Source organism: Bos indicus x Bos taurus, chromosome 10 (genome assembly GCF_003369695.1).
Source record: "Bos indicus x Bos taurus breed Angus x Brahman F1 hybrid chromosome 10, Bos_hybrid_MaternalHap_v2.0, whole genome shotgun sequence".
Classification (NCBI taxonomy): domain Eukaryota; kingdom Metazoa; phylum Chordata; class Mammalia; order Artiodactyla; family Bovidae; genus Bos; species Bos indicus x Bos taurus.
The window spans coordinates 21,846,909-21,952,487 of NC_040085.1; the positions used below are offsets into that span (position 1 = coordinate 21,846,909).

The 105,579-nt window shown below is 38.1% G+C and overlaps 5 protein-coding genes and 1 non-coding gene across 6 annotated transcripts; all 6 read left to right on the top strand.

The window, feature by feature from the left end:
• Window positions 1-14,955: 14,955 nt before the first annotated feature.
• On the top strand, window positions 14,956-15,894 carry LOC113899468 (olfactory receptor 4F15). The gene has a single exon (XM_027552819.1). The coding sequence runs from the start codon at window positions 14,956-14,958 to the stop codon at window positions 15,892-15,894; it is 939 nt and encodes a 312-aa protein (XP_027408620.1).
• A 19,790-nt stretch (window positions 15,895-35,684) lies between these two features.
• TRNAH-GUG lies at window positions 35,685-35,756 on the top strand. Its single transcript has one exon. It is a non-coding gene; the product is annotated as a tRNA-His (tRNA).
• A 4,946-nt stretch (window positions 35,757-40,702) lies between these two features.
• Window positions 40,703-41,641, top strand: LOC113899469 (olfactory receptor 4F3/4F16/4F29-like). Its single transcript, XM_027552820.1, has one exon. It carries the CDS (start codon window positions 40,703-40,705, stop codon window positions 41,639-41,641), a length of 939 nt encoding a protein of 312 aa, XP_027408621.1.
• Window positions 41,642-56,095: 14,454 nt separating this feature from the next.
• Window positions 56,096-57,034, top strand: LOC113899470 (olfactory receptor 4F3/4F16/4F29-like). Its single transcript, XM_027552821.1, has one exon. It carries the CDS (start codon window positions 56,096-56,098, stop codon window positions 57,032-57,034), a length of 939 nt encoding a protein of 312 aa, XP_027408622.1.
• An 18,801-nt stretch (window positions 57,035-75,835) lies between these two features.
• On the top strand, window positions 75,836-76,768 carry LOC113899471 (olfactory receptor 4F3/4F16/4F29-like). Its single transcript, XM_027552822.1, has one exon. The coding sequence runs from the start codon at window positions 75,839-75,841 to the stop codon at window positions 76,766-76,768; it is 930 nt and encodes a 309-aa protein (XP_027408623.1). The 5' UTR covers window positions 75,836-75,838.
• Window positions 76,769-92,388: 15,620 nt separating this feature from the next.
• Window positions 92,389-99,748, top strand: LOC113899616 (olfactory receptor 4F3/4F16/4F29-like). Its single transcript, XM_027552871.1, has 3 exons — window positions 92,389-92,393; window positions 92,821-93,751; window positions 99,722-99,748. Exons 1-3 carry the CDS (start codon window positions 92,389-92,391, stop codon window positions 99,746-99,748), a joined length of 963 nt encoding a protein of 320 aa, XP_027408672.1.
• Window positions 99,749-105,579: the final 5,831 nt, after the last annotated feature.

The following is a 105,579-nucleotide window of genomic DNA, read 5'->3' on the forward strand; positions in this document are numbered from 1 at the left end:
CCATCAGGTGGCCAAAGTATGGGAGTTTCAGCTTCAGCATCAGTCCTTCCAATGAATATTCAGGACTTATTTTCTTTAGGATGGACTGGTTGTATCTTGCTGCTGTCCAAGGGACTCTCAAGAGTCTTCTCCAACACCACAGTTCAAAAGCATCAGTTCTTCGGTGCTCAGCTTTCTTTACAGTCCAATTCTCACATCCATACATGACCACTGGAAAAACCATAGCCTTGACTAGACAGATCTTTGTTGGCAAAGTAATGTTTCTGCTTTTTAATATGTTGTCTATGTTTGTCATAGCTTTTCTTCCAAGGAGCAAGCATCTTTTAATTTCATGGCTGAAGTCACCATCTGCAGTGATTTTGGAGTCCAAAAAATAAAGTCTCTCACTGTTTCCATTGTTTTCCCATCCATTTGTCATGAAGTGATGGGACCAGTCTTTGTTTAGTCTTCAGCCTTTTCTTTTTCCCCTCCTCCATCTCAACTTTATGTTCTTTTTTCTTGGAAACCATTGAAGGATTTCAGGCAGAGGGATGACAAGATACTAGCTTCAACCTAAAAGTACCTTTCTGACTTCTGTCTGAGGAAAAGATTTGAAGGAATAAGAGCAGGACAAGGGCAACCAGCTAAAAGACTTGCAATTATCCAGGGGCAACAATGTTTATAGCAATTCAGATAGGTAAATGATGTTGAATTAGGGATATATTTTGGAAAAATAAATAAAGTTACTGTGAATTTGCATTGATTACAACAGAATGTTCACATATTAAGTGAACCAACTAATTGGAACACATGTATACCTGTGGCAGATTCATTTCGATATTTGGTAAAACCAATACAATATTGTAAAGTTTAAAAATAAAATAAAATTTTAAAAAAAAGGACTTTTCCTCAAGCCCTGCTTGTTTCTTATGGTACAGTTAATAATCACAGATGCCACACGTTCAGTTCAGTTTCTGTCGTGTCTGATTCTTTGCGACCCCATGGACTGCAGCACGCCAGGCTTCCCTGTCCATTACCAGCTCCCAGAGTTTACCCAAACTCATGTCCATTGAGTTGGTGATGCCATCCAACCATCTCATCCTCTGTCATCCCCTTCTCCTGCCTTCAATCTTTCCCAGCACCAGGGTCTTTTCAAATGAGTCAGCTCTTCTCATCAGGTGGCCAAAGTATTGAGCTTCAACATCAGTCCTTCCAATGAACTCTCAGGACTGATCTCCTCTAGGATGGACTGGTTGGATCTCCTTGCAGTCCAGGGGACTCTCAAGAGTATTCTCCACCACCACAGTTCAAAAGCATCAATTCTTCGGCACTCAGCTTTCTTTGTAGTCCAACTCTCACATCCATACATGACTACTGGAAAAACCATAGCCTTGACTAGATGAACCTTTGTTGGCAAAGTAATGTCTCTTCTTTTGTATATGCTGTCTAGGTTGGTCATAACCTTCCTTCCAAGGAGTAAGCGTCTTTTAATTTCATGGCTGCAGTCACCATCTGCAGTGATTTTGGAGCCCCAAAAAATAGTCTGTCACTGTTTCCACTGTTTCCCCATCCATTTGTCATGAAATGATGGGACCGAATGTCACAATCTTAGTTTCCTGAACGTTGAGCTTTAAGCCAACTTTTTCACTCTCCTCTTTCACTTTCATCAAGAGGCTCTTTAGTTTTTCTACACTTTCTGCCATAAGGATGGTGTTATCTGCATATCTGAGGTTGTTGATATTTCTCCTGGCAATCTTGATTCCAGCTTGTGCTTCTTCCAGCCCAGCATTTCTCATGATGTACTCTGCATAGAAGCTAAATAAGCAGGGTGACGATATACAGCCTTGACGTACTCCTTTTTCTATTTGGAACCAGTCTGTTGTTCCATGCCCAGTTCTAACTGTTGCTTCCTGACCTGCATACAGATTTCTCAAGAGGCAGGTCAAGTGGTCTGGTATTCCCATGTCTTTCAGAATTTTCCACAGTTTATTATGATCCACACAATCAAAGGCTTTGGCATAGTTAATAAAGCAGAAGTAGATGTTTTTATGGAACTCTCTTGCTTTATTGATGATCCAACGGGTGTTGGCAATTTGATCTCTGGTTCCTCTGCCTTTTCTAAATCCAGCTTGAACATCTAGAATTTCACAGTTCATGTATTATTGAAGCCTGGCTTGGCGAATTTTGAGCATTACTTTTCTAGCATGTGAGATGTAATAACAGACAATCATTATACATCCCTATTGCATAAGACACTACTAGGTGGAATATATAAAATCTAAAATGGACAGATATCAATATGCCTTCTACACAGATGTTTATATGATGGCCACAAATGTTAGCTGTAAATGAAGGGTTTTATGAGAAACCTTCCCCATAGTGATTCATACATTTTATAAACCTAGACTTTGACTATCTTTTGGTTGGTGAAGAGAATAATATTTGAAAGAAAGTGGAAGTGTTAGTTACTCATTCATGTCCAACTCTTTTTGACCTATGGGCTGTTATTGCCCACAAGGCCCCTCCGTCCATGGGATTCTCCAGGCAAGAATATCGGAGTAGGTTCCCATGCCCTCCTCCAGGGGATCTTCCCAACCCAAGGGTCGAACCTGAGTCTTTTATGTCTCCTGCATTGACAGCTGGGTTCTTTACAACTATTGCCATCATTTTAATAAGTGTATCACACACTATTTAATAAACAGGTACAGAAATCAAGTAAAAGTAAAAATAAGGAAATCAAAACACCAGGCTGTAGGATCTGCTGAGTACATGTGTGTCACAGTTGCCATAACATTGCAAGTCTCATTTTTTCTGACCTGCTTGAGAAGCAGAAAATTAATCTTTTCCTGGATTCTCTCCTCCAAGTGTTCTCTCTAGAGTTCTCAAGGTACCCTGGGGTAGAGATTCTCATCTAAGAGGTGTAGATCCTTTGTTCTGTTGGCCATGCTGGAGCCATTCTTCTACTTCAAGGGCAGAGGCCAGTATGTGGTAAATGGGTAACTCCTTGACCCACTGCCCACCTTCTTCAAACTTGCTGATCCCTGAGTTGCCCATATATCATGGCCTGAACCTTTGTGGCCTTGTCTGGACTGCCCACCCTTTTGCCTGGTTTATGTTTCTCATAGCTTCTTCTGGAGGAAGGGATTCCCAGGGAGGAGGCTGGGGCTCTAGTTGTGCAGGTCTTTCATTCACCTCACAGTCCCATCATTTTCAGAGAGCACAAGGATGTGGAGGACTCTGAGGACACCGTGGGAAAGGATAGAGAAGCTTCACTAGAGAGTGGTCAGCCATACCTTCACTCTGCACTAGCAGTTACTGTCCACTCTACTCCCCACCAGGCCTTGCCACTTAGTCTGGCCTACTCTGCCAGCTGTCTTTTACTTTTATTAATATAATGACAGTCTCTCAAATGCACCAGACAGCCTTCCTATGGACACTCAAGCTCATCAGACAGTCATCTGTGTACATCCAATCTCATTTGTCAATGGTGAAAAGTTTTCCCAAGGACCTGTAGGTTCCTTTCAAACCAAGTAATGTTACCATATCTCTGCTTTAGTAGACAGTTGGGAGGCTGTTTGGCCCCAGGTACAGAGGTTTCTAGATCAATAGCTCAACTGAAACTCATATATAGTATCAGGATAGAAACTTACTTAAAAAATTAAAATTACTTATTCAAATCTGTTGAATCTAAGACAAAAGCAGGAATGGAAGACAGCTGATGATTCTTTGAATTAGTGAAAACTGGAACAACAGCACCTTCGAGTCTTATAGGACATATATCAATTCCCACATTAAACTGATTTCTGAGACTTAGCCGATCAACATAACTCAAAGTGGGTAGTTATGTAGTTTCTAGTTGATTGATTAAACATACACACAATATTTTTCACCTCTTCCTGCCAAGAGGTATAGTCTATTTTCCCACCCTTAAATCTTGGCCTGGTCTTGTGCCTTGTTGTCACAAATGGAATGTGGCAAAGATGATGTTGCACGAATTCCAGAATTTAGGTGCAGGTTGCTTTGCAGCTTCTGCCTTTGCCCTCTTGCATTTTTCCTCATCACCAAGTAAGGAAGCTTTGGCAGGACTACTGAATGATTAAAGATCCCTTGGAGAGACTGTCATAGCTAAAAGTCAGCATTAAGGCCCCATCGAAGTGAATGACACTGTCTTAAATCCTTCAAGCCTAGTCAAGCTGCCAGGTAACAGATGTTCCATAACTGCATGGTATAGACACAACCCATCATAACATGTGCTTTCCAGAGTTGGAACAGGGTCTTGAAGAATCTTGCTTTTCCAGGCATTAACTTTTAGTAGAGAATTCATAAGGATTACTGGGGGAAAATCTTGGTGACAAGTGGAACTTGAAAGGACTTATGACAGTGGTTATATTCTAATCAGTGGGCACATATTATAGAATTTTAGCAATTACTTTAATCAAACAACTGTGTTCCAGCTGAATATTAACATTACTGCCGTTTATGGGTTAAAGAAATTGGAGGAAGAATCATCCAATACCTGTGCAGTCTTATGCAGCAGCTTGAAAACACTGGAGGTAACCTGGGTGTCTGTCATTAGGTAATCAGACAGACAAAAAGTTGCATACCCACTGTGGATTACTATGCAGTATTTGGAGTAATAGACTGAAAGTACACATAGCAATATGGGCTAAGTGAACAAAGAACTGGAGCAATGTATATAAAAAGCTCTTATATGTACATACATACAAAATAATATACATGTTTTAGGGTAACACATACAATACTGAGATATATTTTTAAAACACTAGAAATGGTTTTCTCTGAGGTAAAGGGACTGAAAATGGAGTTTAAAGGAAATACAAAAGAAAAGCAAGCCCCTTGTTAACCAATGCTGATAATGTACTATGAACTGAGGAACTCATTGTCTATACCTGAAGCTGAAGACAGAGGGAAATAAGTCCTGCTACTTCCTGTTAATATTTTGAAGTCAACTTCTTTACTCATACTATTTCTACCTACAAATGACAGGTACAGTAAAGGACAATGGAATGATTCCAATGACTTGATTTTTTTGTTAAGTTCAACAAATAACTATTAGGCCTTCTAGATGGCAGGAAAGGTCTATATAGTCAAAGCGATGGCTGGATGGCATCACTGACTCGATGGACGTGAGTCTGGGTGAACTCCGGGAGTTGGTGATGGACAGGGAGGCCTGGTGTGCTGCGATTTATGGGGTCGCAAAGAGTCGGACACGACTGAACGACTAAACTGAACTGATGGTTTTTCTAGTTGTCGTATGGATGTGAGAGCTGAACCATAAAGAAAGCTGAGCACTGAAGAATTGATGCTTTTGAACTGTGGTGTTGGAGAAGACTATTAAGAGTCCCTTGGACTGCAAGGAGATCCAACCAGTCCATCCTAAGGGAGATCAGTCCTGAATATTCACTGGAAGGACTGATGCTGAAGCTGAAGCTCCAATCCTTTGGCCACCTAATGCAAAGAACAGACTCAATGGAAAAGACCCTGATGCTGGGAAAGATTGAGGGCAGGAGGAGAAGGGGATGACAGAGGATGATATGGTTCAATGGCATCACCGATTCTATGGACATGAGTTTGAGCGAGCTCTGGGAGTTGGTGATGGACAGGGAAGCCTGGCGTGCCGCAGTCCATGGGGTTGCAGAGTCAGACACAACTGAGTGACTGAACTGACTGACTAACTGTACAAGTTGCCTTGGAAGAAACAAATATGAGTTAGAAAAAAATCTTCTTATTATAATGTGGTAAACTTATTTATAAAAATCACATTAAAAAGCTATTTTTAGACACCCCTGGCAGTGCAGGGCTGGGTAATCCACCTGCCAGTTGGGAGATATGGATTTGGTTCCTGGTCTGGAAAGATTCCACATGCCATGGAGCAACTAGGCCCATGCACCACAACTACTGAACCTGTGCTCTAGAGCCCACAAACCGCAACTACTGAAGCCCACATGCTTTACAGCCTGTGTTCTTCAGTAAGAGAAGCCGCCACGTTGAAAAGCCCACACACTGCAAGTAAGAGTAGTCCCTGCTTGCTGCAACTAGAGAAACTCTGCACAAAGCAATGAAGACCCAGTGCAGCCAAAAATAAATAAGTAAATAAAATTATTTTAAAACTATTTTAAATTAACTTTTCTAGTTTATTCTTTCACTTGCCTAATTTATGAATTTATAGAGAAAATTTATATTTATGATATTGTTTCGTATTATTTGTATGAATTCCTTGGAAAATGACTATCATCAAATTACCAGGGGAGTCTTTCACTCACCATGATACCATGATAGGATTTGAATTGGCAAGTAAAATGATTTTTATTATTTAATAAAATAATACTGATTTTCTTAATATTACAATGTCTTCCCTTCCTCCTATGAGTCATTATCAACATTTTCCCCTTTGTTTCTTTGATCACTATGAATATATATTTTTAGAAGACAATTTCCTTGACTTACTAACTTTAGTTTTACAATCTCAGGACACTATAGCATTATTTGGTCACTACCCTCTAGTGTAGTTAATTAGCTATTTTTTTCATTTTTAGACACATTTTATATACCTCTGTGTGCTTCAGATAATAATCTGAGAATAGCTACAAGGCTTCCCTTATAGGAGTGATGGAGTGAAGTTGACAACAGGAGGACTATATTAAACTAGATAAACTTCAATGACAAGGAAAACTCAGGTAACAGTTTGATTTTTGTACATGTCAGTTAAGCTTCGGCCAGGAGCCAAGAAGAAACAGGTGGTGGTAGTGAGATGATGAGCACAATAGGAGAATAAATATGAATGCTTGTGAACATGACTCTTTGTGACCCCATGGACTGTAGCCTACCATGCTCCTCCATCCATGGGATTTCCCAGGCAAGAGTACTGGAGTGGGTTGCCATTTCCTTCTCCAGAGGATCTTCCCTGAAGAACAGGAATTAACCTTAATTTTTGACTAGGACTTGAAAGTGACTTGGAGATCCAAAGGTGTGACTGCAGACACATCATAGAGTCTGGAGTCCACACTGTGATCAGGACTAGGACACAGTTTGAATTGTTAACTTTTAACAAGAATCTTTAGGGAAATCTATTAGCACTGAAAGTAAAGGCAAATATGCTTTTTGTCTTCCTAACAAGCTTGTTGTCTGCTTTACTTCTGTCTTTAAAAAACTAAAATCTAAAGAAGAAAAAGTTCATTGGGTACTAATGATAGTGTTAATCGTTCAGTCATGTCTTACTCTTTGCCACCCAATGGACTATAACCTGCCAGGCTCTTCTGTCGATGGGATTATCCCAGCAAGAATGCAGAGTGTGTTGCCATTTCCTTTTCCAGGGGATCTTCCCGACACAGGGATCAAACCTGGGTCTGCTGCATTACAGGCAGAATCTTTATCATCTGAGCCACAAGTGAAATGTTAAAAAAATAAAACCCCAAGTTCATCAAATCAAAGTGAGGAAAGAATGATTGAAGACTTGCTTAGAAGAAAAATATCTATGAATCTAATTCACCCTAAACTAAAATAATGTAGTGTCAGTTAAAATTAGGTCATGAAAAAAAAAGAGGAAAAAGCTACAAAACTAAATGAATAATGCTTAGAAACCAGCAATCAAACCTTCTGTTTTTATTTTTGTGTTTTAAACATTTATTTGAATTCTTTCTAGGTCACTACTTTTGGTAGTGAAATGAGGGCAGTTATAGTCACAAAGATAATGGGATAGAAGATGGATCCTATGAAGAAAGGCCAAAGGAAATGATGTGATTAAAACTAGAGAATACAGATGAGTTATCTTCATTTGCTTTGACCATATTCGAGGATATTAAACATTTATCTGAAAGAGTTTCTGACATCTTCTTTATATTCACAGAGAAAGAATTAAGTGGACATTGGCTTAATTAAAAGGATGAGAGATTTTCTTTTTGTAAGGAAGAACATTTGGACTATAACATTAATAAAAAGCAGGAAATTTTGTAAACTGAGGAAGACCTGACATGTCCTAGATGGAGAAACTAAAGGAAGGAACTGAGTCAGAACATATTTTTAGATCTCTTTAGGCTGACTGATTTTATTAATTGGTCATAATGAGTATCTCTCTCTCTGTTTTCTTCCAAAAATTTTCAGTGGATTGTTAAGTATTGTCCAATTCTGCTTCCATATAGATCAAGACATTTATATGATGATTATATCAAATGCTGCAGAATCTGGATTTGTCACATATCCTAATAACTTAAGTGCATGTGCACTCAGTCACTAAGTCGTGTCCGACTCTTGTGACTCCATGGACTGTAGCCCGCCAGGTTCCTCTGCATAAGATTTCCCACGCAAGAATACTGGAGAGGGTTGCTTGTTGGGGGCCGGCGTGAGGCATTCCGCCCATGGCAAAGGTCATGAGGAAGAAGGCTCGACATACGCAAAGGCGGGATCGAGCCTCAGGAGTCCCCCTGGAAATTCTCGAGCATCTACCCCATAACCAGAGCCTGCCTACTTTACTACTTTGTGCTCTCCCCTACACCTCTGACTTTACGGGGGGCTGTCCCCCACCACCTCTTTCGGAGAAGGAGTTAACTTAGAGCTCCAGTTAATAATAATTCCTGGGCGTGATAGGAGTGTTTCAACCTACAAACTCCTCTGAAGGTTCTCCAGCCTGCCTGACAGGTTTGTCCGGCCACATGTGATTGCTCACAGCCTCCCAACTGTGAGAGGCACAAGATGCTTTAAACCTTCTAAAAACAGGTTCCTTAGAAAAGTTAGAAAACCATTAGTATAAGTATAGTGGGCTGATTAGAAATTGTGTTGGTGAAGGGTTTTTCATTTGTTGAGCCAATGTTTGTTGCTGAGTCTCCACATCCCCTGCCCTTATACACATTAATGAATATATAGAAGAAATAAGTATTAACCTTTGATATTAATCATGTTAGACCTTAGGCTAAGTAAATTCTTTCCTTAACTAAAACCCACTACACCCTCACCCTATAGGAATGTAACTTTATTTGGGTGGCGTCTGTTTTAAGAATAATCACCCTTGGAGAAAAAAGTGTCCTGATTGACTGACCACTGTCACAAGGAGAGGGTCATAAATTGTCAGCAGGCCCCCTGGCCAGAAGATGATGTAACACCCCTAAGACCTCTGTATACATTTGTATGAAGCACCTGACCTTGATAAAAGTCAGGACTGCTGACCCCACGTGACTTTTGTATAACACCTCAGTGTATGAAAACAGACCCTGGAAAATAAAGACTTGGGATCAGTTCCTTGAAATACTGGCCTCCCCATGTCTTTCTCTCTCTCTCACTCTGGCTGAGTCTCCATCTGGAGTGCAGAACCCGCCATGCTTACTAATTATGCCTGGGCTTCTAAGATCTGACCAGGGAGGCCTCAGTGTCTCCTCTCCTTCGGGAGGACAGAAGGACGCCTGTGGCCTACGTAAGTGGTGCAAGCTTCTTGTCTTGAAGTTTTATTGGTCTCCCGCGTAAACCAAGCTACTCAGCCTTTTTTCTCCACTGAGTTTTCCTACTGAGCTATCCTCATTCTATTACTCTTTACATCTCTAATTAATGTCTAATTGAAGCTATTGTATCCTGATCCTCCCCGAAGCTGTCTCCCCTTCAAATACCTTGGATCGGCCGGGGCTGGACCCCAGCAGTTGCCATTTCCTTCTCCAGAGGATCTTCCTGAACCAAGGATTAAACCCACATCTCCTGCATTGGCAGGTGGGTTCTTTACCACTGAACCACCTGGGAAGCCCTAATTATTTAAGTCTAAATAAATAATAACTGTAATTCATGTCCTTATAGTTCTTGAAAGTAATAGTTAGACCAAAACTAGAGAATTCAAAGTGGTATATCTTCTAAAGACAATGGTCTTAAGGAGAGCACATACTTATTCCATGGGAGGTCTGGCATATCTGAAAGTGACCAAGCGCCCAGAACCTAGCATATCCTGCTAGAAACCATTCAGAGACTAAACTATCAAAGACATTAGATGAATAGTCAAGAAATTTGAAGCCTTGAAGACAGGGATTGCGTAAGTTTCCAGATATGTTGACATTTGCTGTTTGTATTATTTTGTCTTCTTTGCTCTTGAAGGAATTTTAAAGTAGATGCAGTTTGTCTTTGATCCCATTTCTCCTTTTCCTAGCTGTCATTCCTGTCTCCTGCTGAGCTCAACAGCTCTTTCCCTGCCTTATGCAACAACCTATTGGATGATGAATTAGTATTAAAATGGATCGCTTATTTCTTCATTGTCAATGCTCTCATGTCTTGCATACATAAGATCTCAGCTAAGGAAAGTTATCTGGTAACTTATTTGTTTTGTCTGTAATAGCTTAATGAAGCACTCTCCTCTTAGTAATGTATTACTAAGTAAATGTAAAACTAGGGAATTCAGTATGTTATCCTAAAAGAAATCAATTCTTAAACTAGGTTTCTATTAGAAAATAATCTGGGGTACTGGGGCTTTTAAGATCATGCATCTGAACCTCCCATTCTACCATTTCTTCCTTTTTATTATAATTTTCCATCTAACTGACCACCTCCTGGTCTCCTGCTGCATTCAACAGATCAGTTTTGCTTTGTACTTCTTTTTCTCATCTTTCTTTCATTTTACTTCTGATTTATTAAAAGCACTAAACTTCTTTTTTTAAAAAGTCCTTCCTGTCCTCTGGCTAGCCTCTGTCTTGATATAAACTTCACATAGAATCTCTGATTTTTTTTTCCTGAATGACCCTACAAATCATCTTCTAACTTTCTAACTCTATTTCTTATAAGTTAACTAATAGTCAAATTTACCACCATTTCTTTTGCTATTCTCATTTGTATTTTTTGCTATTCAAATTTCAATTTGGAGGAACCACACTTATATTTTCACTTCCTAGTGTATTCTCATTGTTACCCCTACCTCATGGAAGTCTTAAAATACTTTTGTTTAGGAGCATTTTTTTTCCCTTAGTGGTCAGAGGAATTCTTTTTGCATTATTTTTCTTCCCATTTCATAGATATATTTTGATTAGTTAGTTCATATTATGGAGATTTGTTTAGAAGTCATAAAATGATTTATACAGCTCTTAAAGTTGTTCTGATAACTTTATGGTCCCATTTTACATCTATTCATTTTCTTACTTCACTATTTTATTCCACATAATTTATATCTATTCTTTTATTTTATTCTAATAGCAGAGTACAAAGTACTTATAGATGTGGCATAAATTATATTTGTTAAATGAACATGTGAATAAGCCAAGAAATACAGCCAGCATCATTTTTGAGTTGCTTTTCAATCAGTACAAAGGATTATGATGCATCAATCTTACCTCAAGTTTATAATATATTCAGAGAGAGAAAATTCATGCATATTTATTAGAAAACTGCTGAAAATTAATGTGATAGAAATTATAGATGTGAAGATTCAGATAAAGGAGATAAAGGAAGCAGTCAGAAAACTGAGGAGAAACTTCCTGAATGTGGAAATTGAGCTAAAAGCAGACAGAGTGTTTGATAATCCCAGGTATTTAATGACATAACATTTCTTCAAATGTTCCTATCCTTTCTAGAGAATAAAAATCTGTATGTAACGGACCAAAATTGCATTTCCTGTCATGTATATGGACTTCTCAAAGGCAGGAATTCTTGTCAATGCTATATCCCCAGTGACTGGAATAGTGTTGGGCATTCTGAGCACTCAAAAATAGTTATTGAATTAATGAACAAAAATCATTCAGAGAACCACTCGGAAGTCAATCATACATCCACTTGTCCAAGAACATATTGGTTGAGTGGTCACCATATGTTCCCTATCGTTGCTGGATATTAGTTATTCAGGCTCAGTCCTGGATATAGTTGGAATCAGAAATCACTTACATGTAGTTTCAGGGGAAAAGTCAAGATGCACAATTTGTACCTCCTCTTTCAATATCTCAATATTTAGGGAAAAAAGATTTTCCTTTTTCTTCTAAATTATTTGTTCACATGTAATAAAGTTGTAGTATACAGAATATTGTTATGGTCCCCAAAGATGTCCAAGTATGAGTCTTTGGACTTGTGAATGTGTTACCTTGCATGGAAACAAAGACTTCACATCAGAGTCAGGGAGGAGATGTGATGACAGAGGCAGTTTGGAGTGATGTACTTTGAAGAGGGAAGAAGGGGTCATGAACCAAGGAATGCAGACAACCCTGGAAAAAGCAAGGAAATTGATTCTTTCCTAGATCCTCCAGAAAGAATGCAACTCAGCAAACACCTTAATTTTTAGCTTGGAAGAGCCATCTCAGTTCTCTCATCTCCAGAACTGTTAGATAATACATTTGTGTTTTTCAGCCACTAAGTTCCCGGTAATTTGTTACAGGAGACATAGGAAACTATTAAAATGCAATGGATTTTCAATCAGAGTCAGGGATTCTTGACCCTAGTATAAACTCTCCCACCAGTCACATTTGTGATAATAAAAAAATAACTTCCTATATCTTATTCTGTGTAAGTTGTTTCACTGATGAAATAGATGTGAAATAAATCAGGAACACCTCATTAAACAGTGGAACAGTATAAACTCTCCCACCACTCACATTTGTGATAATACATAAATGACTTATCTTATTCTGTATAAATTGTTTCACTGATGAAATAGATGTGAAATAAATCAGGAACAGCTCGTTAAACAGTGGAATTCTGATAGTCTATCTCTGGCAGTTCTTGCTTCTGAAGGGTTGTAGTTTTGTCTTTACCTCCCCATGCTGGGATCTGGCTCATATCCTTTTGTTCTTTTTCTGGAATTTAAAACTCAATTATCCCCCTCTCTCAATAAAGACACAGACACTGTCTGACTCTTCACCCAGTATTTTATTTCTGTCACTCTTTAACCATTCCAAATGTGTTTTAAAAAAGAAATGTGACTGTCTTTATGTGGCAAAGTTATCTTTGAGGATATGATGAATGTGCATCATTTATAAGATAAAATGTTTTTTTCCATTTTGAGATATATCAAAGGCTTTATTGACTATTTTAAATCAAGAATTGATATCTTATATTAGAAGTTTGGAACCAACCTGTTCATTCCCTACTCTCAGTTTGTAATCATAAAAGTTTGTTTTCTGTGTTTTTGAGTCATTTCTGTTTTCTAAATCAGTTCATTTGTATCATTTCTTAGATTCCATATGTAAGTGATGTCATATATTTCTCTTTCTCTGTATGACCTACTTCACTTAGTACAGTAATCTCTAGCTTCATCCATGTTGTGGGAAATGGCCTTATATTTCATTCTTTTTATGATTATTATTTCATCGTACATATGTACCACATCTCCATGTCTTCTTTGTCTGTTCATCTGTCGATGGACTTTTAGGTTGTTCCATATTTTGGCTATTGTGACTAGTGCTAAAATGAACATTGGGATGCATGTATCTTCTCAAGTTAGAGTTTTCTTTGGATATATGCCCACAAGTGGAATTACTGGATCATATAGTAACTCTATTTGTTTTTAAGGAAATTTCATATCATTCTCCATAGTGCCTGCACCAATTAAATTGTCACCAATAGTGAAGAAGTGTTCCCTTTTATCCACACTTTCTCCAGCATTTATCATTTGTAGACTTTGATGATGGTCATTTTTGATATGCTTTCTTGATTCAACAAGTGTGAAGAACTCATTTAGTACCTGGTTGTGTTAGTCATTATTGGTGATTGTGATGGTGTTGAGGACTACTCAAATGAACCAGATATTATTCCTGTACCCAAGGACTATGTTTTGATAAAGAGATGAAAATTTATACAATCATGAGACAATGAAATAAATGCTAATGGTGCAGAGGGAGTATAGAGACTTGGGCAATTTGGAAGATTTCACAAATAAGGGAGGGTGGGATATTTATAATTGGATTTTTTTTTAATTCTTTTTTTTTCCTGGTTAACTTTTTATTTATTTTTTTTAATTTTATTTTATTTTTAAACTTTACAATATTGTATTAGTTTTGCCAAATATCGAAATGAATCCGCCACAGGTATACCCGCATTCCCCATTGTGACTGGAAGAATAAAATGAAATTTTGAAAAAGAAAGAAAGAGGCCTAAGTCTTTCTGATCAAGCCTTCCCTCCGAAAAAGGAAGGTTCCGAAGGTTCATCATGGCTCAGATGGTAAAGGGTTCACCTGCAATGCAGGAGACTTGAGTTCAATCCCTGGGTTGGGAAAATCCCCTGGAAGAGGGCATGGCAACCCACTCCAGTATTCTTGCCTGAAGAATCCCCATGGACAGAGAAGCCTGGTGGGCTACAGTCCGTGGGTCACAAAGAGTTGGACACAACTGAGCAACTAAGTCCACATTGCTCTAATTGAGCCATATGATTGACAGAACAGAGACTCAGAAAGCTGTATGCTGTACATGAGGAATTGTTAGGTGGTTTGTATGAATTGGGCTTCCCTTGTGGCTCAGCTGGTAAAGAATCTGTCTGTAATGCAGGAGACCTGGGTTCAATACCTGGGTTGGGAAGATCCCCTGGAGAAGGGAAAGACTACCCACAACAGTGTTCTGGCCTAGAGAATTCCATGGACTGTATAGAGTCAGACATTACTGAGTGACTTTCACTTTCACTTTCTTATGAATGGCTGAAATAATATTCATTCATAAGAAATAATGATCAAAAGAGTTTGAAGATGACTTATATGTTATTGAAGTAAAACACACCAGGCAACAGGAAATAGGAAATATCCATGTAATACTAGGAGAGGGCAAAAGGGAAAGAGGTCCAGAGGAAGAATAATTTAGTAGTAGTAGTTTTGAAATTCATAATGCCGTATGGGAACCATAGTATTCCTGTAAGCAGAAGTCAGGTGTGCATGTAGTGAAGAGTGGTTGTGGGAGATGTTAACATGATAATTTTCTCATGGACTGGAGGCTTTCTTTCTCAAATACCAATATTGTCTAGGCAATGCTTGTTCGTTTTCCTTCTTCCTTTAGGTAAAGTTAAAAGTGATCCTGGTGTCTGAGACAATGGATGTAATGAATCAATCCATAGTATCAGAGTTCATATTCCTGGGATTCACCACTTCATGGAAGATCCAGCTCCTCCTTTTTGTCTTCGCCTTTTTGTTCTACTCTGCAAGCATGATGGGAAACCTTGTCGTTGTGTTCACTGTAGCCTTGGATTCTCATCTGCACTCCCCCATGTATTTCCTCTTGGCTAACCTTTCAGTCATTGACATGGTATTTTGCTCAATCATAGTCCCTAAAATGATTTATGATATTTTCAAGAAGCATAAATCCATCTCCTTTTGTGGATGTATTACCCAGATCTTCTTTAGCCATGCTGCTGGGGGCACTGAGATGGTGCTGCTCATCACCATGGCCTTTGACAGATATGTGGCCATATGTAAGCCTCTCCAATACCTGACCATCATGAGTCCAAGAATGTGTCTACACTTTTTAGTCACTTCCTGGACCATTGGCCTTATACATTCATTGGTTCAATTGGGTTTTGTAGTAGATTTACCTTTTTGTGGTCCTAATGTGTTAGATAGTTTTTACTGTGACCTTCCTCGGCTCCTCAGACTTGCCTGCACAAACACCCAAGAACTGGAGTTCATGGTAACTGTCAATAGTGGGCTCATTTCTGTGGGCTCCTTTGTCTTGCTGGTCATTTCCTACATCTTCATTCTGTTTACTGTTTGGAAACATGCTTCTCGTGGGTTATCCAAGGCCCTTTCCACTTTGTCAGCTCATATTACTGTGGTGGTTTTGTTCTTTGGGCCACTAATGTTTTTCTACACCTGGCCTTCTCCCACATCACACTTGGATAAATATCTTGCTATTTTTGATGCATTTATCACTCCTTTTCTGAATCCAGTCATCTATACTTTCAGGAACAAGGAGATGAATGTGGCAATGAGGAGACTGTGCAGTCGTTTTGTGCATTATAAAAATATTTCCTGATTGAATTGCTATGAAGATATGGAACTATAGATTCTCTCTCATTCTGGTTTCAGAAAAGACATTATGCAATTTCAGAGAAATATTCAAAACCTAGGCAGTGTTGTATGCCTATAAATATCTTGTTTAATAAATTATGATATCTATTTCACCATTAAATTGCAAATCATGTCATTCTTTAATACTCTGTACATCAAAGTGTTAAAAAGCAAATAATATGTCCTATGTAATCTATCTGGTCTTAAGAAAGTACCATGTAAATGAGCAAATAATGACATTTTATCTTTTCTTTTTATTGACCAGCTATTATATTGATAGACAAACTGGGCATTTTTATTTTCTTTCATCTACTTACTACCAATCTTGATTTTAATTATCTTTGTTCCTACTCCACTTCTTATTTCCCCAGTTTTTTACGTATTTTTGCATCTTTATCAAGTTTGTCTATCTGGAAGTCTGGGAAATTATTAATCCTATGTTGAAATTATAGAATTTAAAGCTAGGATAGATTACCAACAGTGTTAGTTCTCATTCCCACAGTTGCACATGCTAAACCCGAGAACTGAGAGGTGGCTACAGTTTGCCAAAGAGCACACAGCTAGAAGTCACCAGAGAGAGACAGGTACCAGAAACCATGCCTCCCGTTGCCAGGTCACTGACCTTTCACTTTCAAATCAATTTTGTATTTGATTTTCTGTTCACATCCAACTCTTTCAGCTTTCTCCTGTAGTCCTGTTTGAAGGGAGAGCTTCACAGTTCTCATTTGTACCTCTTCTCCCTACAAAATTGTCATTAGCGTTTAGTAGTTCTTTACCAGTTGTAAAACTTTTCCTTGTTCCTACTATTACCATAACAAAGGTAGATCCTACCAAAGCCAAATTTTAAACCTTAGCTTTAATTATGAAAAACATTCAAAATTCTTTATTAAACAGTATTCTTTTGTCTTCACTGGTGTTCAGAGAGACCTTTGATTAAATTCTATTTCATAGGCTTGAAATCCCCCCTAATACTTAACAGTTAATATTGCTCTCTCTACTGTGGGAAATAAATGTGATTGGTGAATTGTGTACTCTGCTTAAGTAAGTCACACTAAGTTCATTGTGTCCCTCCCAGAAAGATAAATATTTCAGCAAATAGAAAAAGAAATATTTATAAAATCTGTGTGAAGTTTCTCTTTTACAAGAAATTGTGCAGTTTGTTATTTAATATGATTGCTAAAGAATAGAAAGAAATCTATTAATTGAAGTTTCTTTCATGATGCAATGGAGTTGATTCATCATCATTTGTGTCCTGGGGAAGGTAATAACTGATGCCACTCATATAGTGCTTTTTACAATTTCAGCATTGTTCATAAGTCTTATGGAGTGGATATTCTCATCATCTCATTTCATTGAGGAAGTGTCTGAGAAACAAATATGTTCAGTATCCTCAAGGTCTATTAAGCAATAAGCCTGGACACAAAGTCTTGCAAAAATTGTTTTTTAATTTTCCTTGGGTCATAGTTGATTTACAATGTTGTGTTAGGTTCGGATGTACTGCAAAGTGAATCTGTTACACATATAAATATGCTCAGCCTTTTTCCGATTATTTTCCCCCATAGACCACTACAGAGTAATGTAGTACATTAAGTAGAGTTCCCTGTGCTACACAGTAGGTTCTTATTAGTTACCTATTTTATATATAGCAGTTTGTATCTGCTAATCTCAAACTAATTTATCCCTCCTAACCCTTTCCTCCTTTGCTAACTATAAACTTGTTTTCTATGTCTATTTCTGTTTTGTAGATAAGTTAATTTGTATCATTTTTTAGAGTCCACATATAAGCAATATTACATTTATCTTTCCCTGTCTGACTTACTTGGTATGAAAATCTCTAGGTCCACAAATGTTGCTGCAAATGACATTCATTATTTCACTCTTTTTTATGGCAAAGTAATATTCCATTGTGCATGTATGGGTGTGTGTGTGTGTGTGTGTGTGTGTACACCATATCTTCTTTATCCATTCCTCTGTTTATGGACATTTATGTTGCTTCCATGTTTTGGCTATTGTTAATAGTGCTGCAATGGACATTGGGGGTTGTGTATCCTTTTGAAACATGTTTTTCTCTGGAGATATGCCCAACAGTGGGGTTACTAGATCATATGGTAGATCTATTTTTAGTTTTCTAAGGAACCTCCATACTGTTCTGCATAGTGGTTTTACCAGTTTACGTTCCCACTGATGGAGTAGGAAGGCTCTCTTTTTTCACATCTTCTTCAGCATTTATTGTTCACAGATTTTTTGATGATAACCACTCTGACCTGTGTGAGATGATACCTCATTGTAGTTTTGATTTGCATTTCTCAAATAATTAGTGATGTTGGCATCCTTTCATGTGCTTTTTAACCATCTGTATGTTTTTTTTGAAGAAACATCTACTTAGGTCTTCTTCCTATTTTTTGATTGGGTTGCTTGTTTTTTGATATTGTGCTGCATGAGCTATTTGTATATTTTGAATATTAATCCCTTGTTGGCTTCTTCATTTGCAAATATTTTCTCCCATTCTGATGATTTTCTTTTTGTTTTGTTTATGCTTTTCTTTGCAGTGCAAAAGCCAACTCTTTGCTACCCTATGGACTATATCCTGCCAGGCTCCTCTGTCCATGGGATTTCCCAGGCAATAATACTGGAGTGGATAGCCATTCCCTTCTCCAGGGGGTTGAATCTGGGTCTCCTGCATTGCAGGCAGATTCTTTACCATCTGAGCCACCAGGGAAGCCCTAAGTTTAATTAGGTCCCATTTATTTTTGTTTATATTTTCATTACTGTAGGAGGTAGACTGGAAAATATCTTGCTCCAATGTATGTCAGAGAATATTCTGCCTGTGTTTTCCTCTAAGAGCTTATAGAGTCCATTCTCACATTTCATGACTGCAGCCATGAAATTAAAAGACGCTTGCTCCTTGGAAGAAAAGCTATGATGAACTTAGACAGCATATTAAAAAGCAGAGACATTACTTTACTGACAAAGGTCAGTATAGTCAATGCTATGGTTTTTCCAGTATCATGTATGGGTGTGAGAGCTGGACTATAAAGAAAGCTGAGTGCCAAAGAATTGATGCTTTTGAACTGTGGTGTTGGAGAAGACTCTTGAGAGGCCCTTGGACTGCAAGGAGATCCAAGCAGTCCATCCTAAAGGAAATCAGTCATTGGAAGGACTGATGCTGAAGCTGAAGCTCCAATCCTTTGGCCACCTGATGCGAAGAATTAACTTTTTGGAAAAGACACTGATGCTGGGCAAGATTGAAGGCAGGAGAAGGGGACAACAGAGGATAAGATGGTTGAATGGCATCACCAACTGTATGCATATAAATTTGAGTAAGCCCCGGAAGTTGGTGATGGACGGGGAAGCCTGGTATGCTGCAGTCCATGGGGTCACTAAGAGTCGGACACGACTGAACAATTGAACTGACTGATTCTCATATTTAGGTCTTTGATCCATGTTGAGTTTATTTTTGTGAATGGTGTTAGGGTGTGTTAAGTCTTGCATTTTTGATCCAAGTTCTGTTATCTTAACTTCTGCACTGTAATTGATCTCTGGTAATAAAAGATATCAGAATGGCTCCTTTACTTGAAAATAATGCCTTTTTGTAGGTCTTCCTCTAGCTATTCCATCACCCTCAAAACCCTATATATCTGTGAGACTATTAAATTTCAAATTATTTATTGTGTATGTAAAGCCAGTTAGGTATCTTTTCTAGGTACTTACTTCTATCAAAGTTGAAATATCAAATTGTTCCTGAAATACTGTAGAGGAAAGAGTCTGTCTACAGGCTCAAGAAGATATTTGAATGGATCTATTATGTTTAATATACTAAAATATCCCTTACCCTATCTTTCTGGTAGGAGCTGAGGGACATGGCATTATCAGGTCAGCTTTTATAAAAAATTACAGGAGGAAGGACTACACAACTTCTCAGAAAGTGTACATTGCAATGATTCTTCCAGTACTTTTCTCAAAGGTACCAAGGATAATTTACTTAATCACATACCAGGGGAAAAAGTAATAGCATAACATTGTGGGGACTGTCAGACACAGTTTTTGACATGTGTACCTGGATTCCTGAAGGGTTATTGTAGCTCTTTTGTATAAGTGGAGGCATGTGGGAATTAGGTACACACAGAGTCCTGGTCTAGATTGGTGCATAGTGGGTCCACCAAATGACAACCCATAATGATCATTGCACCATTTCCTGAATGGATAATCTGAATGGATATACTTGGTAGTTGGTTCAACTCCTACACTGTTTCCTTGCCCTGTGGGTCACAGCTATAGTAGAGGGCAAGATACTGAACTGCCCCATCCACAGGCCTAAATAATATTTTAAAAATTATATTATTTTCTGTAAGGATAATGATGGCAAAAAGATATACAAAATATATAGAAATGGTGATGAGCATCCTATTTCCATTTAATTCACAACTGTAGCCCCTATAAAACCGTACAGACCTTGAAGAAAGATAGTGGACTATTGTAAGCTCAACCCAGTAGTAATCTTTACTGTAGCCACTGTACCAAAGCTGATATCTTTGCTAGAGCAGATTAACATAGCCTTGGGTATATAATATGTGACCACTGATCTGGCACAAAAAAAAAAAAAACTTTCTATCTCTTTTAGAAAGAAGTAGAAATAGTTAGCATTCACATGGAATAAACAACAACACATATTTACAGTTTTACCCTTCGTTATACATAATCTAAAGAGATCTGAGCTATCTGAACATTTTATGGACCATTATAATTGTCTATCATATTAATGATATCATGCTATCAAACCATTTAAAAAATAAGTTCCAAGTGCATTCAGTCCTTTAGTAATGTATATGTGTTTTCAAAGGAGGAAATAAATTTATAAATAATGAGGGAATTGCCACACCATTAAAATTTTAGGAATTCACAAAATGGATTGAGGATTTAAATGTAAGACCTAGAACTACAAAATTCCTAGAAGAAAACATAGAGCAAAAATTCCTTGACAATCTTAGCCTAGTGCTTTGTGATGACGTAAAGGGGTGAAGAAAGCTGAGCAGGTAAGAATTGATGCTTTTGAATTGTGGTGTTGGAGAGGGCTCTTGAGAGTCCCTTGGACTGTAAGGAGATCCAACCAGTCCATTCTGAAGGAGATCAGGCTTGGGTGTTCTTTGGAAGGAATGATGCTGAAGCTGAAACTCCAGTACTTTGGCCACCTCATGGGAAGAGTTTGACTCATTGGAAAAGACTCTGATGCTGGGAGGGAGTGGGGGCAGAAGAAGGGGATGACAGAGGATGAGATGGCTGGATGGCATCACTGACTCGATGGACCTGAGTCTGAGTGAACTCCGGGAGTTGGTGATGGACAGGGAGGCCTGAAAGTGAAAAGTGAAAGTGAAGTCGCTCAGTCGTGTCCGACTCTTTGCGACCCCATGGACAGCAGCCAACCAGGCTCCACTGTCCATGGGATTTTCCAGGCAAGAATACTGGAGTGGGCTGCCATTTCCTTCTCCAGGGGATCTTCCCAACCCAGGGATCAAACCCGGGTCTCTTGCATTGCAGACAGACACTTTACCGTCTGAGCCACCAGGGAAGCCCAGGGAGGGCTGGCGTGCTGCAATTCATGGGGTCGCAGAGTCGAACACAACTGAGGGACTGAACTGAACTGAAAGGGGTGAGAGGGAGGGAGATAGGAGGGAGGCTCAAAAGGGAAGGGATGTATGTATACTTATGGCTATTTCACATTGTTGTACAGAAAAAACCAACCCAACATTGTAAGGAAATTATCCTCCAATTAGAAATAAATAATGAGTAGGGTTTGAGATGATCTGAAATAGAGAATGAAAATTAATTAATTAAAAAAAAACTCCTTGAAATTGGTCTTAGCAACAATTTCTTGGATAAGACACCAAATGCATAGACAACAAAAGGTAAAATAAATAGGTGAGACTGTGAGAGTTGGACTGTGAAGAAGGCTGAGTGCCGAAGAATTGATGCTTTTGAACTGTGGTGTTGGAGAAGACTCTTGAGAGTCCCTTGGACTGCAAGGAGATCCAACCAGTCCATTCTGAAGGAGATCAGCCCTGGGATTTCTTTGGAAGGAATGATGCGAAAGCTGAAACTCCAGTACTTTGGCCACCTCACTTGAAGAGTTGACTCATTGGAAAAGACTCTGATGCTGGGAGGGATTGAGGGCAAGAGGAGAAGGGGACAACAGAGGATGAGATGGCTGGATGGCATCACTGACTCGATGGACGTGAGTCTCAGTGAACTCCGGGAGTTGGTGATGGACAGGGAGGCCTGGCGTGCTGCGATTCATGGGGTCGCAAAGAGTCGGACACAACTGAATGACTGATCTGATCTGATATCAAGTTTAAAAACTTCTACACAGCAAAGGAAACAATCCATATATTAAAAAGGGAATTTACAGAATGGGAGAAAATATTTGCAAGGATATATCTGATAAGGGATTAATATCCCAAATATATAAAAACTCACCCAACTCAATACCAAAAAGCAATTAATCTAATTAAAAAATGGGCAAAGAAGTTGAATAGACATTTTTCCAAAAAAGACATGCAAATTGCCAGTCAATATATAAAAAGGTGCTCAACATTACTAATCATTGGGGAAATATAAACCAAAACCACTATGAGATATCACCTCACACATGTTGGAATCACCTCACAATGCATGCCTCTATTATTAAAAAAACAGAGAGGAATTTCCCTGGGGTGACCTAATTGTTAGAGTTCCAGGCTTTCATAGCTGTGGCCCAATTTTAATCTCTGGTTGGGAAACAGATCCTACAAGTCAAGCAATACGGCCAAAAAGAAAAAGTTGGTGCAGCCTCTAAGTTACTATAAACAGCATGAAAATTTAGAGAACAGTATGAAGTTTCCCCCCAAATTAAACATAGAACTACTGTGTGTGTGTATGTGTGTGTGTGCATGGGTGTGTCCTCAATAGCATCCGACTCTTTGCAACCCCATAACTTTTCCGTGGTTCTCTGACCTTGGGATTTTCCATCCAAGAGTACTGGAGTAGGTTGCCATTTCCTCCTCTAGATGATATTCCCAACCCAGGGATCTATAAAATGTAGCAATTCTACTTTCTGGCTATACAGTGAAAGGGGAAAAAATCAGCATCTTGAATATTTACACATCCATCTTCATTGCAGAATTATTCAAGTAGCAAACATATGGAAACAATAAAAATATCCTTAAATGGATGAATGGATAAAGAAAATGTGGCATATATACATTGTAGAATATTATTTGGCCATGAAAAACGAAATTGTTCCATTTGTGATAACATGAATGAGTCTGGAGGGTATTATATTAAGTGAAATAAACCAGACAGAGAAAGACAAATATTGTATTGTATCACTTACACATGGAATCAAAAAAAAAAAATGAGCTGATTTTATAGAAACAGGATTGAATGTTTCATGGGCTGGAAAGAGAGAGAAATGGGGAGATAGAGGTCAAAGAGTAAAACTTTCAATTATAAGAACAAGTTTAGAGGCTCTAATGTACAAGGTGGTGACTATGGTTAATATTATGGTATCATGTACTTGAAAGTTGTTGAAAAAAAAAGTCTTAAAATATTCTCACCACAAACATACACACAAACACACACACACAAGTTAACTATGTGAGTCTGTGGATGTGTTAATGTTCTTGATTTTGGTCACAATCCCATATTACATATGTATGTTAAATCATTACGTGGTATAATTTTGTTGTTGTTGTTGTTCAGTTGCTAAGTTGTGTCCAACTCTTTGAGACCCCATGGACTGCAGCACAACAGGCTCTCCTGTCCTTCACCATCTACCAGAGTTTTTGCTCATATGCATACCTATTGACGCAGTGATGCTGTCTAACTATTTCATCCTCTGTCTTACCCCCTTCTCTTTTTGCCTTCAATCTTTCCCAGCATCACAGTCTTTTCCAATGAGTTGGCTCTTCACATCAAGTGGCTAAAGGATTCAGCTTCAGCATCATTTCTTCCAATGGATATTTAGGGCTGATTTCCTCTGTTATTGACTGGTTTGATCTCATGCAATCCAAGAGATTATCAACAGTCTTCTCCAGCACCACAATTCAAAAGCATCGGTTCTTTAGCACTCAGCTTTCTTTATGATCCAGCTCTCACATCCGTACATGACTACTGGACAAACCATAACTTTAACTATATGGATCTTTGTTGGCAAAGTGATATGTCTGCTTTTTAACACACTGTCTAGGTTTGACATAGCTTTTCTTTCAAGGAGCAAGAATCTTTTCATTTCATGGCTATATCCACCATCTGCAGTGATTTTGCAGCCCAAGAAAATAAAGTCTGCCCTTACTTCTACTTTTCCCCCTTCTATTCGCCATGAAATCATGGGACCCCAGATGCCATGATTTTAGTTTTTTTAATGTTGAGTTTTAAGCCAGCTTTTTCACTATCTTCTATCACCCTCATCCAGAAACGTTTTAGTTCCTCTTCACATTCTGCCATTAGAGTGGTATCATCTGCATATCCAAGATTCTTTATACTTCTCCCGGCAATCTTGCTTCAGCTTGTGGTTCATCCAGGTCAACATTTCACATGATGATTTCTGCATATAAGTTAAATAAGCAGGGTGACAATATACAGCCTTGACGATCTCCTTTCCTAATTTGGAAGCAGTCCATTGTTCCGTGTCCAGTTCTAACTGTTCCTTCTTAAACTTGCATATAGTTTTCTCAGGAGGCAGGCAAGCTGGTCTGGTATTCTCATCTGTTTAAGAATTTTCCAGTTTGTTGTGATCCACACAGTCAAAATGTGAAGTGCTGAACTGGATGAAGCACAAGCTGGAATCAAGATTGCTGGGAAGCATATCAATAACTCAGATACACAGATGACACCGCCCTTATGGCAGAAAGTGAAGAGGAACTAAAGAGCCTCTTGATGAAAGTGAAAGAGGAAAGTGAAAAAGCTGGCTTAAAATCCAACATTCAAGAAATGAAGATCATGGCATCCGGTCCCATCACTTCATGGCAAATAGATGGAGAAAAAATGTAAACAGTGACAGACTTTATTTTCTTGGGCTCCAAAATCACTGCAGATGGTGACTGCAGCCATGAAATTAAAAGACACTTGCTTGCTGGAAGAAACGCTATGAGCAACCTAGACAGCATATTAAAAAGCAGAGACATTACTTTGCTGACAAAGATCCGTACAGTCAAAGCTATGGTTTTTCCAGTGGTCGTGTATGGCTATGAGAGTTGGACTATGAAGAAAGCTGAGCTCCGAAGAATTGATGCTTTTGAACTGTGGTGTTGGAGAAGACTCTTGAGAGTCCCTTGGACTACAAGGAGATCCAACCAGTCCATCCTAAAGGAAACCAGTCCTGAATATTCACTGGAAGGACTGATGCTGAAGCTGAACCTGTAATACTTCGGCCACCTGATACAAAGACCTGACTCATTCGAATAGACCCTGATGCTGGGGAAAGTTGAAGGCAGGAGGAGAAGAGGCAAACAGAGGATGAGATGGTTGGATGACATCACTGACTCAATGGACGTGAGTTTGGGTAAGCTCCAGGAGTTGGTGATGGACAGGGAAGTCTGGTGTGCTACAGTCCATGGGGTCACAAAGAGTCAAACACGACTGATTTACCTGAACTGAGCACAGTTAAAGGCTTTAGCATAGTCCATGAAGCAGAAGTAGATGTTTTTTTTGTAATTTCCTTCCTTTATCTATGATCCAGCAAATGTTGACAATTTGATTTCTTATTTTTCTACCTTTCTGGAAAATATAATTGTATATATTGAAGCCCATTGTACTCTTTAAATATGTGCAATTATATTTGTCAATTCTTCCTTCAAGTTTAAAAAAAAAAAAAAAGGAGTTCAGTGGTCTGTAGAATGTCAGGACAGCCTCCTTTTTTAAGCAGAGAAAGTTTTATTGAAAGGCTATACAAGGAGATGAGCTGTCTCACACTCTGAAAAGCCTCAAGCTCCCTGAAGGGTTTCAGCAAAGCATATTTAAAGGGAAGTGCAAGGGTCACAGGGTATGTGATTAACTTGTGCACATTTAATAAAATCACTTTGCTGCACACACTGGAAACTAATATAACATTGTAAATGAACTATACTTCAATTAAAACACACAAAAAAACTTTTCTAGAGCTGTACACTTCTCAAAGCTGACAACCTTTCATATCTTCCAGTACATGGAGTGATATTCGTCATATAGAATGTTTCCTCCAGAAACAGGAGTAATATAACAGGCATTGTGTGTCTTTAGTAGTGATCAGTTCAGTCACTCAGTCATGTCCAACTCTTTGCAACCCCATGAATAGCAGCATGCCAGGCCTCCCTGTCCATTACCAACTCCCAGAGTTTACCCAAACTCATGTCCATTGAGTCATTGATGCCACCCAACCATCTCATCCTCTCTCATCCTCTTCTCCTCTTGCCCTCAATCTTTCCCAGCATCAGGGTCTTTTCCATTGAGTCAGTTCTTTGCATCAGGTGGCCAAAGGACTGGAGCTTCAGCTTCAGCATCAGTCCTTCCAGTGAACATTCAGGGCTGATTTCCTTTAGCATGGACTGGTTGGATCTCCTTGCAGTCCAAGGGACTCTCAAGGGTCTTCTCTAACACCACAGTTAAAAAGCATTAATTCTTCGTTGCTCTGCTTTCTTTATAGTCCAACTCTCACATCCATAAATGACTACTGGAAAAACCATATCCTTGACTAGGCAGACCTTTGTTGGCAAAGTAATGTCTCTGCTTTTTAATATGCTACCTAGGTTGGTCAAAACTTTCCTTCCAAGGAGTAAGCGTCTTTTAATTTCATAGCTGCAATCACCATCTGCAGTGATTTTGAAGCCCCAAAAAATAAAGTCAGACACTGTTTCCCCATCTATTTGCCGTGAAGTGATGGGCCCAGATGCCATGATCTTAGTTTTTTGAATGTTGAATTTAAGCCAACTTAGTAGTGATAGAAGGTGTAAAATGTGATAAAAATTTTTTCTCCTTTTTCCCACCAAAAGGATATCCTCTCCAAAGTGAAGAAAAATTTTCTATTTATTTATTTTAATTTTTTTCTACATCTCTCTGTCTTTGAACATTGGAAGCTCTCTATAACCAATTAGCAATGGAGAAAACACAGCCTACTTATGAATAGTTATGCATGTCATAATGGCAACAACTGTAAGTAAATGGCCATTGCATTAAATTCTATTTAGAGATAGCCTTGAAGGAGAGTGGTGAAGGGAAAACTTTCTAATGGAAAGAAACTCAGGGAATACCTTTAGTTGCACAATTCTCTTGGAAGGAAATGTAGCTCATGGTACATATATTACTAATTGTGGGCAGGCCTAATGGTTTGCATATTTATTTAGGTTCTAAGAAAGAAAAGCTATAAAATTATTGGCATAGAGTTCTGTGTAGAAGAGGTGTGTAGCCAGATTTCTCAGAAAAGTACAGAGAATGACAATGTTTATTCTCATGTAAGAGCTGTTTAGAGGTTATTCACTAAACAGGAATAAAATGACCTGCCCCTGTGGATGTCTATTAAACCTCTTTTCTCAACTATTCTAGAACTATATAATTGGCGCTAGAAGTGGTCATAGCAGCTAGTTGATATATCTACATAAAATCAGCAACATGCATTTCCCCTCATTGAGCTGGTCTGTCTACCATAACTACCACTTGCCCAAGCTGCAAAACAGAAGTAAGTGGTCAGCATCTTGTATAGTGTGATATCTCACTTGACTATTAGAGGGCCATCTGCCTTATGGCAGGTTGAATAAAGCTCAAAACCCTTCTTTTATGGAAGGGGGAGATGCTTATCTCTATCGGGATATAAATCTCTTTCTTTATCTCTCTTTCTGTAATCTCAATTCATAGGAAGAAATATTGTTTATATACTTATGCATCTTGTATATACACATCTAATAGATATGCATTTAATATAAAGTACTGTACATAGTTTTTACTATAATACCTATACATTATTCATTATAAATATATAATATATAAATTATATATATATATATATAATTATATATAAACATAAACCTGGTGTACTGCAGACCATGGGGTCGCAAAGAGTCAGACACACCTTAGTGACTGAACAAAAGCAACAAATATATGTCATGCTGCTGCTGCTAAGTCGCTTCAGTCGTGTCCAACTCTGTGCGACCCCAGAGATGTCAGCCCACCAAGCTCTGCCGTCCCTGGGATTCTCCAGGCAAGAACACTGGAGTGGGTTGCCATTTCCTTCTCCAATGCATGAAAGTGAAAAGTGAAAGTCAAGTCGCTCAGTCGTGTCCGACTCTTAGCGACCCCATGGACTGCAGCCCACCAGGCTCCCCCATCCATAGGATTTTCCAGGCAAGAGTACTGGAGTGGGGTGCCACTGCCTTCTCCAATATATGTCATAATGCATATTATATTGGGGGGCTTCCCTGGTAGCTCAGTTGGTAAAGAATCCACCTCCAATGTAGGCAACCCCAGTTCGATTTCTGCATCAGGAAGATCCCCTGGAGAAGGGATAGGCTACTCACTCCAGTATTCATAGGCTTCCCTGGTGGCTCAGAAGGTAAAGAATCCACCTGCAATGCAGGAGACCTGAGTTCAATCCCTGAGTTGGGAAGATCCCCTGGAGTGGAAACCCACTCCAGTATTCTTGCCTGGAGAATCTCCATGGACAGAGGAGTCTGGCAGGCTACAGTCCATGGGGTCGCTAAGAGTTGGACATGACTGAGTGACTAAGCACAACACAGCATACTATACTTATGTAGTATAAATTATTTGTCTTTCCCTTCCACAGGGCTTCTGCAGCAGTACCATTTGATTCATGGAATACCTTTAGTGCCTTACCTGTTGCTATAATATCACATACAATATTGCATCTGGACTTATTTTTATAGGAAGTGAAGTGTGATCATAGCATTCACTGGACTTACGCTCCCACACCCAGAAACAACTGGCTTGAAATATTAGTGTAATGGCCTAGAAAATGCTCAGCTTTTGTACCAACTGGGAAATGAAAACCTTGCAAGATTAGGGTGCTGTTTGATGCAGTACAAATCTTACCAGTGACTAATATATACTTTGCTATCTATTTAAGGCTGGAATGTATGACCAAAGTAGAAAAAGTTACTCTAACAATAAGTCCAAATAATTTACTGGGAAAATTTATGCTTCCTGTTCTTTTGAACTTTGGTTTAGTAGGTTCAGAGACCTGAGTGTCCCAGGGAAGAATATTTCCAAAGGCAATTCTGCTGAGACCAGTCTTTAACCACTTTGGGCTAAAATCACTGAACCTACAGACTGAAAAGGATCTACAGCTGATATTTGTGGTGACTGAGGCAAGAGTAAAAATGGACATCCATGAACTATATGTTGAAATATTTTAAAGTTAATAGAATCAAGGTAATGGAATCTTGAGTATATAAAATTTTATCCTTCGGTGTAATAGAATCTTGAGTATATGAATTCTATCTGTTGATGTCAAGAAATATATATATGATAACTGTTATGCATATCTAGAGCAAATCTTGTAAAGTTAGGCTTATAGACTTGGGGAAGTTTGAAAAGAAATCCCTGGGTTTTGGAGACCAGAACATGATCTGGTAGGATGCACCTAGGCTCTAGGTGGACGTACTCTTTGGTTCCTTGGAATTGTCACGCCATGATAAAAGGCCATGACTGGGAAGGGACCAATGACCAATTTAAGGTCTTCTAAGAATAGGGGCCAGGGCACAGGATTCTATCATTTGGGTCTAAAGACAGTACTGCATGTCAGGTTGACAGATCTCAATTACCAGGAGGAAATTTGGTTTTGATTCCACAACAGAAACTAGGGATATTAAGTACAGAACTCAGGGGGTTTGTTGGAGTGCTTATTAGTGCCTCTTTGCACAGTAATTCTCATCAATGCAAAATAGTGACATCACATTAAACAAAGGATCATCTCAAGACTGATAACCTATAGAAGTGAAGTTTAGTTTATCCCACTACATAGAATGTGCTGTTAAGCTAAGTTCTGTTTTTTATGGAGATAAAAAGAAATGAGGAATATTGTTTTATCAGAATAAGCCTCATAATCAGCCATGCAAGTGGAGATTTTTTTAATTTATTTTTTATTGAAATATAGTTGATTTATATTTCAGATGTACTGCAAAGTTTGGTTTTATATGTATATGTTCTTCAGAATATATATATATATATATATATATATATATATATATACTTCAGATCCTTTTCATCATAGGTTATTACAAGATATTGAATAGAGTTCCCTGTGCTATACAATAGGTCCTTGCTGTTTATTTTTTATTTTTTTAATAAAAATATAGTTGATTTAAAATATTTCAGGTATACAGCAAGGTGATTCAGTTATACATATGTATAAATTCTTTTTTGGACTCTTTTCATTATAAGGTATATAATTCTTTGTGCTGTATAGTAGGTGCTTTTATTTGTCTCCTTTATATGTAGTAGTGTGTATCTGTTATTGGAGAAGGAAATGGCAACCCACTCCAGTGTTCTTGCCTGGAGAATCCCAGGGACAGGGGAGCCTGGTGGGCTGCCATCTCTGGGATTGCACAGAGTCAGACACGACTGAAGCGAGTTAGCAGCAGCAGCAGCAGCAGTGTATATCTGTTAACTCCAAATTCCAAATTTACCCCTCCTTCCCTTTCCCCTTTGGTAACCATAAGTTTGTTTTCTATGAATCTATTTCTGTTTTGTAAATAATTCATTTGTATCATTTTTTAAATTCCACATATAAGTTATATCCTATACTATTTGTCTTTCTCTGACTTACTTCACTTAGTATCATAATCTCTAGATCCATCCATGTTGTGAAATGGCATTGTTTCATTTTTGAAAGCTGAGTAATATTCCATCATATATATATGTATTAGTCTGTGTATATATATATACATGTATATACACAATATGTGTTTATATACACACACACACCATATCTGCTTTATTCATTCATCTGTTGATGGACATTTAGGTTGATTCCAAGATTGACTATTGTAAATAGTGCTGCTTTGAACATTGGAGTGCATGTATCTTTTTGAATTAGAGTTTTCTACAGATACTTGCCCAGGAATGGGATTGCTATCTCATATGATAACTCTACATTTCATTTTCTAGATCAACTTCATATGGTTCTCCATAGTGGCTGCACCAACTCACATCCCCACCAACAGTATAGTGGGATTCCCTTTCCTCTACACCTTTTCTAACATTCATTCTTTATAGACTTTTTGATAATGGCCAATCTGAAAAGTGTGAGGTTTTGATTTGCTTTTACTAATAATTAGCAATATTGAGCATCTTTTCATGTGCCTACTGGCTATCTGTATGAATCTTTGGATAAATACCTATTCAGGTCTTCTGCTCACTTTTTCATTGGGTTGATTTTCTTTGTATTGAACTGAATGAGTTGTTTGTTAATTTTGGAACTTAATCTTTTATCAGTATCATCATTTGAAAGCATTTTCTCCCATTCTGTAGGTTTTCTTTTCATTTTTTTTTTTGTTTGTTTGTTTGTTTCCCTTGGCTGTGCAAAATTTTATAAGTGTGATTAGGTTCCATTTGTTTATTTTTGTTTTGCTTTCCATCTTGGAGATGGGTCCAAAAATATACTGCTATGATTTTTGTCAAAGAATGTCCTGCCTATGTTTTCCTCTAGAATTTTTATAGTGTCCAGTCTTATGTTTAGGCCTTTAATCCATTTTGAGTTTATTTTCATAATCAGTATTAGAGAATGTTCTAATTTCATTCTTTTCCATGTACCTGTCCAGTTTTCCCAGCACTGTTTATTGAAGTGACTTGTCTTTGCTCCATTGCATATTTTTACCTCCTTTGTTATAGATTAATTTACCATAAGTATATGGATTTATTTCTGGACTGTCTATCCTGTTTCGTTGATCTAAGTGTCAGTTTTTGTACCAGGACCATACTTCTTTGCAGTGTAGTCTGAAGTCAGGGAGCATGATCCCTCCAGCTCTATTCTTCTTTCTCAAGACTGTTGTGGCTTTTCAGAATCATTTGTGTCTCCCTACAAATGTTAAAACTTTTTGTTCCAGTTCTGTGAAAAAAATGCCATTGAGAATTTAATAAAGATAGCATTGAATCTATTTTGCCTTGGGTAGTATGGTCATTTTAACAATGTTAATCCTTCCAATCCAATATATCTTTGCATCTGTTTTTGTAATCTTCAATTTCTTTCATTAGAGTATTATACTTTTCAGAGTACAAGGTTTTTGCCTAGTTAGGTAGGTTTATTCCTAGATATTTTATTCTTTTTGATGAGATGTAAATGGGATTGTTTGCTTAACTTCTCTTTCTGATATTTGTTCTTTGTTCATGTAGGGAAAAGCAACATATTTCTGTGTATTGTGTATCCTTCAGCTTTACCAACTTCATTGATGAACTCTAGTAATTTTTTAGTGGTGCTTTTAGGATTTTTCTGTGTATAGTATCATGTCATCTGAAGACAGTGACAATTTTACTTCTTTTCCAAATTGGATTTCTTTTCTTTTCTTCTCTGATTGCTGTGGCTAAAACTTCCAAAGCTATGGTAAAGAAAAGTAGGCTTCCTTGTGTTCTTCCTAATCTTAGGGAGAATACTTTGTTTTTCACCATTGAGTATGATATTAGCTCTGGGTTTGTCATATATGGCCTTTATTATGTTAAGATATGTTTCTTCTATACCCACTTTCTGGAGAGTTTTTTTATCAAATGGATTTTAAACTTCATTGAAGCTTTTTTCTGCATCTATTAAGATGATCATATGATTTTTTTTCTTCTATTTGTTAATGTGATTATCACATTGATTTATTTGTGGATATTAAAAATTCTTGCATCTCTGAGATAAATCCCACTTGATCATAACATATGATCTTTTAAATATATTGTTGGATTCTCTTAGCTAGTATTTTGTTGAAGATCTTTGCATCTATGTTCATCTATGTTCTATAGTTTTCTTTTTTGCTTTCATTGTTTGGTTTTGGTATCAGGGTAATGCTAGCCTTATAGAATGAGTTTAGTAGCATTCTTTTCTCTATTTTTTAAATAGTTTCTGAATGATAGGTGTTAACTCTTTTCTAAATGTTTGATAGAATTTACTTGTGAAGCCATCTGGTCCTAGACTTTTATTTGTTGGGAGTTTTTAAAATACTGATTTAATTTCTGTACCGGTAATTGATCTGTTCATATTTTCTACTTTTTTCTGGTTCAGCCTTGGGAGATATCAACTTTCTAAGAATCTGTCCACTTCTTCTAGGTTGTCCATTTTGTTGGCATAAAGTTGTTTGCAGTAGTCTCTTATGATTATACTTCTGCTGTGTTGGTTGTAACTTGAGTGTACTATTTTTTGCCCTGGCAGGATACAAAATTAAATATTGAAATTTTTGTCTTATTACCTAACAATCACATAGTCCTGAAGTACTTGTCAAAAAGTTTGTTGCTGGTATTTTCAGATACATACATATAGGTACAGATGTAAGTAGAGATAGACATAGAGATAATTATTGCACAATATCACACTACGTGTGCTATTTTACCATCCACAGTTCCATTCAGTAGTGTGTATGGTGTCCTTAACTGTATAGAATTGAAACTTGTTTTTAGTGACTTCAGAGGATTTAACTGTATGGATGCATCATAATTTTTTAAATTTATCATCAGTTGGTATCTGTTTCATTAACTTTTAAGCTTTATTCACTGAACTTCTGTGTTGCTAAATCTTTATACACATCCATGTGCTTAGTCGCTCAGGCATGTCTGACTCTTTGCAACCTCAAGAACTGTAGCCCACCAAGCTCCTCTGTCCATGGGGGCTCTCCAGGCAAGAATATTGGAGTGGGTTGCCATCCCTCCTCCAGGGGATCTTCCCAACTCAGGGATCAAACCCAGGTCTCCTGCATTGCAGGAGGATCCTTTACTGTCTGTACCACCAGGGAAGCCCATATACATCCATAGTTAGTCAATATAAGATTGAATAAAAATTAAGTCACATATGTTCTTCTGCTATCTAAACTATAACAGAAAAATTAATATGATTAGAGTTAAATTTTGAGTTAATATTTATCTATTTTCAGTTTATTTCTAATGGGTGATTACCAATATTTATAAAATTTTCAACAAAATAACACAAATATTTTGTGCTATTATATACAAAATATTCCACTTTTGTTTCCCTCTTTCTCTCCAGTGACTTATTATAGTTTTTGATCCTTTGGTTGCTCTGGTCAAACCAATTAGCTCTCTAGGGGCAAAGTCCCATGATCCATGAGCTCCTTCTAAACTGTTTTTGCATTATCATTTGGTCACTCTTTCTCTCAAGCTGTAAATTGCTTCCTTCTAATGTAATTCTCCTTATGGAAGAATTTTATATGGCATTTTGTTTTATGGAACATAGGAAAATCTCAGACTCTTCTCTTTATACAGGTAAAATGGAAGTATGGAAATAAATTTGACAATGCAAAGAGTGCCTTACTTTCAGACATAATTTTTGTTGTCATAAGTGCTATAAATAATAGTGATATCCTCAAGTTTATGAGTGTTATCCTAAAAGCAAAGTAAATAGCATGCAGGATAAGGAATTGAATAATACAAAATAATTGTACAAAAGTTTATTGACACACTGGAAAAGGCCAACTGACTGTGACTTTTAGTTAGTATCACATTGTTCTTAGGGTAATGTGAAAGATATTAAAAAAGGTCAAATGGTTTTGTAATATTTTGGATTCAGCATATGTTGCAATCAATCATATTTATAGTCAATGACAATCAGTTCATTGATGCTGATTAAAAATGCTTCTCACCATCTGCCACATAATAAACAAGAAGTAAAAATAAATGACACTTGAAAGTATTTTTTAAAAAGGTAATTGTGTTTTTCTCTCCATTAGCTTTACAAAAGAAATGTGTATAAACTGATCATCTTCTGTGAAAAAGGGAAGGAATTTATTATGAACTCAAATTTATAAGGTGGGAAAGGATTACAGAAATATCTCAATAGAAATAAAAGGTATTGAGACCAAAAGATGCAAAGCTGGATAAATAATTTCCAGTGTAATGACACTTTAAAATACGATGTGGAAAAAAATTGTAAACACTTAAAACTACCGAGAGCTTGAATTTGTTTTCCTAGTCTCTTGGTTATAAATAGATTATTTTGTAAGCTTAAGGAGAATGAAGAAAGTTTAGAGAAAGTTAAAAAATGAAATTTGGGGGATGTAGGTAAAAGAGGGAAAGTGAAAAAGAAGTCCTAGGAGGAAATTTTAAAAGGTAATGAGTTTGCTAAATCTTGAAAACAGAAAGCTAAGGGATGACTTAATTTGTTGCATATATGTACATAAAGGTTATTTGAAAAGGACACAGAATTATCTATATTTACCATAGTTATAGAAAGTAAAAGTAGAGATGGTCTTAAATTAGAGGAGGCAGTGTTTTACTTGGTTGCAAAGAAGGTTGAGCCGAGGAGATTGTTAAGCTCATGATATTTTTAAATTGAGGGAGAAACATATAAATTATGATTTTAGTTAATATTTTGCTTAAATCGAACAGCTGTACATAGATCCCTTTCAATTTGGTGACTATTTGAAACTTCAGTTACCAATATTTCCTTCATCTGTAAAAGATTAAATGTCTGGTAATCTGTTTGAGGGATTAATCAATTCTCCATGGAACAAAAAAAGGACTAATCACAACAGAAGGCAAGGCATTATGCCTTGGTTTGCGAGTTACAGGTATCTAATGAGTTTACAGGGTTCCCTGGTGGCTCAGAGGGTAAAGCGCCTGCCTGTGGAGCAGGAGACCCGGGTTCGATCCCTGGGTTGGGAAAATTCCCTGGAGAAGGAAATGGCAACCCACTCCAGTACTCTTGCCTGGAAAATTCCAGGGACTGAGGAGCCTGGTAGGCTACATTCCATGGGATCGCAAAGAGTCAGACACGACCCAGCGACTTCAGTTCAATGAATTTTAAAACATGGGCATAGCTAATTTGTTTAAGAAAAATTATTTCAAAGCATAGCCAATAGGCAAAAGATTTTAGAACACTTTCATTCAGTTTGCCCCTGTATTTGAAGACTTTTAGGTGAATAAAGTCTCCATCTAGAATCACCTCTTTTTTTTTTTTTCTAATTTTATTTTATTTTTAAACTTTACTCTTGCTCTGGACTGAGATTGGGATCCTGACTTTGTCTCAAGTGACTTTAAAACTGTGATGACCCAAACTTTTCAAATTTTTACATTCCTTTACATTTGGATGGATACACCTAAGTTCCATATTTATATCTTATTCTGCTTTAAACGGAGGAGGCACTGGCACCCCACTCCAGTACTCTTGCCTGGCAAATCCCATGGATGGAGGAGCCTGGTAGGCTGCAGTCCATGGGGTCGCTAAGAGTCAGACACGACTGAGCGACTTCACTTTCACCTTTCACTTTCATGTGTTGGAGAAGGAAATGACAACCCACTCCAGTGTTCTTGCCTGGAGAATTCCGGGGACGGGGGAGCCTGGTAGGCTGCCGTCTATGGGGTCACACAGAGATGGACACAACTAAAGTGACTTAGCAGCAGCAGCAGCTGCTTTAAATCACCTTTCCTAAAATTCTTCGTTCTTGACTAGTTGATAGAGATTGCAGAGTCAAAAGGCAAATAAATTCACAGCTGTATGCACATAGCTGATAAAAACTTGTTAAGAAATTCTCACCATCTGCCAGGCTGAGTCCCTTCGCTGTTCACCTGAGAGTACCACATTGTTAATCAGCTAATACCCCAATACAAAATACAAAGTTTAAAGTTAAAAACAAAAGAAATTCTCCCCAGAGCCTTAGTACTAAAAGACACCTATAATTGTTTATAATTACAGAATTTCTGAAGAGTGGGTCGAGAAAGTACTGCAAATTAAATCTCATAAACTACCTTTCACTTAATTTAAAGTAAGAATTACCCTTCTTTTCTTTGTCATCATACACATGAAAAGTGAAAGTGAAGTCACTCAATCGTGTCCGACTCTTTGTGACCCTATGGACTGTAGTCCGCCAGGCTCCTCCTCTGTCCATGGGATTTTTCCAAGCAAGAATACTGTAGCCCGCCAGGGTTCTCTGTCCATGGGATTTTCCAGGCAAGAACTCTGGAATGGATAGCCATTTTCTTCTCCAGGGGATCTTCCTGACCCAGGGATCGAACTCAGGTCTCCCACATTACCAGCAGAGTCTTTACCCTTTGAGCTACCAGGAATCCGTTATATACATACTTTCTTAATTTTTTCACCATTATTAGATTTTCCTTTTATTTCTTCTTTTTCCCTAAGTCTTCTTTACTTTTACAGTTCCTTATTTTCTATTATTCTTGGTTGCTTAGGAGCTTTGCACAGGTTCCTTACCCATCTTCCTTAATTATATAATTATATGTACCTTGACCTGCCTCTTGAGAAACCTATATGCAGGTCAGGAAGCAACAGTTAGAACTGGACATGGAACAACAGACTGGTTCCAAATAGGAAAAGGAGTATGTCAAGGCTGTATATTGTCACCCTGCTTATTTAACTTATATGCAGAGTATATCATGAGAAACGCTGGGCTGGAAGAACACATGTATACCTGTGGTGGATTCATTTTGATGTTCGGCAAAACTAATACAATTATGTAAAGTTTAAAAATAAAATAAAATTAAAACCAAAAAAAAAAAAAAGAAGCACAAGCTAGGAGAAATCTCAATAACCTCAGACATGCAGATGACACCACCCTTATGGCAGAAAGTGAAGAGGAACTAAAAAGCCTCTTAAAGAAAGTGAAAGAGAAGAGTGAAAAAGTTGGCTTAAAGCTCAACATTCAGAAAACTAAGATCATGGCATCCAGTCCCATCACTTCATGGAAAATAGATGGGGAAACAGTGGAAACAGTGTCAGACTTTATTTTGGGGGCTCCAAAATCACTGCAGGTGGTGATTGCAGCCATGAAATTAACAGATGCTTACTCCTTGGAAGGAAAGTTATGACCAACCTAGATAGCATATTCAAAAGCAGAGACGTTACTTTGCCAACAAAGGTCCATCTTGTCAAGGCTACGATTTTTCCAGTGGTCATGTATGGATGTGAGAGTTGGACTGTGAAGAAAGCTGAGCACCAAAGAATTGATGCTTTTGAGCTGTGGTGTTGGAGAAGACTCTTGAGAGCCCCTTGGACTGCAAGGAGATCCAAGCAGTCCATCCTAAAGGAGATCAGTCCTGGGTGTTCATTGGAAGGACTGATGCTGAAGCTGAAACTCCAATACTTTGACCACCTCATGCAAAGAGTTGACTCATTGGAAAAGACCCTGATGCTGGGAGGGATTGGGGGCAGGAGGAGAAGGGGACGACAGAGGATGAGATGGCTGGATGGCATCACTGACTCAATGGACATGAGTTTGAGTGAACTCCGGGAGTTGGTGATGGACAGGGAGGCCTGGCGTGCTGCAGTTCATGCGGTCGCAAGAAGTTGGACATGATTGAGCAACTGAACTGAACTGAACTGAATTATATTCATATAATTTTAGTTACTTAAATACATCCTCTTTGATCTTTCAAAAAATATTTAATTCCTGATATATTTACATAGCTCTTTTATGTACCAGTGTCATTCTAAGTTGGGGATACATGGATAACTACACAGGTGTAGTCCTTAACTTTCTGGGAGTCACAATCTAACTGGAAATGAGAACAAACAAACAAAAAAAATCAGTGAACTACATTTATAGTACTATTAAAAAAATGCAGTGCTTCTTAGAAAGCAAATATATTTAATCTGCACAAGATGGTTTTTAGTTTGTTTTCTAAAAGAATGAGTGTAAATAAGTATGTCCAACTCTTTAGCTGTAATCTGCCAGGCTTTTCTGCCCATGGAATTCTCCAGGCTAAAATACTGGAGTGGGTAGCCACTTCCTTCTCCAGGGAATCTTCCCAACCCAGAGATCAAAGCCGGGTCTCTTGCATTGCATGCAGATTCTTTACTATCTGACCATGAGGGAAGCCCCTACCAATATGAATATTATATTCTCCAATTATTATATAGAAGGAGATAATTATAACATAATAAAATATCTTTTTGATATGGAAATTTGATATTATCTCCTGGTCAATACCATTTTATTTTCTTCTTATTAAATCGTGTTATATACTGTGCACTATTATAGATGTGTGAAAAAAGAAAAAATAACATTTACTGAATATTTACCTATAGTAGGTATATACTGAATGCACTATTGCAAAACTTTAATTATTTTATCATTATTCCAATGATTTTATACCCCAAATTACTCTGAGGAGTTAGTATTATTAATGGATAAATGAAGGATAATGTCATGGATAAATGAAGGTTCAAGAATTTGCCAAAATTGCCTTGTCAGTAACTGAAGTACAGTTTAAATCTTGACTTACAGAATCCAAAGGACATATTCCTTCCACTGTGCTCTGTTCCTCCTGTAACTAAAAGTAAAATTACAAGATATTGTGATAAATTCTTACATAGAGGTTTGAGCAAGATACTTTTCACTCTTGCATGATCTCCTTCACAGTTTTAAGCTTCACAGACTATGTGCTAAGTACTTTAGGGCAGTACTTCTCAAAGTATCTTTGGTGAAGAATCAGGTATTGTTCTTCAGTCCTTCATGGACTGATGTTTTAACAAATGCAAAATTTTATACTGGTTTGCTATCCTGTGACACTTCTAGAGAATTTTCTAAACACTCGACTTCCACACCTAACATGACACAGACTTGTAACAGTTTGTGGACCTGCACCTCTGTGTGGATCATTTTTCATTGCTTCAGGGAATCTAAATATGAATAAATCATAACCCCTGCCTCCCAGAAGCTTACAGCCTACGAGGTGAGTTAGACTGGTACTCAGTTTACTAAAATACAAGAAATAGTCAAATAAATGCTTGTAGTATAAAACAAGACCTCACAAATATGGTTAAAATTCAATAGAACTTGAAGACAAATATCTTCCAGAGATGGGGAGTCAAAAGGAAGGCTCTGTCTATGAGAATAAGGCTTGTATTCTTAAAAGTTGATGGAATAATTGAGAAGTGATGAAGAGTATGTGTGATTGGAGCTAGCCTGTATTAGTTTTGAACCAAAAGTCAAGAATTTAAGGTTGAATTCCTATTACCCATGTTGACCGATCTTGTATGTCATGAATAACATTATAGCATCTACCCTAGAAGGAAGCAGAGTGGTATTAAATACAGAGAAAATTTGGTAGTTATGCTAGTAATTTAAATTCTAGTAATAATAAAGTAAGACTTCATAGATGCAAACAATATCTAAGTAATATTGAAGACGAATGTGTTCCCAGAGGTAGGGACAAGGAAGGAGGAGATAGGTCTTTCTGCTGGGTGAAGGTTTATAAGGCTTCAAAGAGATTGCAGTAGTGATTAGTGCTATATGACTGGGAAGATCATAATAGTTTTGAAACCAAAATCAAAAAGACTTGGGGTGGAATGCATATTACTCATATTTATTTTCTTGTGTCTCATGAGTAATACAGTGTATCAACCCATGGAGGAAGAAAAGGGTATTAAATGCAGAGATAAGTTGGAGGCAAGAACAGCTTCATATAACAGCCACCAGTTTTACTGTGTAAACATGGTTTAGAGATCATGAGCATTTTAGATCAGTTTTCATGCTAATATGTAAATTGGCTTTCATAACTTTGACCTTTCTTCTTCAAATTCATCAACACAATTGTCATAATTTGCATTTTTTCCTACTGTTCTCCTTCAGATAACAATGCTAACAAAGTCCATGGATGGAGCAAACCAGTCTGTGGTATCAGAGTTTCTGTTCCTGGGACTCACCAACTCCTGGGAAATACAACTTCTCCTCTTTGTGTTCTCCTCCACATTTTTCATGGCAAGCATGATGGGAAACTCCCTCATTATTCTCACTGTGACTTGTGACCCTCACTTACACTCTCCCATGTACTTTCTGTTGGCCAACCTCTCCTTCATTGACATGGGTGTTTCTTCTGTCACGTCTCCCAAGATGATTTATGATCTTTTCAGGAAACGTAAAGTCATCTCCTTTAGTGGCTGCATCACTCAGATCTTTTTCATCCACGTCATTGGTGGTGTGGAGGTGGTGCTGCTCATTGCCATGGCCTTTGACAGGTACGTTGCCATATGTAAGCCTCTCCATTATCTGACCATCATGAGCCCACGACTATGCATCTCCTTTTTAGTGGCTGCCTGGATGGTCGGCCTCATCCACTCCACAGTTCAACTGGTTTTTGTGGTAAACTTACCCTTCTGTGGACCTAATATGTTGGACAGCTTTTACTGTGATCTTCCTCGGTTGATCAAACTTGCGTGCATAGACATAAACCAACTAGAGTCCATGGTCACAGCCAACAGTGGATTCATCTCTATTGGCTCCTTCTTCATTCTGATCATCTCCTATATCGTCATCATTCTCACTGTTCAGAAACACTCTTCAACAGGTTCATCCAAGGCTCTGTCCACACTTTCAGCTCACATCACTGTAGTAGTCTTGTTCTTTGGTCCTTTGATATTTGTCTACACGTGGCCATCTCCCTCTATACACCTGGATAAGTTTCTGGCCATCTTTGATGCAGTTCTCACTCCTTTCCTGAATCCAGTCATTTACACACTCAGGAATCAAGAAATGAAGGTTGCAATGAGGAGGGTATGCAGACAGTTAGTGAGTTATAGAAAGATTTCTTAAGTGATGGCTGTATTGTAAAGATCCCTTGTTGATTATTGATGGTCATTACTGATGATCAAACTCAGACAGAAGTTTTGATTGTTCTACCTTAATTATGCACAATGATATCAAGTCTATTTTGTCTTTCATTTAGGAGGGAGTGACATTCACTTCTGAAGAGAGGTGTTACATATTAAGTATTTATAATCAAAGATTATAGTAATCTTGAGTCTCAGTTCCTAAGGAATAATATTCACATGAAGTAACTATTAGAAATACAAAACAGATAAATTTCTTTATGGCCTTGAGAACAGGGACCCTTTTAACAGGAACCCTTCTCAGAGACAGGAATTCCTATCAGCACCTAGCGGGAGACTTGCTAGATGAGGACTGAAATGAGTCTTCATGCTAAATGCTGCAACTTTCCCACATTCTTCCTTGGGTCTCTGCCAGGGCTGTGCAAAAGAGGGCAGACTCTTCGAGAGCAAACACACAGTCTGAGAACATACATGTAGGAACCCAGTGGTCACACAACTCTGGGTAGAAGCCATAGAAGTTGTTCTTGGAATTAAAAGATCTGGGAAACACCAGGTGTTTTCCTCTGTGATTGGCTTTATGCTACTTGAACCCATTACATTTCCTTCCTTTTTTCTTCCTGTATCTTCCTCTTCATTTTTCTTCAGCCACTTATGGACTCTGGGCTAGGAAAACTTTCCCCCCTTTCCCTCTCCTTTCCCAGGCCTTTCTTCCTTCTCTTTCTTCTCATCCTGTTATTCCTCCCTGTTTCCCCCTGCCCTGCCTTTGCTGCTCTGTCCACTTCTAACTTCCCTTCCTGATTCCCCTTTTTAATTGCTCTATTGTAGTTAGTATAAGTCACCAACTCAACACATTTCATGTCTAAAGGATTTATTATTCTTCAGGAGTTCAGCTGTTGAGTGTGATTGAAGGCAAAATAAATGGCAAGGGGAGGGTCCCTTATAGAAGTGGCTTTCATACTTTTTGACAGAGATTCGTAGTAAGAAATAGGGTATACACTGTAGTACATACAATACCCCATCCCCACAAAGGACTGAACTAAGGCTTACGTAGCGATATTTATTTTTATGAAATTTTGCTTTCCTTTCATTTTCTTCCTACTAAGAATTGTTAAAAACATACTTTGTGAGTTGTTTACAGAATCTCTGATTACTAAGAAAATTAAACAGAAGTAGAGTGTTACATTCACTGTTTCTAGTTAAAAGCAGAATAAATATACCAAGATCAGTGTGTTATGTCATTCTAACAGATATCCAAAATCTAGTCTTGCTTTAATATATTTAATAGTATAGCACTTCTAAATTTATTTAAATAAGCCTATCAAAACTTTACTGTACAAATGTTGTCAAAACTAATATATATCATTGCTTCAATTTAGCTCATTATTTGAAATTATATATATGCATATATAATTATATGATATATATCCAAAGCAAATAGAATTTGCTTCCTAAAAACCATCTATGGCTCTCCATATCCATTCAGGTCTTCTTTTATAAGTACACATTAACAATACCTTATTTTTATTGAAAACACAATGTATTATTTGTAATGAAAGAAAAATCATGCCTTGATTACCACAATTTTAATATACCAAACTCTTATTAAAGCAAATTATACATTCAATTCTTGGTGTCTATACTTAGTATTCTTTAGTACTAAAAATGATTACATGCATGTATCGAACCCATTCAGTTTTATTGTTTACTATCCACTTTCAGTTTCTGGAATAACATTTTATCCTAGGATAAATGTACCCTTTTTCCCCTTGATAGTTTTTGGTCATGTTAATTCTAGTACAGCCTCAGTCACCCATAGTAATTATTACTTTTAACCAACATAAGCAATTTGTATTCCACTGAGAGTTCTTGAAGGAGAATAAAGGAGAATCATTTTAGTAAACTAGCAAAACTCATGAACACACTAATATAACCCCCAACAGACACGCACACATTCTGTTCACATTTTCTTATAGGTAGTATAAATTATGTTCTTAAAGTTGCAAACATGAACATAAGCAGTAACTTGATCAAAAGATATAGATGCTCTATAAAGACGTAAATAAGTTCTCACACACACACCACTGAATGTTTCAACATTCAACCTTTGAATAATTCAAAACTTATTCAAAGAATATCTACTAATTACTATGTTTAATAGTAAACCAAGGTCTTAAAATTGCTGAAGATATTAAACATTTTGTTTAAATAGACACACTGCTTGTCTTATAATCTTTACTGGTAAGGTTGGAAAGGATATCTATCACTGTTTTATTAAAAATATAATCAATTGAATCTGAATTGTCCAAGGATTTATTTTCACTATGTGCATTTGGATTTTCATAGAAAAACACTTGTGTGTTAGTCATTTTTATAAGAAATTTTCTGAAAAATCTAGCAAATTTAAAGGAGTAGAAGTTCATTCTAAAAATTTTGCAATATGGGCTGTATTATTGTAGATTCCTGTCAGCCTCTAACTGTACAAAAATTTTGTACAAAAATTATTAATATCTCCTTGAGTTGGACTATTTCACATTCACACGAGTTTCTCAATTGCAGAAGTACAGCCACACATAAAGTTCTCATGTTCAAATTTACAACCTTACCTACAGATCAAGAGAAGAATCAGATTTACCAAGACATCAAAAGAAGAGACACTCACAGGCATTAGATCGCAAATAAACTTTCTACTTATAGAGAAAAAGAGACATATTCTTACACAAATAGATTTTTCTTTAATCTTTAGTTAAGTAACAGAGAAAATTCTCTATCACTTCTCATCTGATAGAGAATCGTTTTTGTACTAGTTTGCTAAGGCTGCGATACAGCATACCACAAACTGGCTGGCTGCCATAACAGAAATCGTCTCACGTTCTGGAGACAGGAACTCCTGACTTCCCTTACTGCTGTCCCTTTTTAATCGCTCTATTGTAGTTGTAAGTTGCCTCCTCAAACATACTTCATATCTTGAAGAGTTTATTATTCTTCACGAGTTCAGCTATCTAGTATGAGTGAAGGGAAAATAAATGGCAAGGGAGGGTTCTAAGGGTACTCAACCCATGATGCTTGCTGATATCTCTGACCTCAAAGAGGGCTCTAGCAGTTCATGGCTTATTGTCACTGCTACTTGAGTAACTGTGAGTTTTCTTCCTATATTGTCTAGATGGGCTTTAAGTTGATGTTTTGTCACTGTCTGCAGGGTGGGAGAGTCTGCACTTAAGTCCCTCAGTTATGACCCTCCATATCACATCACAATGAGGATGAGGTTGGATTTACGTGGATATTGTGTCTCCATCTTTCCTCATCTCTATGCAGGAGCTGTCAAATCTCCCTTCAGGTCTTCTTTAGGAAAAGTTGCTCTGTATATAGCTTTAGATTTGTTGTGCCCATGGAAGGAGATGAGCTCAGCATTATCCTATGCTGCCATCTTGCCTTTCTTCCAGTCAGGGAATAACCTTTAGTTGTACACTTCTCTTGGAAGGGAAGATGGCCTATTGTACAGATAATACTAATTTCTGAGGAGAGCTAATGATTTATTTGTTTCTTTAAGACCTAAGAAAGAACACGAGTATAAATTTTTTATGGTAGAGTCTGAAGAGAAGTATATATGGATGGACTTTTCAAAAAGGATAGAGACTGCCCATGAAAAAGACTATTAGAGATTATTCACTATACAGTAACAAGAAGACTTCCTTCTGTGATGCAAAACAACCTATTTTCCCAGCTATCCTAGTATTATTTCATTGGTATCACATACTATTCATTATTAATTGGTACTAAACAGTGCTGATAGAAGCATAGTTGACGTCTCTGCATAGATGAAGCAACATGAATTTCCCCCTCACTATGGGTAATCTATCTTTATTGCTGAGTGCCAAAGCTTCCCATGCAGATGTAAAGCTTCCCTGTATGATGCCACACCTCATCATACTCTCCATAGACTCACTGTCTACCTTTCCTGCAAGTATTAGAGATTTGTCTCCATACTGTGCTGATTTTCTTTCCCAAATGTGGTGCTTCTGCTAGCACTACCATTTGTGGACTTACAGAATACCTTTCTGCCTTATCTGTTCCTATGGTGTCCCATGCAACTTTGGCTCTGGACATAATTTTCTAGGAAATGAAGTGTGATAATAAGCTTACACCCATGGAATTTACTACATTTACCAGAAGCATCTCATTGATGGAGTGGTAGAATGGACTAGTTAATGGTCAGGTTTCTATCAACTGGGAGGTGAACAACTTTTAAATTTAAGATGCTTCCTATTTGGTGCACTACATATCTTAAGCCAGTGAACAATATATCTTGCCTTCTATCCTAAAGGCAGCATATATGAACCCAAGGTATAAAAAGTCACTTTTACAAAGGACCAAATCATTTACAATGTCACAAACCTCCGTCCATAGTTCATCAGGCACTTTGTCTATCAGATCTAGGCCCTTAAATCTACTTCTCACTTCCACTGTATAACCATAAGGGATTTGATTTAGGTCATACCTGAATGGTCTAGTGGTTTTCCCTATTTTCTTCAATTTCAGTCTGAATTTTGCAATAAGGAGTTCATGATCTGAGCCACAGTCAGCTCCCAGTCTTGTTTTTGCTGACTATATAGAGCTTCTCCATCTCGGGCTGCAAAGAATATAATCAATCTGATTTTGGTGTTGACCATCTGGTGATGTCCATGTGTAGAATCTTCTCTTGTGTTTTTGGAAGAGGGTGTTTGCTATGACCAGTGCATTCTATTGACAAAACTCTATTAGTCTTTGCCCTGATTCATTTCATACTCCAAGGCCAAATTTGCCTGTTACTCCAGGTGTTTCTTGACTTCCTACTTTTGCATTCCAATCCTCTATAATGAAAAGGACATCTTTTTTGGGTGTTAGTTCTAAAAGGTCTTGTAGGTCTTCATAGAACCGTTCAACTTCAGCTTCTTCAGCATTACTGGTTGGGGCATAGGCTTAGATCACCATGATATTGAATGGTTTGCCTTGGAAACAAACAGAGATCATTCTGTCATTGTTGAGATTACACCCAAATACTGCATTTCGGGCTCTTTTGTTGACCATGCTGGCTACTCCATTTCTTCTAAGGGATTCCTGCCCACAGTAGTAGATAACAGTTATCTGAATTAAATTCCCCATTACAGTCCATTTTAGCTCGCTGATCCTAGAATGTCGACATTCACTCTTGCCATCTCCTGTTTGACCACTTCCAATTTGCCTTGATTCATGGATCTAACACTCCATGTTCCTATGCAGTATTGCTCTTTGTAGCATCAGACATTGCTTCTATCACCAGTCATGTCCACAAATGGGTATTGTTTTTGCTTTGGCTCCATCCCTTCATTCTTTCTGGACTTATTTCTCCACTGATCTCCTGTAGCATATTGGGCACCTACCAACCTGGGGAGTTCCTCTTTCAGTATCCTATCATTTTGCCTTTCCATACTGTTCATGGGGTTCTCAAGGCAAGAATACTGAAGTGGTTTGCCATTCCCTTCTCCAGTGGACACATTCTGTCATGCAAAGATGGGCTTGATAAAGGACAGAAATGGTATGGACCTAATAGAAGCAGAAGATATTAAGAAGAGGTGGCAAGAATACACAGAAGAACTCTGCAAAAGATCTTCATGACCCAGATACTCACAATGGTGTGATCACTGACCTAGAGCCAGACATCCTAGAATGTGAAGTCAAGTGGGCCTTAGAAAGAATCACTACAAACAAAGCTACTGGGGGTGATGGAATTCCAGTTGAGCTATTTCAAATTCTGAAAGATGATGCTGTGAAAGTGCTGCACTCAATATGCCAGCAAATTTGGAAAATCAGCAGTGACCACAAGACTGGAAAAGGTCAGTTTTCATTCCAATCCCAAAGAAAGGCAATGCCAAAGAATGCTTAAAATACCACACAATTGCACTCATCTCACACGCTAGTAATGCTCAAAATTCTCCAAGCCAGGCTTCAGCAATACCTGAACCGTAAACCTCCATATGTTCAAGCTGGTTTCAGAAAAGGCAGAGGAACCAGAGATCAAATTGCCAACTGAAAAAGCAAGAGAGTTCCAGGAAAACATCTATTTCTGCTTTATTGACTATGCCAAAGCCTTTGACTTTGTGGATCACAATAAACTGTGGAAAATTCTGAAAGAAATGGGAATACCAGACCACCTGACCTGCCTCTTTAGAAACCTATATGCAGGTCAGGAAGCAACAGTTAGAACTGGACATGGAACAACAGACTGGTTCCAAATAGGAAAAGGAGTATGTCAAGGCTGTATATTGTTACCCTGCTTATTTAACTTATATGCAGAGAATATCATGAGAAACACTGGGATGGAAGAAGCACAAACTGGGAGAAATATCAATAACCTCAGATATGCAGATGACACCACCCTTATGGCAGAAAGTGAAGAGGAACTAAAAAGCCTCTTCATGAAAGTGAAAGAGGAGAGTGAAAACACTGGCTTAAAGCTCAACATTCAGAAAATGAAGATCATGGCATCTGGTCCCATCACTTCATGGGAAATAGATGGAGAAATAGTGGAAACAGTGTCAGAATTTATTTTGAGGGGCTCCAAAATCACTGCAGATGGTAATTGTAGCCATGAAATTAGAATATGCTTACTCCTTGGAAGGAAAGTTATGATCAACCTAGATAGCATATTAAAAGCAGAGATATTACTTTGCCAACAAAGGTCTGCTTAGTCAAGACTATGGTTTTTCCAGCGGTCATGTATGGATGTGAGAGTTGGACTGTGAAGAAAGCTGAGCACTAAAGAATTGATGCTTTTGAGCTGTGGTGTTGGATAAGACTCTTGAAAGTCCCTTGGACTGCAGGGAGATCAAACCAGTCCATCCTAAAGGAAATCAGTCCTGGGTGTTCATTGGAAGGACTGATGCTGAGGCTGAAGCTCCAATACTTTGACCACGTCATGCAAACAGTTGACTCATTGGAAAAGACCCTGATGCTGGGAAGGATTTGGGGCAGGAGGAGAAGGGGATGAGAGAGGATGAGATGGCTGGATGGCATCATCAACTCAATGTACATGAGTTTGGGTGAACTCAGGGAGTTGGTGATGGACAGGGAGGCCTGGCGTGCTGTGATTAATGGGGTCACAAAGAGTCAGACACGACTGAGCGACTGAAGTGAACTGAACTGAACTGAAATTATTTACAATATAAACTTATGCTTCCTATTCTTGTGAACTTTGGTTTATTGCATTCAGATAGCTCTATGACCCAGGAAAGAATGCTTCCAAAGGGAACACAGCTAAGACTGGCTTCTGACAACTTGGGGTGCCTCGTGTTATTGAGCCAGCAGATGGAAAAAACTTGCCTCTGATATTTGTGGAAACTATTGCAAGAGTTAAAATGGATGCTCATAAGCCATACTTTGAAATATTTGAAAGTTATAAATCAAAGTAACAAAATTTTGAGTACACTGTGTTTTGTCCTACATTAATAAACATATGTTATTTCCTCTTCTTCTCTAGTGTCTTATTATGAGTCTTTAGGACATTTTTTCTGGTCAAGCTAAATAGGTCCCTAGAGATAAAGTCCCATGATCCATGAACTCCTAAACTTCAGTCTTTGCAGTGTTACTTGGTCATTGTCCTCTAGACTTATTAATAAACTTCATTTCTATAATGGCAAGATTTTATGGCACTTAGAGAACACAAGAATATCTAACACTCTATGAGGAGGCTTCTTTTCTTTGTACAGGTAAAATGGAAGAATGAGAATAAACTTAACAATAAGGAAAGTAGCTCTATATCAGATATGATTCTATTTGGAAACTACTGTGGAAATGAATCATATCTTAAAATGTATGAGTATATCCTAAACCTGGGTAACAATTTGACTAGTAATGGAGAATAATTGTGAAAAGGGGTATTAACACATTGGAGAATGTAAACTGACCATCACTTTTAACTAGAATCACACAGTGTTAGGGTAATGTGAAAGATATTAGGAAAAATCTAATGGTTTTATAATGTTTGGGGTTTAGCACTCTATTTTCAGTGATAATGAAATGAATGATTCCCATTCTCTGCAATTTATTTAAAAGGTAAGAAAAGTTGGTGACACATGAAACTAAGAAATCAAGGGTAATGCTGTAATCTCTATTGGTTTTCCAAAAAAGATAAATTATGAACTGGTTTTCTTCTCTGAAAAGGGCAGCAAATTTATTTAACTTGTGAAATTTTCAAGGTGGAAAAGAGTTTTAGAGACACCTAAATAGATAAGACACTCAAAGTTCCAAATATGAATAAGTTGTTTTCAATAAAATGTCAACTTAAAATAAGATGTGCAAAATTTAAAAACAAAATGAAAACTACCAGGAGATCAAATTGGTTCTCTTGCTTTCTTATGTGCTTTACAATTTTAAAATGTTTTTTATTTATTTATATTTTATTTTTTTTAATTTTTTTTATTTTTAAACTTTACATAATTGTTTTTTATTAATCTTTTTCTCTAAATAGTAAGAATAGTAAGGATTTAGATGAGAAAGGAATACTAAGAGGAAACATAAAAGACATTGAGTTTTAGAAACAGAAAAGTAAGGGATTACTCAGTCTTTTTTAATTCATATATAAAAGAGTAATTGAAAAATATGCTGAAAATGATTTCTATGCATACAGCTATAAAAAGTAAAAGAAACAGTCAAATTAGGGGGAACAGAATTTTACTTAGGTATGAAGAAAGATTTTTATGACAATTTGAAAGTTAAAACTCAGGACATTTCAGGACAGCCCTGGTGGTAGAGTGGATAAGACTCCACCCGCCAATGCAGGGGACACAGGTTTGATCCCTTGTCCAGGAAGATTCCACGTGCCACAGAGCAACAAAGCCCATGCAACACAGCTACTGAGCTCATGTGCCATAACTACCGAAGCTGGTGCACCTACAGCCCATGCTTTACAACAAAAGAAGCCACCACAGTGAGAAGCCACGCACCACAACAAAGAGTAGCCCCCACTCGCAGCAACTAGAGAAAGCACATGTGCAGCAACTGAAGACCCAGCACAAGCAAAATTAAATAAATGAATAATTTTTTAAATGCAGGACATTTCAGCTGAGGGACTTTCAAACCTCTTAATAATTTTAGATTGAGAAGGAAATGTATATGAATAGTGGTTTAGATTTTTCAAAACTATGAGATGTCTGTGGATACCATTTTTCAGCTTGATAATTCCATTATTTAGAACCCCCACCTACCAGCATTTTCTTCATCTATAAAGAATTAAATGTCTGGCAATGTGTTTCTGGAAGATTGATCAATTCTCTATAAGTCAAGAAAAAAATAATACTGTAAAAGGAGAAGAACTGGACCTTTTCTTTTTTACCATGTAAATTTAATTGCTTAAATAATTATCATTTGATCATTTATGATTCAGCTGGCTTCAGATGGCTCTGTGCCCCAGGAAAGAATTCTTCCAAAGGGAACACCTAAGACTGGCCTCTGACAACTTGAGGTGCCTCGTGTCACTGAGCCAGCATATGGAAAAGAACTTGCCTCTGGTATTTGTGTAAACTATCGCAAGAGTGAAAATGGATGCACAACCAATCTATAAGAAAATGGTTTCAAAATCTAGTCAACTGGGAGATTGATTGTAGGTATTTGTTGACTCCTAGGTGACTGGACATCATACCCTAATGTCTCCATCTAGAACCCTCTCTTTGACTATTGCTCAGGACATAAATAGAATTCTTAATGTGCTTCAGATGCATTTAAAACTTTGACATTTGAGTTTTACACATCAAACTATGAATTTCTATATTCTGACATTTGTTTGTATATTTCTCTCCCTTTTGGAACATATACAGCAATTTCATTTTTCACCTCTTTCTTTTCTTCTAGTAGTCATTGCAGAGTAGTTAAAGAACAATCAGTGTTACCCCAGTAGTTTCCATATTTATAGCTCTTCCCTCTTTTGATGCACTTTTCCTCAAATTCCCAGTTGTTACATTGTGGAAGATATTCAAGATCCAAAAGGAAACTAAATTCATAACTAGATGTGTGTTACTAGTATAGGCATATGGAGAAAGTCTTCAAAGAGACTGAGTACTTAAAAGATACCTGTAGACATGGTCTTAAAAGTTGCTATAATTAAAAAATTCTGCAGAATAGGCCCAGAAACTAATATTACTCATATCCCATAAGCTACCATTTACTTCATTTAAAGTGGACTTTGTCTTTCTTTGTCATTATACACATACTTGCCTTATATCCCTTCTTTTTGACATGGGCTACTCATTTTTCCTTAATCCTCCTCCATTTTTATAATCTGTTTCTATTTTCTTCTGTCTCTTCAAAACTCCTGGCAGTTTTTTAAACTCCTGCCATAGATACACAAAGCAGCCATATTTTATGGTTTTCAATCATCTAATTATATTATCTTTTATCTTTGTTGAATTGTTATGTTATAAATATATAATCTGTATTCCTATCTTTATTTCAATTGCAATCTTATCTTCCTATATTGAGGTTATCTTTATTATGTGTAAATCATAATTGCCAAATCATTGAGTATAAGAAAAGAAGCAGGAAAAGTAGACAGGAAATGAGGTTGAAAAGAACCAGACTCCAGAGGACTTTGAATGCTCTGTTAGAACTTTGTGGTTTACATGAAGGCAAAAAGGGACATACTAGATTTTTAACAATATGATTGGGTCTGTTTTGAGAATTGATGTATTTTTGTTGGAAGGGAAAGTACTTGAAAGAGAAGAGAATTCTGGTGAGATTTTTGTGATAGATGTAGCAAGAACTGATGAAAGTAGGGGTAATGGAAAGAGAAAGGAATGGATCCATGGCAAATGCATTAAATTAAAAAAAGAAATTCTGACATATTTCAGTCATTTAAAAAGTACCCAAAACTGTATGATTGGGTATTTAATTTCAAGATTAATGGACACTTGTTATTTAACAAATTTGTTTTGAGAGGATATCACTGCAAGTAAAATTGAAATCACTCATCCTATCAGATTCCTCTCTTTTCCTCCTCAGAGAAAATCACTATTCTGACATTGTTGGGTAGCATTCTTGTTCAAACTTTCTATTGCATCCATATATATTTATATTCAATAATGTTTTGAAACATATAAAATGATATTTATGTTAGTATAAAATTTTATGTTTTTCATTCAATATAAAATATTTGAGTTTTTCATGATGATAAATATAAATCTGGTTTATTTAGTTTACTTTCCAAATAATTCATTTCATTTCACTGTATTAACTTACAATTTACTTATATATAACCTCATTGTGGATATATATATATATTACTTCCATTACCAGATACATTAAAGAAGAGAAATTAATTAGATTTGATGACAAATATTGTCTCACATTCCCAGTTCTGAAACACATTCATTTTCTCCATTCTACAAATGGGAAAAGGGGTCAGATATGAAATGTATGTTACCAAAGTCACCAAGTATTAGGTGACAGAAGGTGAAATATGATTTTTCAGATATCAAAGCCTATACTCATTTCATTATCCCATGCAGCTTCTTTTAAAAATAATAGAAACACTTGTTATAGAATATGATAAGAGCTAAATTGAGATGAAGTCAAAGAATAATGAAGTCATATAATCAGTCTATTTAACACAAAGTCCCAAATGGAGTCTGTTGTCCCTGATTCCACATTGAGATTGATGACTAACTTCAATATATTTTGACTAGAATGAGGCACTCAAGCATTTTACTGAAGACTTGTTAATTCCTCTACTGTGGTGCTTATAAAGAAATATAGTTGTAGAATAGCCCTATAATTTATTGAGGGAGTTAAAACGAAACATTAGAAGCAGAAAACTACTCAGGTTGAAGGAATTAAGAATGATTTCTTAAGGAGGTAGAAATTGAATTCAGGCAAATTTATGGAGACTTTTGAGTGGTTAGGTGACAATGATTCTCTTATGGTGTCTGAGGCACCTTAGGAGATAGAGAGGTTGAGTAGAACAAATTAAGCTGGCATTTTGTATCATGAGTTCATCCAAAAAGCCTTATGTTCCAAATAAGAGTACTTTCCTGGACAAGTAGAGTAAGAACAAATGTTTTAGCAAGCTTCCCAGTTTCCCAGGACACTGAAGTACATTAATTAGTGATAGAAAGTTGTTGGAGGTAATTAATCATGAAGACCAAGGCAGTAGGTACCAGCTTGATAATAAATGACTGTCATCAGCTATAATAGGGGCTTATCTTTCCTCAACAGTTTCTACTATCACTCTGTCACATGTTTTTGTTGAAACTGTATCCTCAGAAAGTCATGATTACGGAAAAAATAAACAGAAAATAGGACTCATCTTGGAGTCAGTAGATTTGGGTTTTAGTATAAGTGCTAACACTAAGTAAACTTATGGTTTGGATCAAGTTATTTTACATATTTAGGTATTTATTTCCTAATCTATAATGACTAGGGATTTTCATAAATAAAGCATATTGATTTTATCAATAGTTCTGAAGGAGGAAACAGAACAGGCTCTATCTTGAAATCAGAACTCCATCTTGGGCCGGACTGCAGACTTTGAGCTATATGCCCAGTGTCTATGGAAACGACATACCAACTGGAAAACCAGAGCCACCCCCCACCCACCCAGATGGAAGAACCCCAGGGCTCTCCATCACTAAAAGACTATCCTAATTATCTGTGCATATGTGACTAGAATCATATATTCTATTATGCTTATTGGGGTATAACCACAGGCCTATTGATAATTGTCCACTGTTAACTACCTAGGCTTAAGGCAAATGAATCATGGGTTAACTTTGATTGTCAGGGAATTGGGGGAGGTCGGTTTATGCACATACAGTCAGGGTATATAAGGTTTTCACAAAAACTGGTCGGGGTCCTTGGCTAAGAGGAGACTCTACCTTGGGCCCGCCGGTGGAATAAACTGGACTCCACTATCTGCATTGTCCTTCTGAGTGAGTTTGTTTCCCAGAACGTGTGGCTACAACAGTTCCTGAAGTTGACCTCATTGAGTTCACTAGTCTCTTTCACTAGATTGAAAACTTTAATTTTAATCCTATTCCCTATTTTCATTTTCCTTTATGCAAAATTTTCATTTTCCTAAATTCCCCAACTCATAACTGTGTTCCTTCTTTCTTCACATAATCAGTCTCTAACCAGAGTAAATACATTTAATTTACCTTTTCAGCAAATCTATATTTGTGATTCTAAGTTTTTGGTTCATTGCAATGAAGAAGACAAATATAGTCCATAATTTCATGTAGCTTGCAGCCTAGTTGGGAAAGAGAAACAAATAATAAATTACATTTGTGGTGTTACTACTAATATATACAGTGTTCTTTGAGAGCAAAGGAATTAAACTTGTAGAAGATAATTAATATAATTAATAGGATGTGAATATTACATTCTTTATAATTATTTACTGAAATATATTTTGTGATATGAAAATTTGATGGTCCCTGTGGGTCAATATTTTTTGTTTTATTATTCATTCACTCCACAGTGTTGAGTGCTATCAGGGCAGTTGAAATAAATAGAAGCATAACACTTACTGAATGCTTAGTACTGCCATATGATTAATATACATTAATTATTTTACTAATTATGATTTCATAGATCAATAAACTGAGGCTCAAAGAGTTTAAGTAACTCACCCAAGATAAAGCTGTCAGTGGCTGAACATTATATATGTATATATCTTTGTAATCTAAATCCAGAAACATTATTTTCTTTTCTAAGCTAGGATATATCTCTAAATAAGAATAAATAATTACAAAATAATGTGATAAGACCTTATATCAAGACTTGTACAAATGGGATTTCACTATGTTACACATTTCATAGCTTTAAAATTTTCAAATCATGTTCTCAGTACACTAAAGCGGTGTTTCTCAAATTACCTTTGTTGAAGGATTTTTCTTTAGTCTGTAGTCTCCCATGGACTATTTCTTTGGGAAACAAACAAAATCAGAAACATGAATGTCACTGTAACATCAGATTGCTAAAGAAGTTTCTAAATACTCATAAATTCTGTGCCTCAATGAGCAAACTAGAAAGACAGTTTATGGACCTGCACCTCCCTGTATGCACCTCTTACTTCAGTGGAACTGGGGTCATAACATGATAGTTTTAAATGCAAAATCAAAAGTTTGGGGGTTGACTTCCTCTTACTCGTGCTGACCATCTTGTATGTCATGACTAATATTAGGGCATCAACCCTGACAGGAAGCAGAAGGTGTTAACTGCAGAGACAAGTTGGTGATAAGAACAACCTCACATAAGAACAACTAATTTTTTTTTCTGTGTAATGACACTTATAGGCCATAAGTATACTAGGTCAGTTTTAATGCTAAAGTTGAAATAAGCTGCACGAGTTTGACCTTTTTTTTTTTTTTCAGTATTATCATAATTTACACTTGCTCCTTTTGTCCTCCTTCAGATAGCAATGCTAACAAAGTCCATGGAGGGAGCAAATCAGTCTGTGGTATCAGAGTTTCTGTTCTTGGGACTCACCAACTCCTGGGAAATACAACTTCTCCTCTTTGTGTTCTCCTCCACATTTTATGTGGCAAGCATGATGGGAAACTCCCTCATTATACTCACTGTGACTTGTGACCCTCACTTACACTCTCCCATGTACTTTCTGTTGGCCAACCTCTCCTTGATTGACCTAGGAGTTTCTTCTGTCACTTCTCCCAAGATGATATATGACCTTTTCAGAAAGCATAAAGTCATCTCCTTTGGAGGCTGCATTGCTCAGATCTTCTTCATCCATGTTATCGGTGGGGTGGAAATGGTGCTGCTCATTGCCATGGCCTTTGACAGATACGTTGCCATATGTAAGCCTCTCCATTATCTGACCATCATGAGCCCAAGGATGTGTGTTTTCTTTATAGTGGCTGCCTGGATGATTGGCCTTACCCATTCAATGGTTCAACTAGCTTTTGTGGTAAAATTACCCTTCTGTGGCCCTAATGTGTTAGACACTTTTTACTGTGACCTTCCTCGGTTCATCAAACTTGCCTGCATAGACACATACCAACTAAAGTCCATGATCACAGCCAACAGTGGATTCATCTCTGTTGGCTCCTTCTTCATTCTAATCATTTCCTACATTATCATCATTCTCACTCTTCAAAAACAGTCTTCAGCAGGTTCATCTAAGGCTCTGTCCACACTCTCAGCTCACATCACTGTAGTAGTCTTGTTCTTTGGTCCTTTGATATTTGTCTACACGTGGCCATCTCCCTCTATACCCCTGGATAAGTTTCTGGCCATCTTTGATGCAGTTCTCACTCCTCTCCTGAATCCTGTTATTTACACATTCAGGAATCAAGAAATGAAGGTGGCAATGAGGAGGGTATGCAGACAGCTAGTGAGTTATAGAAATATCTCTTAAGTGATGCTTGCATTGTGAAGAGCCTTTGTTGATTACTGATGTTAATTATTGGTGGCCAAACTCAAGAAAAAATCTTTTCTTCATCCTACTTTGATTTTCTAAGCACACTGATGTAGAATCTATTTTGTCTTTCACTTAGAAGGGAGGGACATTCACTTCTGAAAAGAGAAAAGGAATTACATATGAAGTATTTTCAAAGTTTACAGTGATCTTGAGCCTCTGTTCCTAAAGAATAATATTTATATGAAGTAATTTTTACACATACAAAACATGGAATCCTTCTTTAAGGCCTTTGGACAGGAGAATCTGTCTTTTTGTAACAGAAGCATGTCTCACAGAGATATTTAGATAGCATTACCAACTCAATCGGAGAAGGCAATGGCATGCCACTCCAGTACTCTTGCCTGGAAAATCCCATGGACGGAGGAGCCTGGTGGGCTACAGTCCATGGGGTCGCACAGAGTCGGACAAGACTGAAGCGACTTAGCAGCAGCAACCAACTCAATGAACATGAATTTGAGCAAATTCTGGAAGACAGTGGAGGACAGAGGAGCCTGGTACAGTCTATGGAGTGGCAAAGAGTCGGACACAACTTAGTGATTGAACAACATGTCTCACAGATAGGAATTCCTTTTTTTTTTTTTTATTTTATTTTTAAACTTTACATAATTGTATTAGTTTTGCCAAAAATCAAAATGAATCCGCCACAGGTATATCAGCACCTAGTGGGAGACTCGCTAAGTAAGAACTGAACTGAGTCTTCATATTGGATACTGCAGCTTGCCCACATTTGCCCCCTCCTTTGGCTCTTTTCCAGGGTTGTGCAAAGAGGGCAGAATCTTCAAGAGCAAGCACACAGAATCTTTGAGAACATGCATGTATGAGGTCGCACATCTCCAGTAGAAGCCACGGGAATTGTTCTTGGAAGAAAAAGAGCTGGGAAACACCACAGTTTTTCTCTATAATTACCATTTTGCTACTAAACCCCATTAGATTGTCATTTCCCTTTTCTTTCTAATTCTTTCTTTTCATTTTTTCCTCAGTCACTTATGGTCTTTGGACTAGGAAAAACTTTTTCTTATTTCCCTCTCCTTTCTTAGACTTCCCTCTCTTTCTTCCTGTCCCATTATTACTCTTCCTTTTCCTACTTTCCTGCATTGCCTGCTCTGTCCCCTTTTAGCTTGCCTTACTTCTCCCCTTTACAATTGCTCTATTGTATTATTATAAGTTGCCTACTCAACAGTTTCACACCTTCAAGAACTCTTTGGTCACAGAAGTTCAGCTGTGAAGTTTGAGTAAGGGGGAAATAGCTAAATGGCAAGAGTAGGGGCTTCCCAGGTGGCTTAGTGGTAAAGAATCTTCCTGCAATGCAGGAGATCCAGATCGATCCCTCCTGGGTGGGGAAGAGCCCATGGAGGAGGAAATGGCAGCCCACTCTAGTATTCTTACCTGGAAAATCCTGTGGACAAAGGAGCTTGGCAGGTTACAGTCCATAGGGTCACAAAGGGTCAGACATGACTGAAGAGACTTAGCATGGATGCGCAATAAAGAATATTGTATTTGTTATAGTATATACCACACCCCATCTTTGGAAGAAATTTAAATAAAGTTTTATATAGCAATATGTACTTAGGGGGGAAATTTGCTTTATTCTTTTCAGTTAAAAGCCTCTTTTTATAAGAGACTTTGTGAACTAGACTCTGTGCTAGGAAAACTACACAGAAGATGGATAATAACATTCACTGCTTCTAGTTAAAAAAAAAAAAAATGAACTTCTCAAGATAAATTTATTTCTCTAACAGAGAAAACCAACTGCTAGTTTTCCTTTAATGTAATATTTTATTTTTTATTTATTTATTTATTTTATTTTTAAACTTTACAATATTGTATTAGTTTTGCCAAACATCGAAATGAATCTGCTACAGGTATACCCGTGCTCCCCATCCTGAACCCTCCTCCCTCCTCCCTCCCCATACCCTCCCTCTGGGTCACAGCACTGTTTATAATAGCCAGGACATGGAAGCAACCTAGATGCCCATCAGCAGATGAATGGATAAGAAAGCTGTGGTGCATATACACAATGGAGTATTACTCAGCCATTAAAAAGAATACATTTGAATCAGTTCTAATGAGGTGGATGAAACTGGAACCTATTATACAGAGTGAAGTAAGCCAGAAAGAAAAACACCAATACAGTATACTAACACATATATATGGAATTTAGAAAGATGGTAACAATAACCCTGTGTACGAGACAGCAAAAGAGACACTGATGTATAGATCAGTCTTACAGACTCTGTGGGAGAGGGAGAGGGTGGGGAGATTTGGGAGAATGGCATTGAAACATGTATACTATCATGTATGAAACGAGTCGCCAGTCCAGGTTCGATGCATGATACTGGATAATGTAATATTTTAGTAAAGCATTCCTAAACAAGCCTAAAAACCTGAGTTGTGTAAACTTTGCCAAAATTATTTAAACACATTCAATGCATTGTTTCAGACTGATTATTCAAAATTATGTGTATATATATTTTATATATAAAATCTATCATATACAATCATTGTAGTAAACCAACAGGCTCATGAGAAAAACCCTCAACAACTTACACACATTCTATTCACACCTTCTTACACATGGTAAATGTTAAAGTAGCAAAAATGAACATGCTCAGTAATTTTATAAAAAGATAGAGTATAACAAGACTTACATAAAAGTCACACATGCAAAGACACACACACACACCCTGACCAGTGTTTCAATATTCAATCTTACTTAAAAATTACCCAAAGAATATCCATTAAATACTGTATTTATTATTAAACCAAGGTCTTAAAATTGCTAAGGATATTAAATGTCAAGTTTAACTGGATACACCACAGAACTCTTAGAAGTATTGCTGAAGTTGGTTAATCATTTAGTTTTTTTATTTTTTTAATTTTAAATTCTCATTTTACAGTCTATACTGATAAGGTCAGGGACAAGACCTATAACTGCTTTATAAAAAATATTATCAAATCAGTCTGAATTGATTGTGTGAATCTGGATAGTATAAAAATGCTGTTGAGCTAGTGATTTCTTATGATAATTTTTTTAAATGCTAACAAATTTAATGTAGTAATTTCAGTTCAGTTCAGCCACTCAGTCATGTCTGACTCTTTGCAACCCTGTGAACTGCAGCACACCAGGCTTCCCTGTCCATCATCAACTCCCAGAGCCTGCTCAAACTCATGTCCATCAGGTTGGTGATGCCATCCAACCATCTCATCCTCTGTCATCCCCTCTCCTCCTGCCTTCAATTTTTCCCAGCATCCAAGTCTTTTCCAGTGAGTCAGTACTTCACATCAGGTGGCCAAAGTATTGGAGCCTCAGCTTCAGCATCAGTCCTTCCAATGAATATCTAGGACTGATTTATTTAGGATTGATTGGTTTGATCTCCTTGCAGTCAAAGGGACTCTCAAGAGTCTTCTCCAGCACCACAGGTCAAAAGCGTCAATTCTTCAGCACTCAGCTTTCTTTATGGTCCAACTCTCACATCATACATGACTACAGGAAAGCGGCAGTGGCCACTCAGTGAGCAACGTAACACAGTGCAAAATATCTTTTACATGAGGGTTTGCCCGTGTAACTGTAGCCCAGGCAGCATAGATAAGGCTTATAAAGGATCGGTGTGGAGGGCGAGGAACCAGGAATTTCACTGGAAGCACATGAGAAAACTATTGCATTGCAGGTCAGTGACTGTTGTGGCTAATAACTCAGGCTTTGTAGAACTGGATGGTGGGGAAAATTCTTCAGTTTACACCAGGCTCCTATTCCAGCTGCTGCTGAAGGATTTACTTCTCTTCTTTGAGCATCTCATGAGGTAGTTTAGCTGTTCTTCAACAGCAGGAAGAACAGATACTCAGAATTTAGTTTAGAGGCAAGGGATAAAAATTGATGTCAAAGAGGTTCAAATTAGGATGTTGCCAGTATTCTTCAAGAGAATATTCACCCAGGAAAATCAAGATGATGGAGTAGGAGGACTGCAAGGACACCAAAATTACAACTTGCTGATGAAGAACCATCAACAAGTGAATGTTGGATCCCACCAAAAAAGATACCTTACATCCAAGGGCAAAGGGAAAACCCCAGCAAGTTGGTAGGAGAGGTGAAATTACATTTAGAATCAAACTTCATATCCACCAGAGATGCTCAGAAGGTTCAAACAAACCATGTGCATACCAGGAGACCCCACAAAGACTGAATCAGACCTGTCTTTAACTGTCTACTGTGGAGGTACAGGTCAGCAGTGGCCTGTCCCTGGGGCAGGAGCTCTGGATGCAGCAGACCTGGGTGTGGCATAAGCCCTCTTGGAAGAGATCACCATTAACCCCACCAAGAAGTGGCAAAAATACACAGAAGAGCTATACAAAAAAAAATATTCACGACCCAGATAATCACAATGAAACTGCCACAATCAATATGAGTGCAAATTTGGAAAACTCAGCAGTGGCCATAGGACTGGAAAAGGTCAGTTTTTATTCCAATCCAAAAGAAAGGCAATGCCAAAGAATGCTGAGCTACCACACAATTGCATTCATCTCACATGCTAGTGAAGAAATGCTCAAAATTCTTCAAGCCAGGCTTCAACAGAATGTGAACCATGAACTTCCAGTTGTTCAAGCTGAATTTAGAAAAGGCAGAGGAACCAAAGATCAAATTGACAACATCCATTGGATCATCAAAAAAGCAAGATAGTTCCAGAAAAACATCTACTGCTGCTTCATTGACTACACTAAAGCCTTTGACTGTGTGGATCACAACAAACTGTGGAAAATTCTGAAAGAGATGGGAATACCAGACCACCTGATCTGCCTCTTGAGAAATCTGTATGCGGGTCAGGAAGCAACAGTTAGAACTGGACATGGAACAACAGACTGGTTCCAAATAGGAAAAGGGGTACATCATGGCTGTATATTGTCAACCTGCTTATTTAACTTATATGCAGAGTACATCATGAGAAACACTGGGCTGGATGAAGCACAAGCTAGAATCAAGATTGCTGGGAGAAATATCAATAACCTCAGATATGTAGATGACACCACCCTTATGGCAGAAAGCAAAGAACTAAAGAGCCTCTTGATGAAAGTGAAGGAAGAGAGTAAAAAAGCCCTGTAATTTCCTTACTATACATAAGGGCTTACTGTAATTTCCTCATCGTACCTCATTGCCTCTGTAATGACCTTATTTCCAAATAACCTCACATTCTAAAGAACTGCAGAGAAGGCAATTGCAACCCACTCCAGTACTCTTGCCTGGAAAATTCCATGGACAGAGGAGCCTGTTGGGCTACAGTCCATGGGGTCGTGAAGAGTCAGACACAACTGAACGACTTCACTTTCACTTTTCACTTTCATGCGTTGGAAAAGGAAATGGCAATCCACTCCAGTATTCTTGCCTGGAGAATCCCAGGGCCAGAGGAGCCTGGTGGGCTGCCTTCTATAGGGTCTCACAGAGTCGGACACGACTGACACGACTTAGCAGCAGCAGCAGCAGCTAAAGTACTGGGGATTGAACTTCAGCAAATGAATTTTGAGGGAAGACAGTTCAACCCATGACAGATCCTCACCATCTCAGTTAAGTTCAGATCAGTCACTCAGTCGTGTCCTACTCTTTACCACCCGATGAATCACAGCACACCAGGTCTCCCTGTCTATCACCAACTCCCAGAGTTCACTCAAACTCATCTCCATTGAGTCAGTGATGCCATCCAGCCATCTCATCCTCTGTCGTCCCCTTCTCCTCCTGCCCCCAATCCCTCCCAGCATCAGGGTCTTTTCCAATGAGTCAACTCTTCACATGAGGTGGCCAAAGTATTGGAGTTTCAGCTTCAGCATCAGTCTTTCCAATGAACACCAAGGACTGATCTCCTTTAGGATGAACTGGTTGGATCTCCGTGCAGTCCAAGGGACTCTCAAGAGTCCTCTCCAACACCACAGTTCAAAAGCATCAATTCTTTGCACTCAGCCTTCTTCACAGTCCAACTCTCACATCCATACATGACCACTGGAAAAACCATAGCCTTGACTAGACGGACCTTTGTTGGCAAAGTAATATCTCTGCTTTTCAACCATCTCAGTAGAGATTTCCAAATGTCCAGATTATGAATTGAAATTCACAATCTATGTTACCACCAGTGTGGAATAATCTATCAGTCCTGTATAAACCAGGACTTGAACCAAACTTTGCCAAGACCCAGAAACAAACAAATCAACAGCAAAAAAAAAAAACTACCAAAGCATAAAACAAAACAGAGATCAGTGTCTGTGAAAGTAAACTTTCACTCTGCTTCAGATCCACTCTGGAAACTAGGAGAGATGTGTCTGGGCTTAAATGTCCCTATAAGGGCATTGCTTTGGAAATAAAATATATTGACTTGAGAAGATGTGTCCACTTGGATATCTTGATGAGCCTCCAAAATGATCAAATCATTTTCAAGAAGTTAAAAACATGATTCATATAAATTATTTATTTAACTCGCTAATGAAAGAAATGGCTGTCTTACAAATAGCTGTGAAAAGAAGAGAAGCAAAAAGCAAAGGAGAAAAGGAAAGATATAAGCATCTGAATGCAAAGTTCAAAAGAATAGCAAGAAGAGATAAGAAAGCCTTCCTCAGTGATCAATGTAAAGAAATAGAGGAAAACAACAGAATGGGAAAGACTAGAGATCTCTTCAAGAAAATTAGAGATACCAAGGGAACACTTCATGCAAAGATGGGCTTGACAAAGGACAGAAATGGTATGGACCTAACAGAAGCAGAAGATATTAAGAAGAGGTGTCAAGAATACACAGGAGAACTGTACAAAAAAGATCTTCATGACCCAGATAATCACGATGGTGTGATCACTGACCTAGAGCCAGATATGCTGGAATGTGAAGTCAAGTGGGCCTTAGAAAGCACACTATGAACAAAGCTAGTGGAGGTGATGGAATTCCAGTTGCACTATTTCAAATCCTGAAAGATGATGCTGTGAAAGTGCTGAACTCAATATGCCAGCAAATTTGGAAAACTCAGCAGTGGCCACAAGACTGGAAAAGGTCAGTTTTCATTCCAATCCCAAAGAAAGGCAATGCTAAAGAATGCTCAAACTACCGCACAATTGCATTCATCTCACACGCTAGTAAAGTAATGCTCAAAATTCTCCAAGCCAGGCTTCAGCATATGTGAACCGTGAACTTCCAGTTGTTCAAGCTGGTTTTAGAAAAGGCAGAGGAACCAGAGAACAAATTACCAACAACCGCTGGATCATCGAAAAAGCAAGAGAGTTCCAGAAAAACAACTATTTCTGCTTTATTTTTTTTAATTTTATTTTATTTTTAAACTTTACATAATTGTATTAGTTTTGCCAAATATCAAAATGCTTTATTGACTATGCCAAAGCCTTTGACTATGTGGATCAAAAGAAACTGTGGAAAATTCTGAAAGACATGGGAATACCAGACCACCTGACCTGCCTCTTGAGAAACCTATATGCAGGTCAGGAAGCAACAGTTAGAACTGGACATGGAACAACAGACTGGTTCCAAATAGGAAAAGGAGTACGTCAAGGCTGTATATTGTCACCCTGCTTATTTAAATTATATGCAGAGTACATCATGAGAAACTCTGGGATGGAAGAAACACAAGCTGGAATCAATATTGCCAGGAGAAATATCAATAACCTCAGATATGCAGATGACACCACCCTTATGGCAGAAAGTGAAGAGGAACTAAAAAGCCTCTTGATGAAAGTGAAAGTGGAGAGTGAAAAAGTTGGCTTAAAACTCAACATTCAGAAAACTAAGATCATGGCATCTGGTCCCATCACTTCATGGGAAATAGATGGGGAAACAGTGGAAACAGTGTCAGACTTTATTTTTTGGGGCTCCAAAATCATTACAGATGGTGACTGCAGCCATGAAATTAAAAGACACTTACTCCTTGCAAGAAAAGTATGACCAACCTAGATAGCATATTGAAAAGTAGAGACATTACTTTGTCAACAAAGGTCCATCTAGTCAAGGCTATGGTTTTTCCAGTGGTCATGTATGGATGTGAGAGTTGGACTGTGAGAAAGCCGAGCGCCGAAGAATTTATGCTTTTGAACTGTGGTGTTGGAGAAGACTCTTGAGAGTCCCTTGGACTTCAAGGAGATCCAACCAGTCCATTCTGAAGGAGATCAGCCCTGGGATTTCTTTGGAAGGAATGATGCTAAAGCTGAAACTCCAGTACTTTGGCCAGCTCATGCGAAGAGTTGACTCATTGGAAAAAACTCTGATGCTGGGAGGGATTGGGGGCAGGAGGAGAAGAGGACGACAGAGGATGAGATGGCTGGATGGCATCACTGACTCGATGGACGTGAGTCAGAGTGAACTCCGGAAGTTGGTGATGGACAGGGAGGCCTGGCGTGCTGCGATTCATGGGGTCGCAAAGAGTCGGACATGACTGAGCAACTGAACTGAACTGAACTGAATGAGAGAACAACAAAATTGAAAGCTGATTGCAATCAAGTTGTTTTTTAAATTTTTATTGAAGTATTGTTGTTTTATAATGTTGAATTAGTTTCTGCTCTACAGCAAACGAATCAATTATATGTGTGTGTATATATATATATATATATATATATATATATATATATATCTCCCTCCACTCTTTTTTAGATTCTTTTCCCATATAAGCCATTACCGAGTTCTGTGCTGTACAGTAGATCCTTATTATTATCTATTTTATTTTATTTTTTATTTTTTAATTTTACAATATTGTATTGGTTTTGCCATATATCAACATGAATCCGCCACAGGTATACACGTGTTCCCCATCCTGAACCCTCTTCCCTCCTCCCTCCCTGTACTTCTGGGTCGTCCCCCTCCCTCCCCCGCATATATAGTATTTATTTTATATATAGTTGTATATATATGTCAGTCCCAGTCTCCCAATTTGTCCTTCCTCTCTTTCCCCATTGGTAACCATGAGTTTGTTTTCTATATCTGTAATTCTATTTCTGTTTTGTAGATAAGTTCACTTGTATCCTTTTCTAGATTCCATATGTAAGAGATATATGATATCTGTCTTTAAGTTCCTAAGAGTGAATGAATCCTGCCTGTAAATGGCCTTCATAACTCTTGATTTCACTAGTTCTATGATTCTGACCTGTGCCACAATTGGGCTGAAACATGGTTATCACTTTAGAAATTTATTTTTCTTTTGCCAGTGATTTAATTTTTTTCTTTATGAAACATGCAATAGGCCCATAGAATATACTAGCACTTGAACATACCCAAGTTTGCATACTGGTTCCATACATTAGTTATTTAGCAAATTTCTTGTTTTTCTTCTTCCAGTTTTATTCATTTATTCCAGATATAATTTTCATAAAGCACAGTATAAGTTCAAGGTGTATAGCACAATGATTTGACTTACATATATGGTGGAATAATTGTCACAATAAGTTTAGTGAATATCCATCATCTCATATAAATACAAAATTGAAGCAGTAGAAGAACAATTTTTCCTTATGATCAGTATTCTAAGGATTTGCTCTCTTAATAATTTTCACATATAACACAGAACAGTATTAATTATATTTATCATGTACTTTATGATCTATAGTACTTATTGATCCTATAAGGGGAAGTTTGTACCTTTTGACTGCCTTCATCAATTTTCCCCTCCTCTTACTCCTCACTTCTGGTAACCACAAATCTGATCTGTTTTTCTATGAGTTTTTTTTTTAATAAAATTGACTTAAAACACAATATCAGATCATTTGAGAAACAGTGGTTAGATCTTTCTTTAATTCACTGCAATTAGTTATGCTATGTCACTATAAAAAGACATTATATAGTTATTGGTTATATTCACCCCACAGTGTATTTCATATCTGTGACATTTATCTTCCAATTGGAAGTTTGTATCTCTTAATCTCCCTCACCTAAACTAAATATAGAGCTACCATATGCCACTCTTAGGCACATGTATCTTTTCAAATTGTGGTTTTCTCTGAATATATGCCCAATTCAAAAAGATACATGCATCACAGTGTTCATTACAGCACTATTTATAATAGCCAAGACATGGAAGCAACCTAAATGTCCATCAATAGGAGAATCACTAATGAAGATGTGGTATATATAATGCAGTGGAATATTATTCAGTCATAAAAAGCACAAAATAATGCCATTTAAATTTATTTTTGTGCCTAGTGTGAGAGAGTAGTCCAATCTGATTCTTTGCATATAATTGTCCTGCTTTCCAGGGCTTCCCAGGCGGCACTAGCGGTAAAGAACCTGCCTGCCAATGCAGGAAACATAAGAGATATGGGTTTGATCCCTGGGTCAGGAAGATCCCCTGGAGGAGGGCATGGCAACCCACTCCAGTATTCTTGCCTGGAGAATCCCATGGACAGAGGAGCCTGGGGGCTATAGTCCATGGGTTTGCAAAGAGTTGGACATGACTGAAGTGACTTAGCATGCACATACACACACGCACACATACATATATACATGTGCACACACATACACAAAATGGAGTACTACTCAGCCATAAAAAGAATGAAATGTTGCCAATTATTTTTACCGTCATTATCACCAGTTTTGAGTACTTACTATGTTTTTTGTTGATATTGCTTTTTATCTTTAGCCTCACCACACACCATGTGGGATTTTGGCTTCCCAACCAAGGATTGAGCCTGTGCCCACTGCATTCGAAGGCAAAGTTTTAACCACTAGATCACCCTGAAAGTCTCTGAGCTCTTACTATGTACCTCACAGTCTATGTGTTTTTTTTTTAACTTTTCATTTTATATTGGAGTATAGTTGATTAGGGCTTCCCTGGTGGCTCAGACAGTAAAGAATCTGCCTGAAATACAGGAGCCCAGGGCTAGATCCCTGGGTCAGGAAGATTCCTTGGAGAAGGGAATGGCTACCTACTCCAGTATTCTTGCCTGGAAATTTCCATGGATGGCAGAATCTGGTGGGCTACAGTACATAACGTCACAATGAGTCAGACACAACTGAACGACTAACACTTTTTCTCTTTATAGTTGAATTACAACGTTGTGATAGTTTCAGGTGTATGGCAAAGTAATTCAATTATACATAAATATGTATGTATTCTTTTTCAAGTTATTTTCCCATTTAGGTTGTTACAGACTAAGTAGAGTACCCTGTGCTATATAATAGGTCCTTGTTGGATATCCATTTTAAGTATAGCAGTATGTGCATGTCAATCCCAAACTCCCTAAATATCCCTTCTAGTAGTGAAAAGTGAAAGTGTTAGTCATTTAGTCGTATGCAATTCTTTGTTACCCTATGGACTGTAGCTCATCAAGCTCTCTGTCCATGGAATTCTCCAGCCAAGAATACTGGAGTGGGTTGCCATTTCCTTCGCCAGGGGATATTTCTGACCCAGGGATCAAACCTGGGTCTCCTGCATTGCAAGCATTTACCATTTGAGCTGCCAGGCTGGGGAGCCTTATTTTGACTTAAATCATCTTATTTTATTTTTCAACTTTATATCCTTGTATTAGCAGTTTTTGTGTGTGTACTATCTTGTATTTTTCAAATTTGCTGAGCTCTAACAATTCTTGTAATTGGCTGCCTATTGTTTCTCCAGGAAGTAAAGGGTATGTGCACACATCTCTCTGTCACCGTCTCTGCTTCCATCCTGTCTCTCTTCTGCTCTGTTTCCACTCCAGGTATTCCCATCCTTTTCCATTATTCTAAGTCTTTCATATTTACTCATGCTTGCTGCTCCTAATTGTCATTGAAACTTGGAACACACAGAGAGACTTAGTTGACTTTGTCATGTCAACTTGACTTTGTCAAGTCAACTTATCTTGACTTTGTCAAGTTATCTAAGTACTGTCTTTTCAAGAAACTGTTGGACTTTTTCTCATTTAAGCATTAGAAAAATATACATTCCTTTCATTAGAGATACCACTGGGTCATGTAATGAAATAAGTATATTAAAAAAAAAACAATGGTAAATGTTCGGGTTTTTTATAAGAAAACTATACATTCCCTTTTCTCCTCCCTCACAATCCTGTGGGACAATTCCCTGTCCTGATGACCTCAGTCAGAGCATCCCAGAACTCTTAATGCATCACTTGGTCACCACCTTCTCCTAAAGCTAATTAGTCACATCTCTCAAAATAGCAGTGTTTTGTATATTATCAATAATAGCTTCTTATCCTAGGGAGGTGGGTGGAAGGATGTGGATAATGCTCATGCACAGAAGAAAATTTAGTTTGTGAAACTTCTCCAAGTCCTTGACCATGCTGCCATCTGAGATCTTTTGATAGATTAGGTAGGTGGGGTGAGGGGTTGGTGAATTGTACTCTACCACAAGAAGAATGTCATCAGGAAATGAGATTGTTTTATCTTTCTTACTTTTATTGAGTAATAACTGAAATACACCTCTGTATAAGTTTAAGGTGTACAACATGATGGTTTAATTTGCATACATTGTGAAATTATTACCACAATAGGTTTACTTAATATCCATCATCTCATAAGGTAAAATAAAAAGGAAAGGGAGAAAAAAAAACAACAACAACTCTCTTTGTGATGAGAACTCTTAGGCTCTACTATCTTAACAACTTTCCTGTGACTCATACAGCAGTGATAACTATAGTTATCATATTGTAGTAAAGTTAATTTTTAATTTTTAATGGGAATTAAGATTTGAGAATCAAGATAGAGGAGAAGGAGTAGTTATCATAAGCTTACAATTGCTGTCCTGTTTTTAAGATTTCTGGTCATATTTTCTATTTTCTATTTTCTGTACATATCAGGTCATTTTTGGTTTCACTTGCTGTGTTTCCCAGAATGAAATTTGGTTAAACAATTTCAGTGTGACCTCTAACCTTCAAGGATCTCTGTCTCATTTGATCCTCCTTTCTGCATATTATGCAAAACAAATGTGCTACTCAAAAATTCCAAGTATTAAATAATTCCTGAGTTTTTCTGAGTGGTGTCACAAAAATATTCCATCCAGCTTTTCTCCAAGTTTGTGATTCTCATCTTCAACAAGATTTTCAGTTACTTGGAAATTTTATTTATCTTTTAATTGTTTATAGATTTATGCCTTCTGCAAATTTGGTACACATAGCATATTGTCTGATTTTCCACATTTCCCCTGAAAACCCTTTTCTCCTATAGACTGAAATTATTCATCATTTTTTATTTTGCCTTTTCTACTTTATCACCATTTGTTACTTCCCTACAATCTTGATTCTCACTTTACTGTTCGATTTCATCTGCTCTCCTTTATGTCACCAAAGATATCTTAGCCCTAAGTCATATATTTTCTTAGTGTTTCTTTTTTATTTCTTTGTAGCATGTGAAAGTAACAGCCCTTGTTTAACTCTCTGATATTTCATTCTCCTTTGATTTTTGTTGCTGGGCACAGAAATGGTGTTTTAAAGGCAGATGTAATAGTAATAAAATAAAGATGGTGACAGATTCAGGGTATTTGTTCTTTGGGGGCTATGTATGGTTTCTCCATTAACTTTCTTTTATCTCTTTATATGGTATCCTTTAAATAAGCATTTTTATCATGACTTCAAATTTTAGATACCTTCCAAATTTTGCTTCTAGTTAGAATCTTACTGGTCTGTCAGTTATTACAGCTCTTTATGAATAAATTGCCTCCTGACTTTGGTGAATCATTTATTGACACCAAAATCTTGGTTTACTTTATTCCTTTCATATTCTAACCAGCAGGCCACCTTTCTCCCTTCCCTTTAAGTTCTAGCAGTAATATGTGGATTTAAGTCTAGGCTCTCCTACTAGTAGATTTGAAATCTTAGGTGAGTTAATTTATGTATGTGTTAAGTATTTACATGTAAATGGTATTTTCTGAGTAAAATGGGATTCTTTATTTTCCAACTTTATAGAGATAAAAGTGACATATAACACTGTGTAAATTTCAGGTGCACATTTTTTTTAATTCATGCTTAAAATTTGTAATAAGAATAGTTGTTTTAGATCATGAACAAAAATCCGTATTGGCCTGATGTATTTAAATAGCAATGGGTTTGGAATCAGAAAACTTGATTTTTGGTTCCAAACTAAATAACTCTATATTCTGAGATAAATTCTAACTTTTCTGAACTTGAGATTCCTTGCCTATAAATGAAAATAATTTTATTATGGAAAGATTTGCCCAAAAGGTAATCATAAGCATCTAATATGTAACAGTACTTAGTATGTATATGGCATACAGATAATGTATGCTTTTTCAGTTCTAAAATATCATCATTAACTATTTTAGAAACTTTTAAAATATGGTTTTAAAACATCTGTATTTGCTTCTCTGAATTTCAAAACAGTGTGGAAGATGACTGTTAATTGTATTATGAAATTTGGAAGATAGAAACTAGCTCCCTTCTATTTTGGTTGCTATTGCTTCTCTTTTGATCTCTATCTGTCTCCCTTGTTCCCTCCTCTGTCTTTCTTTTTTACATGCTTCTTGTTGTCTTCTAAAATTTCAGAAGTTAAACCATGGACCTCTAGATGCCTTGATCTGAGGCTTCCTTACTAGACAACTGGGAATTTAAGGCAAGAATATCAGGCATTCTCTTCAGAGTTGTTGGGAAAGTTTTAATAGTTAGTTTTTAATTTCAATTCTTTTATGCCTACTGGACTTAGTAGGAAAATATGTTAGACTATTAAAGCAGGAACTGTGGAAAATTACAGAACTGAAAAAAATGGCCTTGATTCAGAGGAATGTTACTGCCTAAACAATCAAGAAATCTTTGCTGCTTATTACATTTGTTATTTTTAAAAACACGAGAGCCAGAAAAAAATGGTCTTTATTCTCCTCAGACTTACAATATATTTGGGGAGAGAATCTACAGATTAAAAATTAAAATCACTGAAGAACTATGATAAATAGCCAAGGATTTGCTCTAAATAAGGGATACTTATTATATTTTCTCAGAATACTTTGCCCCTTCCTCTCAGCTTATTAAACTCCTACTGATGTTTCAAAACTCACTTCAAATCCTTTCTTCTTTGTAAAGCTGTCTCTGAATGTCCAGTGGACTCTTGTGTGTCCTTCCTGGTCAACAACAAGCACCTGAAGCTTCGTCCATGGTGTCATATATTTATTTTTATATCAGGAATTATTAATTATTTCAGTCAAAATTTAACTTTCCTGACTTCTGGGAATAAGAGAAGGAAGATATTAATATAGAGTAGCTAGGGAAATGTTCATGGAGAAAATGGGATGTTGATTTACCTTTAAAGGATGTTTGTTGCTTAGTTATTATGTCACGTCTGACTTTTTGCAACTCCATGGACTATAGCCCACCTGGCTCCTCTGTCCATGGGATTTCCCAGGCAAGAATACTGGAGTGGGTTGTCATTTCCTCCTCCAGGGGATCTTCCTAAGCCGGGGATGGAGCCTGTGTCTCCTGCATTGGCAGGCAGGTTCTTTACCGCTGAGCCACGTGAGTGGCTCAGGTGAGTGGCTCACTTGAGTGGCTCAGGATGAGTACTTGTCAGAAATGGTCTATTGCACTATCCACTACATAAAAAATAGCGGTTGAGCACTGGAAATGTGACCAGTGCATCTGAGAAAACAGATTTTTAGTTTCATTGAATGACAGCATGTAACTAGTAGTTACAGTTTTGCACTGAATAGATCTAGGGTGTAGCTTATGTCTTCTCACTTTATTTCTTTTCTACTGGGTAAACTCTGAAGCCATACATGAAATAGAAAATCTGGATTATCTGTCAATAACTAGTTGCTTGTTTCTCACTGGACCCCTTTCCTTATTTTCAAATGGTTAACTTGGAACCAAAGGGGCAAAAGAAACCCAGCAATAGAAAAAAATGGATTCCAAAACTTTGCCTTTTAATATGGCTGTTTACATATTCACACACATGCATACCTCATTGTGCATGAGGAGTGAAATTAGTCATAAAATCATTATCCCTCAAGCTTCAGTAGTGATTATTTAGTTCTGGTTGTTGTTCAGTCTCTCAGTCATCTCCAACTCTTTGCAACCCCATGGACTGCAGCACACCAGGCTGCCCTGCCATCGCCATCTCCCGGAGCTTGCTCAAATTCATGTCCATTGAGGCAGTGATGCCATCCAATGATCTCATCCTCTGTCATCCCCTTCTCCTCCTGCCTTCAATCTTTCCCAGCATCAGGGTCTTTTCTAATAAGTCAGCTCTTTATATCAGGTAGCCAAAGTATTGGAGTTTCAGCTTCAGCATCAGTCCTTCCAATGAATATTCAGAACTGATTTCCTTTAGGATGGACTGGTTGGATCTCCCTTCAGTCCAAGGGCCTGTCAAGAGTCTTCTCCAACATCACAGTTCAAAAGTATCAATTCCTCAGTGCTCAGCTTTCTCTATAGTCCAACTCTCATATCCATGTATGACTACTGGTTAATGTTCAAGACGTTTTTAGAAAAGGCAGAGGAACCAGAGATCAAATTGCCAATATCTGCTGGATCATGGAAAAAGCAAGAGAGTTCCAGAAAAACATCTATTTCTGCTTTATTGACTATGCCAAAGCCTTTGACTGTGTGGATCACAAGAAACTGTGGAAAATTCTGAAAGAGATGGGAATACCAGACCACCTGACCTGCCTCTTGAGAAATCTGTATGCAGGTCAGGAAGCAACAGTTAGAACTGGACATGGAACAACAGACTGGTTCCAAATAGGAAAAGCAGTACGTCAAGGCTATATATTGTCACCCTGCTTATTTAACTTCTATGCAGAGTACACCATGAAAACCGCTGGGCTAGATGAAGCACAAGCTGGAATCAAAATTGCTGGGAAAAATATCAAAAACCTCAAATATGTAGATGTCACCACCTTTATGGCAGAAAGTGAAGAGGAACTAAAAAGCCTCTTGATGAAACTGAAAGAAGAGAGTGAAAAAGCTGACGTAAAACTCAACATTCAGAAAACTAAGATCATGGCATCCAGTCCCATCACTTCACAGCAAATAGATGGGGAAGCAGTGGAAACAGTGTCAGACTTTATTTTTCTGGGTGCCAAAATCACTGCAGATGGTGACTGCAGCCATGAAATTAAAAGACACTTACTCCTTGGAAGGAAAGTTATGACCAACCTAGATAGCACATTAAAAAGCAGAGATATTACTTTGTCAACAAAGGTCCATATAGTCAAAGCTATGGTTTTTCCAGTAGTCATGTATGGATGTGAGAGTTGGACAGTAAAGGAAGCTGAGCACAGAAGAATTGATGCTTTTAAACTGTGATGTTGGAGAATACTCTTGAGAGTCCCTTGGACTGCAAGGAGATCCAACCAGTCCACCCTAAAGGAGATCAGTCCTGGGTGTTCATTGGAAGGACTGATGTTGAAGCTGAAACTCCAATACTTTGGCCACCTCATGCGAAGAGCTGACTCACTGGAAAAGACCCTGATGCTGGTAGGGACTGGGGGCAGGAGGAGAAGGGGATGACAGAGGATGAGATGGTTGGATGGCATCACCAACTCAGTGGACATGGGTTTGGGTAACTCAGGGAGTTGGTGATAGACAGGGAGGCCTGACATGTGTGGTTCATGGGGTCACAAAGAGTTGGACATGACTAAGAGCCTGAACTAAACTGATGGGACCAGATGCCATGATCTTCAATTCAGTCCAGACACTCAGTCATGTTTGAGTCTTTGCGACCCCATGGACTGCAACACACCAGGCTTCTCTGTCCATCACCAACTCCCGGAGCTTGCTCAAACTCAGGTCCATTGAGTAGGTGATTTCCTTTAGTATGGACTGCCTGGATCTCCTTGCAGTCCAAGGGCCTCTCAAAAGTCTTACCCAACACCACAGTTCAAAAGCATCAAGTCTTTGGCACTCAGCTTTCTTTATAGTTCAACTCTCATATCCATACATGACTGCTGGAAAAACCATAGTTGACTAGACAGATCTTTGTCAACAAAGTAATGTCTCTGTTTTTAATATGCAGTTTAGGTTGGTCATAACTTTCCTTTCAAGGAGCAAGTGTCTTTTGATTTCATGGCTGCAGTTCCCATCTGCAGTGATTTTGGAGCCCCAAAAAATAAAGTCTGTCACTGTTTCCATTGTTTCCCCATCTATTTGCCACGAAGTGATGGGGCCAGGTGCCATGATCTTCATTTTTTGGATGTTGAGTTTTAAGCCAGTTTTTTCACTCACCTCTTTCATCTTCATCAAGAAACTCTTTAGTTCCTCTTCACTTTCTGACATAAGGGTGGTGTCATCTGCATATCTGAGGTGATTTTTGTGAATGACAAATATGGTTGTAGGTAGTGACATAAAAGGATTCAAGACACATATTATGTGCCAGAGATGAGATGAGGTTAAGAAATGACACAACTTGAATGGCTGAAGGACTGCTTTATGAACAATTTAAAAATGGAATATGTGTGTTCTGAAAAAGGCCATCTCCACCTCTTCTTTTTCTCTTTGCAGTGCACTGTACCACCATCCCTAACCCTCCAAGTCTGGCCATGGACATCTACTATGTTAGCCTGTTTGTTCTATTCTCTTATTTACAGATGAGTAGCCCTCGAGGCTGTGGTAAAAGGGACATTGCACATTGAAGTGACTCAACTACTTTAGATGACCACAGGAAAAATGCTGTTTAGTAATTATATGGTCCTGAGAAGGAAGTGAGGAGATATGTAGTCTTTGGAGTGTGAATATCCTTGAATAACTCATTATATTAATAATATAAAAATTATTAATATTTTAGTTTCCTTTTCTTTTTCTTTAGTTTCCTTTTCAACATTCTAACTGATATATCAGTTCATGGAATGAATCACTCCATGGTGTCAGAGTTTGTGTTCCTGGGACTCACCAACTCCTGGGAGATTCAACTTCTTCTCTTCATGTTCTCTTCCATCTTTTACATGGCCAGCATGCTAGGAAACTCCCTCATTGTTCTCACTGTGATGATGAACCCTCACTTACACTCCCCCATGTACTTTCTGTTGGCCAACCTCTCCATCACTGACCTGGGAGTGTCTTCTGTAATTTCTCCCAAGATGATTTATGACATTTTTAGAAAACATAAAGTCATCTCCTTTGGAGGCTGCATCGCACAAATCTTCTTCATCCATATCATTGGTGGTGTGGAGATGGTGCTTCTTATCGCCATGGCCTTTGACAGATATGTTGCCATATGTAAGCCTCTCCACTATTTCACTATTATGAGCAGAAAAATGTGTCTTCTGCTTCTTGTGGCTGCATGGATAATTGGCTTTATTCACTCTGTGGTTCAACTGGGTTTTGTTGTAAAATTGCCGATCTGTGGCCCTAATATAATTGATAGCTTTTACTGTGACTTTCCTCGGTTCATCAAACTTGCCTGCACAGACACCTTCAGGCTAGAGTCCATGGTCACAGCCAACAGTGGATTTATATCCCTAGGATCATTCTTCATATTGATTGTCTCCTACATTTTTATCCTCATCACTGTTCGGAAACACTCTTCAGGTAGCTCATCTAAGGCCCTCTCCACTTTGTCAACTCACGTCATGGTGGTGATTTTGTTCTTCGGTCCTTGCATCTTTGTTTACATCTGGCCTCACTCCACGTCACACCTAGACAAATTCCTTGTTGTTTTTGATGCAGTTCTCACCCCTTTTTTAAATTCAGTCATCTATACATTGAGGAACAAAGAAATGAAAGTGGCAATGAAGAAAGTATGCAGTCAATTTATTATTTACGGAAGGATTTCTTAAATGCCCAAAGTATTATAAAGTCTCTTTACTGAGTTGGAGTGATATTATACTTCTATTATTAATATTGGGAGATTCCAAGTACTGTATTCACATTCAGATGACCCAGATCAAAATAATATGATTCTTTTACAAATGTTAACTGAGAAACCATGTCACTGACTATGGTTGGAGGAAGTATATGGTGTGGTAAAAAGTATCTTCTGGAGACGGCCAATTGCTTGTTTCTCAGGAGACATTATCTGATGGATTTACTATAGTCTAGACTTCTAGACAGTCCATGGGGTCACTAAGAGTCAGACACGACTGAGCGACTTCACTTTCACTTTCATGCCTTGGAGAAGGAAATGGCAACCCACTCCAGTGTTCTTGCCTGGAGAATCCCAGGGATGATGGAGCCTGCTGGGCTGCTGTCTATGGGGTCGCAGAGTTGGACATGACTGAAGCGACTTAGCAGCAGCAGCAGCAGCAGACTTCTAGACAGAGGATGAGATGGTTGGATGGCATCACAGACTCAATGGACATGAGATTGAGCAAGCTTGGGAGCTGGTGATGGACAGGGAAGTCTGGTGTGCTGCAGTCCATGGAGTCGCAAAGAGTCAGACACTACTGAGCAACTGAACTGAACCGAAACTTCAAAATTTTCTCTTCAGTGTCAGAGTGGGTTATATAAAGGATTGCCAACTGACACTTATAAAGCAATACTACATGGAAATATATACATCAAGATGCCTATTTATTAATTTGTCATAGAAAAATCAGTTAAGTGGCCTGAACTTCCACATAAATGTAACTCACAACTGTAGGCAATTTTCTAGGAAGTTAAACAGTGATATAAACATTAATGAGCAGGGAATCAGAGCAAGAAGAGTTAGCTGGATTATACAAACACTTAATCATATCAGATTTTGGTATTTAATGACTATGTCCCCACACTAGGATATGCCTACCATCACACTGGAAAAATAAGATCCTTAGGTCAGGAGTTCTATCTGGATAGTGTTGGCTGGGCATCACAAGGTTTACCTTTTGACTCTTTTCCATACTATGTTCCAGGTCATCTAATCCCTATGTTCTTACAAATACTTTATTTGCACATGTGACTAGCCAGGTTCTTCCTATTCCTTCTCCTGGCATGACTATTCCTGTTGCATTTGAATGAATTCCAAGCTAAATTTAAGTTTGGAAAATGCTTTGTATGTGACTATATTCTCTTATAAAGAAATGAAGGATTTGAATTCTTCAAATGAAATACCCATTTCAACAAAGAGGAACTAAGGCTTATTCTCAAGGATGTACTGCAAATAACTCTGATTTTTATAGATTCTTATATAGTTTATCAACATTCCTTTGGTCTTACAAGCAGTCGTTATTTCCTTTATATCTTATCTTACTTGATAATTTCTTTGCCTTTTCTCTTTATTGCCATTGCCCTTATATCATTTATTCATTGTTGAGTCCATTTTTGGATCCTTGGGAAACTAATACCTGTATATCCATTTATTTTGTTGTTTAGTCACTAAGCTATGTCCTACTCTTTTGTGACCCCCTGGACTGTAGCCCACCAGTCTCCTTTGTCCACGGGATTTCCCAGGCAAGAACACTGGAGCAGGTTGTCATTCCTCCTCCAGGGGATCTTCCCAGCCCAAGGATCAAATCCTCGTTTCCTACATCTGCTGCATTGGCAGGCAGATTCTTTTACCATTGAGCCACCTGGGAAGCTCTTTTTTAAAAAAATTATCTTAACTTTTTTTTTTATATATACTTATACTTTTTCACGTTATTAATCTGAACTCTTTGAACTACATGTGTCAGGAATCCAATCAAAAAAAGCTTAAAGTAACTAAAACAAAGAATTGAAAAGTTTCCGTTGTTCAAGAGGAAAAGATCTATAGATTTATTGTACAACAACTTGAATATACTTATTACTGAGCTGTACTTAGAACTGGTGAGATGTATGTTTATATACATAGATTTTTACCACAATGAAAAACTCTTTTAATATTTTTTAAAGGAACTTATTGACTCAGGGTACTGGGATGTCTAATAGTGGATCCAGCCTCACAGACTCCAGGGAGTCATTTACTTGCACACTTTTGGGTTTTTATCTCTCATTCACTCCATTTGTCTTGCTCCTTGGTCTGTTTCTTTCTCTCCTCCTTCTCTATTGACTATTTTTTTCTCTGTACATTGGTCTTATTTTCTTCTGTTGCACATGGACTTTTTTATGCATCGTGTAGGGAGTGAAGAGAGGCTGCAAATAACTCAAATTTTAAGTCATTTCAGCCTAGCAACCCTGTAGAAAAGGGAGAGGTTTTCTTTCTGAACACCTATATTAAAACACAATGAAAGAATTCTAGTTAGCATTGTTTTAGCTCTATGCCAGATCTTTCATGGACTATGTCTGGATGCCCACCTTAGTGGCAAAGACCAAAGTGTATGGTTGACAACCTCCAGAGAACTATATGAATTTAAGGAGGAACATTTCTCAAATGGGGGAGGTGGGATACTGTCATCAGTGGAAGGACAAAAGTGATTCAAGACAGACAAAAAGTTGTCACATGTTTTTTCTTATGAAATAGAAGTTAATATCCTGTGTTGAGATGTTATTCCACCCTGTCCTTATCAGTGGAATACTAGCTTTTGCATATTGATTTATCAGTTCCACATCTATGCTAATGATATTAATTCCTTTATTATAATATTTCTATTATTTGCTTTCAAATATTGTATTTGAACTTTTGTATTTGTATAACACAAATATTTGTATTTGTATTCAAATGTCTCCCCTAATTTGTTGGGTTTTTTTAGCTTTAGCTATCATTTTCTGCAGCATAGAAATTGTACTTTTCATGATTCCAACTCCATAGAGCTTTTAAATTGTGACATCACAATTTTACTAAAATCTTTTCCATTCCAAAAAATTCTTTCTTCTTTTTCTCTGTTCTGACTGGGTGATTTCCACTAGCACAGCTTACAGATGGTTTCTCTTCCAAATCATCCAGTCTTCTGTTGATGCCATCTAGTTATTGAATTCTTCATTTGTGATTGGTTCTTTCTTACATTATCTAAGAATTTAAGTTCTCACTGAGTTCCTCCTTTCTTTTCCCAGGTATTATGAACATCCTTTTAGTCGTTTTTTTTTTTTTTTGAACTCTTTATCAGGTAAATTACTTATCTCCATTTCATTAGGGTTTCTCTGGTGTTTCGTTTTGTTCTTTTGTTTAGAACATATTTATCTGTCTTTTCATTTGGTTTGACCAGTGGTTCTTGAAAAAGTGTGGAAGCATCCTCTTGAGTAGACTACTTGTGCTTTGGGGCTTTGGCAAGCTGGCTGGAACATGAGCATCCAGACTGGAGGCAGTGCCTGGGGAGTGCAGCACCTAAGACAATCTTAGAGGGATGGCTGGGCACTGAGGAAGTACAGACCATGCAGACTCTCCATAGTGGGAGGGGCATCAAAAATGGAGCTCCTTAGCACCTCTGACCTCTGAGAGAGCTCCAGCAGTTTCCTGTTTGTTTGACAGATGACCTCCGGTTACTAAATAGGTTGTCTTCTCATATAGTCTAGGTGTATTTGAAACTACTATTTGTTTAGCATGTCTCAGGGGACCACACCAGCCATATTCCTACCTTTTGAAGGTCTCTATGACTGGTGGGGTTTCCATGAAGGGTTGTTGTTCAATCTCTAAGTCGTGTCTGACTCTTGGCAACCCCATGGACTGCAGCATGCCAGGCTTCCCTGTTTTTCACTATTTCCTGGAGTTTTGCTCAAATTCATGTCCATTGAGTCAATGATGCTATCGAACCATTTCATCCTCTGCTGCACCACTCTCCTTTGCTTTCAGTCTTTCCCAGCATCAGTGTCTTTTCCAGTAAGTCAGCTCTTTGCCTAGGGTGGCCAAAGTGTTGGAGTTTCCAATTATTATTCAGGGATGATTTCCTTTAGGATTATTGGTTTGATCTCCTTACAGTCCAAGGGATTTTCAAGAGTCTTATCCAGCTTCACAATTTGAAAGCATAGAAACACAAGCTGGAATCAAGATTGCTGGGAGAAATATCATAATCTCAGATATGCAGATGACACCACTCTTATGGCAGAAAGTGAAGAGGAACTAAAAAGCCTCTTGATGAAACTGAAAGAAGAGAGTGAAAAGCTGACGTAAAACTCAACATTCAGAAAACTAAGATCATGGCATCCAGTTCCATCACTTCACAGCAAATAGATGGGGAAGCAGTGGAAACAGTGTCAGACTTTATTTTTCTGGGTGCCAAAATCACTGCAGATGGTGACTGCAGCCATGAAATTAAAAGACACTTACTCCTTGGAAGGAAAGTTCTGACCAACCTAGATAGCATATTGAAAAGCAGAGACATTACTTCACCAACAAAGGTCTGTCTAGTCAAGGCTATGGTTTTTCCAGTGGTCATGTATGGATGTGAGAGTTGGACTGTGAAGAAGGCTGAGCTCTGAAAAATTGATGCTTTTGAACTGCAGTGTTAGAGAAGACTCTTGAGAGTCCCTTGGACTGCAAGGAGATCCAACCAGTCCATTCTGAAGGAGATCAGCCCTGGGATTTCTTTGGAAGGAATGATGTGAAAGCTGAAACTCCAGTACTTTGGACACCTCATGCGAAGAGTTGACTCATTGGAAAAGACTCTGGTGCTGGGAGGGATTGGGGGCAGGAGGAGAAGGGGACGACAGAGGATGAGATGGCTGGATGGCATCACTGACTCGATGGACGTGAGTCTGAGTGAACTCCGGGAGTTGGTGATGGACAGGGAGGCCTGGCATGCTGTGATTCACGGGGTCACAAAGAGTCGGACATGACTGAGTGACTGAATTGAACTGATTCTTTGGTGCTCTGTCTTCTTTATGGTCCAAACTCCCATCCATACATGACTACTGGAAAAACCATAGCTTTGACTATACAGACCTTTGTTGGCAAAGTGATACCTTTGCTTTTTAATACACTGTCTAAGTTTTGTCGTAGCTTTCCTTCCAAGGAGCAAGCATCTTTAATTTTGTGGCTGCAGTCACTGTCCACAGTGATTTTGGAGCCCAGGAAAATAAAATCTGCCACTGTTTCCACTTTTTCCCCTTGTGTTTGCCATCATGTGATGGGACTGGATGGCATGGTCTTAGATTTTGAATGTTGAGTTCTAAGCTACCTTTTTCACTCTCCTTTGTACCTTCATCATGGGTATTCCATTTTTATGTAGATTAACTCTGTGCAGTAGATGGTCAATCAATCCTCAGATCTTCTTCAGAAGCAGTTGCTCTTTATGTAGGTATATATTCAATGTGCCTGTGGAAGGAGATGAGTTCAGGGTCTTCCTATACAGCCATCTTTCCCTTCCCTCAGACAGGGAATATCTGTAATGGTATACTTTCCTTGGAAGAAAAAATGTCCTATGATACTTACTAATCTTACTTACTATAGATGTTACTCATTTGTAAACAAAGCTAATGGTTGGTTTGTTTCCTTAAGACCTAAGAAAGACCAAAGTATAAATTCTTTGACATGCAGTCTAGGGAGGGAATGTGGAGGCAAGTTTTACATCACAGAGGCAAATCATCTTGTTCCTGTATAGTGAGTAATCTCTAAAAGTCTTTTGCATAGGCATTCTCTGTGCCCCCTCTAACATATAAAGCCTCAGAACCCTTTATGGTGCCATACCTCACCATGCTCTCAGTAGACTCACCGTCCAGATTTTCCAGGATTACAGATCTGTCTTCATAGTCATATAAATTTATTCAGGGTACTGTTTTTTCTTTCCCAACCATGGCGCATCTGCACAAACTATCATTTATAGGCTTACAGAATACCTTTCTTGCCTTTATCTGTTCTTGTGATGTCCCAAGAAACATCAGCAGCTCTGGGCACATTTTTACAGAAAATGAAGTATAACAACAGACCAAAAGAATTTACTATAGCATGCATACACACATGCATGCACCATAACTAAGAAACAGCTCACTGATGGTGTGATGGAATGGCCTTGTAAATGCTCTGCTTTTGTATCAGTTGGGAAGTGCACACCAGCATGTTTAGGAGGCTATCTATTCTGTGCAGAACATATCTTAAACCACTGGCCACTACATATTGCCCTCTGTCCTATAGCCAGCATATGTGAACCTAAGAGGGGGAAAGTCACTTTAGCAATAAGATTGAATCATTTACCACGGGAATTTATACTCCCCATTCTTGTGAACTCTGGATTAGTAAGCTCAGAGGTCCTTATGCCTCCTGGGAAGAATATTCCAAAGGGAATACAGCTAAGACTGGCCTCTGACAATTTTGGGGTCCTCATATCACTGAATCTGTAAATGAAAGAGTTATTGCCTAGGGCAATTGTAGGGACGTGAGCAAGAGTGAAAACAAGAGTACATAAGCCATATATTGAAATATCTGAGGGACTTCCACGGTGGTCCAGTGGTTAAGACTCCAAGCTCCCAATGCAGAGGCAGGGGTTTGATCCCTGGTCTGGAAACTACGATCCCACATGTTGTGCACTGCACCTAAAAGATTTTTTTAAAGAAGAAAGAAATATTTGAAAGTTATAAGTCAAATTAACAAAATCTTGTTTACAGATCTTGCGTTCCATTTTTCAATGTTAATAAACATATGTTGTTTCCTCTCTGTCTCTAGTGTCTTATTAAGAGTTTTTTAGAATCTCTGTTCTGGTCAAACCAAATAAGTCCCCAGGGGTAAAGTCCCTAGACCCATGAACTCCCTGCAACTCTCTTCTAGGCAGAATCACTTGATCAGTGTCCTCTGGAACTGCTAATTAGCTTTATTTCTACAACAGCAATATTTTGTAGCACTTTATATTAAAGAACACAGAAAATCTAAGACTCTATGAAGATATTCTTTTCTTTGTACAGGTAAAAGAACATAATAAGGGTAAACAACAATAAGGAAAGTAACTCTAATGTCAGATATGAGCTGCTAAGGATGTGAGTCATATGTTCAAATGCATGAGTGTTACCCTAAAACTGGGTAGCTAGTGTCTGAAGTAACACACTGACAAGCAGTGGAGTATAAGCATAAAAGGGGTATTGATATGTTGCAGAAAGTAAACTGACTTTGGCCTTTTATTAGAGTCACACAGCTTTTGCATTAGGGTAACATGAAAGATATTAGGAAAAGTCAAATGAGTTTTTAATGTTTGGGGTTTAGCACTCTGTTGCCAAGATGATTATATGAATGATTCTCATCCTCTGTAGTTTGATAAACAGGTAAGAAAAATTGCTGACATAAGAAACTAAGAAAACAAGGGTTCTTGTAATCTCCATTAGTTCTTCAAAAGACATAAATTATAAACCAATGCTCTGAAAAAGGGAAAAAAATTAATTTGGTACTTGTAATATTTTCAAGATGAAAAAAAGTCTGAATAGGAACTACCTGAATAGAAGAGACATCCAAAAATGTGAAACTGAATAAATTATTTCCAGTGTAAATATCATCTTATAATATGATATGGAAAGTAGACAAGTAAAATAAAAACTTAAATATCAGTTGGCTCTACTACTCTCTTAAGGGCTTTATAATTTTTGAATTTTGCTTTTTAAATTTTGTCTTTAATCTGTAAGTAGAATGCAGAAGGTTTAGAGAGAGTTGACATATGTGATTTCTTTGGACATAGAAGTACACGAAAAGAGATCCCAAGAGAAAATGTAAAAGGGATTGAGTTTTTGAGTCTTGAAAACTGAAAGCTTAGTTTGCTGAGTATATATACATAAAAAGTTAATTGAAAGAGACATTGAAAATCATTTTCTTGCACACTGTTATGACAAGTAAAAGAACTGTTCTTAATTTAGGAGAAGCAGATATTTACTTAGGTGTGGAGACAAATTTATGACAATTTTTAAACAAAATGCAGGGCATTTCAGCTGAGGGAAGTTATACCCTCTCAATATTTTTAGGTTGAGAAGGAAATTTACAATGATAGTCTAGATTTTCAAAACTAAAAGATGTCATAGTCCCCTTTCAGCTTAATAATTCTATAATTTGGAACCATAGCTGCCAATATTTCCCTTATCTATAAAGATTAAATGTCTTGGAATCTATGTCTGGAAGATTAATTGATTCTACATGGATCAAGAAAGGGAATTAATCACAATAAAAGGCAAAGGATTAGGCCTTTTCTTTTATATCTGAATACTTAATTACTTTAATAAAGAGTTACAATTAATGTGTTTGAGAAAATCAATCTAACAATTTTCTCCTTTGAGGAAAACCAGTCTGTAAGAGAACGGGGTTTTAGAACATCATCAGTCAGGAGGTGGTTTCTAGATACTGACTCCTAGGTGACTAGACATCATGGCGTTTCCCTGGTGGCTCAATGGTAAAGAATCCACCTGCAATACAGGAGACACAGGTTTGATCTTTGGGTCAGGAAGATTCCCTGAAGAAGGAAATAACCCAATCCAGTATTCTCACCTGTGAGATCTCATGGAGAGAGGAACCTGGCACTCTACAGTCTGTGGTGTCACAAAAGAGTTGGACACGACTTAGTAACTAAACAAGAGGTGACTAGACATCATATCCTGGTGTCTCCATCTAGACTTTCACACTTAGAACTGTGAGTTTCTGTATTATGATATTTGATGTATACTTTTCTTCCTTTTAGTACATCTAGGGAAATTTTAATTTTGACTTCTAAGCTCTTTTTTCCAGTACTTATTTCACAGTAAGTAAATCACTCTTAGCATTATCCTATCAGGCTTCATGGTTATAGTTCTTTCCCCTGTAAACTCATTTTCCTCAAATTCCAGTTCTTAAGTAGTTGAAGGTATTGGAGATCCAAAGGGCAAATAAACCTTACAATTTGATGTGTATAATTGATAAGGCTTATGGAGAACATCTTCGAAGAGACTGAGTGCAGAAAAGATACCAGAAATACAGTACTAAATGTGGTTTATGATTATAAAATTTCTGAAGAGTGGGCCCAGAAAGTCATGAAAGTCATATTTCTTAAACTGTCTCATGAAGTAGGCCTTGTCTTTTCTCTTCTTGTCATTATACACATACTTTCTTTAATCCTTTTTTCTTTTTGGTACTCATTTGAACATAGTTTCTTTTCCTTATCCCTTCACTTTGATAATCTAGTCTCTATTCTTTTAGTCTCTTGAGAACTCTTCTCAGTCTTTTAGTGCATCTCACCAGTTATATAATCAGGGATATTGTAATGTTTTTTTAAACATCCAATTATACCCATTCTATCTTTGTTGACTTGTTATAAGTCATTGCATCTGGTCCCATCACTTCATGGGAAATAGATGGGGAAACAGTGGAAACAGTGTTTATTTTGGGGGGCTCCAAAATCACTGCAGATGGTGACTGCAGCCATGAAATTAAAAGACGCTTGCTCCTTGGAAGAAAAATTATGACCAACCTAGACAGCATATTGAAAAGCAGAGACATTACTTTGCCAACAAAGGTCCATCTAGTCAAGGCTATGATTTTTCCAGTGATCATGTATGGATGTGAGAGTTGGACTGTGAAGAAAACTGAGTGCCAAAGAATTTATGCTTTTGAACTGTGGTATTGGAGAAGACTCTCGAGAGTCCCTTGGACTGCAAGGAGATTCAACCATTCCATTCTAAAGGAGATCAGCCCTGGGATTCCTTTGGAGGGACTGATGCTAAAGCTGAAACTCCAGTACTTTGGCCACCTCATGCGAAGAGTTGTCTCATTGGAAGAGACTCTGATGCTGGGAGGGATTGGGGCAGGAGGAGAAGGGGACAACAGAGGATAAGATGGCTGGATGGCATCACTGACTCGATGGACGTGAGTCTGAGTGAACTCTGGGAGTTGGTGATGGACAGGGAGGACTGGTGTGTGGCAAATTCATGGGGTCACAAAGAGTTGGACACGACTGAGCAACTGAACTGAACTGAAGTACATAATCTGCTATTACTATTACTGTAAGATTTGCAGTCTGATTCTCCTATATTGAAGGATATCTGTTTACATCCTATTTTTCACATCACTGAAAATTTTAGCCAATTTTTCACAGAACCAATATTTTTGGTATCTCCCTCTCTTCTTTTTTGGGCTTTCCTCAAGGCTCAGAGGGTAAAGAATATACCCACAATCCAGGAGATGTGGTTTTGATCCCTCGGTTGTGATCCATGGGGTTGCAGTGTAAGACGTAACTGAGCACACACACATTCATACTATATTCTTACAATCAAGTCAGCTAGAGAAAGAAAATATTTTTAACTTTTTATTTTATATTAGAGCATATTTGATTAAAAATGTGTTAGTTTCAGGTGTACAACAAAGTGATTCACTTATAATACATATACATGTATCTGTTTCTTTTTCAAATTCTTCTCATAATTAGGGTGTTACAACATATTGAGCAGAGTTCTCTGTGCTATACAGTAGGTCCCTGTTGGTTATCTATTTTAAGTGTGAAAGTGAAGTTGCTCAGTCATGTCCAATTTTTTGCAACCCCATGGACTGTAACCTACCAGGCTCCTCCATCCATGGGATTTTCCAGGCAAGAATACTGGAGTAGGTTGCCATTTAGTATAGTAGTGTGCAAATGTAATAATGAAGAGAAAATATATTTACAGCACTGTAACTTTACATCATCTGTTTATAAGATAAATCATCTGTCTATACCTACATCTATATATCTTGTAGGATACAAAATATTGTTTATATTACATATGTTGCTAACACTAGACATCAAAAAAGAAAAGATAAAGTGAAGAGAGACTGATTCTTAGTCATAACAATTTATATACTGATAATGAAGAAGCAGGAATATGATTGCCTCAAAGTAACCTAGAGTAATCAATACAATTGCTTCATGGTAGCCTTGCCAATTCAATAATGAATGAACCACTATAAAATTTTATGGTATATCAGTCAGTCACTTCAGCCCCTCAGTCGTGTCCAACTCATTTTGACCCCATGGACTGTAGCATGCCAGGCTTCTCTGTCCATCACCAACTCCCAGAGCTTGCTCAAACTCATGTCCATCGAGTCACTGATGCCATACAACCATCTCATCTTCTATCGTCGCCTTCTCCTCTTGCCTTCAAATCTTTCCCAGCATCAAGGTCTTTTCCAATGAGTCAGCTCTTCATATCAGGTGGCCAAAGGATTGGAGTTTCAGCTTTAGCATCAGTCCTTCCAATGAATATTCAGGACTTGTTTCCTTAAGGATTGACTGGTTTGATCTCCTTGCAGTTCAAAGGACCCTCAAGAGTCTTCTCCAATACCATGGTTCAAAAGCATCAGTTCTTCAGTGCTCAGCTTTCCTTATGGTCCAGCTCTCACATCCATACATGACTACTGGAAAAACCATAGCTTTGACTACACAGACCTTTTTCAGCAAAGTAATGTCTCTGCTTTTTAATATGCTGTTTAGCTTGGTCATAGCTTTTCTTCCAAGGAGCAGGAGTCTTTTAATTTCATGGCCTCAAGCACTATCTTCAGTGATTTTGGACCCATAGAAACATAAAGTCTGTCACCGTTTCCATATTTCCCATGAAGTGATGGGACCAGATGCCATGATCTTTGTTTATTGAATGTTGAGTTTTGAGCCACCTTTTTCATTCTCTCACTTTCATCAGGAGCCTCTTTAGTTCTTTGCTTTCTGCCATAAGGGTGGTGTCATCTGCATATCTGATGTTATTGATATTTCTCCCAGCAATCTTGATCCCAACTTTTGCTTTATCCAGCCCGGCATTTAGCATGATGTACTCCACATATGTCAAATAATCAGGGTGACAATATATAGCCTTGACGTACTCCTTTCCCTATCTGAAACCAGTCTGTTGTTCCATGTCCGGTTCTAACGGTTGCTTCTTGACCTGCACACAGATTTGTCAGGAGGCAGATCAGGAGGTCTAGTATTCCCATCTCTTGAAGAATTTTCTACAGTTAGCTGTGATCCACACAGTCCAAGGCTTTGATGTAGTCAATGAAGCAGAAATAGATGTTTTTTCAGGAACCCTGTTGCTTTTTTGATGATCCAATGAATGTTGACCAAGTACGGGTGGCCACGACGGCACACAAGCACGGCCAAGAGGAGCTACCCCAATCCAAGGAGCGGTGCATGCATGGGAGCAGGAGGGCCTAGAGGAGCTACTCCAAGTTCAAGGTCAGGAGGGGTGGCGGTGAGGAGATACCCCTCATCCAAGGTAAGGAGCAGCGGCTGAGCTTTGCTGGAGCAGCCATGAAGAGATACCTCACATCCAAGGTAAGAGAAACCCAAGTAAGACGGTAGGTGTTGCAAGAGGGAATCAGAGGGCAGACACACTGAAATCATAATCACAGAAAACTAGTCAATCTAATCACACTAGGACCACAGCCTTGTCTAACTCAATGAAACTAAGACATGCCCTGTGGGGCCACCCAAGACAGGTGGGTCATTGTGGAGACATCTGACAAAATGTGGTCCACTGGAGAAGGGAATGGCAAACCACTTCAGTATTCTTGCCTTGAGAACCCCAGGAACAGTATGAAAAGGAGAAATGATAGGATACTGAAAGAGGAACTCCCCAGGTCAGTAGGTGCCCAATATGCTACTGGACATCAGTGGAGAAGTAACTACAGAAAGAATGAAGGGATGGAGCCAAAGCAAAAGCAATACCCAGTTGTGGATGTGACGGGTGATAGAAGCAAGGTCCGAAGCTATAAAGAGCAATATTGCATAGGAACCTGGAATGTCAGGTCCATGAATCAAGGCAAATTGGAAGTGGTCAAACAGGAGGTAGCAAGAGTGAACATTGACATTCTAGGAATCAGTGAACTAAAATGGACTGAAATGGGTGAATTTAACTCAGATGACCATTATATCTACTACTGCGGACAGGAATCCCTTAGAAGAAATGGAGTAGCCATCATGGTCAACAAAAGAGTCTGAAATGCAGTACTTGGATGCAATCTCAAAAACGACAGAATGATCTCTGTTCGTTTCCAAGGCAAACCATTCAATATCACAGTAATCCAAGTCTATGCCCCAACCAGTAACGCTGAAGAAGCTGAAGTTGAACGGTTCTATGAACACCTACAAGACCTTTTAGAACTAACACCCAAAAAAGATGTCCTTTTCATGATAAGGGAATGGAATGCAAAAGCAGGAAGTCAAGAAACACCTGGAGTGACAGGCAAATTTGGCCTTGGAATACGGAATGAAGCAGGGCAAAGACTAATAGAGTTTTGCCAAGAAAATGCACTGGTCATAGCAAACACCCTCTTCCAACAACACAAGAGAAGACTCTACACATGGACATCAGCAGGTGGTCAACACCGAAATCAGATTGATTATATTTTTTGCAGCCGAAGATAGAGAAGCTCTATAGTCAGAAAAAACAAGACTGGGAACTGACTGTGGCTCAGATCATGAGACTGGAAAAGGTCAGATTTCATTCCAATCCCAAAGAAAGGCAATGCAAAAGAATGCTCAAACTACTGCACAATTGCACTCATCTAACATGCTAGTAAAATCATGCTCAAAATTCTCCAAGCCAGGCTTGAGCAATATGTGAACCGTGAAATTCCAGATGTTCAAGCTGGTTTCAGAAAAGGCAGAGGAACCAGAGATCAATTTGCCAACATCCGCTGGATCATGGAAAGAGCAAGAGAGTTCCAGGAAAACATCTATTTCTACTTTATTGACTATGCCAAAGCCTTTGACTGTGTGGATCACAATAAACTGCGGAAAATTCTGAAAGACATGGGAATACCAGACCACCTGACTTGCCTCTTGAGAAACCTAGATGCAGGTCAGGAAGCAACAGTTAGAACCACACATGGAACAACAGACTGGTTCCAAATAGGAAAAGGAGTATGTCAAGGCTGTATATTGTCACCGTGCTTGTTTAACTTATATGCAGAGTACATCATGAGAAATGCTGGGCTGGAAGAAGCACAAGCTGGAATCAGGATTGCTGGGAGAAATATCAATAACCTCAGATATGCAGATGACACCACCCTTATGGCAGAAAGTGAAGAGGAACTAAAAAGCCTCTTGATGAAAGGGAAAGAGGAGAGTGAAAAACTTGGCTTAAAGTTCAACATTCAGAAAACGAAGACCATGGCATCTGGTCCCATCACTTCATGGGAAATAGATGGGGAAACAGTGGAAACAGTGTCTGCCTTTTTTTTTTTTTTTTTTTGGCTCCAAATCACTGCAGATGGTGACTGCAGCCATGAAATTAAAAGATGCTTACTCCTTGCAAGAAAAGTTAGGACCAACCTAGATAGCATAATGAAAAGCAGAGACATCACTTTGCCAACAAAGGTCCATCTAGTCAAGGCTATGGTTTTTCCAGTGGTCATGTATGGATGTGAGAGTTGGACTATAAAGAAAGCTGAGCGCCAAAGAATTGATGCTTTTGAACTGTGGTGTTGGAAAATATTCTTGAGAGTCCCTTGGACTGCAAGGAGTCCCAAGCAGTCCATCCTAAAGGAGATCAATCCTGGGTGTTCATTGGAAGGACTGATGTTGAAGCTGAAACTCCAATACTTTTGCCACCTCATGCAAAGACCTGACTCACTGGCAAAGATCATGATGCTGGGAGGGATTGGGGCAAGAGGAGAAGAGTACAACAGAGGATGAGATGGTTGGATGTCTCAGTTGGATGTCTCATCACCAACTCAGTGGACATGGGTTTGGGTAACTCCGGGAGTTGGTGATAGACAGGGAGGCCTGGCATGTGTGGTTCATGGGGTCACAAAGAGTTGGACATGACTAAGAGACTGAACTGACCTGATGAGACCAGATGCCATGATCTTCAATTTAGTTCAGTCACACAGTCATGTTTGAGTCTTTGCAACCCCATGGACTGCAGCATGCCAGGCTTGCCTGTCCATCACCATCTCCGGGAGCTTGCTCAAACTCAAGTCCATAGAGTAGGTGATGCCATCCAACCATCTCATCCTCTGTTGTTGCCTTCTCCTCCTGCCTTCAACCTCTCCCAGCATCAGAGCCTTTTCTAATAAGTCATTTCTTCGCATCAGATGGCCAAAGGATTGGAGTTTCAGCTTCATCAGTCCTTCCAATGGATATTCGGGACTGATTTCCTTTAGGATGGACTGCTTGGATGTCCTTGCAGTCCAAGGGCCTCTCAAAAGTCTTACCCAACACCACAGTTGAAAAGCATCAAGTCTTTGGCACTCAGCTTTCTTTATAGTCCAACTCTCACATACATACATGACTACTGGAAAAACCATAGTTGACTAGACACATCTTTGTCAGCAAAGTAATGTCTCTGCTTTTTAATATGGTGTTTAGGTTGGTCATATCTTTCCTTCCATGGAACAAGTGTCTTTTGATTTCATGGCTGCAGTTCCCATCTGCAGCGATTTTGGAGCCCAAAAAATAAAGTCTGCCACTGCTTCCATTGTTTCCCCATCTATCTGCCACAAAGTGATGGGGCCAGGTGCCACAATCTTCATTTTTTGAATGTTGGGTTTTAAGCCAGTTTTTTCGCTCTCTTCTTTCACCTTCATCAAGAGACTCTTTAGTTCCTCTTCACTTTCTGACATAAGGGTGGTGTCATCGGCATATCTGAGGTGATTTGTGTGAATGGCAAATGTAGTTGTAGGTAGTGACATAAAAGAATTCAAGACACATAGTATGTGCCAGAGATGAGGTGAGGTTAAGAAATGACACAACTTGAATGGCTGAAGGATTGCTTTATGAACAATTTAAAAATGGAATATGTGTGTTCTGGAAAAGGCCATTTCTACCTCTTCTTTTTCTCTTTGTGGTGCACTATACCACTGTCCCTTCCCCTCAAAGTCTGACCATGGACATCTACTGTGTTAGCATGTTTGTTCTATTCTCTTATTTATAGATGAGTAGTCCTGGAGGCTGTGGTGAAAGGAACATTGCACATGGAAGTGACCCAACTACTTTAGATGACCACAGGAAAAATGCTGTTTAGTAATTATATGGTCCTGAGAAGGAATTGAGGAGATTTATAGTCTTTGGAGTGTGAATATCCTTGAATAAGTGATTATTATATTTAAAAATATAAAAAATTATTAATATTTTAATTTCCTTTTCTTTTTCTTTAGTTTCCTTTTCAACATTCTAACTGATATATCAGTTCATGGAATGAATCACTCCATGGTGTCAGAGTTTGTGTTCCTGGGACTCACCAATTCCTGGGAGATCCAACTTCTCCTCTTCATGTTCTCTTCTGTCTTTTACATGGCCAGCATGCTAGGAAACTCCCTCATTGTTCTCACTGTGATGATGAACCCTCACTTACACTCCCCCATGTACTTCCTGTTGGCCAACCTCTCCATCACTGACCTGGGAGTTTCTTCTGTAATTTCTCCCAAGATGATTTACGACATTTTTAGAAAACATAAAGTCATCTCCTTTGGAGGCTGCATCACACAAATCTTCTTCATCCATATCATTGGTGGTGTGGAGATGGTGCTTCTTATCGCCATGGCCTTTGACAGATATGTTGCCATATGTAAGCCTCTCCACTATTTCACTATTATGAGCAGAAAAATGTGTCTTCTGCTTCTTGTGGCTGCATGGGTAATTGGCTTTATTCACTCTGTGGTTCAACTGGGTTTTGTTGTAAAATTGCCAATCTGTGGCCCTAATATAATTGATAGTTTTTACTGTGACTTTCCTCAGTTCATCAAACTTGCCTGCACAGACAGCTTCAGGCTAGAGTCCATGGTCACAACCAACAGTGGATTCATATCCCTGGGATCATTCTTCATATTGATTGTCTCCTACATTTTTATCCTCATCACTGTTCGGAAACACTCTTCAGGTAGCTCATCTAAGGCCCTCTCCACTTTGTCAACTCACGTCATGGTGGTGATTTTGTTCTTCGGTCCTTGCATCTTTGTTTACATCTGGCCTCACTCCACGTCACACCTAGACAAATTCCTTGTTGTTTTTGATACAGTTCTCACCCCTTTTTTAAATTCAGTCATCTATACATTGAGGAACAAAGAAATGAAAGTGGCAATGAAGAAAGTATGCAGTCAATTTATTATTTACGGAAGGATTTCTTAAATGCCCAAAGTATTATAAAGTCTCTTTACTGAGTTGGAGTGATATTATACTTTTATTATTAATATCGGGAGTTTTCAAGTACTGTATTCACGTTTAGATGACCCAGATTAAAATAATATGATTCTTTTACAAATGTTAACTGAGAAACCATGTCACTGACTATGGTTGGAGGAAGTATATGGTGTGGTAAAAAGTATCTTCTGGAGAAGGCCAATTGCTTGTTTTTCAGGAGACATTATCTGATGGATTTACTATGGTCTAGACTTCTAGACAGTCCATGGGGTTGCTGAGAGTCAGACACGACTGAGCAACTTCACTTTCACTTTCATGCCTTGGAGAAGGAAATGGCAACCCACTCCAGTGTTCTTGCCTGGAGAATCCCAGGGATGACGGAGCCTGCTGGGCTGCCATCTTATGGGGTCGCAGAGTCAGACACGACTGAAGTGACTTAGCAGCAGCAGCAGCAGAATTCTAGACAGAGGATGAGATGGTTGGATGGCATCACAGACTTAATGAACATAAGTTTGAGCAAGCTCGGGAGTTGGTGATGGACAGGGAAGTCTGGTGTGCTGCAGTCCATGGAATCCCAAAGAGTCAGACACTACTGAGCAACTGAACTGAACCGAAACTTCAAAATTTTCTCTTCAGTGTCAGAGTGGGTTATATAAAGGATTGCCAACTGACACTTATAAAGCAATACTACATGGAAATATATACATCAAGATGCCTATTTATTAATTTGTCATAGAAAAATCAGTTAAGTGGCCTGAACTTACACATAAATGTAACTCACAACTGTAGGAAATTTTCTGGGAAGTTAAACAGTCATACAAACATTAATGAGCAGGGAATCAGAGCAAGAAGAGTTAGCTGGATTATACAAACACTTAATCATATCAGATTTTGATATTTAATGACTATGTCCCCACACTAGGATATGCCTACCATCACACTGGAAAAATAAGATCCTTAGGTCAGGACTTCTATCTGGACAGTGTTGGCTGGGCATCACAAGGTTTACCTTTTGACTCATTTTCATACTATGTTCCAGGTCATCTAATCCCTATGTTCTTACAGATACTTTCTTATTTCCACATGTGACTAGCCAGGTTCTTCCTATTCCTTCTCCTGGCATGACTATTCCTGTTGCATTTGAATGAATTCCAAGCTAAATTTAAGTTTGGAAAACGCTTTGTATGTGACTATATTCTCTTATAAAGAAATGAAGGATTTGCATCAACAGGTTTAGAATTCATACCCATTTCAACAAAGAGGAACTAAGGCTTATTCTCAAGGATGTACTGCAAATAACTCTGATTTTTATAGATTCTTATATAGTTTATCAATATTCCTTTGGTCTTACAAGCAGTCGTTATTTACTTTATATCTTATCTTACTTGATAATTTCTTTGCCTTCTCTCTGTATTTCCATTGCCTTTATATCATTTATTCATTGTTGAGTCCATTTTTGGATCCTTGGAAAACTAATACCTGTATATCCATTTATTTTGTCGTTTAGTCACTAAGCCATGTCCTACTCTTTTGTGACCCCCCTGGATGTTAGCCCACCAGTCTCCTTTGTCCACGGGATTTCCCAGGCAAGAACACTGGAGCTGGTTGCCATTTCCTCCTCCAGGGGATCTTCCCAGCCCAAGGATCAAATCTGTGTTTCCTGCATCTCCTGCATTGGCCGGCAGATTCTTTTACCATTGAGCCACCTGGGAAGCTCTTTTCAAAAAAATTATCTTAACTTTCTTTTTTTTATACTTGTACTTTTTCACATTATTAATCTGAACTCTTTGAATTACATGTGTCAGGAATCCAATCAAAAAAAGCTTAAAGTAACTAAAACAAATAATTAAAAAATTTCCGTTGTTCAAGAAGAAAAGATCTATAGCTTTATTGCACAACAACTTGAATATACTTAACATTACTGAGCTGTACTTAGAACTGGTGAAATGTGTTTATATACATAGATTTTTACCACAATGAAAAACTCTTTTAATATTTTTTAAAGGAACTTATTGACTCAGGGTACTGGGATGTCTAATAGTGGATCCAGCCTCACAGACTCCAGGGAGTCATTTACTTGCACACTTTTGGGTTTTTATCTCTCATTCACTCCATTTGTCTTGCTGCTTGCTCTGTTTCTTTCTCCCCTCCTTCTCTATTGACTATTTTTTTCCCTGTACATTGGTCTTATTTTCTTCTGTTGCACATGGACTTTTTTATGCATCGTGTAGGGAGTGAAGAGAGGCTGCAAATAACTCAAATTTTAAGTCATTTCAGCCAAGCAACCCTGTAGGAAAGGGAGAGGTTTCCTTTCCTAGCATCTATATTAAAACACAATGAAAGAATTCTAGTTAGCATTGTTTTAGCTCTATGTCAGATCTTTCATGGACTATGTCTGGATGCCCACCTTAGTAGCAAAGGCCAAAGTGTGTGGTTGACAACCTCCAGAGAACTATATGAATTTAAGGAGGAACATTTCTCAAATGGGGGAGGTGGGATACTGTCATCAGTGGAAGGACAAAAGTGATTCAAGACAGACAAAAACTTGTCACATGTTTTTTCTTATGAAATGGAAATTAATATCCCATGTTGAGATGTTATTCCACCCTGTCCTCATCAGTGGAATACTAGCTTTTGCATATTGATTTATCAGTTCCACATCTATGCTAATGATATTAATTCCTTTATTATAATATTTCTATTATTTGCTTTCAAATATTGTATTTGAATTTTTCTATTTGTATAATACAAATATTTGTATTTGTATTCAAATGTCCCCCTGAATTTGTTGGGTTTTTTTAGCTTTAGCTATCACTTTCTGCAGCATAGAAATTGTATTTTTCATGATTCCAACTCCATAGAGCTTTTAAATTGTGACATCATAATTTTACTAAAATCTTTTCCATTCCAAAAAATTCTTTCTTCTTTTTCTCTGTTCTGACTGGGTGATTTCCACTAGCACAGCTCACAGATTGCTTCTCTTCCATATCATCCAGTCTTCTGTTGATTCCATCTATTTATTGAATTCTTCATTTGTGATTGGTTCTTTCTTGCATTATCTAAGAATTTAAGTTCTCACTGAGTTCCTCCTTTCTTTTCCCAGGTATTATGAACACCCTTATGGTCATTTTTTTGAACTGTTTATCAGGTAAATTACTTATCTTCATTTCATTAGAGTTTGTCTGGTGTTTCATTTTGTTCTTTTGTTTAGAACATACTTATCTGTCTTTTCATTTGGTTTGACCAGTGGTTCTTGTTTCTATGAATTAGGTGAAACAGTGACCTCTCGAGGTCTTGAAAAAGTGTCCCCGTGGGGAAACATCCTCTTGAGTAGACTGCTTGTGTTTTGGGGCTTTGGCAAGCTGGCTGGAACATGAGCATCCAGACTGGAGGCAGTGCCTGGGGAGTGCAGCACCTAAGACAATCTTAGAGGGATGGCTGGGCACTGAGGAAGTACAGACCATGCAGATTCTCCATAGTGGGAGGGGCATCAAAAATGGAGCTCCTTAGCACCTCTGACCTCTGGGAGAGCTCCAGCAGTTTCCTGTTTGTTTGACAGATGACCTCCGGTTACTAAATAGGTTGTCTTCTCATATAGTCTAGGTGTATTTGAAACTACTATTTGTTCAGCATGTCTCAGGGGAGCACACCAGCTGTATTCCTCCCTATTGAAGGTCTCTATGTATGCTGGGGTTCCCATGAAGGCTTCTTGTTCAATCTCTAAGTCGTGTCTGACTCTTGGCAACCCCATGGACTGCAGCATGCAAGGCTTCCCTGTTTTACACTATTTCCTAGAGTTTTGCTCAAATTAATGTCCAATGAGTCAATGATGCTATCTAACCATTTCATCCTCTGCTGCCCCATTCTCCTTTGCTTTCAGCCTTTCCCAGCAGCAGTGTCTTTTCCAGTAAGTCAGCTCTTTGCCTCAGGTGGCCAAAGTGTTGGAGTTTCCAATGATTATTCAGGGCTGATTTCCTTTTGGATTATTGGTTTGATCTCCTTACAGTCCAAGGAACTTTCAAGAGCCTTCTCCAGCTTCACAATTTGAAAGCATAGAAACCCCAAGCTGGAATCAAGATTGCCAGGAGAAATATCAATAATCTCAGATATGCAGATGATACCACCCTTATGGCAGAAAGTGAAGAGGAACTAAAAAGCCTCTTGATGAAAGGGAAAGAGGAGAGTGAAAAACTTGGCTTAAAGCTCAACATTCAGAAAACGAAGACCATGGCATCTGGTCCCATCACTTCATGGGAAATAGACGGGTAAACAGTGGAAACAGGGTCAGACTTTTTTTTTTTTTTTTTGGCTCGAAAATCACTGCAGATGGTGACTGCAGCCATGAAATTAAAAGACGCTTACTACTTGGAAGGAAAGTTATGACCAATCTAGATAGCATATTGAAAAGCAGAGGCATTACTTTGCCAACAAAGGTCCGTCTAGTCAAGGCTATGGTTTGTCCTGTGATCATGTATGGATGTGAGAGTTGGACTGTGAAGAAGGCTGAGCACCAAAGAATTTATGCTTTTGAACTGTTGTGTTGGAGAAGACTCTTGAGAGTCCCTTGGACTGCAAGGAGATCCAACCAGTCCATTCTGAAGGAGATCAGCCCTGGGATTTCTTTGGAAGGAATGATGCTAAAGCTGAAACTCCAGTACTTTGGCCACCTCATGTAAAGAGTTGACTCATTGGAAAAGACTCTGATGCTGGGAGGGATTGAGGGCAGGAGAAGAAGGGGACGACAGAGGATGAGATGGCTGGATGGCATCACTGACTCGATGGACGTGAGTCTGAGTGAACTTCAGGAGTTGGTGACGGACAGGGAGGTCTGGCATACTGTGATTCATGGGGTCGCAAAGAGTCGGACATGACTGAGGGACTGAACTGAACTGATTCTTTGGTGCTCTGTCTTCCTTATGGTCCAAATTCACATCCATACATGACTACTGGAAAAACCATAGCTTTGACTATACAGACCTTTGTTGGCAAAGTGATACCTTTGCTTTTTAATACACTGTCTAAGTTTTGTCATAGCTTTCCTTCCAAGGAGCAAGCGTCTTTTAATTCCGTGGGTGCAGTCACTGTCCACAGTGATTTTGGAGCCCAGGAAAATAAAATCTGCCACTGTTTCCACTTTTTCCCCTTTTGTTTGCCATCATGTGATGGGACTGGATAGCATGGTCTTAGATTTTCAATGTTGAGTTCTAAGCCACCTTTTTTCTCTCCTTTTTTACCCTCATCATGGGTATTCCATTTTTATGTAGACTAACTCTGTGCAGTAGATGGTCAATCAATCCTCAGATCTTCTTCAGAAGCAGTTGCTCTTTATGTAGGTATATATTCAATGTGCCTGTGGAAAGAGATGAGTTCAGGGTCTTCCTATACAGCCATCTTTCCCTTCCCTCGGACAGGGAATATCTGTAATGGTATACTTTCCTTGGAAGAAAAGATGTCCTATGATACTTACTAATCTTACTTACTATAGATGTTACTCATTTGTAAACAAAGCTAATGGTTTGTTTGTTTCCTTAAGACCTAAGAAAGACCAAAGTATAAATTCTTTGACATGCAGTCTAGGGAGGGAATGTGGAGGCAAGTTTTACATCACAGAGGCAAATCATCTTGTTCCTGTATAGTGAGTAATCTCTAAAAGTCTTTTGCATAGGCATTCTCTGTGCCCTCTCTAACATATAAAGCCTCAGAATCCTTTATGGTGCCATACCTCACCATGGTCTCAGTAGACTCACCGTCCAGATTTTCCAGGATTACAGACCTGTCTTCATAGTGATATAAATTTATTCAAAGTACTGATTTTTCTTTCCCAACTATGGCACATCTGCAGAAACTATCATTTATAGGCTTACAGAATACCTTTTCTGCCTTTATCTGTTCTTGTGGTGTCCCATGAAACATCAGTAGCTCTGGGCACATTTTTACAGAAAATGAAGTATAACAACAGACCAAAAGAATTTACTATAGCATGCATACACACATGCATGCTCCATAACTAAGAAAGAGCTCACTGATGGTGTGATGGAATGGCCTTGTAAATGCTCTGCTTTTGTATCAGTTGGGAAGTGCACACCAGCAAGTTTAGGAGGCTATCTATTCTGTGCAGAACATATCTTAAACCACTGGTCACTACATATTGCCCTCTGTCCTATAGCCAGCATATGTGAACCTAAGAGGGGGAAAGTCACTTTAGCAATAAGATTGAATCATTTACCACGGGAATTTATACTCCCCATTCTTGTGAACTCTGGATTAGTAAGCTCAGAGGTCCTAATGCCTCCTGGGAAGAATATTCCAAAGGGAATACAGCTAAGACTGGCCTCTGACAATTTTGGGCTCCTCATATCACTGAATCTGTAAATGAAAGAGTTATTGCCTATGGCAATTGTAGGGACGTGAGCAAGAGTGAAAACAAGAGTACATAAGCCATATATTGAAATATCTGAGGGACTTCCACGGTGGTCCAGTGGTTAAGACTCCAAGCTCCCAATGCAGAGGCAGGGGTTTGATCCCTGGTCTGGAAACTACGATCCCACATGTTGTGCACCGCAACCAAAAGATTTTTTTAAAGAAGAAAGAAATATTTGAAAGTTATAAGTCAAATTAACAAAATCTTGTTTACAGATCTTGCGTTCCATTTTTCAATGTTAATAAACATATGTTGTTTCCTCTCTGTCTCTAGTGTCTTATTAAGAGTTTTTTAGAATCTCTGTTCTGGTCAAACCAAATAAGTCCCCAGGGGTAAAGTCCCTAGACCCATGAACTCCCTGCAACTCTCTTCTAGGCAGAATCACTTGATCAGTGTCCTCTGGAACTGCTAATTAGATTTATTTCTACAACAGCAATATTTTGTAGCACTTTATATTAAAGAACACAGAAAATCTAAGACTCTATGAAGATATTCTTTTCTTTGTACAGGTAAAAGAACATAATAAGGGTAAACAACAATAAGGAAAGTAACTCTAATGTCAGATATGAGCTGCTAAGGATGTGAGTCATATGTTCAAATGCATAAGTGTTACCCTAAAACTGGGTAGCTAGTGTCTGAAGTAACACACTGACAAGCAGTGGAGTATAAGTGTAAAAGGGGTATTGATATGTTGCAAAAAGTAAACTGACTTTGGCCTTTTACTAGAGTCACACAGCTTTTGCATTAGGGTAGCATGAAAGATATTAGGAAAAGTCAAATGAGTTTTTAATGTTTGGGGTTTAGCACTCTGTTGCCAAGATGATTATATGAATGATTCTCATCCTCTGTAGTTTGATAAACAGGTAAGAAAAATTGCTGACATAAGAAACTAAGAAAACAAGGGTTCTTGTAATCTCCATTAGTTCTTCAAAAGACATAAATTATAAACCAATGCTCTGAAAAAGGGGAAAAAATTAATTAGGTACTTGTAATATTTTCAAGATGAAAAAAAGTCTGAATAGGAACTACCTGAATAGAAGAGACATCCAAAAATGTGAAACTGAATAAATTATTTCCAGTGTAAATATCATCTTATAATATGATATGGAAAGTAGACAAGTAAAATAAAAACTTAAATATCAGTTGGCTCTACTACTCTCTTAAATGCTTTATAATTTTCGAATTTTGCTTTTTAAATTCTGTCTTTAAACTGTAAGTAGAATGCAGAAGGTTTAGAAAGAGTTGACATGTGTGATTTTTTTGGACATAGAAGTACAGAAAAAAGAGATCCCAAGAGAAAATGTAAAAGGGATTGAGTTTTTGAGTCTTGAAAACTGAAAGCTTAGTTTGCTGAGTATATATACATAAAAAGTTAATTGAAAGAGACATTGAAAATCATTTTCTTGCACACTGTTATGACAAGTAAAAGAACTGTTCTTAATTTAGGAGAAGCAGATATTTACTTAGGTGTGGAGACAAATTTATGACAATTTTTAAACAAAATGCAGGGCATTTCAGCTGAGGGAAGTTATACCCTCTCAATATTTTTAGGTTGAGAAGGAAATTTACAATGATAGTCTAGATTTTCAAAACTAAAAGATGTCATAATCCCCTTTCAGCTTAATAATTCTATAATTTGGAACCATAGCTGCCAATATTTCCCTTATCTATAAAGATTAGATGTCTTGGAATCTATGTCTGGAAGATTAATTGATTCTACATGGATCAAGAAAGGGAATTAATCACAATAAAAGGCAAAGGATTGGGCCTTTTCTTTTATATCTGATTACTTAATTACTTTAATAAAGAGTTACAATTAATGTGTTTGAGAAAAACAATCTAACAACTTTCTCCTTTGAGAAAAACCAATCTGTAAGAGAACGGGGTTTTAGAACATCATCAGTCAGGAGGTGGTTTCTAGATATTGACTCCTAGGTGACTAGACATCATGGCGTTTCTCTGGTGGCTCAATGGTAAAGAATCCACCTGCAATACAGGAGACACAGGTTTGATCTTTGGGTCAGGAAGATTCCCTGAAGAAGGAAATAACCCAATCCAGTATTCTCACCTGTGAGATCTCATGGAGAGAGGAACCTGGCACTCTACAGTCTGTGGTGTCACAAAAGAGTTGGACACGACTTAGTAACTAAACAAGAGGTGACTAGACATCATATCCTGGTGTCTCCATCTAGACTTTCACACTTAGAACTGTGAGTTTCTGTATTATGATATTTGATGTATACTTTTCTTCCTTTTAGTACATCTAGGGAAATTTTAATTTTGACTTCTAAGCTCTTTTTTCCAGTACTTATTTCACAGTAAGTAAATCACTCTTAGCATTATCCTATCAGGCTTCATGGTTATAGTTCTTTCCCCTGTAAACCCATTTTCCTCAAATTCCAGTTCTTAAGTAGTTGAAGGTATTGGAGATCCAAAGGGCAAATAAACCTTACAATTTGATGTGTATAATTGATAAAGCTTATGGAGAACATCTTCCAAGAGACTAAGTGCCTAAATGATACTTGAAATACAGTATTAAATGTTGTTTATGATTATAAAATTTCTGAAGAGTGGGTCCAGAAAGTCATGAAAGTCATATTTCATAAAGTGGGCCTTGTCTTTTCTCTTCTTGTCATTATACACATACTTTCTTTAATCCTTTTTTCTTTTTAGTTCTCATTTTAACATAGTTTCTTCTCCTTATCCCTTCACTTTTATAATCTAGTCTCTAATCTTTTTGTCTCTTGAGAACTCTTCTCAGTCTTTTAGTGCATCTCATCAGTTATATAACCAGGGATATTGTAATTTTTTTTAAACATCCAATTATATCCATTTTATCTTTGTTGACTTGTTATAAGTACATACATAATCTGCTATTACCTATTACTATAAGATTTGCAGTCTGATTCTCCTATGTTGAAGGCTATCTGTTTACATCCTATTTTTCACATCACTGAAAATTTTAGCCAATTTTTCACAGAACCAATATTTTTGGTATCTCCCCTTCTTCTTTTTTGGGCTTCCCTCAAGGCTCAACGTGTAAAGAATATACCCACAATCCAGGAGATGTAGGTTTGATCCCTTGGTTGGAATCCATGGGGTTGCAGAGTCAGACGAAACTGAGCACACACACATTCATACTATATTCTTACAATCAAGTCAGCTAGAGAAAGAAAATATTTTTAACTTTTTATTTTATTTTAGAGCATAGTTGATTAACAATGTGTTAGTTTCAGGTGTACAACAAAGTGTACAACAGATATACATGTATCTGTTTCTTTTTCAAATGCTTCTCCTAATTAGGGTGTTACAAAATATTGAGCAGAGTTCCCTGTGCTATACAGTAGGTCCCTGTTGGTTATCTATTTTAAGTGTGAAAGTGAAGTTGCTCAGTCATGTCCAATTCTTTGCAACCCCATGGACTGTAGCCTACCAGGCTCCTCCATCTATGGGATTTTCCAGGCAAGAATACTGGAGTAGGTTGCCATTTAGTATAGTAGTGTGCAAATGTTAAGGAAGAGAAAATATATTTACAGCATTGTAACTTTACATCATCTGTTTATAAGATAAATCATCTGTCTATACCTATATCTACATATCTTGTAAGATACAAAATATTGTGTATATTACACATACTGCTAACACTAGACATCAAAAAAGAAAAGATAAGTGAAGAGAGACTGATCCTTAGTCATAGCAATTTATATACTGATAATGAAGAAGCAGCAATATAATTGCCTCAAAGTAACCTAGAGAAATCAATACAATTGCTTTATGGTAGCCTTGCTGATTCATTAATGAATGAATCACTATAAAATTTTATGGTATATCAGTCAGTCAGTTCAGCCCCCTCAGACCTGTCCAACTCTTTGTGACCCCATGGACTGCAGCACGCCAGGCTTCTCTCTTCATCACCAATTCCCAGAGCTCGATGAAACTCATGTCCATCAAGTCAGTGATGCCATCCAACCATCTCATCTTCTGTCATCACTTTCTCCTCTTGCCTTCAAATCTTTCCCAGCATTAAGGTCTTTTCCAATGAGTCAGCTCTTCATATCAGGTGGCCAAAGGATTGGAGTTTCAGCTTTAGCATCAGTCCTTCCAACGAATATTCAGGACTGATTTCCTTTAGGATTGACTGGTTTGATCTCCTTGCAGTTCAAAGGACCCTCAAGAATCTTCTCCAATACCACAATTCAAAAGCATCAATTCTTTGGTGCTCAGCTTTCTTTATGGTCCAGCTCTCACATCCATACATGACTACTGGAAAAACCATAGCTTTGACTAGACAGACCTTTTTCAACAAAGTAATGTCTCTGTTTTGTAATATGCTGTTTAGCTTGGTCATAGCTTTTCTTTCAAGGAGCAGGAGTCTTTTAATTTCATGGCCTCAAGCACTATCTTCAGTGATTTTGGACCCAAGAACCAAAAAGTGTGTCACTGTTTCCATTGTTTCCCCATCTATTTGCCATGAAGTGATGGGACCAGATGCCATGATCTTTGTGTTTTGAATGTTGAGTTTTGAGCCACCTTTTTCACTCTCTCACTTTCATCAGGAGCCTCTTTAGTTCTTCTTTGCTTTCTGCCATAAGGGTGGTGTCATCTGCATATCTGAGGTTATTGACATTTCTCCCAGCAATCTTGATTCCAACTTTTGCTTTACCTAGCCTGGTATTTCGCATGATGTACTCTGCATATGTTAAATAATCAGGGTGACAATATATAGCCTTGACGTACTCCTTTCCCTATCTGAAACCAGTCTGTTGTTCCATGTTCGGTTCTAACGGTTGCTTCTTGATCTGCATACAGATTTGTCAGGAGGCAGATCAGGAGGTCTGGTATTCCCATCTCTTGAAGAATTTTCTACAGTTTGCTGTGATCCACACAGTCCAAGGCTTTGATGTAGTCAATGAAGCAGAAGTAGATGTTTTTTCAGGAACCCTGCTGCTTTTTTGATGATCCAATGAATGTTCACGAAGCCCAGGTGGCTGCGACAGTGCACAAGCGCAGCTGAGAGGAGCTACCACACATCTGAGGTCAGAGGCAGAAGCCGGGAGGACCCCATGCCCAAGGTCAGGGGCAGCGGGCAAGAGGAGCAACCCCACGTCCAAGGAGCGGTGGCTGCACGGGTGCAGGAGGGCCTAAAGGAGCTATTCCACATCAAGGTCAGGAGGGGCGGTGGTGAGGAGACACACCTCATCCAAGGTAAGGAGCAGTGGCTGAGCATTGCTGGAGCAGCCGTGAAGAGATACCCCACATCCAAGGTAAGAGAAACCCAAGTAAGATGGTAGGTGTTGCAAGACAGCATCAGAGGGCAGACACACTGAAACCATAATCACAGAAAACTAGTCAATCT

Bases quoted from the DNA above. Each gene is read 5' to 3' on its own strand.
- LOC113899471 (XM_027552822.1), top strand. From the start codon at position 75,839: ATGAATCACTCCATGGTGTCAGAGTTTGTGTTCCTGGGACTCACCAAC.
- LOC113899469 (XM_027552820.1), top strand. From the start codon at position 40,703: ATGGATGGAGCAAACCAGTCTGTGGTATCAGAGTTTCTGTTCCTGGGA.
- LOC113899468 (XM_027552819.1), top strand. From the start codon at position 14,956: ATGGATGTAATGAATCAATCCATAGTATCAGAGTTCATATTCCTGGGA.
- LOC113899616 (XM_027552871.1), top strand. The intron at 93,752-99,721 runs GTATGCAGTCAA...AAACATCAGTAG, and splicing joins TGAAAGTGGCAATGAAGAAA to CTCTGGGCACATTTTTACAG.
- LOC113899470 (XM_027552821.1), top strand. From the start codon at position 56,096: ATGGAGGGAGCAAATCAGTCTGTGGTATCAGAGTTTCTGTTCTTGGGA.